Raw genomic sequence first — 144179 nt, forward strand, 5'->3', positions numbered from 1 at the left:
TTCTGTCTTGTCGGTGTTGAATTTAAGACAGTTGGACTTCTTCCAAGTGGTGACTTCGGTTAGACAAGCAATACATTTGTTGCTTATGTTGTGGGGTTTGTCTGAGAGGGACAGTATGAGTTACATGTCATTGGCATAGGAGAGGGTTCAATGCTACTCTAGAAACCTGAGTGCTGTTCTTCTTCTGGGATTGTTTGCTCATTCCCTGCCAGGTCAACTGGATCCTCAGAAACTGCATGTTGCTCAGAAAGGTCTACCTTCAGCCAGCCCCAGCTTTGATACCTATTATAGCTCAGAGTTTTGCAGTGGTCAGATTGGACAAGGAACGAAACTGTAGGAAAAGAGAAATGTGGGGACATTAAACACACGGGTTGCTAACAGCACAGCTATTCCCGTTTCTTAGAAGTTCTGTTAAGTATTAATCACTTATTATGAATCACTCCTGACTCCTTGTCTTTTAATATGTGGTGTTTGTCTCGTAACTGAAGTGGGGCCAGCTAAAAGATGAATCAACATGTAACGAGCATACAAACATAAATTCCCATAGTCACCTCGTCTTCAATAATATTCCAACATTCAATGGCAGTTACAAAGTAAACCTTGGGGAGTTGTGTCAGTTCAAAGGGTCCGGACTTGTTTTTGCTCCACAAGCCAAAAGTATGAGTCTCACAAAGTTGCTATCCATGCAGGCTCGATACCGAATATCTAGCTTGATTTCACTTCACAAGCAGATGTGTAGTTATCAATGGTGCATTTGGTACAGTGGCACCAGGGCCTAGCTCCAAGAGGGTCCTTAGCTGCACTGCACCAGCGACTACTAACGCTCTGTGTGGAGGAGACTTCGTGACACTCCTCACCCGGAAACTCAATGACTTTTTCCCCACCCTGACATGGGTAAGGGTCAACTATTCTCACAATGCAGTACATTAGCAGCTGGATTCACGGCTTCTGCAGTGGATGTCTGTGCATGTAACAGCAGTCCCAGGGATTGTTGGGAGGAAACAGTGAGGGATGGAGGACAGAATGCCACCTAGTCGCCTGCCACCCAGTCGCGGCTGGCGACTGGGAATAAAACAAACCAAAAAATGAATTTAAAAAAAACGTACTCCAACCTTGCAGCCTCACCGCCACTCTCTGCCGCACTCCAGGCACCCAGCCTGCCCTGCAGCCAATCATGACGCTGCTCAAAGCAGACTGGGAGCCTGGGCTTGCTCTCCCCAACCCGGCAGCACAGTGACAGTTTGGAGAGAGCCCTTGTGCGCATGTGTGTTTGGCACATGTGTTTGGCTGGCCCGAGACAGCCAGCAAAACATATATGTGCACTGAGGAGACTGCCGAGTGCACTGCCCTCAGTGCTGGTCATCCCCATGGCCCGCCCCTTTAAAAGTAAAATGATAATACAAATCAATCATAATCGTTTTATTTGTAAAGGTTTGCAGCCCCCGCCATAGCGGAGGAGCCACTCCTGATGCCACCCACCCAACCAGGCCTCGACAATCACCTCAATGCCTTCCCCCCTTCAGTGGTTGCCAGGAGGGATCTAGGACGGCCATCTTTGCCTTAGCTGCCTCCTGCATGTACATTTAAATGCATTTCACCCTTACAGCACAAGTGTAAGAAAATGTCCTTGCCTCTCGTTCATACAAATATTTTGCAGGAACCGTTGCTGGCGTTAATATGTTTCTTGGCTGAGAAACAATTCCCATTTTATCTTCAGTGGCTCATTTCACCTGATGTGTACTCTTTCAGAGCTGGGCAGTGCCTCTGCCTCTCGAGAAGCAAGATGTAAACCTGAATAGGACAAGCAGTCACTGGGTGCTGCGAAAAAGTCACCCCATGTGTGTCGCCTCTGGCCAGCTCTGTATTTTAGACAAAGACAATTTATATGTCGAGGCATGCAGGCCCTTCAGATTAGCAGCCATAAAATAATTTAAGCATAAGGCAACGATGTGCGTTAGTGACCCAACACTAGGCGGCAGCAAAGATTAGTTAATCAGGAGGCTGAACATCCTTGCACTGTTCGTAAATGAGAAGTCAAAAAATATAGCCGCAGAATGCAAACTGCTGTTGGCTAAACATCCTGGTGAAGGGATGGGGACAGGTGCAATGTGTGGGAAAGTGGGAAGAGTGGGATACATTTTCCTTCTTGAAGTACTCCATTCCAGTTTTGATACACCACTGCTCACAAGACCATCGTATTTGCTTGACAAAGCTTGTAGCTTTACAAGCTTTATGCTGAACATCCAAAAGTTACAAAGTAAAAACTGATATACGTGGTCACCAGATTATAGTACTGTCCATTAAAACTTGGGTTATGTGCATACATCACAATTCACAGCGGAAGAACATCTAGGTCTGAATCCAGTTTGTGCAGCAGCAATAAATATTGGTCCAGATTTGCAAGCCCCTAATGCCTCTTAGCGCCACACTAGCCTCATTTTTTTTACGCTAATGTGGCGTTAAGGAGGCCATTCTCCTTTGCCATATATTTACAAAGTGGGGTAATGCTAGCACTGCACCACTTTGTAACCCCTTGCTCCACAATATACCTGTGCCAGGTATAATGTATGCAAAGGTTGCATTCCCATGCAGGGAGGCCGCAAAAAATGGCGCAGTGAAATCTACAAGATTTCACTGCGACATTTTTCCCACATGTTTAATATCATATTTAATGCCTGCTCTTGGCAGACGTTAAAGTGACAGGCCCATGGTAGCCTACAGGCCTTCCTAGTGCTTTGTTGTACTAATGCCATAATTGAAGGCGCTAATCCAGCAAAGTGCCATAATAGCATAATAAATTATGACGCTATTGTGGAAACGCCTGCCCTGATGTCCCGCAACAATGGTGTTGTTAGGTGGGACAGAGGCAGCGCAAGAAAAGTGGCACATTGGGACCAATGCACCACTTTCTTGTAGATCTGGCCCACTGTGTGTCTGCTCAATGTAGACTTCACTCAAATTGCGAGGTGAGTCACTATAAAAAATAAAGGGGCATATTTACAAAGAACTGGTGCAGCGCTGTACCAAAATTGGCCACGCTGTGCCAGGGATACGCCATATTTACAAAAATACAGCACATCCTTGTGTTTCTCCCTGCGCCGGCACTAAATTAGCTGCCTAGTGCCAACGCAGCCACCCTTGTACCAGGGCACAAGGATGGCTGTGTTGCGGGGGAGATTGTTTTTGTGCAGGAAGGGACACCTTCCTGTACAAAAACAATCTTCAATGGCGATTTGCGGACAGCAGAACGCAGCACACATAGAAAGAGAAAAAAACGAGGAGAAATGAAAGCATTTATCATTTTCCTAGGGTGGTTTTAGATTTTGGCACTGCCACAGATTTTCAATTTCTTGTAATTCTAGGGCAACATAAAAATGCAATGTGTGTTGCTGTGGAACACCCACAGCAACACCCATTGCAAGCCCCTTCTGTGCTGTGTGTGAAGGGGCTGTATTTACTAGGTGGCGTTAAGCCACAAAAAGTGGCTTAACGCCGCCTTGTAATTATGGTGCAGTGAACAGTGCCGTTGGAGCATCATGAAAAGTGACACTCCGGTGGTGCTAGGGGCTTGTAAATATGCCACTAAGGCCCTCATTACAACCCTGGCGGTCAGTGTTAAAGTGGTGGTAATACCGCCAACAGTCTGGCGGTAAAAAAATTAGGATCATGACCACGGCAGAAACTACCAAAACATACAGCCAATTTAACACACCGACCGCCATGGCAGTAGCAACAAACACTGCGGCGGTAACCGCCAATAGACAGGCGGAAGACAATGTACCGCCCACCCCATCACAACCTGCCCAGCTGCCAGCTTCTCCAGGGCGGTACCAATGCCATCAAAAGCACGGTAGAAACAGTACGTGGAAGGGAAACCACTCACCTCTCGACACTCAACGAAGAACCAGGATGCCATGGAGCCCGAGCTGCAGGTCCTCCCCATGCTGGTCTACCTCCTCATCCACGAGGAGTACCAATGGCGGCAACGACGACGACGGTGAGTACTGCACCTAGGAGAGAGGGGAGGGGGAGGAAAAAGAGAGTGACACACACACGCAATACGCCACACCCCCACCCTCACCCACAACACTATACACACAAACACATGCAGCAACATTACATTTACTCCCCGTAACCCCCTGGAAGAACGCAAGGACAAAAGGAATAGAGTCAAATCAGTGATATATTAGAAATAGTCAGATGTATGTAAGAATTGCTAGAACAGTATTTACAAAAATATACAATATGTACATAACGCGGTACATTGTCCACTCAAAATGTCCGTGGGCCACTAGGCCAAAACTCATAGGCCAAGCTCACACTTCACTCCTGCCTCAATACGGAGAGAACACTGCAGGGGCATCAGGTCAAAAACACACAGGCACCTCAGGGGGAGGGTGAAGGGGGGTGCACCTCAGCCGGAAGATGGGACAATGCCACTACTCCTGGAGGGGGCTCCATGCCCACAGCAATGTCCTGGGGAGTGCAAGGCCACAGTCTCTCCAGTGGGTGGTTTTCCCACTGCTTGGTCCTGGGGAGTGCAAAGCCACAGTCTCTCAAGCGGGTGCTTTGCCCACTGCTTGGTCCTGGGGAGTGCAAAGCCGCAGTCTCTCAAGTGGATGCCTTCTTCTACTGGTTCTGGAGGGGGCTTTGTGCCCAGTATGCTTCATTCTGCCAAGGATAGGGTGAGGGATGCATTTCTCAATTGGTTCTGGAGGGGGCTTTGTGCCCAGTGTGCTTCATCCTGCCAAGGATACGGTGAGTGGATGCATTTCTCCACTGGTTCTGGAGGGGGCTTTGTGCCCAGTGTGCTTCATCCTGGCAAGGAGGGGCTGAGTGGATGGCTTTCTCCACTGGTTCTGGAGGAGGCTTTGTGCCCAGTGTGCTTCATCCTGCCAAGGATAGGGTGAGTGGATGCATTTTTCCACTGGTTCTGGAGGGGGCTTTGTGCCCAGTGTGCTTCATCCTGGCAAGGAGGGGCTGAGTGGATGGCTTCTTTCACTGGTTCTGGAGGGGGCTTTGTGCCCAATGATGCAACACTTGGGATGTGGCAGTTCACAGTCCCTCACCTGGGTGTCTGAGGCACGAGATTTGCAGGGACCAGGTTGCATGATAGTCCATGGAGGCAGGGCTAGACTCCATCCGGCGACGGCTACAGCTGAAAACTGGTGGTAGTGCCGGGGCTGGTGGGGGTGCTGCCAGGAGGGAGGCACCAGCCCTTCTCCTGCAGCCTCAGATGGCTGCCCACTGGGGCTGCTGCTGCTGCCAGTGGTGCTACTGTCAGTGGTGCAGGTGGCAGTGCTTGCGGCGGGGCCTGCGGCTGTGTTAGCGGCGGTGCAGGTGGCGGTGCTGGTCGTGGTGCAGGTGCTGGTGCTGCCAGTGGTGGAGGGAGGCTCCAGCCCTTCTCATGCAGCCTCGGATGGCTGCCCACTGGGGCTGCTGCTGCTGACAGTAGTGGTGCTTGCGGCGGTGCAGGTGGCGGGGCTTCCGGCAGTGCTAGCGGTGGGGCTGCTGGCAGTGCTGCCCGCGGTGCAGGTGGCGGTGCTGGTAGTTGTGCTGGTACACACCAGGCCTTCACCTGCAGCCTTGAATGGCTGAAGTGCCTTGGCTGTTTTTTTCTGCCCCTTCCTCACCTTGGCAGATGGTTGTGTGACCTTGGGTTTGGCAGCTGGAGTCTTTGAGGTGGCCTTGCTGGGTGGTTGTGGCTCCTTCCCCTGGCTGGATCCTGTCCCCCTCTTCACCTTGCCAGATGGCGGAATGGCTTTGGCCTTGGCAGGGGTTGGTGGCACACTGGCTGGGCTGACGGGTGCCCCCTTGGAGACTTTGATAGCTGCAGGAACCACAGCGGACGACGATTTGATGGCTGAGGTGCTGGGCTGGGTTCTGGCCACCCTGGCCCGAGGGGGAGGACGGGGGAGGAGGGGTAGGGAAGAGGTCAATGTTTGCCAGGAAAAGCTTCTTAGGGACACTGGGGTGGGAAGAGGGAGAGGGTTTGGGAGTGGAGGAAGAGGGAGTAGTTGTAGGAGGAGTCTGCCTGCTGAGTTTGGGTGCAGGTGCATGGGCTGGATGCTGTTGTGAGGTGGATGGCTGTTGGGTGGGTGGGTGCTTGCATTTGTGTATTTTGGGAGGAGGGATCACAGACACACTGGGAGAGGACACAGGGGATGTGTGCATGGATGTGGGGGTGGTGAGTGCCAGTGAGGGGTGTGTAGTGATGGGCGTGCTGGTGATGGAGGTAGTGGATGAGGATGTAGTGCATGCAGGTGTGAGTGGAGACACTACTGGGAGGGAGGTGGACGAGGAGGAGGGGGACACAGTGGAGACAGTGGATATTGGTGTGTCTGCATGGGGATGGTGGTTGTGTGAGTGCCTATGAGATGAAGTGTGGTGCTGGTGTTTGCCTGAGCCACTTTTGTGTGGTGATTTGGGTGAATGCTGGTCTGAAGGTGTACTTGAGATAGGTTGAGGTTGAGGGGATTGGGACTGGGTAAAGGAAGTTGGAAGAGGGAGGCTAGAGACAGGGACAATGGCTGCCATCAGTGCTGAAGCCAGAGTCTGAAATGCTCTCTGTTGGGCCGTCACACCAGAGTGAATGCCCTCCAGGTATGCATTTGTTTGTTGCAAATGCCTCTCGACACCATGGATGGCATTCAGTATAGTTGACTGCCCAACAGCGAGGGATCTCAGGAGGTCAATAGCCTCCGCTCTGAGGGCAGCAGAGCTGACTGTGGCAGGGCCTGAGGTGCCTGGGGCGAAGGAGATGCCCACCCCCCGGGGTGAGCGGGCACGGGAAACATGCTGAGGGGCTGCTGGGAGGGCGGTGCTGGTAGGGGGGGTTGCAGCTGTACCTGTTGTTGGGGTGGGCACAGAGGTGTCCGCCACTGCCAGGGAGCTTCCATCGGAGGAGGAGTCGCTGTCTGTGGTGTCCCCTCCTGTCCCCGTCCTGGTGCTCCCCTCGCCCTCCGTACCACTGGTGCCCTCACCTTCGGTGGATTCGGCCTCCAGGCCCATGTGGGATGCAGCTCCCTCCCTCCACCAGTTGATGCTAATGCACACAAGGACAGGGTGACAAAACAAAAAAGGGGGGGAGAGACAGAGGATACACTCGAACAATGCCAGTGACAACACTACAGTTGGCGTACACAACTCACAGGAAGCAGCCCTATGCACTAGGCCATGCACTACCAGTTACTAAGATAGTCACCAGCCCATGGGGTACAATGCCTAACGCCATTAGCTGCACACCTGAAACCCACAGGACCCTGCCCAATAGTAGATTAACACTAACACTATTGGGGTGGAGTGCTTCAGAGCCTGCCCCACAAGGGACCTATCCTGCCATGTTCACTCTGGCCTAGGGTCAGCCACAGCCCACATCCCCCACCCAGGTAAACCTTAACACGTGCAAAGTCATGATTCTGAATCTGTACTCACCCCCTTGTGGCTGCTGTGATGCCTTCAAGCGCCCTTCCAACTCTGGATAGGCCACCGCCATCAGGAGGTCAGGGTATGACGGGCACCCCTTCCTCGTTGGTTAGGCCAGTCCCAGCTGGGCCTCCACCATCTTCCTTGCCCAGCGGTGCAGGTCCTCCCACCGTTTGCGGCAGTGGGCGCTCTGCCTGTCAAAGAACCCCAGGGTCCGCACCTCCTTGGCGATGGCACGCCAAATACCCTTTTTCTGATGGGCGCTGACCTGCATGGAAAAGACAGCAGAAAAGAGCATTAGTTAACCATCCAGACCGTCACACTCATGGCCCACCAGAGCCCTCCCATCCCCTGACACACATACATCGACCACCATACATGCATCACCCTGGTCAGGACGCCTCAGCCCCCCCTAGATGTGGCTTACACACACAGCAATCCATACATTCATTGCCCACGCATCATGCTCACAGTGTACTCACCTGTTTCTCTGGAGGACTGTAGAGGAACGTGTTCTGGGGTAGGACACCATCCACCAGTTTCTCCAACTCCTCTGCAGTGAAGACAGGGGCCCTATCCCCAGACACATGAGCCATTGTCGCTTCCAGACACAGGTCACAGCAGCACTTGCAGTGTAGGTCCTCTCCTGTTGAAGGTCAGGTAGCAAGTGAGCTAGATAGAAAATGGCGGTCACGTCCACGGCGGTGCGTAGCGTCACCACCGGCGTACATCACCATTGGCTGCTGGAACCCATAGGGCCCAATGATTACCAATGCGAAGTTGCGCGGCGGTCGTAGACCGCCTCCCGCAACGGCGCACGATGCCAACGGAATTACCTCATTTCCACTTGTCCCTCCTCACAGGTCAGGCAGCCGCCATTTCAGGGGGGCACAGGCCATGGCACCTAACTGCGTCACAGCAGACATTGGCACAGCAACTGACTCTCAGATTCAGATACAGGTTCTGTAAAATAAAAGATGCATCATTATTTCAATTGATGTGTGAATAAGACCCTCTGCTCACCGTTTTCCTCCATAGGCTTCTGCCGCTGAGGATGAATATGAGATGGCGACATCCTCCGGTGTACAGACTCCTGGTGGACCTTGCGACAATGGAGGACAGGCACATTATCCTAACCTACATACTTGATCTGGCCACAATCCAAGAACTGTGTGCCCAATTGGAGCCAGACCTGATGTCAGCTATCTGCCAGCCCACAGGCATCCCCCCTCTAGTGCAGGTCCTGTCATTGCTCCATTTCCTGGCAAGTGGTTCCTTCCGAACAACAGTGCGCATGGCATCAGGGATGTCTCAGCCAATGTTCTCAAACGTGTTGACCAGAGTGTTGTCAGCCCTGCTGAAACACATGCGCAGCTATATTGTATTCCCCCAGGTGGAGGATTTGGCCACAGGGAAAGCTGACTTTTATGCCCTGGGACATATCCCCAACATCATTGGTGCCATAGATGGTACACATGTAGCATTTGTCCCACCCCGGAGAAATGAAGAAGTGTTCAGGAATAGAAAAAGCTATCACTCTATGAATGTGCAGATGGTGTGTTTGGTGGACCAGTACATCTCCCATGTGAATGCTAAGTTTACTGGCTCTGTGCATGACGCCTTTATCTTGAGGAATAGCAGCATCGCATATGTGATGGGCCAACTCCAGAGGCACCGGGTGTGGCTAATAGGTGAGCCCAAGGTCACCACACAGTATAAGTTAGTGTCTGGGTATGTGGTTGTCCCTAAGGGTTAGTGTGTGTTTAACAGATATCACTTGATATTTGCATGTGACTTTGGTTACCCCAACCTCTCATGGCTACTGACCTGAGTGAGGAATGCCAGGACAAGGGCAGAGGAACGTTACAATGAGGCACATGGGTGAACAAGGAGGATCATTGAAAGGCCCTTTGGCCTCCTGAAGGCCAGGTTCCGGTGCCTCCATCTGACAGGTGGATCCCTGTACTACTCACCCAAGAAGGTGTGCCAGATCATCGTTGCATGTTGCATGTTGCACAACCTGGCCTTGAGATGCCAGATGCCTTTTCTGCAGGAGGATGAGTCTGGAGATGGTCTTGTGGCAGCGGTGGAGCCTGTGGACAGTGAAGAAGAGGAGGCAGAGGAAGAAGATGTGGACAACAGAAGTAATATAATACAGCAGTACTTCCAGTGACACACAGGTAAGAAACTGTAACTTCACTTTACATTTCAGTTTTCTGTTGGACATTGTACATGGCAGCCTGATTTCCCTATGTCTATGGCCACTTACTGTAGCCTTTGGCATCTCTATTTTCAGATCTCTGCGGCCCACTCTGGCTCCTGGTATGTTTACTGCTGCACACTAAAGGTCTTACCAATGTATAAATGACTGTAAATATGATTTGGAATGTTTTCCAAGAGTGTTTATTTAAGTACTCATACGTAGAGGGGGGGGTGCAATGTGCTGGGGTGATGGTGGAGGAATGTCTAGTTAGAGTCCAGTCTCTTTGTATCACAGGTGCATTGTCCAATGGGGCATAGGAAGGGGAGTAATGGCAGTTCAAGGGGGACAGGGTGACAGAGTGGGACAGAAGGGTGACAATCAGGAGAGTTTTATTTCCTGGTGGGGGTCTTGGAAATGTTCTCTGGCTTCTGCCTGGATCGCAGGGATCGTTTGCGGGGTTGTTCTCCTTCTGCAGGGGGTGGGTGGTGGTGGCCTATTGGTCCTGTGGCGGGGCCTCCTGTCCACTAGCGCCGGCAGAGGTGGAGGGCTGTTCTTCGGTGTGGCTAGTGTCAGGGGCCCATTGGTATGCCACTGCCTCCCTCATGGTCTTGCCCATGTCTGCCAGCACCCCTGCAATGGTGATTAGGATGGTGTAGATGTTTTTGAGGTCCTCCCTGATCCCCTGGTACTGTCCCTCCTGCAGCCGCTGGGTCTCCTGCAACTTGTACAATATCTGGCCCATGGTCTCTTGGGAATGGTGGTATGCACCCAGGATGTTGGAGAGTGCCTCCTGGAGAGTGGGTTCCCTGGGCCTGTCCTCCCCCTGTCACATAGCAGTCCTCCCAGTTTCCCTGTTGTCCTGTGCCTCTGTCCCCTAAACCGTGTGCCCACTGACACTGACCCCAGGTCCCTGATTGTCCTGTGTTTTTGGGGTTGCCTGGGGTCCCTGTAGTGGTGGACACGCTGCTGATTGACGTGTCCTGGGGACAGTGGCATGGGCCCGCTGGGTGGGTGCTGTGCTGGTGTTTCCTGAGGGGGGAGGCTCTGTGGTGGATTGGGACAGTGCCTGGGTACCCGACTGTACAGAGGTCCCTGATGGGCCAGGATGTTCATCGTGATCCAGGCGTGCAGAGCTGCTGTCATAACTGTGGGCCTCCTCTGGGGTGGGGGTGGGGGGGAGGGAACTGGATGTTGGTGGCAACTCCTCTCCGGTGACGTGGAGTATGGGTCCTGTGGGGATGAAAATGCAGTGTTATTGTATCTGCGTGTGCCATCTTGTGCATGGGTATGTTTCCCTCTATGGTTGTTATTAGCAAGGTAGCTTTGGCTTGTGTGAGTTGTGCTTGGTTTGGCTAAGTGATTGTCAGTAGTGTGCATGCTGTGGTGATGGGTGTCCATGCAGGTCTGTGATAGGGGTCCATGGATTGGTGTTACATGCAGGGCTTGGTTTTGGGATGGGTGGGTTGTGATGGTGGGGTGTATGTGAGGTGGTGGAGTGATGGGGCTGAGGGTAGGGGTAGGAGTTTGTGATGGCATGCAGGTAAGGTGGGGGATATAGTAGTAATGATTTGACTTACCAGAGCCCAGTCCTCCTGCTACTCCTGCGAGGCCCTCAGGATGCATTATGCCAAGACTTGCTCCTTCCATGTTGTTAGTTGTGGGGGAGGAGACGGGGGTCCACCGCCAGTCTTCTGTACGGCTACCTGGTGTCTTGCAACCACAGAATGCACCTTCCCCCGTAGGTCGTTCCACCTCTTCCTGATGTCATCCCTTGTTCTTGGGTGCTGTTGCATGGCGTTGACCCTGTCCACGATCCTCTGCCATAGCTCCATCTTACTAACAATGGACGCCTGCTGCACCTGTGATCCGAATAGGTGTGGCTCTACCCGGATGATTTCCTCCACCATGACCCTTAGCTCCTCCTCTGAAAACCTGGGGTGTCTTTGGGAACCATGGATGTGGTGTGAGTGATATGTGTGAGGATGTGTGGGGTGATGTGTTGTGGTGTGTGGTGTGAGGTGCGTGGATGGTGTAAGGGTGATGGTGTTCTGTGGCTCAGATTGAGTGTGTGCTCCTGGCTTGTGTCTCTCTCTGTTGGCAATCTTTTTTTTCGTGGAAAGGGCTGTGGGTAATGTGGGTGTGTGTTTTATAGTGTTGTGGGTGTGGTGTGTGTATGTGTATCAGGTGTGTGTAGTTTGAATTGTCCAATGTGGTGTAGTTTTGTAAATGTGTGTGTATTTTGAGCGCGGCGGTGTGTACCGCCAATGGTTTACCGCGGTTAAAAGACCGCCGCAGTGATTCGTGGGTCCTGATACTGTGGGCATATTCCTGTTGACGTACCGGTGTGGGTTTTGGTACCGCCAATTTATCACTGACCTTTGGTTTGGTGGACTTGTGTGGGTGTCTGTATAGTGGCGGATTTCTCAGTGTGGGTCATAATACCCGTAGCGGAATACCGTCGCAGTCATGGTATCTTGGTGGCCCTCAGCACGGCGGTAGGTGGCATTTACCGCCAGGGTTGTAATGAGGGCCTCAGTGTGTCCTAGACGTGATACCAGATTCCTGCTGGCCCATTTTAAATAAATTATACATTTTTGTATTTTTTTTTGCATGTCTGCAGTGGGCTGGTTTTTTATAATTCCTTATTCACTGTATGAACACCACACATAACACTGCTTGGTGCACTTGCTTTGCTCACATTTGCACTGTAATTCCACCATCAACATGATGTCCCATTATTTATGACAAGTGTATGTTGCTAGCTGGAAAATGTACCCTTTGCTCATGTGCTTGTTTTTGCTATAATGCTGCAGTTTATTAATTAAACATGTTTGCATTTGTAAGCCTATTATTCTATTCATTTTCATCATAGCATTCATTGATTGGCTCTGCTTATCTAAATATGTAGATAGACAATAAATACTGAAATATTTCTTGAGCATCTTAGAAAATTAGCCCCTTGTTGTTGCCATCTACTTCAGTATGTACTAACACCCAAGCACTCAATGGATTATTGGGGGCACCTCTTTTTTCCCGTGAAGAGGAGAGCTATATTTGTTCCTCTACTGGCAAGCAGGGTACATCTTGTTTACCCTGTGTGTGACACTCATCATTACAATTTTCTCTTGAATACCACATTTGAGGGCAAATTTATGGAAAGTGCCACTTTCCCTGTGCCCCTTAGCACCCCACTACCACCACCATGTCTGCGCGTATTTAAAATAGGGCGCACCATGGGGCAGGGTAGGGGGAAACAGCGTAATTTCTCTTGACGCTATTGATGTACTCTGCAGGAGTAGCGCCAAAATATTGGCACTATCCTGTGGAGTACATAGAGCTCCATTCTAAAGATTGGAAGCCCCCTTTTAATGCCTGCTCTTGAGCAGGCGTTTAAAGTGCTGTAAAAAATAGCGTAAGGAAATCTCATACATTTCCTTACACCACTCCTATAATGAGGGAACGCCCCCTTTGCATACATTATGCCTGGCGCAGGGTTACAGAGTGGCGCAATAAATGCATTGCGCCACTCTGTAAATACGGCGCAGGGATTTCGGCATTGTTGGGCTACATTAAAGTAAAAAATAATTATGTTAATGTGGAGCAAGGTGGCACTAGGGCATTATAACTATGCACCTTGGTTTGTTGTGATAAGCAGCAGTGGTAAGAAGGGTGGGGAGAATACTTTTATGGTTAAAGTTATTCCTCAGTTATTTCTGAGGGATGGATTTTAAATCTACCTTGAAATCACAATGGGTGGTGATTAGGGATTCAGAGAATCATTCATATGGTGATATTTCACATTTCGGGCCCTATGTACGAACACATTTTCCCATAGACACAGAATGGGCAAAACTGCTTGCTACATCTGGCCCCTAGTTCCCTTTGCATTCTGGTTAATTAGAGATTTAAGCTAAGAAAGCCAGTTGTTCCTAGACCGGTCCGAGAAGACTTTCAGAATCTACTGTTCAAACCCTTCGGAGCAGCAGATATTTCATAGCTTTCTCCAAAAGTAGCCTTCTCTTTGGCAATTACATCAGCCAGAAGGCTAGGGGAGTTAGGATCTGTTGTCTTATCCTGCCCTTATATTTTATTTCAAACAGATAAGTGGTGTTAAAAACAGACCCGAAATTTAGGCCTAAAGTTGGAAAACATTTTCATTTACCCAGGTGATTATTTTGCCAGTCTCTAATGAAAAGTCTGCACAGTCATTTCCTATACGGTTAAATGTTTAGAGAGCGTTGGCACTCTATTTGGAAAAAACAAAGGGGCATATTTATAATTGGTTTGCGCAGTTTTAGTATCATTTTTTTTAATGCAAAATGGCGCAAACTCTACTCCATATTTATATTTAGACACTAGACCCCTCTTGCATCAAAATATAGGAGTTAGCGCCATGTTGTGGATGTGGCAAACCTCCTTGCGCTAATTAGATGCAAGGTAGGGGTTCCCATCCACAACATGACGCTAACCCCCTACCGCCTGCTTAGCACCATTATTTAACGCCTGGGTCAGACCAGGCGTTAGGGCACCTGTGGACCCATTTACATGGTTAAACACCTTGGAGTGGGCCCACAGATGCCCACCCCAAGCCCGAGGAACACCCCCACCCACACCAGAGGGACGCTAAAGGGTGAAGACCCCATCCTGGGTAAGTATTGGTAAGTATTATTATTTTGTTTTCTGTGCCATTGGGGACCACTTAAATGGGGCCTCCTGCCTGGCACTTGGTGTTATGACCTTGCCCAGGGGACACTGGTCCCCTGGGCTGGCCATTGGGGTGGTGGGCGTGACTCCTGTCTTTACTAAGACAGGAGTCATGTTTAGGTGGTAGTGCGTCAGAAAATGACGCCTTTTCCCCTCTTCCCATCCCCCCGGGCTAGCGTCTTTTCTTTAGACTCTAGCCTGTCTTATGCGCCACTGTGCGCTATGGAATGGCGCTATGGATTTTGCCGCAAAACTGCGTTTGCGCAGTTTTGCTGCAAAGTCTATAAATATGGGCCAACGTTTTTAGATGACAACTTATCTTTTGTGCCATACGAGGCGGCTAACAAGAGTAGGAAGCTCATACTGGCTATTTCAAGTAGCTAGGTTTGGCAGGCTATCTCACAGGTATATTTAGAAAGTACAAGGACATTCAACGAGAGCAGATTCTACTTCATGGCAGAAGCACGAGGGGTATCATTGAAGGAGATATACCAAGCAGCCGTAAAGACCACTCTGAATACTTCTGTATAACATTATAGTTCAGAATTTAGTAAATTCGATTTTGTTAATTGTACCACTGGAGTGTTGAACGTTGCAATGAAGAAATTGCAGCTATAGAGGTGTTCTTTTTTCAATAAGCGCACAAAGAATTTGACTTTGTATTGTATATTTCTGTTGTTTGGTACATCCTCCTTAAATACGAATTGGGGCGAAGAGCACGGATGATGGGGTAATGATTCTGTTACTTACCAGTGATCTTTAATCTGTTAATTACCCTGAGTCCTAGTATTCGACATCCTAGTAGTCAACCCACCCTCCCCCCTCTCTTTGGGCACCCCCAATGCACGTTTTTATTGTTATTAGCAGAACGCCCATGGGGAGGAGGGAGTGTGTAGAATAAAGGGAGAGCAATGAAAGTAAAACTGCATGGTATTTTTTTAATGAAAAGAAGCTTGTGGAAACGGCCATTTTGGGGCCGGTGCCTCCTCAGTACGTCAGATCGGGGACGAGGAACACTTGCACTTAGGATATGAAGATTAACGATTCGTAATAGGAGATGTTCAAGTCTTGGCATTGGGTCAAAATCCTAATGCCTTAAAAAATGAATCTGATTCTGATTCTGAATCTAACCTTGCGTAACTTAATCTGACGCTCATTTAAAGCGTTGTATTTATTGTTCCTAGTCCAACATCGTGCTATACGAAAACAAACCCGAAAAAATGCTAGAATCATCAGCCATGAACAAGAAAATTCCAATCAATTCAGACTCATTGGAGGTAAAATTGTCATGGGTGAAAGCAACCACAAGGAGGCACCAAATGGCAATGTTTTGATATTCATCCATGAAACTATCTGACCGATAATTACTTTGTGTTCCTGTTATTTCAACATTTACAGTTTACTTTACATAGTAATTCGTATTATTACCCCTATTAATTACATTTCTATTTCATCTAAGCAACATGTATAGCACAGACTTCCTTTGACAAAACCTTGGACCTGCATTTTCATGTAGGTCTCCATTTCACTGCTGTGTGTTCTTGTTTAGATAGTTAAGAGTGCCAAGAATACCAAATAACTGCTACACGGCTGGCATTGAAGGAGCAGGAGTTATGATCTTTTATTAGCTGGTAGGGGCGATGCAATGTCCGAAATCCCACCTGTAGGCACAGAGAAGCACGAGTGTATTTTTCAGATTCGCAAAAAAAAAACAAATCCTGCAGATCCCATCCTGAAGCGGCCTACCAGTAGCGGGCGGGAGTTTCAGTGGAAATACATGAAAAATGCTGTATCTGGCTCTAAAAGTACATTTCTTAACATCTGCTGGGTGTGTGTTTTTAGAAGGGTTAAACTTTTTTGACTAGTTTCTTTCACTTTGGATAGCCATTGCCCTGGACTGCTGCCCATGGCATTACACTTAGGGGCAGATTTAAGAAAAGTGGCACCGCATCCAATGCAGTGGCACTTTTCTTGCACCCCTTAGCGCCCCCCTAAAGCCACCATGTATGCGCAGTATTTAAGATACAGCACACTATGGCAGTAGTTAGGGAACTAGCGTCAAAAACTATGCCACTAGTTTAGCACTTGGATGCTTGTTTCTGGTCCAGGGAAGACCTTGCCTGGCAGTTAGGGCTGGACTGTTCCCATGGGGAACAGGGTCAAAACTGATTTGCATATGGCTGGGTCTAAACTGGAATGGCATGGCAAGCAAAAAACTGATGGATTAAACCCAGATCTGTGACTGGGGGTGAATGTTTGATTTGTTCTACATTCCGTCCATCATCTGTTGCTTTTGCATTTGTCACTCCAAGTGGGAAGGGTATGCCCAGACGTGGGTCCCGTGCTTGCTATGCCACCAGATTCAAGCTAGCCTGGCTGATCAAGGGTGATACCCTGAAACCGGTCCCAGGATGCTTGTTTCTGGTCCAGGGAAGACCTTGCCTGGCAGTTCGGGCTGGACTGTTCCCATAGGGAACAGGGTCAAGACTGATTTGCATATGGCTGGGTCTAAACTGGAATGGCATGGCAAGCAAAAAAACTGATGGATTAAACCAAGATCTGTGACTGGGGGTGAATGTTTGATTTGTTCTGCATTCCGTCCCACGTGGGAGACGTGGGTCCCGTGCTTGCTATGCCACCAGATTCAAGCTAGCCTGGCTGATGAAGGGTGATACCCTGAAACCAGTCCCAGGGTGCTTGTTTCTGGTCCAGGGAAGACCTTGCCTGGCAGTTTGGGCTGGACTTTTCCCATGGGGAACAGGGTCAAGACTGATTTGCATATGGCTGGGTTTAAACTGGAATGGCATGGCAAGCAAAAAAACTGATGGATTAAACCCAGATCTGTGACTGGGGGTGAATGTTTGATTTGTTCTGCATTCCGTCCCACGTGGGAGACGTGGGTCCCGTGCTTGCTATGCCACCAGATTCAAGCTAGCCTGGCTGATGAAGGGTGATACCCTGAAACCGGTCCCAGGGTGCTTGTTTCTGGTCCAGGGAAGACCTTGCCTGGCAGTTCGGGCTGGACTGTTCCCATGGGAAACAGGGTCAAGACTGATTTGCATATGGCTGGGTCTAAACTGGAATGGCATGGCAAGCAAAAAAACTGATGGATTAAACCCAGATCGTCCATCATTAGCGTAAAAAATGTTGACGCTGACCTGCAAAGCACATTGAGGCCCAGTATAAACAGGCATTTGCAATGCAATAGGTCTCGGATTTTCTTAAGTTAGAGCTATTGGCATTGTAAATTCATAAGGACTTTTCTTGCCACATAAATCGGTAAACCCTTCCTCATAATTTCATCTTTTCCTATCATATAATTCCAATGGCCCAGCATTTAACTACAGCACTTCCATTAACCTTCCTTCTCTATCTGAAAACATATATAATTATCATATAAACCTTTATCAGAAATAAACTTTTGGCATTAGAGTGTAATGTTCAAAACACCAGAACAAAAATATCATTTGAGTCGGATTGGAGGGTGAAAGGAAAGAGGGAGTCGGGAGTGAAGATGAAGAGGACAAGTGGGGTAGTAACGGTGTCAGGGATCCGGCAGTAAGAAAGGAAAATAGTTGACTGCAATTTCAGTAGGGAAATACAGCAGTAATTAGAGTTGAGTGAGGTCCATAGGTCTCTGGGCCCCAGTGCCACTCTACTTATTGCTCCATTGATAACTAGGCCTCAGGAGAGAAAGCGGATGGGGCAGAAAAAGAGAAGCAAAAGGAATACAACAGACAAAATGAAAAAAGAGAAGGGGTCACAAAGAAATGAAAGAAGGGAAAGAAAGAATGAGAAAATGAAAACACAACTAAGAGAAGAAATATAGCAAATGTGTGAGACAAATGAAAAAAGGGAAGAAGGCTAGCGAACGAAAGATTAAGTGGAAAAAATAATGAAAGAAATGTGAAAAGAAAGAGAAAAATGAACATTAGAGAAAAAAAGGAGAGATGGTGAGAGAAGCAAGCAGTGAAAGAACCAGGGCATGTATATACTGACACATTTACCACAGACTCAGAATGGGAAACAAATTTGACACTTAGGGCTAGATTTATACTTTTGACGCAAAACTGCGATAATGCAGTTTTGCATCAAAAAGTTTAGCGATGTCTAGCGCCATTTCTTAACGCCACCCGCGCGTCATATTTATACTATGACGCTGAGTGGCGCTAAGAATAGGTTAGAGTAATTTTTCCTGATGCTAATTATTGCGCCTTGTCGTAAGGCAAAATGACGTTAACACATGAAAAATGACTCTAATCCGGTTTACGACATGTAAACACGTTGCAAAACGGAAATGTGCCATTTTTGCCTGCAATAGCTTCAAAAAGTGACGCAAACGGAGCAAACAGTGCAAAGGAGAGGCAAGATGGATCCACAAAGCCAGGAGAGATCCCAGGCAGACAACCAGGAACCTCCCAGGAGGACATTGACAAGACCCAGGGGAGAGACAAGGAAAAGAAGAAGTGTTGCTTCAGCGCAGAGGAGCATGAAATACTGGTGAGAGAGGTGACGGAGCACCAGCATCAACTCTTCATCACCTCTAAATTGCCAATTGGTAGGAGAGAGGCAATTTGGCAGCAGATTGTGGACAAGAATAACAGTGTGGCAGAGGTCAGGAGAACTGTCACTGAGTGCAAGAAACGCTGGCATGACTGCAAGCGGGGGACAAAGGAGAAAATGGCAAGGAACAGGAAGGCAACACTGCAGACAGGAGGTGGGAGTCCAGCACCACAAGAGGACCTGGATGAGATGGAGGAGATGGTTGCAGCTGTCATCCCGGAGGAAATCATCACAGGTATCGCAGGACAGGACAGCGCAGACTACCAGGAAACAACACATATGTAGGATAAGTTGCATGGGGGACAAAAGTGCCAAAATGTGAAGTGCAAAAAGGGGGAGGCACCTAGATAGTACACAATGCATGTCAGCCCTGCAAATCAGGCAGTGGAAAGGGCAAAGATACACAGCATGGGACTCCCTGCATTGCCCATGGCAGGTGCATGGGCTGTGCAGGGGCATCCAGGTGCACAGCACAACACAGCACCAACAACCTTTGCATAGGGATACACCGCCATGCCAAGGCTGGTGGAAATGCTAAAGCAGACCAGGAGGGCAGGGAAGAACGTAAAACTGGTCTGGTGTCACAGGACAGCTGGTAGTGTCAGAATGTAAACTATAGGACAATGCCCAGTCTCAGGCCATTGGCTCAAGCGGCATTCCCCTTTGACAACATTTGCCACAACTACCTGTGCTGTTTGCGCTGGTCAATTAGGAAATGGCAGTTAGGGTTCCATGGAACAAACACACTCGAAATAAGGGTTCAGTATGACTACGTGATCAATCCCCATCCATCCCTATCCAAGTGCAACTCCTGTCAACTGGTCATGTCCACAGACTCAATAACCATCAGGCACTGTCACATACATAATGATGTACACAGCAGTAATCTCATTCCCATGCTGGCCATCCCTGGATTTACCTCTGTGTCACAATAGCTGCAATGCCACCATGCAACATCTCAGGTATCATAGTGCAAGGACAACTGCATTGAGGGGGAGGACATATGTGTGTAGGAAGGCGAACACACCCGCACAGTCACAAGAGGAAACGGAACTCTGCCAGGTCTACCAGTGCAATGCAATGTAGCACACATACGCAAACATCAGCATGAGAAACTACCAATAGTAACATGTGCATTGTCTCATGGAAATGCCATGCATGGTGTGGTGCTAGGTCTCAGCACCGCATAGGTGTATGTGAAAAATGAAAGACTGGGACAGGACCATATTGTCATGTGTGCACACCAATATTCATTGCAAGTCCTCACCATGCAAATGGAAGCAGAGGAAGGGTTGATGAGGACAAGAAGGTGGCAAGCCACAATTTGGACAGTACCCATACCTAGAAGATGTGACACCGACAATTGCCGAAACTGCCCTTCACTACATGTGACATGCAGGTGGGGCATAGGGCTGAGAGACTGCAAACATTAATGACAGGAACAATGCATGGCAACCAAGATGACAATGTACCACCAATAGGAAGTCAGTGACGTCACATTACAACTGCCACAACACAGACACACTAATTGTACAATATCTCATTGCAGAGGACGATGGCTCCCCTGTGGATCTGCCTGTCCTGGACTACCCTGATGACCTGGATGACCAGCTGACAACCATCAGCCAGAAAACCCTCCAAGATGTTCTGGGAACCCTGCAGACACCATCTCCAGTCGCAAGGAGGAACATTCATGTAACAGCCATCCCAGAGGATCCACCCACCACTTCAATAGTACGACCTGCCAGCTCAAACACAGCTGAGGACTCTGATGACACAGGGACCAACTTTGAGAGGACAGTAGTGGGAGTACAGTGGGAGCTGGCCAAGGAGGTGCGGGTGGGGATGCAAACTATGGCAGACAGCCTTGAGGGTATGCGCATGTGCATGATAACATCCGCTGAACAGACTGCAGCCAAACAAGGCACACAATCCCCACTGCATGGAGTCCAACAGTGTGTGAGGGACCTAACCACTGCTGTGAGGGAGTGGCCACAACACCTGCCCTCCCAATCTTGCTGCTGCATGCATGACAACAATCAGGACTCCATGCACCGGAAACTGGCCTCCCTCAGGGCAGACATGGCTGCCTACCACAGGGATGTTGCTGCCATACTCAATATTCAGCAGCTCCTCCTTGCTGCAGTGATGCCATATTTAGTTCCACAGATGGCAGCTGCCGGGAATTTGGTGTCCACTTCTCCATCCACTGAAGTGTGTGTGGCCCCCTCAAACCCACCAGCACCACCATCAAGGGCAGAGGAGACAACACACACATCAGAGAATGAAGATGTGGAACAGATCATCTTCACTTATAGGAGTACCCGGTAGCACCAGCCCATGCCACATGGGCAGTGATTTCCCTTTGTCCTGTGCTTGACAACATGCCAGTGTTGCTACAGTTAGTGACATGCACTCTTCACTGACACACTGTTAACCTTTCCACTATGGACTGCAATTGTCTCTCAATACTCCATTGGCAATTCATGTTCCCCTGCACTGAACGACACTTCACCTCAGCATGTCCAATGACATGTCCCTCAACCATGCACTTGTGTTGTGTCACAATAGAATGGTTTACACTAATGGGGTCACAGACCTGGACAATGTAAATATTGCACGTCAGCACTTTAAAATAAACAGCACCTACACAACCACTTTGTTTCTGTGTAATGTGACACATCTACTTTGCTGGAGATTTGTCATGCGTGTAACATTTCTATGGTCACAGAGTGTCAATACAAGAGTGCATAAATAATGTGGGCAGATATCTACGCTCAAGGTATCTATATGATGAACGTCAATGCTGGCCACATCCCCTACAAGCAAGTCACTGTGTATGTGACATTTGTTTTAAAACATACATGCCTCACCCACTACATACAGCAGGAATGGCTGTGTAAGAGTGCTCGGCCAATAACGTCAGCTGGGAGTACAAGTGAAACACATTGGTGTGAACTTTTTATACTTGACCTCATCTCAAATTGGCACTACTTTGTTTAGCGGTGTTGACTTGAACTTCAGGCTGCAGGCAGACGTCACACATTGCCCAACATCCCGACACAGGACCCAAACAATTACAGCTTAAAAAGCACACCCACCTATCCAATACATGGGAACCATAGTCACCTTGAGTGGTGAGTACACTGGATGGCAGATGCACTGAGATTTAGATTTGTTGTAGCTGCCAATGTGACAGCTCAGTTGTAAGTGGGAATTAACATGTCAAGAGAGGGATGTGGATGTAGGATGGAATCCCCAGGCCAACAGACAATTGGCACTGTACACTCATGAAAAGACCCTGAGCCCGAAGCATATGACACATGCAGTAAGGGAGTACCCAAACTTTTAATATCTATGTATGGAACTAAACTATGTAAAACACCTATACTAACCTAATCTATCCTAACTATACATTACCCACAACTGGCCCTAACTACCCTATGCTAACCTTACTTACCACATTTAACAACACACTCTAAACATTTGCCCCCCACCCCCGTATATGACAAGACACACGCAGGACAACATATACTAACCTAAACATATACTTCCTAATCCTGAACAAATATCATTTTTTATTTTTTATTTACATTTTTCATATATTGTTTATTTTTTACATACACAAAAGCCCCAACTTTAACTTCTACCCACCCACCCACCCACCCACAAACTAACATGTAATAATATGAAAAACCACCCCCAAACCTACTTATCCTATCTAAACAACTACCCTACTCTAACCTATCACTAAACCCCTTAAACCCAATACAAAATATGAGGAGGAATGAGGAGGGAGTGAACTAGGGGTAAGGGGAAGCAAGAGTTCAGAGGTTGGCCCTCCTGAGTGTCTTCTTGATGGCCTTCAGTCTCTTTGTATTCCTGTCAACATCCTTCTGTATGCTGTCAGGCTTTTGAGGACCTTTTTCATGTCCCTCTGGAGCTCCCTTATTGCTGACATGTCCATTGCAGCAGGCGTGGTGGGCTGTGGTGATGATGTTGATGGTGCAGCAGGTGGGGCAGATGTGACGGGGGCGGCTGTGGTCCCCAGTGTAGGTGTGGCGCTGGCTACACTCTTTGTGGCCAATGCGGGTCCCCCTTGGCTGAATGCCCGCCATTCCCCTGTGGCTCACTCTATTTGATAGCGTTGTGCATCTTGCGGTACCCAGACTCAACATCCTATATGTGGCGATATCGCACTGCCCACTTTTGGAACGCCCTGAGTTCCGCAACATCCATGTTGGCAGCTGTAAAAATGAGACAGGCAACCATCAGTGTCACCATTATGTGATGCATGTACAGATGATAATCTAACACTCTGCCTCAATTTGCACATGCAGTCCGAAACACAGTCCAGATAATACAATGTCCCTGATGAATGTAATGGCAACGCTGCCTACCCATCATGTCATTTACACCAAAGCAAAGCACAACAATAGTTGGACCAAATAAAATGATCTGTGCATTGATTTAGTGCAATGTGTCACAATGCAAAGGCAGCAACTACTTCACATGGGCCAGGCCCACTAATCTTTATCATCTGAGTCAACTTCAAAGCACACAAGACCAGTGACTGGTAGATGTAATTGGCAGGATGGTATGCAGTTGGTAATCATAAGGGGTCAGTGTTGTTTGGGACACATGCACGCTTGAATGAGATGACTGTCACCTACACTGTGACAATCACATCTACCTACATATGTGTTGTTCCCCTATGCAATACATCATCACAACTGTCGAGGACAACCATGAAGGCATGTCCCCTTATACATGGATTTAGCGAGTGGAAAAGATGTGAGGAGGGCTGCCGCCTAGGAATAAGGTATCCATAGGTAATTCACATCTACATTCATGTGTCCAGTTGTGGACACCCATCAACACCTGATCTGCCAACACAATTCCCAAAACACCCACATTGATGCCAGCACAGATCTGGCCTTGACCTGCATGCACGCCTATTACATACCACATAAGTGTCACGTAAATGGAGTGCAACTTATGGGGCTGCATGCTGGGGGACAGTTACCCATACAGTCCTACATGTACATTACAATACAGGGATGCACCAATTTGTGTGGATAACTGATGCATCACTGTGTTGTGAGAATGACAATATGACCCAGTTCCAATATGCTGACACTGGTGCACTTCCAAGTCTCATGTGGGCCTACATGTGGCTACTTATCACCTTGTCCACCCGCTGCTGCCTATTGCACAGAAAAAACTCCCCAAAAATGACTCTCTGCTTGTGAATGGGTAACCCTTGCATGGAACACTATGTCACCATCCAGCCTAGTAAGATATCAGATCATGTGCCAGCTCATCATATCTGGCAATGAGTGCAACACACGAGTCACTCACACAACAGCCGTAATCACTACACGGGACCGACATTATCACACTTACTGGATATGTCTGGGTCCTGAAATCTTGCCACTTCTCAAGTGATGGAAAGGAAATATATGCTCAATGTCATATCACTGTACATACGTGTGGACAACATATCACAGTGTGTAACATTTGACATGAGTGAGCTGTTGATCCTGCATGAAGACAGTACAACAGACATACCATTGCAAACTCACATTGATACTGACACTCCGGTGAGTGATAGCCACATTTCTCCACACATGCACTGGGCCTAACAATCATGTGTTGCTCAACCCTACTACAATCATATGTGGCTAATCCATTTCAGATGGTACTCCATGGGATGATTTGCATTTGGTTGAAAATTTCAATGGCACTTCCCTGGTGCGCTGCAATACAAGTGACTCAGGTATTGTGGCTTGTGCATCAAGGAACACTGAGTTACTGTGTGATGGACATGTGGCTCAATTTAATTTTCAGTCTGCAATTATCATGCGTTCAGTGGTCCATGACAGATTTGGCACAGTTTTATGTAGATAACAAATGTTCCATTGGCAGTGTCCCCTAAGCCAGGTATGCCCCCTTTGCAAACATAATGGCAGGGATCATGTGTATGTAATGATGACAATGTAGCGCTAAACATGGATTGCCCACTTTGCTGTCTGGATCAACTGAAATGTGGTATGCTGACAGTGTCTTACCTGTTCTTCATTGAAATAATGCATGGGCACAGGTGTTGCCATAGCACCTGAAATGTGTGAGTAAGGGCCACATGTACGAAGATCAGATTTTGTGAGTCGCAAATTGCGAGATTTAGCAACTCACAATTTGCGAGTAGGATAATCTGATGTACAACGCTGTCAATGACACTGTTTGCAATTCACAAATGGGGTTGCAAATGACCTACCTCATGAATATTCATGAGGTAGGTCTCAATTTGCAAACCCATTGGGAATGGCGGCACTCATAGGGATGGTGGCCTGCTGGGCTCAGCGGACCACCATGTCTGTGACTGCTTTTAAATAAAGCTGTATTTTCTTTTTGGAAATGCAGCCTTATTTCATTAAGGGTAAACAGAATGTATGTCAAAAACAAATATCATAACTTTTATTTTCATTTTTTAAAGCAGACAATGTTTTTGTATGCATTAAGAAAGGGGAAGGGGTCCCATGGGGACCCCTTCCCTTTTGCGAATGGGTTAGCACCAGCTTGAAACTGGTGGTAACTGCAATTGTTTTGTGACGGCATTCGCGGTCACAAAACAATCATACATCGGACTGCAACTCGCAAATAGGAAGGGAACGCCCATTCCTCAATGTGACTAGCAAACCCTGTTTTGTGATTTGGCAATGTGATTGCAGAATGGCAAAATTGGGTATGCTAATTGGAAAAAACATTTTTTCTTGACGCAAATGCACCAATTCAGAAAACTGGGCTGTTTGCGACAGTAAAAAGAGCTTCGTACATATGGCTCTAAGTGATAGTCATACATGACTCAAAAAACCTCAGGCCTGCATTGTTTACATGTATAGACATGTGGACTCCATCTCAGTACTGGGACACTAACACTTTGTTCTGCTTGCATTCAACCTGGCCACAAACATTGCATGCAGCACGCCAACACATCTGCTACTATCACTCAGGAGCATTCTACTGTACACATTTGTCAATGTGATACTCACCAACAGGGCCACCGATCACCACACCCAGGTGCTCCAGCAGATCCTGATCTCTGGCCACCAGGTAGGCCCAGCAATGCTTTAGCTGGTGCTCATTCTGGCTGGTATGGTACACCCTCTTGAGGTGGTAAAGCACCTTGCCCCACTGCAGCCGCCTCGCCTCTGTGTGATACCCCTGTATCACCTGCCCACCATCTCCAGCATCAAGGGTAGGAAGTGGCACACCAGCCACACAAAGCCCCCAAGCTCCTCCTCCTGCATGCGTGTCAGCCTCTCCCTTCCTGACATGTGCCTCAACAACAAATTCAAACAGTAAATGTAGAAAAAAAGAAGAAAAGAAATGAAAATAAAGGAAACTTACAGCCCAAACCTAAGAACCCTAACTAATCTAACCCCCAGACAGACACCCAACAGTACAAATACAATATGAAAAACACTAAACTACACAAAATCACATACACTGGTACAAAAAACAAACATATTTCACAAGACACAACAAGAGAGACACCACAAGATAAACGTAATCAACACACCAGCAACACTGAGACTCAACCACACAGTCAACAAATTGCACAGACTGTAAAGTGAAAGTGAAAGTATACCCACTGTACCATGCCTGGAAACAGGATTTCCTATTACATCACTTCCTGTCCCCTTGCGGCACGTTTTCCATCATGCGTGTAGTTTTTTGACGCATACGATGTTTGCATGAATTATTTTCGACACATCACCTACATGTGCGGCAAAATACCATGCATTACCTGTGTGCTTCAATTTCAATGGATATCCGCATGAGTGTGGTGCGCAGGTGGAATTCACGCTAAGGGCCCATGTATGGTTAGTTTGCATTTGCGGGAGTTTTAGATGCATTTGCGTCACAATTTGTGACTCTGTCTGTGATTGCGTGGTTTTCTAATAGTTAACATGGATGCACCCTGTATCAACATGAAGATAGGATGGTATGGCCTGCAGTGTGTAATATAGTGTATGGCCACATGTGGTAGAGCATGCAACTTTGTGATTTGGGTGTGAATGATCTGTAACAACAATGTGTGTGTTTCTGAAGGAACGGCATGCAATACTTTGGACGTCATGCAAATGTATGAATGTGTGCCAAATGTGTATCTACATCTGATGGCAATCAGTGATCTACTACACAAATGTCTGACCTGTGTACATGTTTGGTATGTACTGTGTTTGAGACACTGTGACTTAATTCCACCCATAAAATGTTTGGTACATGTCAGTTTGACTCATTACAATTACCTATATTACTTGTGTTGCATGGTGGACCTGCTGCCCTGGCTGCATGCGTTCACATATTTTCATATGTGCATTCCACAGAAGTGTCCAGTTCAAGTGTGTGGGCATGTGTACCCTGTGTCAGGATTAGGCTCCATGAACTCTGTTAGAGGCACCCCTTGAGTTCACAGAGTATCTCGCAAGGAGGTAGTGTACCAAAGCAGAAGAGCAGCTAAAGGTGTACAAGGGGAATGGACAGCTGTGGTAAGGCAGAGAAAACAGGAAAGTGAAGGCAGAGCAACCTTAGTGTGAACAAACATGGAACGGATCAGTAATGGACAAACAGGCTGGGGTTATCACTAAGGTTGTACACAGGATAGGGCTCAGAACTTCAACAGGAAACGTCAATGCCTTTTGCAGATTACTCTTACAGATAGTCACCACGCAAGCCCCATAGAAAGGAGACAGCAGAAGTGATTCTGTCTCTGGACCTTTAGGGCACAAACACGTTTTGTACCTACATACATGAGACTAGCCCTTGTGGGTCCAGCTGGAGACACAGTGGCAATTCCTGGAAAACAGCAATAGCACACTGTCACTGTTAGGCCCTAAAGACTACATACAACACTAGACAAAGGATGGGGGCTGAATGTGTCTCATGGAAACCAGGTGCCAACCCAAGTACAAGGAAAACACTTATACACAGGTGAGGACTGATAGTATACTTACCAGACATGATAACCCAAGAGGAAGCAGAAACTGAAGGAACAAACTAGGAGGCAAATCTAGGAACAGAGAAGAAGCTAAGGCTGACGCAAAGGCATGAACAAGACTGGGAAACAGAGAGCAGGCTCTAACTGGAACAAGCAAGAACATGACTGGGAAACAGAGAGCTGGAACAAGGAGGAACAGGGCTAAGAAACAGGGAGCAGACTCTCAATGGAACAAGCAGGAACAGGACTGGGAAAACAGAGAGCAGTTTCAGGCTGAATCAGTACTGTAACACAATCCAACAAGGGGTCTGGAACACAAAGGAATCGTACTCCAATGCACGACGAGGAGCTTCAGGGAATGGCAGCTTATAAGCAGTTCCAGGCAGCAGCATGCCCAGGGCAGCGTCACATGGCTGGGCTGTACAAGAGAGGTCACAGGTGTGTGCAGCTTCAGTCTCTCACAAGTCCTGGAGGAGAGAATCCAGTATAAAGGAACAACCAGACTTTTCCCATAGGAAGCAATGAACAGAAGATTACAGGTCGTATCGACTACCAGGCCGTGCAATATGGGACCTGAAGTCCATGGGAGCTAATGTAGTTCTTCTATAGCATGCCATATTGAACAGGGAAGCAAACTGGAGTCAGAAAGGGACTCTGGGTGAGTATTAATGATGATTCCCAGGCTACAGATAGCCCATTTACAGTGCCCCCTAGAGATGGGACGGCAGAGACGTAACACATGGCAGTGGCAGGACTGATTTCCAGGTATGGACTGCACAGGGCATGTGTTGTGAACATTGCTTGTCATTCCTGGGAAACTCATGCAATCCATTATCACAAATGATGTCCCCCTTGTCACACAAGCTCCTTGCAGAGATTGAAAGTGTCACACTTAGTAATGTGAGGGGTCTGTTCATACATTCCTGTACTGCTGATATTTCACATCCTCTGCCTCATGTATGGGGCGCTTATTTACCTTATGATTGGAGATGTCATAGTTGTGTGTCATGTGCTACAGTAGACCATGTTGGCAACATGGATGTGACTCACATGTTGTCGTCCATTGATTGTGTCCCTCATATGTGACATTAAAGAGATGAGTATTATTTATATGTGTGTGATGTCTGCTGTACAATCATACGCATCACATGTGATGTTGCATCAGAAGTAGTCAGATTTGTCTTTGTAACAAGCTCCCTGAGGTAATACTCACATTCCTAAGGTACATATGATGGAAAATGAAGAAACCAGAGCAGGATTGTGTGATCAAGTAAGGTGTTTATTTACATATCTTAACAAGGTGTGTAAAGTGACTATTAGGTGAAAAGGTTGTGTACAATTTGCTGTCTGCGGAGCATTCCTGCAGCTGTGTTCTGCTGTTCCCCCTCATTTTCCCTGCTACCATCCTCCTCCTCCTCAGGCAGTTCCTGGTCCGGCTCATATAATGGGATGTTCCTCCTCACACAAATGTTGTGCAGAATAGCACAGGTCAGTATAATTTTACACACAATGTGTGGGGCATATAGGAGGCTGCCTCCTGTGATGTCCAGGCACCTGAATCTGGACTTCAGGATACCAAAGGTCCTTTCCACAATGGTGTATGTCCTCCGATGTGTCTCATTATATGGAAGCTCTGCTGCTGTGCTTGGGTTGGGGTCATGATCCATGGCTGGATCCCGTAACCCTGACCCGCTGCAAAAGATAACAGGAGTGAGTATTATGTTAGTGCTTACAACAGGAATGTCATGCAGCATGGCAGTTGATATCTTGTGTCATCTGTGACTCATATGTGTTTGTGGTATTGTGTGAGATCCTGGGCTTCTGTGAGGTTTTCTCTGCACTGGGTTGTTTGACATGACAACTTGTGTTTGGCTCATTGACCTAGGGTCTATTATTTGGTTTCCAAACTGTTGGTCAGTATGTATGTACCATGCGTTATGTAGTGTCCCACATGTTTTAGTGTGCTTTCACTGGAGGGGACATGATACATACACACACACAATGGATTCAGTTTTGGTGGTACCATGGTTGCACTACATGGCCTGGACATCCTATCCATTTAGACATATGTCATTGCAGATGAAATGCCACACTGAGGTCTTTTGAATTGGGTGGGTGACAATGCACAACACATCTCCATAAGTTGGCAGCACTGAGCTGTTCAGTATTGACAATTGTCCAATGTCTGACTTGTTTCTAAGCAAGCATTTGTTGTTCCCTCTGCCAGTAGCTCATGTGCAGCCGTGCACCTACACTACTGAACTTGCTCCAGGGAACCTGGCTAACTACCTTGTGCAGGTGGATGTATCTGTGCAGGAAGGGCCATCTCCCTGTACATATGCTATTTTGATGGACAATTGGCTCTTTCAGTGTGTGCAGCAGTGTGCAGTTTGCATTAGTGGCACATCAATATGTGCTTATAGCACAGTCCACTTCCTTATTGCAACCTTGAAACTGCACCCCAGGAGTGATGTATGATGTTGGGACTGCCTCAGTATTTCCGTGTCACCTACATCCGAGTCAGCATCATCATGCTATGTGTCTCATGTTGTTAGACCAGCTGCAACACACATTGCACATCCCTTCCATGCTACATACTGTTTGGGAGGGTGGCCAATTGACTATGAGGGCTAATGTAATTGTAAATGGTTCATCTTCCAAGTTGTACTTACAGTGCAGTCCATGTCATTGTCACGGTGGGCTTTGACGTTGGTCCCTTGGTGCTCTAGAGTGGCAGCTAATGTTTGTGGCAGCTGTCATTTGTCCAGAGGTGTGTATCCCATTGTGTCAGGGTGTACAACATAACTACCAGTGTCACATCTCAGTGTCACCCTGCCCACGTGTCAATGTAGTGGTGTATGTTTTGTGTGTCCTACAGGGTTGTTGTGCTGTGTGTATATTGCTAGGTTTATTGACTTACCAACAAGAAGGCCATTGCCATATTGTCCATCCTGGAAGTGCTGACTGATCCTGCTGTGGCGGAATATGAATGAATCATGGACACTCCCAAGATACTTGGCCAAGATGTTTATGAACAATCCCTGGTGGTCAACTATAGCCTGCACATTGAAAGAATGTGTGTGCTTTCTGTTCCTGAATAGGTGCTCTGTTGCTGCAGGTGGGACGATCCGGACATGGGCGCAGTCAATTGCACCGAGCACATGCGGGAAGCCATGGATTTGATAAAGCCCTGTTTTATCTCCTGCTGCTTCTGCTGGATGTTGACGAAGCTGATGTGGTGGGGTGTGAGGGAGATTATGGCATCCAACACCTTGGGCAGGAAGGCTGAGAATAAGGGCTGTGATACCCCAGTGACCAGGGCACCCGTTGTCTGGAAGGAGCCACTTGCCAACATATGCAGGACAGCTAGCAGCTTGGTCACAGGTGGTATGTTGTGTGGTGTCTGCAGGTTAGCTGTTAGTTGTGGTTCAATATGGCACAACAGCTGCTGTATGGCTTGCCAGTTGAGTCAATACCTCCAAAGGATGTCCTGTTCCCTGAGGCCATGGAGGGTTGTCCTGTTTCTGAAAAGTCTCTCCTGCCTTCTGCGTTGCCTTTGTGGGCCTCGTTGGGGTGGTGGTGGCTGCCGCTGTTGGTCCTGCGCTCGGCGTTGTCTTGCAAGCTGCATCAGTAGCACCTCCATGTTGTCCTGTTTGTCTTTAATGTTGCTTGTGTGTGTTTTCCTTAAGTAGTGGTGTGTTTGCCTCATTTTAATGCCTGCCCTGACCCAGGTGTTACATTTTGACGCAAATCGGATTTAGCGTAATTGTTCGGGTCCGCTTCCCACCCGTGCATCATTTTTGCCCTGTTAGATAAATATGGTGCTAGGGTGTTTGAGTCATTTTTTGGACGGGAACCTTAAAATGACGTTAACTCCATATTTTTGACACTAGAAGGGTCTAGCGTCAAAATATAAATATGGAGTTAAGTTTGCGCTGGATTTGCGTAAAAAAAATTACTCAAATCCAGGGCAAACAGTGTATAAATATGGGCCTTAGGGTCCCGACAAGCAACTTGAGGTTTCCACATTCAGAGGGGAAAAAGAGGGATTTATAGTAAAATGTGAATTGACATATAATGGTTAGAAAAACACCAGAGAAAAGCAGGAAGAAAGATCTAAAAAAAAAGTGAAAGGACGCATACTGAGTCAAAGGAAAGGGCAACTAAAAAAGACAAAATGAAAGAATGAAGGGAAGAGAAAAAATAGTGAAAGAATGATGAAGAAAAAAGAGAGGAACGAAACAAGGAAAGAAATAACCACATTTTTGCGAGTTTGAAAGAGGAGGTATCAAGAGGAAAGGGTAAATTTAAAAAAAGGGAAAGGAGTAGAAATAAACAGTTGAAAGACAGAACAAAACTGTTAAGGTGTGGATTTTAAGAGCTGGGAAGATAAAAGTGGGGGAAAAGAAAAACACTGAGAGTAAACAGAGTAAAGGGAATAACGGAGTGAGATAGGTGAAACAGACCCTCCCAAATAAAGATGGCAGCTAAAAAAAGATTTAATTGGCTCCCCCATGTCCTCAAACAGAAGTCAGAGTGTGGATCAGCAGGGGGCACTGCAGAACAGCAGGAGGTGCATTAGCAGAGTTGTATGTGAACCCCAATACAGCAATATTGGGGTGCCTCAAATTAGGATTGGGGGTATAGACAGAGCTGTGTCCCAGTGTTGGAATAACAGAAAGGCAGCGGGTGAGGAATGAGAATCGGAGCCCTGTGTAATTCCTGGTATTGGAATAATGGGGCGCTGCAGTTAGGGTTGAGGTGCAGTGACAGAGTTGTATGTGGGTTGCAGTATTGGAATGGTAACAGGCACACAAGGTCAGAAGTGAGGTATGTTAATTGAGCTATGTTTGGAACCTAGTATTGGTGTGCCAGTGTTGCTGAGTGTTAGCCTGGAGGTGCCTTGGTGAAGCTGCGATTGGGGCCCTGTATAGGAGTGGCATTGCTTCTGAACCACAGAAACGAGGAGCCCTGGAGGACGTGTGTGTGAGCCTTAGTACCGAGAAGAAATGTGCACTGAATGTTAGAATTGATGGATTCTGGCGGTGCTCTGGTGGTTCCCATCAACAGTAGCATTGGATGTTAGACTTGAGGTGCACTGGCTGAGCTGTATTTTGTTTTTTTGGGTCTAGTGTTGGCTTGGCAGTGGGACTGAATATTAGAACTGAGCTGCTGTAATGGAACTGTATGTGAGTGGAGTCCCAGTATAGGAAAAAAAGTGACCTCGCTGGGATACAACTGAGGTGCACTGATGGAGCTGCGGCCGAAGACCCAGAACTGGAACAGCAGTGTGTACTGACTGTAAAAACTGAGGTACTCTGGCAGACAGCATGTGTGTGGTCCTGGCATGGGACACGCTGAGGGGCTTGGAGTGTGTGAACTGAGGTGCACTGATGGAGCTGCGCCCGAGGTCCCAGTACTGGAACAGCAGTGTGTACTGACTGTAAGAACTGAGGTGCTCTGGCAAACAGCGTGTGTAGGGTTCTGGCATGGGCAGGGTTTAGGGGCTTGGGGTGTGAGAACTGAGGTGCACTGATGGAGTTGTGCCCTAGGTCCCAGTACTGGAACAGCGGTGTGTACTGACTGTAAGAACTGAGGTGCTCTGGCAGACAGCGTGTGTGGGGTTCTGGCACAGCTGAGGGGCTTGGTGTGTGTTTGAACTGTGGTGCACTGATCGAGTTGTGATTGGGATCCCAGTATGGAGCAGAAGTGGGCACTGGCCCTAACGATTGTGGAGCCCTGGTGGAGCTGGGTGAGGGGTCCTGGCACTGGAACAGCAGTGGGTACTGAGTGCTTGGAAGGAGGTGCTGTGGTTGAGCTGCATGTGAGTAGCAGAGCTAAAAGAGCAGGGATGCCATAAATAGGTTTCCTAGGTGACATCAGGTTCCATCTGTGGGCAGGCCTCTGGATGGTGGAGCATTCCTGTATGCTTGTTGGGACAAAAGTGGAGGTAGTGGGTTAATTTACAATGTCACTGAATTACTTAGGCCCTCATTATAACCCTGGCGGTCGGTGACCACCAGGGTTATTGTGGGAGTAGTACTGCCAACAGGCTGGCGGTACTGCCTGCCTAATTTTAACCGCCGGGACCTGCGGTATACCGCCTTGGCGGTCCTGGCAGTTGTAATCTGCCAGGGCAGCGGTGCAAGCAGCGCTGCCCTGGGGATTTCGACTCCACTTCTGGTGGTAAGGGGACTCGGGGTGCCCCTGGGGACCCCTTCACTGCCCATGCACATGCACCGGATTTCGGGCAGTGAAATGCGCGACGGGAGCTACTGCACCTGCTGCACATCAGCATTGCTGCTGGCTCTATTACGAGCCAGCAGCAATGTTGATGTGACTTTTCCGCTGGGCCAGCGGACGGTAACACTGTTATCGTCCGCTGGCCCAGCGGAAACGTCGAACTAGGGAGCCAGAACTACCGCCATCCCTGGAGGTATTCTGGCGACCGCAGCCTCGGTGGTCTTCTCAGAAGACCGCCGAGGTTGTAATGAGGGCCTTAATTAGGAAAGGTGAGGCACATCTGACTAAGAAAACCTGCTAATTTTGTTGCAGACCCTGGGCAGCTAGGCTATAAGCAATTACAATCCATCCTCCCTTGCTCTCAGTACCAGAGACCACAAGCAGGCACACCAAATGTAGCCAAGATAACAGCCTGATTTATAGCCTTGTTTACAGTTAAGCTCAGAAACTGAGGTGGTCTGGCAGACAGCGTGTGTGGGATTCCTGGCACTGGCATGGCTGAGGGCTTGGTGCGTGTGAACTGCGGTGCAGTGATGGAGCTGCGTCTGATGTTCCAGTACTGGAGCAGCAGAGAGTGCTGACTACAAGAACTGAGGTGCTCTGGCAGACAGCGTGTGTGGGGTTCCTGGCACTCCAGAGGGCTTGGAGTGCATGAACTGCGGTGCACTGATGGAGCTGCGCCAGAGGTCCCAGTACCGGAGAAGCAGAGTGTACTGACTGCAAGAACTGAGGTGCTCTGGCAGACAGCGTGTGTGGAGCTGCACTGATGGAGCTGCGAGTAGGATCCCAGTATGGAGCAGACGTGGGCACTGTCTCTAAGGTTTGCAGAGCCCTGATAGAGCTGGGTGCCTAGGCTATAAGCAATAACAAGCGATCCTCTGCTCTTACTCTCAGCACACAGGCAGGCACACTTGGTAAAGAAAATCCAAGCAATAAAGGGTGGGAGCCTGGCAGCTGATAGAGGGTGCAGAGAGCCCACAAAGACCAAGGGGCATATTTATACTCCGTTTGCGCCGAATTTGCGTAGTTTTTTTCGACGCAAATTCGGCGCAAAACTAACGCCATATTTATACTTTGGCGTTAGACGCGTCTAGCGCCAAAGTATGAGGAAAGAGCGTCATTTTTTTGCGTGAACGCCTTCCTTGCGTTAATGAGATGCAAGGTAGGCGTTCCCGTCTAAAAAAATTACTGCGACGCAAATGCGTCGTATTTATACTCCCGGGCAAAAATCACGCCCGGGAGTGGGCGGGGCAAAAAACCCCGCATTTGCGCCGGATTTTAGCGCCTGGGTCAGGGCAGGCGTTAAGGGACCTGTGGGCTCAAAATGAGCCCACAGCTGCCCTCCCATGCCCCCAGGGACCCCCCTGCCACCCTTGCCCACCCCAGGAGGACACCCAAGGATGGAGGGACCCATCCCAGGGACATTCAGGTAAGTTCAGGTAAGTATATATATATATTTTTTTTATAATTATTTTGGGCATAGGGGGGCCTGATTTGTGCCCCCCTACATGCCACAATGCCCAATGTCCATGCCCAGGGGACAGAAGTCCCCTGGGCATGGCCATTGGGCAAGGGGGCATGACTCCTGTCTTTACTAAGACAGGAGTCATGTAAATGGCGTCTGGGCGTCGTTAAAAATGGCGCAAATCGGGTGGAGGCGATTTTTTTGCGTCAACCTGACTTGCACCATTTTAAGACGCCCTAACGCCATTTTTCCCTACGCCGGCGCTGCCTGGTGTACGTGGTTTTTTTCCACGCACACCAGGCAGCGCCGGTCTGCTAGCGCCGGCTAACGCCATTCAATAAATACGGCGCCCGCATGGCGCTTCAGAATGGTGTTAGCCGGCGCTAAACTTTTTGACGCTAAACTGCGTTAGCGCAGTTTAGCGTCAAAAAGTATAAATATGGCCCCTAGTGTGACAAAGATAACAGCCTGATTTATAGCCTTGTTTACAGCTAAGCTCAGAATGCTCTGATAATGAAAAGGGAAGCTTCCCTGGACAGGAGCAGGAAACAAAGTAAAAAAAAAAGTCCACTACAGACCAGATAAACAGGACAAAACATAATTATACAGTAGTTGGTCCCTGCTCCCACACAGAAGAAGGAGGAACAAAGAGGCATGATTGATCACTAGCAAGCAAGGGTTTTTAAATGACACTGAAACTAACAAATGAAAATAGCTGGAAGCCCACAGAAGAAGTATTCTTAAAAGTATACAAGAGGTCGTATTCTTACGCTCGACCTGAAAATGGTGGGGCAGATTTAAGAGCCCCTAGTGCCTCCTTGCGCCACATTAGCGTAATTTTTCTTTACACTATTGTGGCCCAACGAGGCCAAAATCGACAAGCCAAATTTACAAAGTGGCGCAATGCATGCATTGAGCCACTTCATAACCCTTTGCACTACATTATGCATGCTCTAGGCATAATGTATGCAAAGGGGGCACTCCCCCGTTAGGGGAGCTAAAAAATGGCATAAAGAAATATAAGAGATTTCTTTGCGTCATTATTTTTGGCACCTTTAATGCCTGCTGTGAGCAGGCATTAAAGAGGCACACCGTTGTTTACAATGGGCCTCAATGGGCTTTGCAGGATTAGCGTCAACATTTTTAATGCTAATCCTGCAAAGCTCTGATCTAGCATAAACAAATATGACACTAGTTCCATAACTACCGCCATGATGCACCGTATCTTAGATACGGCGCACAAATGGTGGCATTAGGGGGGCGCTAATAGGTGCAAGAAAAGTGTGCAGCGCCACTTTTCTTATACCAGCCCCCTTATGCCTCCTATTAACGCCTGCTCTGTGCAGGCGTTAAACATACCGCAAAAAATGGCGCAAAGAAATCTTTTAGATTTCTTTGTGCCATTTTTTCAGGCCCCATAACGGGGGAACGCCCCCTTTCATACATTATGCCTGGCTCAGCTATAATGTGGCTCAAGGGGTTAAAAGTGGCGCAATGCAAGCATTGCGCCAGTTTGTGTAAATATGGCGGGCGATTTTTTAAGCCTATCACCACATTAGCGTGAAAAAAAATGACGCTAATGTGGTGCTAGAGCTTCTTAAATCTGGGCCTTAGTTGTTTGTAAAAGGTAAGTATACAAATAAACATACCTGAGACTACGTGGAACACTGCACAAGAGGACTGGTCGGGTGTATTGGGGTGTAGGGAAGTCAGAAGTAGTATAAGCAAAGCCAGTGTTTTAAGTGGTATGAAAAGGGCGTGGGTCCCTAAAAGGAGTATGACCAAAGTTGTGTCACAACGAATCCTTTACCAGTGGCGTCGCCTACCTAATTGAACATGCACTCTACAACATGTGTGCCGAAATCACGTGCTTGACAAATTCATAAAGTTTTACTCGGCAAAGAATAATTTATTGCAAGACAAGGGGTTCTATTGAGAAAACCCCTATTCTTGCTGTTTATTTTAAGTAGCAGATTCTAAGCACACGGTGTTTGCCACAGTCCTGCTCCCCTGGGCAGGAAGTAACAACACAGAAGACACACTTAGCATATAAATTGGGGTTGGCAATCGCCAACTTCCTCTTTTCTTGCTGCCAAAGCTGTTGGTCGAGGCCTTGTATAAAAATGCTTTGATTGGGAGCACGTTCGGCATTTTGAATATTATAAAGGTAATATTTCACATTTGTTTATTCCCATTAAGTGTTAAGACTACTGATTGGGGCAAGCATCATTATTTGTGGTTGCTCAGTACATGCCTTTTTCTCTGAGCGGCTTCAGTGGAGCATTGTAATGAAATCCACTTGGTGGATTGTATCAGGTGTTGCTTTCTTTAAACATCAGCCTTCAGCAGCAGGTTGAAATATTGTTGCCTTCAGCGCGCTCATCATTACTGTGCACGCTTGGAAGAAAGGGTTTCAATCTGGTTAAGGGTTGTTACATTGTTATATACCTGCGCTGAGAGCTTTTATCAATTACAGAGAATTTCAGTGTTCATTGCATGTACCAAAATGCATGCTGGTGACTCCAGGTCACTTGGTGCCGAATGGTGAAAGCGTTAGGCCAGTGGTTCCCAACCTTCTGATTTCTGTGGACGCCTACTTTATCATTATTGGAACTCGGAGACCCCCACTGAATAACGGTTGGAATCTGGGGACTCCCCACTGAGTAATTGCTGGAAGGAAGGGACCCCTGCCCAAACATTGTGGGCCACAAAATAAAACACATAAAATACAGAAACAAGCATTAATTAAACACATACACAAATGACAACATATTTAATTTGTACACAAATATAAATAAAAAAATAGACATTTCTTTTTAATAGGAAGGTTGGAGCTTGTCTAAATTCAAGTGAAGGCACACATCGTCCAAACTATATTCTGTTTGATACACCTGCACTGCTCCTACCAATCAATCTGAGAATACTCATTTAATTTTTAGTGTCCAAATTCAAATTCGTTGACATTCACAGTATGTTTTAAACTTTTCAATTGTACATTTAGCCACTTTATTCATATATACTTTTTTAATCTGTTAATATTATTTAATTTTCTAAACAATCGCGGACCCCATGAGGAGGCTTTGTGGACCCCCAGGTAACCCAGGATGACAGTTTTCAAACCACTGCGCTAGGCTCTTACTCTGAAGATTAAGAATTTGTGTCTTGGGGTCTTACTTGTTTCATATGCCTGTTCTAAAGAATTATGGAGGAGTGCATTTATAAAAGTGTTGTAAAGTACATCTTTTTGATACATTCTTAAAATAGAAAGGCAAGAAATTGAACAGGTTGGCTATAAACGTTCTGCAACCATTCGAGAAATATGTTGGTGCATCTTTATACATTTGAGGACGTTTTGCCCTATCTTTCAACATTATTTGTAATATCAGTAATAATCAGAAGCATAATGTTAATAATGGAGAAACAGAGGAAGAATAAGGGCCTGATTTAAGAAAAGTGGCCCTGCACCCACCGCAGCGCCACTTTTCTTGCACCCCTTAGGGCCTCCCTAACGCCAACATATGTGCATCGTATTTAAGATACGGTGCACCATTGCAGTAGTTAGGAAACTAGTGTCAAAATGTTTGATGCTAGTTTGGAGCTTTGCAGGATTAGCATCATAAATTTTGACGCTAATCCTGCAAAGCCCATTGAGGCCTTTTGTAAACAATGATGTGCCTCCTTTTAACGTTTGCTCTGAGCATACGTTAAAAGTGCCAAAAAAACATGACACAAAGAAATCTCTTAGATTTCTTTGCACCATTTGTTTGGCCACCCTAATGGGGGAACACCCCCTTTGCAAATGTTATGCCTGGCACAGGCATAATGTAGCGCAAAGGGTTACAAAGTGGCGCAATGCATTCAAATTTGGCACAGTGATTTTGACCTCGCTGTGCCACATTAGAGTGAAAAGAAAATATGCTAATGTGGCACAAGGAGGGGCTCTTAAATGTGCCACTAAGTTTTTAAGCAACATCTCGATTTTTGTGTCTACCTCCATGCCCAACTTGATTCACAAGACGGTCTCTTTGTCTTTTAAAAACATGGCTATCGATATTGATAACTGAGTGGTGATCGCAAATTGTGGCACCTTACCTGAACCCAAAGGGAATGAACATAATGTGAATGGTGGTGGTTCAATTCTGCAATATGAAAAGGATTGAAAGTCTCTGTGACGGGACCCGAATATGAGTACAGTTGGCTTTTGAGCCAATAGGCCATTTGATGATTCCTATGATCAGTATTCGGTTTAGCCCATTTTACCCATGTACTGGACACCGGTCACTACCTGTGTCCAGCTACATAATGGTAACTCCGAACCTGGACATGTTTGGTATCAAACGTGTTGGAATCATACCCCAATATTGTTGCCAGTATTGGTTGTATAATTCCATGCACTCTGGTGGGATAATTAGAGGACCCCTAGCTTTGCTCCTACCAGTTTGCAGGTTTTCCTGCACAGCCTGCACTGCTGCCATCCTACAGACAGGTTTCTGCCTTCCTGCTGCTTGACCAGCTCAGGCCCAGGAAGGCAGAACAGAGGATTTCCTTTGGGAGAGGGAGGCAACACCCTCTCCCTTTGGGAATAGCTGTTACATGGCTTGGGGGGTAGCCTCTCCAAGCCACTGGTATGCTTTGAAGGGCACATTTGGTGCACTCCTTGCATAAACTGGTTTGCTACAGTCCAGGGTCCCCCGGTTCCTGCTCTGACGTGAAGCTGGACAATGGAAAGAGGAGTAACCACTTCCCTATCCATCACCCCCAGGGGTGGTGCCCAGAGCTCCTCCTGGTGGCCACTTGATTCTACTATTTTGAATCCAAGGTGGGCAGAGGCCCCTGAGAGCATCTGAGTGGCCAGGTCAGGAAGCTAATGTCACAGCCCCCTCCTGATAGGTGGTCACCCTGCTAGGTGACCAATCCCTCTTCCTGGGCTATTTAGGGTCTCCCTCTTGGGTGGGTCTTCAGATTCGGCATGCAAGATTCCAGCAGGATTCCTCTGCAACATTTATTTCACCTTCTGACCACTGGAACTGCAGCTGGACCCTCCAGGAACCGTCAATCTGCACCTACAGCAACAGCTCTGCTCTGCAACATTGCTTCTCCTGCTCTTTCCAGCAACTGCAACATTTCCTCAGCTGTGCATCCTCTGAGGGTGACAAGTCTTTAGTCTGCACCAGAAGCAAGAAGGAATCTCCCTTGTAATGAAGGAGTCACTCCCCTGCATCCGCAGGCCCCAACTGCAACAATGACCGGCTGCGTGGATCTCCTCTCTAGATCTGTGTGGCTCCTGCAACATGGGTGGTGGTCTGTGGTGGTTCCCTTGGTCCTCCCTACCAGCGGTCCAACATGGTGACAGTAGGCCCTTGCCTCTCCACGCAGGACAGTACCCCTCTGCACTATGTCTGTTGAAGCTACCTAGGCTTGTTGGCATCTCCTCCAAAGGATCTTCAGGCTCCATGTAGCCCCAGCCCTCGGCACTCTTTCCTGCCATGCACAGCCCTCTGCGTGCTTCTCCAGCGGCATGGGCCTCCTTCCAAGCTGTGCTGCTTGGGCCTCAACGTGACTCCTGGTGCTTGCTGCCTGTGGGTCGCCTGTGGGGGTTGCCTCCTCTTTCTGCAACTCTCCTCACTGCTGAGGGTAACCTGGGACTCCCTTCTGTGGGTTGAGTCCTCCCGGACCTTGTTTGTTCCCCGGCAGCTCTGCATTTCTTCTTCCATGACATTTACCTTTCGACTGCATCACTTCAGGAACTCTTCAGCTGCTCCAGTGCTGCACTGCTGACTGTCTTCGCCCCGTCAACCTGGTCCTGCATCCACAGATGGGTGGGTAGTGGCGGCTGCCACCACCGGACACTCCAACGTGAACTGCACTTGGTCCTCTTCCTTTATAGGTCTTCCTCTACTAGGATCCACCTTTGGTTACTTACAGTCTTGTCTGGGTCTTGCAAAATTCTGTTCTGAAGATCTTTTGGTGGGTTTCGGGAGAACCATACTTACCTTCTACTGGTCGCTGGGGGGCACTCTAGTACTTACCTTTTGGGGTTCCTAGTTCCTCCAGCTCCCCTCTACCGATTTCACTTCCTTGGGTGGGGGCCCGACTTTCACATTCCAATTTCTTAGTGTATGGTTTGGTCCCCCCCCAGGTCCTTCAGTACTTACTATTGCTTTCGCTGTTTTTCTATTGCCTTTTATGCTAATTTCTGACTTCTTATGTACAAATAATAGTGTGTTTACTTACCTCCAGTTGGGGTATTGCCTATTTAGTATTTTACTATTTGAGTTACTATTAGAAATGGGGTCTCTAGTTGGCAGAGGTATACACCATTGTCGAAGTAGGGACCGCAATCCTAGTCAGAGTAAGTCACACACAATCCAAATTATCCTGTGCCCACCCTCTGGTAGTTTGGCACTGATCAGTCAGAGTTAACTTAGAAGGCAATGTGTAAAGTATTTGTGCAATAAATCATACAGTAACACAGTGAAAACACCATAAACATACACCACACAGGTTTAGAAAAATAGATAATATTTATCTGAATAAAATAAGGTAAAAACAACAAAGATCCAATAAGAACAAGTTGATATATTGCTTTTGCAAGATTTGAAAGAGTTTTAATCCTTTGAAATAAACAGTTGTCTCTCTGTTACACACAGTATCTGGTATGCGTCAAAAATAACAACATGCAGAGACCTCAGAGGAGGAGATGCGTGGAAAAATAATGTGTGCGTTGGATTTCCGGTGCGACACAAGCGATGCGCTGTTTCTTTCCACACTACACATTTTTTGGTGTGCAGTCTTGGTTCCTCGCTGCGATGCAGGGATATTTGGATGCTCAGGGACGATGCATGAAAAATCCTTGGCGCGCTGGAAGAAGGCACAGGCACTGCGTTGATCCGGTAGGTGAAGCATTTAATTTTCTGTCACAAGGCTGGCACTGTGTTGAATTTCCACTTGGGAAGTCGGTTTGTGTCATTCCGATTGGGTGTGCTGTGATTCCTCGGTTGCAAGGCAGGCCTCGCATCGTTTCTGGCAGGCATTGCAGCGATTTTTGATGCACAAGGAAGTTCTTTGTAGAGGTGAAGTCTTATTGGCCCTGAGACTTCAGAAAACAGGAGGCAAGCTCAATCCAAGCCCTTGGAGAGCACTTTTGGGGAAGGCAGAGTCCTTCTAAGCAAATTCAGAGGCCAGCAGGGCAGCAGGGCAACAGCAGGGCAGCAGTCCTTCACAGCAAAGCAGTCCAGATGAGTCCTTTGGGCAGCCAGGCAGTTCCTCTTGACAGGATGCAGGTGTAGACACAGAAGTGTCTGAGTTGGTGGGGTCAGGAACCCAGTTTATATACCCCAAAATGCCTTTGAACTGGGGGAGACTTCAAAGAGTGGTTTTGAAGTGCACACGTTCCCTTTTCAGTACAGTCCTATTTGCCCGGGTCCCAGTAGGGGGCTTGGCATTCCATTGCGTGAGGGCAGGCCACTAGCCTTTGAAATGTAGGTGTCAGGCCCTCCACCCTTCCAGCCTAGGAAGACCCATTCAATATGCAGATCAGTGCAGGTGTGACTGAGTGTCCTGTGTTTGTGGTTGTCTGGGTGAAATGTGAATAGGTTTCTGTTTTCATATCTAACATATCAGGAGGAAATGGAGAACATTGAAATGAAACAGGTAGAACTAATGAAGGTAGAAAATTAATGGGTAGAAATAAAAGAAGAGGAGATGAAGGAAGAGGAATAAGGCAAGTGGAGCTCAGGTCAGGAATACATAGTAGTAGAAATAAAGCAGGTGGAAATAATGGAGTTGGAAACAAAGGTATTGGAAAAGGAGATGGAAAGGATGGATGCTGGTGCAAATGAAGAAGGTTGCAATGAAGCAGATGAAAATTAAGTTTATGGAAACAAAGCTGGTGGAAATGATGTAGTGGAAATGACGTAAGGGCAAATCTAGTAGATTTACATTTGTTCTGGTCCAGCTAAAACCACAAGTCATATAATAAGGTGATCACCTTTACCTTTATAAAATAATAAATACATTGATGAAGCACAACACTTACTAAAGCTTGACCAATCATGAATCTCATTTCATCAAACAATATCTCCAAGTCAGAAGCCACCAGATGATATCCAACCACATGAAGATGAACATGTCAAAAACTCAAGGTACTCACATGACCAATCATCATGTCTCGACCATCTAGGAAAAGTACTTGAACAACCACCTACCTACTCAGCCCAGCTAAAGAATCCAGGAGTGATTATGGAGTCCAGCTGCACCCTTGGTTTCCCGAAAAGCTTCTAAATCATGCAATGCATATGTCAAATGTTTCCTTACCTAAGTTTCCCCCAAAAAGTTCAAACAACAATCTTATGTCTGCGGACTACTTTAAAGAGCTCCTCTTTACCTACTTTGCAAGCTGCTCAGACTCCAGAATGCAGCTGCTAAATATCGCTTCAATTTGTCCATACAGACTTGTATATCCATTGCCCTCAAATCCTTGTGTTGCGTGCTGGTGTCTAGATGTAATACTTTAAAGCAATATGCCTCACACATCAAAGCATCCATGACAATGGACCACACTTCCTTTGGCTTCATGCCTGTACCTACTACCAAACAAAATTACTAAGCTCTAGAGTGTCTCCAGTCTTGATCATCCCTTCATTCAAAAGCCTTGCACTGGCACAAACTCTTTCTCTGTTCAACTGAGCTCTTGAACTTGATTCCTATAAAAACAATAAAAATAGACAACATTCCAGAATCTCAAAGAAATTTAAAAACCTGAATCTCCCTATCCACATTACCACATGTGTTAGACCTGGCATGGTTAGTGTGGTTCCCCCTAACGTTTTGCCTTCAGGCCTCCTGTTTTTGCTGACTTTATTTTTGCTGGACTTAAGACTTTACCACTGCTAACCATCGCTAAAGTGCTTGTGCACTCTGCTCAAAACATGGTAACATTGGTTTATACCCAATTGGTATATTTAATTTACTTATAAGTCCCTTGTATAGTGCACTACATGTGCCCAGTACCTGTAAATGAAATGCTACTAGTTGGCCTGCAGCACTGATTGTGCCACCCACTTAAGTAGCCCTTTAAGCATGTCTCAGACCTGACATTTGACAGCCTGTGTGTGCAGTTTTAAAGTGCCATTTCGACCTGGCAAAGTAAACCTTTTTTCCAAAACCTTCCTTTTTAATTCATATGTCACTCCCAAACTAGATCCTCAACAGCCCCAAAGGCAGGGTGCAGTTAATTTAAAAAGTTGCACAAGTGCTTTTAAGTTTTACAAGTGGTTTTAAGTTTTACATATCCTGGTAGTGAAAAACTCTTAAATTTGTTTTTCAGTACTGCACAGCCTATCTCCCTCATAGGATAACATTGGATACCATTTATAAGTGTAATTTCCAAATGGGAAGCAATAATTGGTTCAAGTTCTGAGTTGATGAAATCCTAATTTAAAACCCTAATTTATGGTGAAGTTGGATTTTAAATTACAATTCAGAAAATGCCACTTGTAGAAAGTTGGCATTTTCCTGCCTTAACTATTTGGTGCCTGAAACCTATCTCTGGTCACTTGACCGGGGGTAATTGCCAGTTGGGCTTTTTGTATTCCTTCTAGGCCGCTACACACAATGGGAGGTTAGGTGTGACTGGATGAGCCATCATTAACAGTTTGGGAGTGAGAGAACGGGGCTCAGCCTCACTTACAACTAAATAGGTGGTGTCTTGTCTGCACACACAGGGCTGCATAACCCCTGTAGTTCCTCAGGAGCCAGGGCAGGGAAAGCGAGGTATCAGTGCACTTCAAAGTCATGCCTCTAGAAGCTTGTTCCCACTTCAAAGGAACACTTGTGTGTAAAAGAAGGACCTCACACTCCAGCACTTCAGTACCCTTTTGGTCCTGTGGAATCTCTACCAGGAAGAAGAACTGCTGTGCTGCTACAAGGGCAGTCATTCTGCTGGACTGCTGAGCTGAAGGAACTGCTGCCCTGCTGTGCTGACCTGCTTCCTGTTGCCCTCTTACCTGGGTAAGAAGGACGGGACCTGTATCTTTTGAACCAGAACCTAGAGTGACTTCACAGACTAGTTGGCTGGCCTTCTGATCTGAAGCCTCAGGGACATAACAGACTTTGAACCATCTTGCATCTCCACCTGGACTCTGCCATCTGTGAGTCTTCCCTGCCAAGTGATGCCACCCCAGTCCTGGTTGCTTAGAAGTGGGCCTAATGTGTTTTGTCAGCTTTTGTGGTACCAGTAAAACTGACACATCTCCTCTGCTGAAAGGCGCAACCTTGAGCAGAACCGATGCATCCCTGCTGCTGCGTGAACTGGACCGCCGGAAAGGCTCACATTGCCGCTGCGGCCCGCATCACCTTTGGAACTGCCAAATGCATCCTTGGTGCAGGCCCCTGCATCTCTTGTCAATGGCAACCTTGACAACGATGCAGGACTCCACATTGTAGCCTCACAGCTCTTTGAAACTGTTGCACTTACTTAAAAGCGTGCCACACCCACGAAGCATGACTGCACCCTGAGCCCCATCGATGGGATCCTCGATAATGATGCAACAGTACGACGCACTGCAGCCTCGCCACATCTTGGAACCAACACTGTGGCTACAAGACTAATTTCCAACACGGATTCCCGCAACACTCTCCAAACCAGGATTTAAGGTATTTTTTTCAGCAGGCCTAACTGGGTCTCTGTAGCCGGCCCACACTCCATCACGATCGGCCTGAAGTTTTGACTTTGTCTTGGTCCATTGCATACAGATATCACCAGCTAGAGCTTCAAAAACTTAAAAACTCAATAACCCTGGTTCTACTGATTGAGTTTTTGTCATTTTGGTCTTGCTATATTTATTACATTTTGCTCTATATTTCTAACTTGTTATGGGGTCCTTTTTGTGAGGTGTTTTTACTGTTTTGCTGTTTGAAGTGTCGCACAAATAATTTACACATTGCCTATAAATTAAGCCTGACTGTTTTGTGCGAAGCTACCAGAGGATGGGCATAGGTTAATTTGAGGTTTACTTGTGCCTTAACCTGACTAGGATTATTTTTGCTGCTTGACCAGGGCTCACACCCCAGTCAACCAGTAACCCAATTTCAGACAACATGATACAGCTTAGTTCAATCAGAGGTAGGTACTCACATGCAAAACTTCATCTATGTTCAGACTTTTCTGCAACACTTCATGCTTGTGTGTAACTACCAGTTTGCTGAACCATGTTTTCACACGCCTCACCCAGTGCCTTCATGTTGGCCAAACTACAACCCACATCCTAGCAACCATGCTCTCTGGAAGGGTGCTAGAAGCCCGAGTTTAATTGGAGCACTTAGCAGTGCCTTCAAGGGTGTGAGGCACAATATATGTTCTGCAATACAATCTATCCCAACTGCACATCACTTATTGCAATCGCAAGCAGCAATTTAAGGTTTGAAGTTACAAAAAGTATCCGCATCTGCAAGCTATTTACATGAATATCTTCATGCATTGTGTTACTAGCTGCGTTGGAAGGGTGGGCTCGTCATGCCCAGCAGAATATCATCACACCCAGTAGCATAGCTTAGTCAGTGTGATTCAGGGAGTATGAATCTCAAATTTCCCAGCTAAAAAAGTGATGGCCACAGAATGGAGGGCTGAGATGACCATTGTTTGGAATAACCTGTTGAACAAGGGTGAACAGGTTCAGTAATGCTTTGTATTAGCTGGACCTCTGTCTAAAGTGTTATAGTAGGTGAAAAACAATTAGGGGTGTGCAAAGGTAGAATAATTTACTGCCACCTAATTACATGAAATTACTTTTGCACTATATTTTATGCATCCTCATGTCAATGTTTGGCACGAAGGTATATTAAAACAAGAGCACTACAAACAACAGCTACTTGTGTTCTGTTGTTCCTGTGCTTTAGCTGTAGATTTTTATTGTGAATTGCACCATTCACTGTAAAAAAAAATTGCCTTGAATGGTGCATAATTACACAGAGTCGCATAATAGCATAATTGTTTGAATTACGGTAATTCCTGAAATTACGGCAGTTTAGTATAAAATTTCACCCAGCCAGCTAGAATGCTACCACAAGCAATTGCCAGTGGTTAGATGATTTCCAAGCATTCATCCCATCACCTCTTGAGTGTCTGTTTGCCAGTAGTATGCCTGGAAGCCAAAGAATGCTGCAGCTTTCCATATGTAGTACTGCAAATGTTTGTGAATTCTAAAAAGTAGTACATTTACCCCAAATAATAAATACTTCTGTGGGTGCAGATTTATAACTTTTGAGATAAACCAGTCACTATATATTTAAGTTCCCAATCAGAAAAAAAGAAGAAGTTAACATCGATCAGTGAAATGAGAACAACAAGAAATCCCAACACAAACATAGCAGACTCACCTCAGGGCCCCCAAACCCAACTACCAAGCCTAGAATGAATTTATTTGGGGGTGTCACACTCTAGACACCGCCTCCCCCCAATCTACGCCCCTGATCACACCCGAGTGAAAGGCATTCAAAGCATGCTAAACACAAATAGATCTTATTAATATATGATATACGATATTAGTAAGAGCTTCTTTTAAATGCCAATTTGAGGTGTATGCAGTGATACTATCAAGAAACAGACAATGGAGCTATGTCCTACTGAAGAGTAAGGCAGAAGAAACACCAAGACATTTGGTAGAAGGAAGAGGGGCATTGATAGGAGAGCTGGTGCAGCCAGGGAGCGCCACAGGTTACTCCCAATGACATCAAGACAATCCCAACCAAAAGTGACCAGGATAGAGTTTGTAGCAGGCAGCTGATACCCGCTTTATCCAGAAGTTCGAGTGCATGTGTGCAGGAAGTACTTAACTAATTAACCAGTAGGTTTATGAGTGCAGTGGAGAGCTTGAGTGGTAGGGGTGCAGCAATCAGTAATGCAGCAGGTGCAATGGGACTGGACTCCTGGGGTCTGAAGATCTCTCTGCACCACCTGTAAGGATGTGGTTAACTGGTTGAATGGGGGTAGAGGACCGTTGTTCTTGTGTACATTAGGCTCCATGGCACCATTGCTAGGCCACTGGTCTCGCTAGTTTAGGTTGCTTTTTGCATGTCGGGGGCGTTCCAAGCAAATTGTTTCACATTAAGTACGCATTCAGGGAGCAACTTTGTGCTAAAATTAAGTTTAATAAAAAACTGAACTGGGTAAAAATGCCAACGACCTTGTGAATACGAGTGGATCACTTATACTTACTTATTATACCTCTCTCATAACGTATGAACCAAAAATACTTTAAAACCTGGAGAATTAATATTTTCCATCAGGTGGCAGCAAGTAGCCACGGCAAAGTCTGTTTTCAGATTTAAATAAGAGCTGTTCTGAATTATATTTCCGTAGTAGTAGTAGCTGAGTTGGAGATTTTACATTAAAACTCTCTGAAAACATTACCTTTCGAGAACTGGAAACCTGTCTTACTTTGCTACCATGTTTTTATAAACTGTACTTAATTTGATTTTCAACAGCACTATCACTGTCACAAGCTTGGCTTCCAACTCGTACCGAACGTAAACGTAAATAGCCATTGGAAAGCCAATATTTTTCGATGTTTTTGCTGAATGTATTCTCCGTGGTAAAGACTAGGGCCCATATTTATACTTTTTGACGCTAAACTGCGCTAACGCAGTTTAGCGTCAAAAAGTTTTGCGCCGTCTAACGCCATTCTGAAGCGCCATGCGGGCGCCGTATTTATGGAATGGCGTTAGACGGCGCAATCAGACCGGCGCTGCCTGGTTTGCGTGGGAAAAAACCACGTAGACCAGACAGCGCCGGCGTAGGGGGAAAATGGCGCATGGGCGTCTTAAAATGGGGCAAGTCAGGTTACGTCGAAAAAATCGTCTTAACCCGACTTGCGCCATTTATTTTCGACGCCCATCCCCCATCAACATGACTCCTATCATTGTAAAGATAGGAGTCATGCCCCCTTGCCCAATGGCCATGCCCAGGGGACTTCTGTCCCCTGGGCATGGTCATTGGGCATAGTGGCATGTAGGGGGGCACAAATAAGGCCCCCCTATGCCACCAAAAAAAAATATAAAAAATAAAAAATTATACTTACCTGAACTTACCTGAATGTCCCTGGGGTGGGTCCCTCCATCCTTGGGGGTCCTCCTGGGGTGGGCAAGGGTGGCAGGGGGGGTCCCTGGGGGCATGGGAAGGCACCTGTGGGCTCATTTTGAGCCCACAGGCCCCTTAACGCCTGCCCTGAGCAGGCGTTAAAAAGTGGCGCAAATGCGCCGTTTTTAGCCACGCCAACTCCCGGGCGTCTCTTTTGCCCGGGAGTATAAATACCACGTAAAGGCCTGGGAGTCATTTTTTAGACGGGAACGCCTCCCTTGCATATCATTAACGCAAGGAAGGGGTTCACGCTAAAAAATGACGCACATTCCGGGAACTTTGGCGCTATTCGCCTCTAACGCCATAGTATAAATATGGCGTTAGTTGGCGTTAGTTTTGCGTCGAAATTGCGTCAAAAAAAACGACGCAATTTCGGCGCAAACGGAGTATAAATATGGCCCTAGGCCTGGTTGAAATGTAATTTACGCCGGAGTAATTTCGCGTTAATCACTGATGGTAGGGATTTTTCCGATAACAATACCCCACTCGAGTAATTTGGGGATGCTTGCACAGCTGTTTATGTTCTGTTGCATTTAGCGCTATTTTCTTACAGCAAAATGCATCCTCGTGTCCATTTTGGAAGCAAGTGTGCATTGAAAATCCTACTCGAAAAGCACATTTAGCAAGCGTAGGCAGCTGCTATTTATGTTCTTTTGCATTTAAGTGTGAAATGAACCCTATTGTCTATTTTGAATGTGAGAGGGCATTTGGTGCTGATAAAATAGAGCTAAATGCAGAATTACACGTCTCGCATAATTCTGCATAACCTCATGGAATGTTTTAGCAATTGCGTTGGATTATGCTATCAAGAATTATGTGAGTTAAACCACCCTTAGTAATGACTGTACGATTATGTGTTGAGGCACCCATATGGTACTCATGCAGACTTGGGGGGGGGGGGAGGGTGATATAACTGAGATACCTTAGTCAGACACCGTGAGTCCCTAGATAGCAGATTGCCGCTAAGACATAGTCAAACAGGCACTGGCCCTGGACAGCAGACCCATCCCTCACTGAATAATGTAACTTGATTTTTGACTCAGTCCTGGCATGGCAAAGCAACCTTCAGATTACAACTATCTCATAAGTGTCAACTTGCATAGCAGCTACATCACAAGCTAAAACCCCCACACATCACATCAACCCAACAACGAGAAAATGACACGTAGGCCAGACCCAGAATGAGTTGTAATAAAAGCATGTTTGAGGGTTCAGTCATGGTAAATGGGAGGGACAAACATTGGATGTACAAGTGACTGTGGTGGAGACGTGGTCTTCACAGTTGTTGCATCAATACTATGCTATTATGCTGGGCTCTCTGGGAAAACTGTCTACACAATTTGGCTCTTTGGGATATAACCAGTCTTTCTTTTCTAAATGGTTTTCCACGTTTATACATGCTTTGCTCCCTATAGAAACAAAACTACTTATTGTACCCATCTGAAGTTAGTACTTCTGCTTTTCTGCATGCTGTCAGAGTCCATTCGGGAGGACGTAGGGTAAGACCGTGGTACCAGAAACAACTGTGGTTATTGGGGTCATTTCCCTCTGCTGTCCTAGAGTCCATCCCACCACGGCTCTGCAGATGGGACAAGTACATCCCTTTTGCACTTGACTCTCAGGGTAGTGATGGCGAGCAGTTAAATAATTCTTAAAGAGATGGAATAGGAGGCAAAGACTCAGAACTTAATAGTCAATCAACAATAGTTCACTGTTCAGTCCAAAGCTTGTCTTGATGATTAATGTTGCAGTAAAATGAAATACTAGAGGATTTTCCAATCCCATCTAAGTGTCACAATGTCTATAATGCCACCTACCAGTTCCTTTGTGCCGCCAATATGTACAGTTTATACCAGAGACAAAAGATCAAAGACAGCAATCAGTCACAGGTGTAAATTCACGAGCAACGACCATGCTAAGCAACTATAGGTCAGTTCTTTAAGATATTGAGCAAAAGGGTTATTTTACACTGGCAGTGTCACCTTTACAAGGCTTATTTTCCAAAGGTCAAGATATAGCCTCTCAGTCTTTTGCTCTCAGTTTCCATGTTAACTGTTCACAGGAGACGTGGCTTGGCTTAGTGCAAGATGTCGGGCTCATAGGGCTCGCTCCATTGGTATCTGTGTCATTGGTGCAGAATCATGGGTTCCAGTCTTCCAACTCATTTGGCGCCCCTCCAACAATCTGTGCAGCAAGCTTGATCAGAGGGTGCTCTGCCAAGAGGTAGATTCTCTGCTTTGGCAACAATATTAGTTCTGAAAGAATGTGCCACACATCATCCAGCGGTAGCCCAAGTCCCTTTGATTACAATTCTGGTATGTGAAAGAGCATGCTATTGTTCTGGCTGGTTATTTCTTCATGCGGAGCACCACATGTACCGCTGATAGAGCCTGGGTGACTTCTTATGGCTTAACCCCTTCGCTGCCAGGCCTTTTCCCCTCCTGTGCCTAGCCTTTTTTTGGCTATTTGGGGTAGTTTGTGCTAAGGCCCTCATACCTTTATGTCCACATAAGCTATCCACACCAAATTTGGGTCCTTTTTTCCCCAGAGTTTGTGGATTTCCCTGGAGGAGACCAAGAAATTAGCCAAAATACTGCTAACATTTGTTTTTTGGGGGGACAAATGGGAAAAAAATGCAGCAGAAGAAAGCATGTGTTTTTTTTCCCTGCTAATGGCATCAACAAAGAGTTTGTGGTGATAAAATCACCATCTTCCCAGATTTCAGGACCAGGCAGACTTGAATCAGAAAACCAAATTCTTCAACAAAATGTTGGCATTTTACTGGGACATACCCCATTTTTACCATTTTTGTGCTTCCAGCCTCCTTCCAGTTAGTGACAGAAATGGGTATTAAACAAATGGTGGATCCTTGACAGATAAACATTTATGAAAAGTAGCCAAAATTCTGAATTCAGCAAGTTATTATGTGTGTAGGTCCTTCAAGGTTTTCTTACAGAAAGTAACAACTGAAATAAAAACAATATTGAAATTGAGTTGAAAAAAACTCCCATTTCTGTCTACGTTTTCATCTGTAACTTTTTCCTGCTATATCAGATTTTTGAAAGCAATATACTGTTACGTCTGCTGGACTTTTCTGGTTGTGGGAATATATAGGGCTTGTAGGTTCATCAAGAACCCTAAGTACCCAGAGCCAATAAATGAGCTGCACCTTGCAATGGGTATACATTGTACACTGGGTATACAGAAATTCATTTAGTAAAATATAAAGAGTGAAAAATAGATATTAAGGAAATCTTTGTATTTCGAGAATAAATGGGCACAAGATAAGGTGTTGAGAAGCAGTGGTTATTTGCACATCTCTGAATTTGGGGGTCCCCATACTAGCATGTGAATTACAGGGCATTTTTCAAATAGTCTTCTTTCTTACACACTGTCTTACATTTGGAAGGCAAAAATGTAGAGAAAGACAATGGGCAATAACACTTGTTCTTCTATTCTTCGTTGCCCCAAGTCTCCCGATAAAAATGGTACCTCACCTGTGGGAGTAGGCCTAGTCCCGTGACAGGAAACGCCCCAAAACACAACATGGACGCATCACATTTTTACATTGAAATCTGTGTTTTTTGTAAAGTGCCTAGCTGTGGATTTTGGCCTTTAGCTCAGCCGGCACCTAGGGAAACCTAGCAAACCTGTGCATTTTTTTAAAACTAGATATCTAGGGGAATCCAAGATGAGGAAGCCACAAACTTCCTACCACCCAGCATTGCCCAAGTCTTCCGATAAACATGGTACCTCACTTGTGTGGGTAGGCCTAGTACCCGCTACAGGAAATGCCCCAAAACACAACGTGGCCACATCACATTTTTCTAATGAAAACTGACCTGTTTTTTGCAAAGTGCATAGCTCTGGATTTTGGCCTATAGCTCAGCTGGCACCTAGGGAAACCTAGCAAACCTATACATTTTTGAAAACTAGACACCTAGGGGAATCCATAATGGGGTGACTGGCACCCAGAATCCTTCGCAAACCTCAAAAAACACTTCCCTCACATTTCAGTGCTGCAAAGTGCTGCAAACTTCCTTTCACCCAGCATTTCCTCACATCGCCTGATTAAAGTGGTACCTCACTTGTATGGGTAGGTCTAGTGTCCACGACAGGAAAGGGTCCAAAACAAAACATAGAAACATCAAAATTATCTATAACAAAGCTACCTGTTTTGCAAGAGGGGCACTTGCGTTTTTGGTCCTGGGCTCGGCAGCCATCTAGGGAAACCTACCAAACCTAGACATTTCTGAAAACTAGGCACCTGAGGGAGTCCAGGGAGGTGTGAGTTGTGTGGATCCCCCAGTGTTTTCTTCCCCAGAATCCCCTGCCAACCCCAAATTTAGCTAAAAAAAAATCACATTTTCCTCATGTTTCTGTGTGGAATCATCACACCGGCACAAATTTCCTACCACCCAACTTTCTCCTCGATGTCCCGATAAAAATGATACCTCACTTGTGTAGGTGGGCCAAGTACCCGTGACAGGGAAGGTCAAAAAACATGTGGAAATTGAGAGGAAACCAAAGCGGGTCCAGAAGGACAGTTTAGAAAAAAAAAAAATTGGGCTGACAAGTGGGGCAGAATTTTTATCAGTATAGATGCAACAATGCTGGGGGGTAGGAATTTTGTGGATTCCTGAGGATTCCAGAAGGTTTCATCACAAAAATGTAGGGAAAATGTGCGATTTCAAGCAAAGCTGGAGGTTTGCAGGGCATTGTGGGTAATAAAATGGTGTGAGGTGCATGTGAAGCACACGACCCTGGACTCACCCAGCTGTTTCGTTTTCAGATGTGTCTAGTTCTGGTAGATTTTTTAGGTGGAAGCGTCCCAAAGTCCACAAAGTGCAGGCACTCACCATTCCAAGTGGGATGATATTGGGAGCTAGCCAAGCTCTCTTGGCCCAAATGTAAAATCGAAACCCCAAATAATCAAATGTCCTCTTGCTTGCCATTGAGATGAGATCTTTTAGGTTGCAGGGGGGGGGGGACTGAAAGTCTGTTACCCCCTTCAGCTGGGGTGGGGGGCATAACCATGCCCATGCTGGTTCAAATTCCCTGGCATCTAGTAGGCTTTCTTCACCACCCTCCCCCCCCCCAGGGAGTGGATTAGGGGTAATTACCCCATCTTCCTACCGGTGGGCAGTACAACTTTGTCCCCATTTCTTTGTGGTGGGGGTATGGACATACCCATTGTTTAAAAAAAAATTACTTCCCGGGTGGGGGGGAGAAATGGCCATCAGTAATGTGGCCCCATGGGGAGCGACCCTTGCCCAAGGGGCCGCCCCCCAAACAAGACACACACACACACACCGATCCCTGGTGCCTAAGTGGTTTTGCCCCCCCTAGGGAGCAGATGGGCTGATCAATCAATTAATCAATCATTTGTTAAGCGCGCTACTCACCCAATAGGGTCTCAAGGTGCTGGGGGGGGGTGCTACTGCTCTAACAGCCAGGTCTTGAGACGCTTCCTGAGGGTCAGGAGGTCCTGGGTCAGACGTAGGGTGACAGGGAGGAAGTTCCAGGTTATGGCGGCGAGGTGGGAGAAGGATCTGCTGCCGGTAGTGGTATGGTGGATGCAGGGGATGGTGGCGAGCTGGTGGGTGGGGACGTGGAAATTGAGTCGCTCGTTGAGGTAGGCAGGGCCGGCGTCGTGGAGAGCCTTGTGAGTGTGGATCAGGAGTTTGAAGATGATCCTTTTGTTGACGGGGAGCCAGTGAAGGTCTCTGAGGTGGGCTGAGATGTGTTCGTGGTGAGGGAGGTTAAGAATGAGGCGTGCTGAGACGTTCTGAATGCGCTGGAATTTCCTCTGGAGCTTGGCCGTTGTTCCCGCATAGAGTGCGTTGTCATAGTTCAGTCTACTGCTAACGAGGGTGTGGGTGACCGTTCTTCTGGTTTCATTGGGGATCCATCTGAAGGTCTTGTGAAGCATGTGGAGGGTGTTGAAACATGAGGATGAGAAGGCATTGACTTGCTGGGTCATAGTGAGCGATGAGTCCAGTATGAAGCCGAGGTTGCGTGCATGGGTGGTGGGAGTAGGAGCGGCTCCTAGAGTGGCAGGCCACCAGGAGTCATCCTATGCTGATTTGTTGGAGCCAAGGATGACGATCTCGCTCTTATCCGAGTTCAGTTTGAGACGGCTTACCTCCATCCAGTTGGCGATGGTGTGAAATCCGTTGTGGAGGTTGGTCTTGGCGGTGGCGGGGTCCTTCGTGAGTGAGAGGATCAGTTGTGTGTCGTCCGCGTAGGAGATGATGTTAAGGCCGTGGGATCAGACGATGTTGGCGAGCGGCGCCATGTAGACGTTGAAAAGGGTGGGGCTGAGAGAGGAACCTTGGGGTACTCCGCAGATGGTCTTAGTGGCTTTCGACAGGAACGGAGGGAGGAGGACTCTCTGAGTTCTGCCAGAGGAGAAGGATGTGATCCAGTGCAGGGCCTTGTGTTGAAGGCTGCTGAGAGGTCAAAGAGGTTGAGGGCCACGGTTTCACCTTTGTCGAGCATGATCCTGATGTCGTTGGTAGCGGTGATGAGAGCGGTCTCGGTGCTGTGGTTCTTGCGGAAGCCGGATTGGGAGATGTCGAGCAGGCTGTGGTCCTCCAAGAAGCATGATAGTTGGCTGTTGACTATCTTCTCGATGACCTTCGCTGGGAAGGGGAGTAGGGAGATGGGCCGGTGATTCTTGAGGTCTTCGGGGTCTGCCTTTTTTGAGCAAGGCGTTGACTTCGGCGTGTTTCCAGCTCTCCGGGAAGGTGGCGGTCTCGAAGGAGCTGTTGATGATGGTACGGAGCTGGGGGGTCAATGATTTGGCTGGCTTTATTAAAGAAATAGTGAGGGCAGGGGTCGGTGGGTGATCTGGAGTGGATGGTGCTCATGGTCTTGGTGGTGTCCTCGTCGTCGGTGTGGGTCCAGGCACTCAGGAGGTTGGTGTGGTTGGGTGCGTTGGGGTTGGCAGCGGTGGTCTTGGGGATCGGGGAGGCGAAACTGCCATGGATGTCCATGATCTTGCGATGAAAAAAAGTGGCGAGGGAGTCGAAGAGGTCTTGCGAGCGGGGGGGGGGTCGGTGGAGCAGGATTTGGGGTTGGTGAGTTCTTTGATGATGCTGAAAAGCTCCTTGCTGTTGTGTGTGTTGTTGTCGATTCGTTCTTTGTAGTTTTATCTTTTGGTGGTCCGGATGAGCTGGTGATGCTTGCGGATGGCAGTCTTGAGAGCGGCGTGGTTGCTCTCTGTTTCTTCTTGGCGCCAGATCTTCTTCGCTAATCTGCCTCCTAGGGGAGCAGAAATGGTCAACAGTAATGTGCCCCCATGGGGAGTAACCCTTGCCCAATGGGCCACCCCCCCAAACAAAACACACACACACACTGACCCCTGTAGCCTAAGTGGTTTCTGCCTCCCTTGTGGGAAGATGGGCCTAATAAAAATAGGCCGATCTGCCCCCAAGGGAGGCAGAAATGGTCAACAGTAATGTGATGTGCCCCCATGGGGAGCGACTCTTGCCCAAGGGGCCGCCCCCTAAACAAAACACACACACACACAACAATACCTGGTGCCTAAGTGGTTTCTGCCCCACTTGGGGACAAATGGGCCTGATTAAAGTAGGCCGAACTGACCCCAAGGGGGGCAGAAATGGCCTAATATATTATGCTCCCCTGGGGAGTGACCCTTGCCTAAGGGGCGCTCCCCTTAAGTAACTTAAAAAAAAAAAAAAAAACACTGGTGTCTAGTGGTTTCTGCCCCCCCTTACGGGCAGATTGGACTAATAAAAAAATAGGCCAATCTGCCGCAAGGGGGCAGAGATGGTCTAAAATATTATTGCCCCCACAGGAGTGACCCTTGCCTAAGGGTGGGTCGCTCCCCTCCTGTAAAAAAAAAAAAATAATAAATCCCTGGTGCATAGAGGTTTCTGCCCCCCTTGGGGGCGGGTGGGCCTAATTAAAATAGGCTTCTCCGCCCCCAAGGGGGACGGAAATGGCCTTACAAAAATGCTCCCCTTGGGGAGTGACCCTTGCCTAAGGGGTCGCTTTCCTTATTCATAAACAAAACAAAAAAACTCCCTGGTGTCTAGTGGGCATTCCTGCAGCACGATCACTGTGCGATTGTGCTGCAGGAATGCTCAGAGAGACATGAAACGAAAGGAAAAGCGTTTCTTTTCTTTTCATTCCTCTCTGCCCTCCCCTTCGCCGTCCCGAGGAGAAACGAATCAGGTTCTCCTTGGGTCGCACTGATGGGGCAACCTCTGATGAGGTCAGCACGTGATCATGCGCTGTCATCATCAGATGCCCCTGGGAAGGGAGGGGGGGGGGTCGGGGAAGGCAGTGGAAGCGATTCCGCTGCTATCCCTGCCCAGGGGATGCGGGCTGGGTGTAGGATATAATGGTTACGTCTGTGTCACATGAGCCCTGTGCCACCGGATGTACCCATGATGTCCTTGGCACCCAAGGGGTTAAGTTGGTGCTGATGGCCTCCTGATGTAAGTTGGTTTCCTTTTGGTGCTTCACACTCGGGAACATACAGCAGGCAGACAGGCGTCTAAGTGCTAGGCAAACCCATAGTATCCCAGCAAGTTGCACAAACATCAGATGATATCTCCTCACCTCTAGAAGACTGTCATGCAGATACCAGACCTGGTCTTACAGTAGTCCTTTAAGTAGTCTGCGGAGCACTCCCTTGCTTTGTCAAGAGGAACTTGGAATTGGAAGAAAGTGGAATGGTGTGGATTCCACCTTTATACTAATTTACCAGACCGGGTATGTGGATCCACTTTCTAGGGTCTTGGAACTTGGTTGGGGTGATTCCCTTTCAAATGTCATTTTCAGCCTACAGTGCAGACTCTGCCTTGTGTCAGGTAATAGCTCTTACAGCAGGTAGTGACAAGACTAACTTCAAGCAGGAGTATTCATGGCCACAATGAAGTGTTATTGCTCTGCAAGTTGCTGTCATCACTTTCTAAAAGCTGTATCCACCCTCCATCTAATGCCATGCAGCACCAAGGAAATGCAAAATTGGTCCCTGCAATCATACCCTCATCACACACCTAGGGACATATTTGAGAGCCCCTAGCACCATTCCAATGCCATATTAGCATCATTTTTTGATGCTAATGTGACTTTAGAAGGCCAAAACCGCAGAGCCATATTTACAAAGTGGTTGAATGCTCAGAGCAGGTGTTAAAAGGAGGCTTCAATTGGTTACAATGGGCCTCTGGGTGCTTTGCAGGATTAGCGTCAGAATGTTTGACGCTAATACTAAAAAGTGGCAGACTAACATAAAAAATTCTGATGCTAGTCCCCTAACTACCACCATGGTGCACCGTATTTTAAATACGGCGCACACGTGGTGGCGTTAGGGGGACGCTAAGGGCACAGAATGCAGTGCCATTTTTCTTAAATACAGTATTCCCTCTAGTCTTTCTATTTATCTGCCATACATGCACCATGCATACACACACACAAATAGTTAATACCAAGGTCTAGAAGTTGCATCGAACTTGATCTTTACATGAGTGGGGCCAGTAGGCTGCATTCTCCCTGCAAATTAATAAAGCTCTGCTGTTAATCCACAAACATCGATATGCTGCCATTACCACTTTATGTCAACAACCGTGACAGTAATCCCATGTCAATGAAGAGGACGTGCTTGGTGCACCCCATCATGTCACAGAATAGGTTGTGGACCTTGACTACATCATGGACAGACCTATGCCTTAGCGTACATGCTATATTAGTGTGTTATCTGGGCCAAGATAAAGTCAGGATATCAAATTCACATACAGTGAAGTCACTCAAGGCAGAGGTACATGCCTGTTTACCATGCAGGGATATTCCTTTCTCAATAGATGCCCCTCCCAGATCAGACTACTTGGAACCTTACTGCTCTGTTGGAGAAGTCTGGTTGGCGGTCTGGAAAAAACAGCGGGAAATGCCATCTGCTTTCCCTTGTTAATAGCTGCATTTTGTCCTACTGTGCAATCTAGGCTTTGTAATGAGATTGATTATCTCACCAACGTAGGATGCTTGTCCTCATTACCACTAACCACTTGAGTGGCTTCTCATCTGTCTGGACCACAAACTTGGTAGCAAACAAGTAAGGTTGAAATCAAGTCATTTTCCACATTATCGCAAAGCATTTCTTCTCAATCACAGTCAAGTTCTATTCGCTAGGAAGCAGTCTCCAAATGATGAATGCCCCAGGAAGTTCTCTACTCTTGTCATCAAGCTGAGTCAGTAGTGCTCCAGCATCTTTGTATGAGGTGTCCATCTGTAACATAGAAGCACTGCATAGTGCTGCCATCTGACCTCCGAAGGTCTTCTGACACTGCAGTGTCCAAATCAATTTGTTAGGCTGCTTCTTGATTATCAGAGCTGTTAGGGGGCTACTGGAGAATCACAGTTTGTAACAAAGTTCCAGTAATATCCAATCAGTTCTAGAAAGGTTCTCACATGGGTCTGAGTAATAGGACCCTCCCACTCCGACTGGATATGACATCCAATGGGGGTATCTTCTTGTTGCCCTCCTGATGCCAAATTAAACTACAAGGACTGACCTGCCTGGTACCGTGTTGCTTTGGTGGTTAGTTTTGCCCATGTATACTGACAAACAACTATTTTAGGTGCCTCTGGTGGTCCACATATGAATTGTTAAAAAAGGCAATGAGGTAAAGGTAGACCACACAGACCTCATCAAGCCCTGATAGAACTTGGTCACCAAAGTAGCAGGAGCATTCTTAAGCCTGGAAGACATGGCCCTAAAGTAATACAGACCTGTTGATATAGAGAATGCAATCTTCTCCCTGGCACTATGTACCAGGGCTATGTGACTGCAACCACCAGTCAGATCAGAAATATTCAGGAAGTGAGCAGCACCCAGCTGACCTTCCTGTTCATTAGCTCGGGGGATCGGGTGTGCGTTGTTCTTGATCACCTGATGGAGGGCCCAGTAACCCACACAGAAGTGCAGGCTGGTGGACCTTTGCTTATAATGATGGAATGGGATGTGATCCGAGTGATTACCAGTGGCTGAGATGAATTCAAGCATTCCATTAATCATTTTTGTGTACTTCAAGATACCTGGTGGCATGATCTACCAACCTCAAGATACACTAGGTCGTCAATGATAGTAGGGGTCAAAAGGACCAACAATTTCAATGCTCACCTGCTCGAATGGCACACCTACTATTAGTAGCGGCACTAATGGTGTTTTGGTCTTACATCCTGTGAGAAATTGGGTTGCTGGTTGAGAGGTTGAGGGGGATAAAATCCTACACAAACAGAAACCACAAGCAAATCGTAAATTAACCTGTGCTTAACCCCATGGTGGCTTGGCACAGAGCAGTCAGACCTAAAGGCAATGTGTGAAGTATTTATGCAACACTTCAAACAGTAACACAGTGAAAACACACCACAAGATACTCCCACACCAGGTCGGAAACAAAGTAATTTTAATAAACAAAACAAGACCAAAATGACAAAAATCCTATCAGTAGAACCAGAGATATGCAGGTTTAAAGATTTAATTAAATATAGTGCCAAAGGTACAAAGCGCCATCTGTGGATATCTGCTTGCACCAGACCAGGACAAAGTCACAAGTTCAGGCTGACCATGATGGAGCACAGGTCAGCTACAGGGATACAGTTAGTCCCTATAAACAAGAGTACCTTAGGTCTCGGTTGCATTGCATTCAGAGGTCCAACTATCAGGATGCGTTGCACAGCCGGGGCAATGCATCAGTTCTGGTACTGCAGAGCTGCAATGTGAGGACTTGCATGATTGTCGAGGATCCCATTTATGAGTGCTTGAGATAAAAAGTCTGGTGTCAAGGGTGCGGCGTGGAGTCGAGGTAAGATGTCGGTTCTGAGGTGCTATGAGGCTGCAATGTGAGAATCTGCATTGTAATTGAGGCTGCCATTGAGAAGGAATTTGCAATGCGAGGGCCTTCTTTGGGAAATCTTTGCACAGGTATTGGTTTTGATGTGGGCTGCAAGGTTGATGTGGAGTCCTTGTTTCGGAAGAACCCTCCCAGTGGAGGAAATGCATCAGTTGTGCTCAGGGCTGTGCTGCAGAGCAGAGGAGATTTGTTGGTTCTGCTGGACCCACAAATGGGCTGGCGAGCATCTTCAGGCCCACTTCCAAGGGTCCAGGACTGGGGTAGCACCACTTGGCATGGTAGGGCTCACATATGGCAAAGTCCAGGTGCTGGGTTCAAGGCTGTTGGACCCTTCTGTCCCTGAGGCTATGATCAGAAGGCCAGCCAGCTACCCACTGGAGTCACTAAGGAGTCCTGGGATCAATAGATGCAGGCCATTAGAGTCACTTTGGAGTGCTGGATTCAACAGATGCAAGGTCTAGTCCTTCTCACCCAGGCAAGAGGACAGTAGGTAGCAGGTCAGCATAGCAGGGCAGCAGTCCTTCAGAACAGCAGTCTAGCAGAGTGGCAGTCTTTTCAGCAGCACAGCAGTTCTTCTTCCTGTCAGAGTATCCATCAGTCCAGAAGTGTACTGAAGAGGTGGTATCTGATGTCTACTATTAATACCTGGTACCCTTTCTCTGGATGGTAGGAGTTACTTCTAGAAATTATCTTTGAAGTGCACAGGCTTCCTGCCTTACCTGCTCTGGCTCCAGACTAACTACAGTGGCTTTGCAACTCGTGTGCAGGGTCAGGATACAGCCTATTTAAGTGTAAGTAGAGCTGTGCCCAGCTTCATCCTCCCATTCTGCAAGTGATGGTCCACACACCTAAGCTCGCTATTGTTTGTGGCTGTCTAGGAGGAATACACAAAGCCCAACTGTAAACTACACCCAGCTATGTGACCCAAGGACAGGCTACAGGCACTAAATGGCCAAGACAGGAAAATGCCAACTTTCTCAAAGTGCCATTTTCAAAATTGTAATGTCAAATCTGACTTCACCATGAGAGGGGATGTTTCAGTATAATTCCAAATACACCAAACATGAACTGGTCATCTACTCCCATTCAGAAATGATTACTTAATAAATGGTAGCCTATGGGATAGGTAGGCTTTGCAGTAGTTTAAAAAGAATATAAGAGTTTTTCTCAACCAACACATGTAAAACCTAAAGGTAAATATACAACTTTTTAAATACACTGCACCCTACCCTCTGGGCTGTCCAGGGCCTACACTAGGGGTGACATATATGTATTAGGAAGGTCTATGTTGCCACTTACTGGCCTTGATAGTCAGGCCTGCCTGTTGAAGAGCCTGAAGCACTTCCTGGAAGTGAAATAGGTGGTCCTCCCAGCTGCTACTGAAGACAACTATGTGATCCAAGTAAGCAGCGCTGAAAGCCTACATTCCGGCTAAAACCTGGGTCACCAGCCTCTGGAAGGTGACAGGGGGATTTTTCAGGCCAATGGGCATTACCTGGAATTGGAAGTGGCCCTCTGGTGTTGAGTATGCCGCCCTCTCTTTAGCCCCCTCAGTAAGGACAATCAACCAGTACCCAGAAGTCAAGTCAAAAGTACTCAGGAACTTGGCAGCCCAGAATCAATCAATGAGCTCATCGGCTTGGAGGATGGTGTATGCATTAGTTTTAATGACTGAATTATGACCCCTGTAGTCCACACAGAAACAGCTGTGGTGTGCTGCCCTGTGGGCCAGCCTTTGGAACCAGCACCACTGGGCTGGACCAGGGACTACTGGAGTGCTCAATCATTCCCAACTCCAGCATCTTGGAAACCTCAACCTTGATGGTGTCCCTCACCTTGTCTGACAGTCTGTAGATTTTGTTCTTGATAAGGGGACTGTCACCAGTGTCTGTATTGCGGGTACAGAAGTGTGTACCCACACCCCAGGGGTGAGGGAAAAGTGTTCCAATGGCTGGTGACAATCCTTTGCTGTTCTGGGGTCAGAGTAGGGGTGAGATTGACACCCTTTACTGACCCATCCTTCTCCTTGGTTGGCAGGAGATGAGGGCGAGGTTCACTCTCCTCCTCTATTCCATTATCCATCACCAACAACATGGTGATCCCATACCTCTCAATAGTGGGGCTTCAGGTACATGAGGTGGAGGAACCTTAAGTGGTTTCCGGGGGGTCTTGAGGTCCATCGGGGATGTAGCCTCCCCCTTCCAGTCAATTATCTCATAGGGCCCTGTCCAATAGCCTTGGAGGGCCCTTGGTTCAACTGGTTCCATCACCCACACCGTCTGGCCAGGCTGAAGCCCGACCAGAGTGGCCTTCTGTCCATGCCATAGCTTCATCACTTCCTGACTAGCTTCTAAGTTCTCAGAAGCCTTCTTCCAGAACTTCTGCATTTGGTTGTATGGGGTTAACATGTAGCTAACCAAATCCTGAGGGGTTTTCTGGGTTGCAGAGGGTTAACATGTAGCTAACCACACCCTGAGGTGTTTTCTTGGGTACCTTGCTCCAGCCCCTCCTTCACCAAACAGAGAAGTCCCTTACAGGGTGACTATAGAGGAGATCAAAAGGGCTAAACCGTATTCTTTTCTGTGGCACCTCCCTGTAGGCATAGAGTAAACAGGGCAAAAGGACGTCCTACTTCTGCCTCATGGGCTCCTGTAGGCCCATAATCATGCCATTGACAGCCTGGTTGAACCTCTCAACAAGCTCATTTGTCTGGGAGTTGTGAGGCGTGGAAAACTTGTATATTACCCCACATTCCTTCCACATGACCTTCATGTATGCCGACATGAAGTGGGTGCCCCTGTCTGACACCACTTCCTTGGGGAAACCTACTCGGGTAAAAACCCCAATCAAGGCCCTAGTCACTGCAGTTGCAGTAATAGTCTGCAGAGGGATGGCCTCTGGGTACCACGTGGCATAGTCCACAAAAACCAGGATAAATCTGGTTGGCTAGGGTAACCCCTTTTGGGTTTAAGGGCCCAACAGTGTCAATGCGTTCCCTCTCAAAGGGGGTGCCAATGACAGACATGAGAGTTAGGGAAGCCGTGAGCATCTTCTCAATCTTCCCACTCGCTTGGCAGGTGAGGCAAGTCTTATTGAAAGGATCTGAGACTCTCTTAATCTGGGGCCCATTAAAGTGGGTGACAAGCCTGTCAAGCATCTTGTCCTGCCCCAGATATCCTGTCAAAGGTATCTCATGAGCCAGATCGAGTAGGAGGGCTCTGTATCATTGGAGGACCACCAGCACACATGTTGCCCCATGCACAGACACCTTAGGCTCACTGTAAAGGAAGTTGTTCTCCCAGTAGATCAGGGGATCACCAGAGGTGTCACCAGCTGCCTGGGCCTCAGCCTGCTGCCTCAGCCGATTTAGAGTTGGGCATACTCTCCGTGCCTTGCGGAACTCCTTCCTAGTTGGCCCACTATTAACTTGCCACCCAGCAAGCTCAGGCAGGTCACCTAGGGCCATATTTATACTCCGTTTGCGCCGAAATTGCGTCGTTTTTTTTGACGCAATTTCGACGCAAAACTAACGCCAACTAACGCCATATTTATACTATGGCGTTAGAGGCGAATAGCGCCAAAGTTCCCGGAATGTGCGTCATTTTTTAGCGTGAACCCCTTCCTTGCGTTAATGATATGCAAGGGAGGCGTTCCCGTCTAAAAAATGACTCCCAGGCCTTTACGTGGTATTTATACTCCCGGGCAAAAGAGACGCCCGGGAGTTGGCGTGGCAAAAAACTGCGCATTTGCGCCACTTTTTAACGCCTGCTCAGGGCAGGCGTTAAGGGGCCTGCCACAAGTGCCCTTCCAATGCCCCCAGGGACCCCCCCTGCCACCCTTGCCCACCCCAGGAGGACCCCCAAGGATGGAGGGACCCACCCCAGGGACATTCAGGTAAGTTCAGGTAAGTATAATTTTTTATTTTTTATATTTTTTTTTGGTGGCATAGGGGGGCCTTATTTGTGCCCCCCTACATGCCACTATGCCCAATGACCATGCCCAGGGGACAGAAGTCCCCTGGGCATGGCCATTGGGCAAGGGGGCATGACTCCTATCTTTACAATGATAGGAGTCATGTTGATGGGGGATGGGCGTCGTTAAAAAATGGCGCAAGTCGGGTTAAGACGATTTTTTCGACGTAACCTGACTTGCCCCATTTTAAGACGCCCATGCGCCATTTTCCCCCTACGCCGGCGCTGTCTGGTCTACGTGGTTTTTTCCCACGCAAACCAGGCAGCGCCGGTCTGATTGCGCCGTCTAACGCCATTCCATAAATACGGCGCCCGCATGGCGCTTCAGAATGGCGTTAGACGGCGCAAAACTTTTTGACGCTAAACTGCGTTAGCGCAGTTTAGCGTCAAAAAGTATAAATATGGGCCCTAGTGTGGCAAGGTCCTCTTTGGTCAGCTCCGGGGCCTCCTCCTCCAGTGTCCCATCTATTGGCACTGCAGGAACTTCAGAGATGGGCTTCACCTGCCTCATGCCCTCCAGCTTCTTTATAGCTGCCTGGGCTATTCTTCCAGATGCTAGGCTTCATGCTCCAAGCTGCCTTGACTCTCCTCTCAGGCAGCCATGGACTAAGTGGTCACACAGATCGACTCTGGCAACCGCAACATTTCCATGTGGGCCTTGAGCTCCACTTCCTTCCTGACAGTATGCTCGAAGCCATTCCCTAGCAAAAAATCCACAGGCACAACATGGCTCCCAGCAACTTTAAGAGACCACTCCCCTCACTCGAAGGGAACCAGGGCAAATGGGTAGTGACTCTCACGGTGGTCTGCTACTACAAATTGGTGAATTGTATCATGTATCACCTGCTCTGAGAACACCAGATGACACCTGACAGTAGGCATACTGGATCTTGTGTCTGTCAGAGTCTCCACCATCTGCCCATTAATGTTGACCCATTGCCTATACTTGGAGGTATTATCAGGCATGTGGGCCTTAGGTATCATCTTTCCATCACCTATGGACACTAAGGTAAGCTCAACTGCCCCCCCCCCCCACACTGACTGGGACAAACTCCTCGACTGGCAAAACCCTGGGACAGCCCACCACCTGGGGGCTGTGCCCTCTGAGAGCACTTACGGGCACATTTAAGAGCCCCTAAAGCCATCTACTGACACATTAGCGTCATTTTTTTAAAGTTAATGTTTCGTTAGATGGCCAAAATCCCTGCACCACATTTATAAAGTGTTGCAATGCATGCATTGCTCCACTTTGTAACCCTTTACGCTACATTATGCCTGCGCCAGGCATAATGCATGCAAAGGGGGCATTCCCCTGTTTCCGCACTTTTAACACCTGCTGATAGCAGGCGTTTAAAGGGGGCACACTATTGAATACAATAGGCCCCTATGTACTCTGCAGGAGTAGCAGAAATATTTTGGTGCTACTCCTGCAAAGTACATCAATAGCGTCTATAAAAATTATTCTATTTCCACCTACCCTGCGCCGTGGTGCACCGTATCTTAGATACAGTGCACACATGGTGGCGGTAGAGGAGTGCTAAGGGGCGCAAGGAAACTGGCAGTGCACGTGGTGCAGCACCACTTTCCTTAAATCTGCCCCTTGGTATCTCCCTTGATGTGCCCATACTGGTAGCATTTATAGCACTTAAGGACAAACTTACCAGTATATTTGTCCACAAAGCCTTTCTTTTCCACTTTGAACTATTTTAGGGGGCTTGTGAGAACTACATTTTGGTTTATCTCCCTGCTCCTTCTGATGGGAACACTGACCATCCTTTTGGGAGTCGCCACCAGATGCCCAGATGTCTGCCTCCTCAGCAAGTTTCCTGGGATCAGTCAACTTGCTGTTCACCAGGTGCTGGTGCAGCTCTGTAAAAATACTGAGCATGTGCTCCATTAGCATTAGGTTGTACAGTCCATCAGAATCATTAACTTTGCTTCCCCTCACCTATCCATCCTGTGCCTTACTAGAGTAATCTAAGAAGTCTCCCCAAGACTGGTTGGGAAGTTTGTGGCTGCCTCTGAACCTCTGGCGGCATTTCTCAGGGGTCAGCCCAAAGTTAGAGACAAGGGTGGCCCTCATGGGGGTTTACTTTGTCTGATAATATATCCCTCTCCACTATAGGCATATACTTCTACAAACTACCCCCTAGTGCTCCTGTGGGACCTTGTGTACCTTAAGGGCTACCTCAGACGCAGCAAACCACTTGTCAATATCGTCCCCACCACATAGTTGGGCACCAGGTCTTTGGGCATGCAGACCTCCTTATCACCTTCAGACACTACAGGCAAGCTGCCACCATTGCAGGATTCTGAGCCTTGTCTTGCTTTGATCTCTAGTTCCTTCAGGCTCCTCTCATGCTCCAGCAGCCTTCTCTTTTCTGTCAAGGCTCTCTTAGCCTTCTTTCACTCTACTTCTAGTCTCATTTTGGCCAACTGCATCTTCAACGCCTTTCCAACTTCCTATCCTCCAGCTCCTGGGGGGCAGGCTTTGGGAAGACACACTAATTCCTGTCCTTGCACTGGGTTCTCTTTCAGTGGGTAGAGGTACTCCCTCCTCTGGGAGCTTCTGCACAGGCCACTCAGCCAGGCCATCCTCCATTACTAAATCAAGTTGCCCCTCATCAAGATCCTCCACATTAGGATCCTCATCCTCACAGTCCTCAGGCTGTGATTGCATTCTAGTGACATCCTCATAGTCGTGGAGGGCCATCTGAATGTCCAGCTTTGTGGCCTTCTTTCCTGCATGTAGCCCCTTTCTTTGAGTTTCTGCAGCTCAGCCCTGCCGAAGTTATCCACATTGAGCCTCTCCACTTCCGTGGTATAAGACAAAGAGATAGGGAACGTAAATTTAGAAAAAAGGAAAATCAGCTAACCAGAAGCCTAGGGAGAGTTTAAAAAGACTCGACTTGATATTGAATTATTTATACGGGTTGGTAGTGTAACAAAGAATGACACATGTCCTAATCCTCACAACTGACCACCAGTGTGAGAAATTGGGTTGCTAGTTGAGAGGTAAAACTCTACTCAAGCAGAAACCCGAATTCTTATCAGGGTGAAGTCACAAGGAAACCCTTAATTAACCTGTGCTCACCCCCCTGGTAGCTTGGCAAAGAACAATCAGGCTTACCTTTTTTAACTTTATTTTTACAACCTTTACAGTAAACAAACCAGCAGTCAGAGTATTATTGATTACATCATTGCTTTTTATTTTCACAAGGGCTGCCATCTACGATACACTGGAACATTTCCTGTGTAATCTGAAACTCTTCAGACCCGAGGGGCCCAATTACTTCTTCCTTCTTCTTGTGTATCGTATGTCTACCAGTATGCTGTCTGGGCCAGGGGTTCTTAGCTGCCACTGTGTTCAACATCATCAGTATCTGAGGACACTCCTTCCTCTGACCTAGTGGGGGTCCCTGCCCCAATAATTTATAGCATAGGTCTTGCGATGCCAAGATCTCCTAATTCACCTTATCTTCTTGTCTACTCAGTTTCATGTGAATTTCCTACTTCAGGGACCATTCTGACATATCCCTACACCATTGTGCCAGCTTCGGACTGCCATGTGATTGCCATTCTGCACATGAGTTGCATTAATTTTTACTCTATTTTTTTCCCCTTGAGTTTTGGTATTATGCCTAATAAGCAACAGCGTGGCGTTAGGAATCGTAAACACGTTACTCTCTGCAGTTCTACCACCACTGCAGTCCAAAAAATCTTTATTGCACTGCAATTCCAGGTTCAATGAAGAAAGTACATGTGTGGGGCACCACAACGTGGGCAAGGGTCTGGGCCGGTGGGCACTAGTCTCTTGGGTCCTACGGGTGTATGATATGTTGTGTGTAGAAAGTTATAGTGTACCAGCTTGAACCTGACATTGCATGACACAGTTTTCTTAAGAGCCGCTGCTCCTGTCCAGTCCTCATCTCCCAGCGGTGTGTCTAACTGGCGACCCTGGTTCACGGCACTCCACCTGCTGCATCCATCCTCATCGCTTTATATATCAGTGTGATTAGGTGTCTCCCAAATCCACTGGACAAAAGAACCCCTATGGTATGAGAGGTAACCTGCACTGCTGGGTAGGTGGGCCATTTTTGTCTGGCAATCTTCGCTATCCCTGAATATGATAAGAAGTGACTCAGACCTAGGGTAGATGTATCACTGGCCTCCTCAAACGTGATAAAGGAGTCCCCAGGGTGCAGATCCCCAAAAATATTGCATCCACCACCCTTCCAGGCCTGAGGCATCATACTATCCATCATATATCTGATCGTTCTGATGGTAGTTCCCTATGGAAGGGAGCCAAAGGACAATTGTCACAAACCTCTGCCAGAATTTGCAGTTTGCCTGACCACATATGGCATGGCTACCAAGACTCCTGCTCCCTCCAACAACAGCTGCAGGAGTTTGTCCATTCCCACTAAATCTGTCACACGTCTCTTTTCCCATCCATCCCCTTCGTCTAGCCATTTCGTAGCTTGTTGCAACTGTGCAGCATAGTAACATAGGTCGAATCTGGGTGCCTCAAACCCTCCTTCATCATATGGCCAAGTCATAGTGGCAATGGCCGCCAAGCCAGTCCGCCCGCTCATAATATTGAAATCAATAGGGAGACCAGCTGGCAAAAAACCTTCACCGGGATAGGGCACTGCGTGTTGTGCAGTTAGTAGAGACAGCGTGGCAACATTACCATTTTTAAAATGGCCAGTCCGCCCATTAATGATAACGGCAGTGTATTCCAGAAGGATTCTGATTTTGTAAGGGAATCTAGGACCCTGTCTATATTCAGTTGCATTAATGCTGCATCCAAATGTGCTACCCTTATACTGAGGTAACGGAAATGCTGCATTTCCCAGTGCAGCCCCAGCTCTGGCAGATCCTCCACATTAGTATTCTCCAAGGAAGCCAGGGGAAATAAAAACAATTTTGCTCTGTTAATTCGTAGACCTGACACGTCTCCAAATTCATCCGGGATTCTCAAAAGGCATGGTAATGGCACCCTGGGGGTAGAAAGGTAGAAGGGTGCTTCATCCACGTAGAGCAATATGATATGTCGCACGTCCCCCAGTTGAATGCCCCACTCCTCTAGTTCCCCACACACCCTAACCGCAAGCGGCTCCAGTCCCAAAGAAAATAGTAGGGGGACAATGGGCATCCCTGACTCGTGTCCCGCTCTAGTTTCCATGGCTCTGATCTTTTCTATCCTATCTGAACTCCGGTGCTTATTTTTGACTACAGTAGTTTAATCTTGTCCCAAAAGTGGGGTCTAAAGCCCAATACCCTCAATACCTCAAGGAAATAGCCCCAATCCACAGTGTCAAATACTTTTTCTAAGTCAAGGGAGGCCAGGACCATCTCCTTATCTCTTCCTTTCACTTCGTGTATCACATGGACTTAGCATTTGAAGTTCACAACTGTATTTCTACCGGGAATAAACCCGCAGTGGTCTCCGTGGATCAATTTTGGCATGTGGGGTACTAATCTAATCACCAGTGTTTTGCAGAGTATTTTAACGTCTATATTAATCATGGTTATGGATCTATATGCTGCTGGGTCCACCGCATCGTCCCCTAGTTTTAGGAATAAGCATATCTCCCCCTCTCTCATCATTTTCAGGGGATTCCCTTCTTCCTGTGCCTCCTGTAACACCTCCTGTAGGTGCTCGGTGGTTTCTGCTGGGAAAGACTGATAAAATTCAACTGGGAAGCCATCTCCCCTGATGCCTTTGCTCTTGGTAGCATGCGCAACGCCGCCCTCATTTCCTCCAGATCTAGGGGGGCCTAGAGTTCTGCAGCCACTTCTCTATCCAGCCCTGTAGGAGCTTGAGCTCTCAAGTATGACACGTAACAATCTGGTGTGACTCTCCGGTCAGCCCTAAATACCTCAACCATGTCCATCTGGTGTCCTCAGATGTGTTATGATTTGGGATGGCTGATCTCTGTGGAGAATCCAGGCTAGAAACCTCCCTGACTTGTTGCCTTCAGTATGCAGTCTGTGCTGATATTACATCAGGGTAAACTTATCAAGGCGATCCCAAATATCCGCTATGCGCTGGCACACTAGCTTCTTAAAATTCTTCAGCTGCCGCCTGTATGTTTGCCAGGTTTGTTTCCTCCCTCACTAAGTCCAACTGCAACTGTCATCTCATTCCACATGTCAGTCCTGTGCAGGACCCCACAAGACCACCTTTAATGTCTCCCACTCTGTTGCTCCGTGGGTGGTGGACCTCCAGTTATCTGACATGTAGTCTGTCAGTGCCTGCAAGATTGTTTCTTGTCCTACTGCATTTTTCAGCATCTCAGCTGTCATCCGCCATGTACGTTCTAACCTCCCTTGGTCTTTCCAGTTAATGGTACAACAAACTGGGGAATGGTCCGATAGGTAGAGAGCCATATGGGTTACTGCCAAATCTACAGTGTCTAGTCTGCTCTATGTTGTATATGTTGGGGAATGGCAAGTATAAACTCAATCTGAATGGTCCGTCTCCCGACAGATGTCTTCCAATCCCACGTTCTGCATGACCTGTCCTAATTTAGCAGTCATTTGTGCTTTCATACCAATTTTGGGCGGTGACCTGGCTAGTTTACCATTCAATATGCAATTAAAATCGCCCAACTATACATCCTGTAACATGAAGTTTTGGAGGCCCAGGTAGAATGTGGGGTCGTCTGTATTTGGAGCATATGAAATGTGTATCATCAGGGGCCCACTGAAGGAAGACATACCATCCCCCCACGTCAGCCTCCATGTAAGTGAGCGTGAAAGGCAGGCCCAAGGCCACCCAAATCAGTGTCCCCCTAGTGTAAGTAGAGTATGAGAAGTGGTAGACCTGACCCCTTCATTTTTTAGCCTGTCTCGTAGCACCTGTGTCATCTAGGTGTGTTACCTGTAGACATGCTATATTGACTTTATGTGTTTTCAGATTGGATAACACTCTATAGTGCTTAATATTGGTACCTAATCCTCTAACGTTTCAGATCAGTATCCTAAATTGGCCACCCTTGTGCTCTACGTGAATGGCGCCCGCTCCCTCCGTCCAGGATATATAAGCACCTCTTACTCCGCTACTGAGTACTAACGATGTACAAACTGTAACATAATGGACTTATACCTTCCCCTCCCCAGGCATGCTCAGCACAACTTGTCTAATAACACCTACCCATTTCTCGTGCCTATACCTGCACTGCACCCTTGCTGATCCAACAGGGATCAGTAGCTGAGATAAACTTTCCTCCTTATAAAAGACATAAAATAATAAATAATATAATTATATATAAGCCCCACCATCCCCTCCGGCGAGCCTCACAGACTGACTCTGTGCCCCACTCTAAACTGGTATATGGGTACACGTGATAAAAGGTTCTACTTCATCAAGTGAGTCTTACGCTGAATTTTTCATAGTGCCCAGATCACTCTGTGTCTCTTAGTGCTTACCACCTCTCGCTAACAGTACACTGTCCTCCAACTTTCTGTCTGGGAGGAGGTCACCTAATTTCGCAGAATGAGCGCCCTCATCCAACACCAGCGTTTCTGGTGCAATATTGGTCTGTTGATCCAGTGCTTCTTTACACAGATCCATCGTAGTTGCTGGCTCTCGCTGTTTATTATTGTGTTCTGCTCCTCCGACCTCATCAGTTGCATTGTTCCATCCTCAGCAATTGTGACTCTCGGGGGTGTCCTGGGCACTGAGGGCAATTCTTTTGTGGTGGGCCTGGGATGTCTGGCTGCTCCCTTTGGACGGGCCTCATGTTTGTGGCAGGGGCCACCACTATGGCGCATCATTGATGTCTTGCCAATTTGTTACAGCCACTCCCAAACTCCCTCGCGGTGATCGAAGAAGTGTTGCAGGCTGGGTAAATTAGCATAAACTGTAGTTGCATGGCTCTTATTTTTTGTTTAACTGCTACAAATTATTTCTGTTGTTCTTGTATTGCCTTTGTATAGTCCAAGTAGATCTGTGCATTTCCAAACTGTGGGACCGCTTGTTCCCCGGGATGCACATAATATGGTGTCCCTGTCCCGATAATTGAGGATTTTTGCTATTATACCCCAAGGAGGGGCGCCCGGTCGGGGAGGAGGCATCAACGCTCTATGCCAGCGGTTCCCATCCTGTGGTCTGTGACACATTGCCAGGGGGTCCACAGGCCTGGGCCAGCAGGAAGGCACTTCTCTAGCTGGGACCTCTTGACAGAAGCACATGCATGTTTTTATATTTATTACTTCATTTGTGCACCACTTTTAAAAGCACTGCAAAGTTCCTTGTACATCCAGCAGCTTTTGGGCAAAAATAAAAGTATCAAGATAATTCTGATGATTAATTTACCTGCTGGGGAGAGATTACAGTTTTGTCTAGTGGCAGTTTTGACTCATCTAAGGTAGCGCAGATGGTTAATATGCCTGCTGCAAAGAACGTGAATCATTCAAAGAACAGTATTTTATGTGCATAGCACAGTGGGTATTGCTTTTGTCTCAGAGATTCTTCTGTTACTGTGCAGTTCATAAGTTACAATTGTAAACTAGCACAGTGAGCTATAAACTGGCATCAAAGAGCAGCATGCAATCTGCATGGCAAAAATTAGAAAGTTCTGTTTTCCCCCAGTCTTTCATTATCCTTATGCTGCTAAAAAAGATTTGCTTCTGTAGAAATACATTCTTGTTATTAAAGTCAGCGCTAACCACTATGTTATGAATCCTGAGTTTGTGCTTCTCCCGACAAAGCACTTTTAGAAAATGCCTATCAGGGGAATGCAGCCCTGTGTGTGGAGGCAGGACAAAGCCTATTAAAGTATAAATAAGTCTGAGCTCAGCTCCGCCCTCCATGCACACCTAAGCTATCTATTGTGTGTGGCTGTCTAGGAGGAATGCATAAAGCCCAGCTGTCAACTACACCCAGTCATGTGACCTTGAGACAGGTTTATACTGACTCAGGGCCAGATTTATACTTTTGCCTCAAAACTGCACAAACGCAGTTTTGCCGCAAAAAGTAAAGCACCGGCTTGTGCCATTCCTCAGTGCCAGCTGGGCTCCATATTAAACGAATGGCACAAGCTGGTGCTAAACCTGGGCTAGCATCTTAAAAAAAAGACACTAGCTGGGTGGGGGTAGCGGTAGGGATGGAGGGGGTTGTGTGTCAAAAAATGACGCTAGCCTGGTTAGAGGCAAATAAAATGCCTCTAACCAGACTAGCACCATTTCCTGGCGCACAATCACCAAAAACATGAATCCTGTCTAAGGAAAGACAGGAGTCATGGCCAACACAAGGGACAAGTGTCCCCTGGGCATGGCCATTGTACTCTGTGTCATGCAGGGGGCCCCAAGTTAGGGCCCCCGTTGGCAAAAATAAAATAATTAAAAAATACTTACCCTACTTACCTGGGATGGGGTCCCCCATCCTCCGGTATCCGTCTGGTGGGGGTGTTCCTGGGGCTTGGGGTGGGCACCTGTGGTCTCATTCCATGGCATTGGGTCCACAGGTCCCCTAATGCCTGGTCTGACCCAGGCGTTAAATAAGTTAATAAGCAAGCTTTGCACCATTATTTAGCCCCTCTACCCACCTGTGCGTCATTTTAGCACAGGGGATAAATATGGGGCTATGGGGATAGCACCATTTTTTAGATGGGAATGCCTACCTTGCATCTCATTGATGCAAGGTAGGTTTACAAAGCCAAGAAATGGTGCAAACTTCACTATTTTGAGGCTAGAAGTGTCTAGCGTCAAAATATAAATATGGAGTTTTGTGCCGAATTTACGTTAAAAAAACGAAGCAAATTTGGTGCAAACAGAGTATAAACATGCCCCTAAATGGCTAAAGAAGTTAAATGCCAGCGTTCAAAAAGTGGCATTCTCAACATTGTAATGTAAAATATGATTTTACCTTGAGAGAGAATTTTTCATTACAATTCCAAATGACCTGTAAATTAGATGCTATTAGTGGGTCTGCACCACTGATTGTGCCACCCACTTAAGAGGCTCTTTGAACATGTCTTAGGCCTGTCATTGCAGCCTGTGTGTGCAGGTTTTAAACTACCATTTTGACCTGGCAAAATAAACCTTTTGACAGGCCCAATCCTCCCTTTTTTATACAGGGCATTAAGTTTTACATGTCCTGGTAGTGAAAAACTCTTAAATCCGTTTTTTTACTATTGCAAGGCCCACCTCTCCCATAGGATATCATTGGAATTACCTTATTACATTTTATAAGTGTAATTTCCAAATGGAAACAGGTAACCAGTTCATGTTTGGTATCTCTAGAATCACAATTTAAAATTCCAACTTATGGTGAAGTCAGATTTTAAATTGCAATTCTAAAAATACCCCTTTTAGAAAGTTGGCATTTTCTTGCCTTAGCCATTTGGTGCCTGAAGCCTGTCTCTGGTCACATGACTGGGTGTAGCTGACAGTTGTGCTTTGTGTATTTCTCTAGACACAATTGGGGGTTTTGGTGTGATTGGATGGGCCATCACTGGCAGGGAGAAAAGTAGGAGCTGGGCCCAGCCCCACTTACACTTGAATAGGCTGCATACCCTCTGTAGTTAGTCTGGAGCCAGGAACAGGAAGGAAGGGCATCTTTGCACTTCAAAGGCATTCCTCTAGAAGCTTCTCCCCACTTCTAAGCCAGAAATGTGTACAAATATTGGACCCCAGACAACAATTCTTCAGAACACATCTGGACCTATGGATACTCTGCCAGTAAGATGGACTGCTGTGCTGCTACAAGGACTGCTACTCTGCTGGACAACTGCTCTAAAGCAACTGATGGCCATCTGTGCTGCCTGCTGCCCTTCTACCTTTGGGAGAAGAAATCGACCTGCAACTTCATCTTGTAACCAAGAACCCAGAGTGACTCCAAAGGCTAGTCTGCTGGCCTCCTGATCTTAGCCTAATGGTCATACCAGGCTCCCCAACATACTGCACAAGTCCCTGGACCCTATTTTAGTGAGTTCCTGACCCCCAAGTGGCACATCTCAGGTCCTGGACCCTTGGCGTGGCTCAAGGGCATTGAAATCAATCTTCTGGGCTATTTATGACTGCAAATGGGCCTCTTAGCACTGGTACCTCGTCATTCGCACCGCAAACCAGTGGTGATCTCTGTCAGCCTGACTCTTCACACTGCAACATCGACCGCTCACAAAGACTGCCAAGGCAAAGTTTCAGCAATGCCCGCCCATGACACTGGCCTCCTCTTTGCACTTCACTGACAGCCTCCCGTGAGACCCTCCCTGCTCCTCGTGGCTCTCTGCAACGCAAAAGGGACTCTGGACCCAAACTTGAGAAGGTAAAACGTCTGCAGGCCTAACCTGTTGACTGTATCTGGCATGCGCTTCATTGCGGTCAGCCTGAAAGTATGACTTTGACCCTGTCCAGTGAGACCAGAATTCCTGAGTTCGCACTTTGTGCATTTTTAAGCTATTTTTACTAAATTCTTTAAACAGTCATAACTCCAGTTTTACTTATTTGTTTTTTGTCATTTTGGTCTTGGTTATATAATAAAGTCTGCTCTATTTTTCTAACTTGGTGTGGGATCCTTTTGAGTGGTGTTTTCACTCTGTCACTATTTGAAGTGTTGCACAAATACTTTAGACATTGCCTCTAAGTTAAGCCTGACTGCTGTGTTCCAAGCTACCAGGGGGTTGAGCACAAGTTAATTTGGGGTTTGCTTGTGCCATACTCTGACTAGGATTGTGGTTGCTGCTTGACCAGGGCTCACACCCCAGTCAACCCACAACCGAAATTCTCTCAGTGGACTATGAAGCCTCAGCGTGTCTAAGGGGTTGTATCTACCAAGTTGATCTAAATTGCCAGCAGGAGATCAGTATTGTGTTTTAATGTATTGCAGCATTTACATAGCGCTTACTGCCCTATGTGGGGCGAAGAAATGCTTGGGTGACTCTCTCAAACCTCCCTCATTATTCTAACTCTGAAGGCTGCTGTGGGGTGGGAGTTTTAGCTGAGGCTAGGATTTCTGCTTAGGTGGCATTGACTTTGAGGTGGTACTGCCTCATCCAACTTTCCATTGTCAGCCGCAGAGTCCCTATGTGTTATCTTAAGTCTGACAAGACTTAAGTGGACAGTGCCCTGTGTCTGTCAAGAACCCAAGTGCACTGTGTTCTATATCTTGCAGGACTCATGTGCACATTATTCTATGCCTAGCAAAAACCAGGTGAGGAGTGCTCTGTTCAAAGCAAAACCTAAATGCACAGTGTCCTATGTCCTACATAATCGAGGTGTGCAGTGTCCTGTGTCTGACAAGGCCAAGGTATACGAAGTTCTATGTCTGATACTATTTCCAGTTTCAGAGTCACTCGAAGTTCATCCTTCTTGTTATTTCATGTGAAGCCAAATCCCTGGTTAAGTTTGGTAAGCGTCTGAGGTTGATGCTGGACATGAGGGGTGCTATTGGACAGTCCTGCGCAACACCTAAGCGAAGGGGCACCACTGGGTATGAGTGTGGGATGAGGGATCATACCTGTCCACCTGAAAAAATTGAGGCCGTTCATTCCAATGTGTCCATCACTACGAAGAAAATAAACACATACATGCCTGGGGTGAAGAAGAAATCGAGACACATAGAACAAGAGTCGTGTAAATAACCTTTTTTTGTCTGTAGTGATTAATGTTTGGTGATGTTTGCTTTTATTTTTGCCCTTGTTAATATTGTCAAAGGTACAATGTGCAAACACATCCACCATGGGCTGAGCAGACGAGCCGTTTTGATGGCAGTGGTTATAGTTGTGGATGTGTTTGCACGTTGCACCTTTGACAATCTTAACAAAAACAAGAGCAAACACCACCAAACATTAATTAGTACAGACGAAAAGGGTTAAATACACGACTCTTGTCCCACGTGCTCCGATTCATTCCTCACCTCCAGAATCGTGTGGTTTAAACAGTTTGTGATGAGTAGGAGGCAGCTTAGTGGGCAGATGCAATACACATTTAGGCCCATATTTATACTTTTTGACGCTAAACTGCGCTAACGCAGTTTAGCGTCAAAAAGTTTTGCGCCGTCTAACGCCATTCTGAAGCGCCATGCGGGCGCCGTATTTATGGAATGGCGTTAGACGGCGCAATCAGACCGGCGCTGCCTGGTTTGCGTGGGAAAAAACCACGTAGACCAGACAGCGCCGGCGTAGGGGGAAAATGGCGCATGGGCGTCTTAAAATGGGGCAAGTCAGGTTACGCCGAAAAAATCGTCTTAACCCGACTTGCGCCATTTTTTAACGACGCCCATCCCCCATCAACATGACTCCTATCATTGTAAAGATAGGAGTCATGCCCCCTTGCCCAATGGCCATGCCCAGGGGACTTCTGTCCCCTGGGCATGGTCATTGGGCATAGTGGCATGTAGGGGGGCACAAATCAGGCCCCCCTATGCCACAAAATATTATTAAAAAAAAATTAAAAAAAACTTACCTGAACTTACCTGAATGTCCCTGGGGTGGGTCCCTCCAGCCTTGGGTGTCCTCCTGGGGTGGGCAAGGGTGGCAGGGGGGGTCCCTGGGGGCAGGGGAGGGCACTCTGGGCTCATTTTGAGCCCACTTGTCCCTTAACGCCATGCCTGACCCAGGCGTTAAAAAGCGGCGCAAATGCGCCGTTTTTAGCCACGCCCACTCCCGGGCGTCGCTTTTGCCCGGGAGTATAAATACCACGTAAAGGCCTGGGAGTCATTTTTTAGACGGGAACGCCTCCCTTGCATATCATTAACGCAAGGAAGGGGTTCACGCTAAAAAATGACGCACATTCCGGGAACTTTGGCGCTATTCGCCTCTAACGCCATAGTATAAATATGGCGTTAGTTGGCGTTAGTTTTGCGTCGAAATTGCGTCAAAAAAAACGACGCAATTTCGGCGCAAACGGAGTATAAATATGGCCCTTAATCTGAACTAAGGGAATTTCTAATCAAACTCTGACCAACGCCAACGGAGCTTTCCAGGAATGATAAACACGGCTTAAAAAGAGCACTCGTGATTATAATGCTGTACTCTTGAAGTACAAGTCAGGCCATAAAAAGCTTTGTCAGACTCCGTGTTTCCTTTGCTTCAAGCCCTTCACAGATCTATTAAAAGTAACAAAACAAACACATATTCAACATTGTAGAGTGGCTTCTAGGTTTGCGGAGATCCCTTTTTAAAGAGACAATGCACATGTTTTTGGGATAGCCGCAAGGCAGTTTGAACGATGCCAGTCAGTGTGTCCCTCTTGTTGGTGAACATGCCCGATAGTTACAAGGTATGTTTGCTTGAGAACTTTGATCTTGCCCTTGACAATCTAAAATTCTCCTCCGTAGCCAGGGGCTAGAAAGGAAACACATTTTTACAGCAGTCGTACTTTGTTTTCGTCTTTTTGCAATTTCAGAACCAGTTGATAGCATTGGGTGGGCTTCTGTAGTGGAGGACATTGAGAGAGCGTAATTTAATTTTGACTAATTGTGTGATTAATTAATTAAACCCTTAGCTGCTGGGCCTTCTCTTCCCCTGAGTGTGAAGCCCTTTTTTGGCTATTTGGGGTAGTTTGCGCTTAGACATTCATAACTTTTGGTTCACAGAAGCTATCCATGCCAAATTTGCATCCTTTTTTTCTAACATCCCAGAGATTCTAAAGGTACCCAGAGTTTGTGGGTTCCCCTGGAAGTGACCAAGAAATTAGCCAAAATACGGCAAAAATTTCATTTTTTTTAGAAAATTGAAAAAAAATGGCTGCAGAAGAAAGCATGTGGTTTGTTCCCTGAAATTGGCACCAACAAAAGCTTTGTGGTGCTAAAATCACCATCTTTCCAGCTTTGAGGAACAGGTAGACTTGAATCAGAAAGACACATTTTTCAACACAATTTTGGCATTTTACTGGGACCTACCCCATTTTTACTATTTTTTGTGCTTTCAACCTCCTTCCAGTTATTGACGGAAATGGGTGTGAAACCAATGCTGGATCCTAGACAGCTAAACATTTCTGAAAAGTAGACAATTTCTGAATTCAGCAAGGGGTAATTTGTTTAGCTCCTTCGATGTTTTCCTACAGAAAGTACTAGCTAAAATAAAAAAAATATGAAATTGAGGTGAAAAAAGAGCCATTTCTGTCTTCTTCTATAAATTTTTCCAGCTATGGCATATTTTTATAAGCAATATCTTGTATGTCTGCTGGTCTCTTCTGGTTGCGGGGATGTATAGAGCTTGTAGGTTTATCAAAACCTGGGTACCCAGAGCCAATAAATGAGCTGCACCTTGCAATGGGTTGTCATTGTATACCGGGTATACAGCAATTCAACTGGTGAAATATAAAGAGTCAAAAATAGGTATCAAGGAAACCTATGTATTTACAAAATGAGCACAAGATAAGGTGTTGAGAAGCAGTGGTTATTTGCACATCTCTAAATTCCGGGGTCACAATACTAGCATGTGAAGTACAGGGTATTTCTAAAAACAAAATGTAGAGAAAGACAAGGGGCAATAACACTTGTTCTTCTATTCTGTGTTTCTCCAAGTCTCCTGATAAAAATGGTCCCTCACTTGTGTGGGTAGGCCTAGTGCCCGCGACAGGAAAAGCAACATGGACACATCACATTTTTACATAGAAATCTGATGTGTTTTTTGGAAAGTGCCTAGCTGTGGATTTTGGTCTCTAGCTCAGCCAGCACATTTTGGTGATAGAAAGTTCTGGAATCTCAGAGGAGCCACAAATTTCCTTCCACCCAGCATTTCCCCAAGTCTCCTGATAAAAATGATACCTCACTTGTGTGGGTAGGCCTAGATCCCGTGTCAGGAATGGATCACACAACGTTCAATGTTAGTCCTTAGATGAGGGCAACTGTTGACCCTGGGGTGATCCATTCCTGACGAAGGCACTAGGTACAGGCACTCAAGTGGGGTAGCGTTTTTATCAGGACAGGTGGGGAAACACTGGTTGGTAGGGATTTTGTGGATCCCAACATATTCCTGTAGTTTGCGTGACAGAAATGCAAGAAAAAATAGAGTTTTTATTCAACATTTCACCTTTGCAGTGTATTTTGGGTAAGAAAACTTTGGGGAATTCATACAAGTCACACCTCTGTGGACTCCTCTGGGTGTCTACGCTACAGAAATGTCTGGGTTTGGTAGGTTTCCCTAAATAGTTGCCGAGCCCGGGACCAAAAATGCAGTTGCCTGCCTTACAAAACCAGGTTGTTTTTTAATAGATAATTTTGATATCTCCACAATACTAGTTGGGCTGTGGAATTTGGGGCTGAACTAAATTGGGAAGCTCCCAAGAGAGCACTCTCTCTGTGCTTGCTGCCACATGCACCTGCTCTCTGGGTTAGGCTAACACACTATTGTCCCGCTGCACAGACTGTGCTTGCGAAGGGACAGCAGGACTGTGCTCATCTTCTCCCTCAGAATCACTGGAAGAGGAGTTGTCAGACAAATCACTCCCAGAGTCTGCACCATTGTCCTATCCCTTAGATGCTGTCTCAGTATCTGCTGTCTGGTCTCTGATCCTGCGTCAGAGCTGTCCTCTATAACCCGAGTTAGGGCTTCAGCAGCAGGCAACCAACGAGATGCCATCTCTGCTACTGGTTAAACTCTTGCTCTAAAAAACTTTTCTACATAGACAGTCACAAAATTGCTGGTGTGTGTGTGATGTGTGCAACAGTAAAGGTCAGTCACCTTACTTTCGCTTCTTCCCTCAATCAGCACGTTCTCTCAAGGCACTCAAATAACAAAAAAGACACACTATTACTTAACCTTGTCACATACCAGTCGTCACAGTCTTTAGCGCCGCTGGTGCCCAGTCAAACAATCTTTATTGGTGCTCCCAGTCCCACTCCTCCTCAGATTCCCTCACTACCACCCAGCAAAAGTGGCCTTCATCTCTCCATAGCCCCCCTCGCACATACATTTAATTTGTATTATAGTGTAGGTAATGGTTGGCTTTACTAATCGACTCAGCTATTTACATAAAGTACAGATTTGATCTTTGCTGTAGGCATATAAACCTTCTGCGCTACTTTATGGCATCAAAACTGCCACTAGACAAAAGTCAGATCCTTCTGTAGCAGAAACATAATCACAAGAATTACTTGACTTTTTTTTATTGCTGCCTAAAAACTACACCTGAAACGCGTCAGTTGAAGTATGTGCATTGTTTTGAAAAAGCAAGCTGCAATTGCGAGAGAACTGGTGGGAAACCACACACGCATATATATATATATATATATATATATATATATACAGTATATATGAAAGAAAAGATGTCCTGATCTGCGTGTTACGGCGCACTTAATTCTCCGGTGGTGCTGGTTTGAGGCAGGACAACCATATTTCGGAAAACAAGATTCTCTTTCTATTTTAGCAAGAGAAAACTGCACTCTGTCGTTGTGCCAAAAATACCTTAACTTTTAATACATTAGTGAGATCATGAACAAACAAACAGGAATCCCCTGACGCGTTTCGGTCTCACCGGACCTTGTTCACAGGTGTATTAAAAGTTAAGATATTTTTGGCACAACGACAGAGTGCGGTTTTCTCTTGCTAAAATATATATATATATATATATATATATATATATATATAGATAGAGAGAGAGAGAGATGTCTATATATTGATCTATATATAGACATATATATAGCTCTATTTATTTTTTTATTAGCTATATGGTGAAACCATACAACTATTATAAAAAAATTGCCCCCATGGCCATGCTCACAGGCGACCCCCTGTCAATTTCATTAAAAACAAATGTTTTTAAACCCCTGGGGGGCGCAATTGCGCCCCCCAGGCATAACTTTACATTTTTTTTAATATGCCCCCTGCCGGGGGGGGGGGGGCAGTGCCCATTTTGAGAGGGGGCTGTGTCCACAAGTGAATTCCCTGGTGTATAGTGAGGTTTCCTGGCCCTGGATTGCAGCTTTGTGCGATCCAGGGCCAGGGAACCATTTCAGAAAGGCCTTGTTTGAAAGGGAAGAATCTCCCATTTCATACAAGGCCTTCCCAAATGGTGGAGAGGCCCGTTTGGGCCTGTTTCCCCCACCGGAGCAGGAAGCGGCCTTACCTCCGCTTCCTGCTCCGGTGGGTAAAACAGATTGTGACAATCGCTGCGCGCTGACATTACAAAGGGGCAGGTATGGGGGGCGAGGGGAGACATGGAAGCTCTTCTGTCTCTCCCAATAGATATTCAAATAAAACAAATCCTGCTGTGCGACGCACCGGAGGATTTTTCATCACACTCCCTGAAGTCGGCCACTGGTTGTGACCTGCATCAGGGAGGTAGTGCAGGCATTGGCCAGTGGCTGACGCCTGCACTAAAGAGGTTAAACTGATGTATGTTTAAACAGAGAAAAAATGAAATAACATGAGCACACGTTTTAAATGTGGACTAAACTTTATTAATGAATGCACAATGTTACATGAATGTATTTCTGAAACAAAAACACACTGTGAATTGTATTTGGTATTTTACTAACTGCACAATGATTAACTAATGATTTATGAAATGAAAATGCTTTAGTTTAGAGCTTTTGAAATGTTTATACTGCACATTTTAAATGCGTGTTTTCTTTCAGCTGAAACCCACATAGGGTTCAGTTAGTTCCACATGTAGAGAAAGGTTTAGAATCTATGATGTGAAGGGAAGAGGTTATCTCATTCTTTCCCAGAGCTTCCCACAACACATGAGAAATGTTTCTTAAGCTGCAATATATTTGTAACTTTCTTGGCTGATAGTGTGCCAAAGAACAATGGCATACAGTCTGCATTTTTTGAACACCCGGTGAAGCAGATGGTGAAAATCTCTGCGTGTGAACAGAAGTCTGAAAAGATGCCACATAAGAAAACTGTTACATTATAAAACTTGAATGAATTTAATTGGTCCTTTCCTAGTCACCTTAGTAATCGTACAATGGCAGACAATTTATATATTTTCTGAGACTTTAATAAAAAGCTGGAGTGATCAGTAGGCAGTTCAGATTTTAGAAATTCAGATTCAGTCTCTCACTCTGTCTCTTGCAGGTTCAGTCTCTAGCTGCTGCTCAGCTTTCCATTCAGTTGTTCTTTAGATTATTTTCTGTTCTTTCATATTTCAGTTGCTTTACAATTATTTTGCAGTCTTTTCTGTTGTGTTCTGTTCTTGATGCTTAACCTTAGCTTACTGCCATTGATGGTTCAGGTAATTTAAACCCACTTTTTACTGAACCATTCCCTTATGTCACTGCCCATCTTAAGCTGACCATGAAGAAGCTCTGCTGAAGAAAATCCTCGCTGCCTGCTGAAACCCAATTAAGGACAGGCATAAATGTATATCTGTTTTTCTTGCAGGTATTTATGTTTCACCATGTAGAAGCAAACCACTGATTTTTGTTAGGATCATCTGTAGATGTTTTCCAAATTAAATTTTGGCCTGATTTTTCCTTTTGCATGAAGCCCAGCATGCGCAATCTCATTAGGGTAATAGATTAGGGTGCCACAAATCTCAAAGTTGACTGTTGTTTGAAACTGATTGTTATTGATTCATCTGCCATAACTCAATGTATTCTGTTTCAATTATTCATTTGATATTGCTGTTATTCTGTACGGTTATTCTTGAGTGCTTAATCATTTTAGTCTTACAGAAGTTTAATTTCTTTAGGAGATTTGGGCAGCCAGTTTTATTTGTGTATCTTTATCACATTGTTCTGCGCTTGATTTATGTGATTTTAGCATTGTTAATCTATGGCAATAAATATTTAAACTTTACTAAACTGGTGTGGTGATTCGTGGCCACATAGGCCATGGTGCGTTCAAGTTACTGACTCCCTATCTGGATTTGTGATATTATTGATTGAAATGTTTATTGCTGAATTATTAAGAGACCATACCCTTTCTCACTGTCAAAGTCCAAAGGTTCATGCGACCTCCCCTAACGTGTTCCCTTATAAAATAAAATATCAACAGAAATATAAGGTCTTAAGGACGCGCCAGCAACATCCGACTTAGAGTCACTAGCACTGTATTTAATTATAGAACAAGATCGAGAAACATTGTGGAAGACAAACACCACACGTGAAATGGAGCATATGGTTATATGTTGAAATATCGACAGGAGAAACATTGTGCTACCACACTATGGGCAAAATACTGAGGACCAAAATGTAAATAAGGTAAGAGCATACAGGGAAACAATGATATACTCTTCTTTACTCCACATCTACATACCTTGAAAATATATAGCATCAAGATATATACACGTGGAGTTAACCAAATTAAACCTGTACCTACCTATATGCACTTACCTAGTCAATATTTAAGTCCTTGATATTTTCGCCACAATAATCTAGTGACATAGGTGGTCATTCCAACCCTGGCGGTCCGAGACCGCCAGGGTTGGGGACCGCGGGAGCACAGCCAACAGGCTGGCGGTGCTCCCATGGGCATTCTGACCGCGGCGGTACAGCCGCGGTCAGAAACGGAAAACCGGCGGTGTACCGCCGGTTTTCCGCTGCCCTGGGGAATCTGCGCCGCCATGGGGATTCCGACCTCCATACCGCCATCCTGTTCCTGGCGGTTTCGGCCTCCAGGAACAGGATGGCGGTATGGGGTGTCGTGGGGCCCCTGGGGGCCCCACAAAGATTTTCAGTGTCTGCCATGCAGACACTGAAAATCGCGACGGGTGCAACTGCACCCGTCGCACCCCTTCCACTCCGCCGGCTCCATTCGGAGCCGGCATCCTCATGGAAGGGTGTTTCCCGCTGGGCTGGCGGGCGGCCTTCAGGCGGTCGCCCGCCAGCCCAGCGGAAAACCCAGAATAACCGCGGCGGTCTTCTGACCGCGCAGCGGTATTCTGGCGGCTCCCGCCGGCCCTGCGGTTACCGCGGCCGGCGGGAGTCAGAATGACCCCCATAATGTTCTGGAGGGGCTACTATGGTGGAGTACTGAGCATATCCATCTTTGTACTTACTGCTACTTACTGCATGTCCATGTAGTAGCTGTTTTCCATCTGTTGCATTTCTTTACAATGCGCACACACACACATTACCCAGTTTTGGCCCTGTTTGACGAATCTCCATGAAACTTTTCAAAACAGCGCTCTCTTTGCCTAGTTTGTCTATGGAAGGTTTCGGTTTGAACCGTCAAGCGGGAGCTGAGAAAAAAGGGTAGTCCCAAAACACAAAATCCCCATGCATTTTCCATATCCTTCTTAAGGGCAGGGCTACAGCAAAAAATGCTGAACAAAATTACACCAAATTTGGCAAAAAAGTTAGATTTTGGTATGCAGCTTGTTCTTTTTGTGACTTAGTGTAAATCTATTCAGTAGATTTTGAGAAAATAAGGGTAAAAAAATATTCATATATCTGGACGGTTGGGTGCACAAGAGGCTCAATATACTCTCACAGGAGCGCCAGGTTAACAAGAAAACATTCCAATTGGCCCGGGGAGCTTTTTGTTCTTGGACGAATTGGCTACCATGAGAGTCATTCCTGTGGAAGTGAGCGCTGTGATTGGATGGCAGCAACATCATAAAAATTTTGCTGGCAGCCATTAAGATACAGTTGTCAGTTTGTATTAAACCAGATAGACTTGGTGACTGAGTTCAGTAGATGGCCAGATGTCATTTGCAATTAATAGGTGATATTGATTGTGCAGTGGGAAAGTTCAACCATTTCTTTAAGCTGGCAGAATAACCTCTTCCTTGCAAAATAAATCAGGTCAGCCTGTGTCATGGTTATCCCAGTTAACCCCTAATTTCTTCACAATAAGTTGTGATTTACATAAATTTCAAATTGACTTTGGAGCCGGAGTGCAGTCCTTCAAACAGTATTGGTGGCTAAAATCAAAGGAACTACATTATCTACAATTGACCCTTATTACTCACAATTGCTAATAATTTGCTGTGATTTAAATACATCACGATTGAAAAACCCAGCAGCATTTAGTCCTCAACACTTCTTTTAAGTGTCAATTTATATGGTGCACTGGGTATATTTGGTGGCCATTTTGTAAATGTATCACTCCTGCTGTTAGGAATCCTAGTGAACTGCCCATGGCTGTACTAAAGACTTGAGTTGCAGATATCCTGATGTATTAATGGACAATTTGCTTTAATGGATTTTCAATGCCCTGAGTTTAAGTCTCATTGTTCGTGGATCCAGAAGATTCTTCATCACCATCTTGAATTAACACTTGGCCAGAGAGCTGTGGTTTTAATTTTCAGCTTCTGCTTTAGGTACGAGTAACTGGGCTACTTTTAAAAAGAAGCCAGAGAAGTGTTATTGTTTGCTTTGAGTATGGCATAGTTGTTCTTGTAGAGGATTACTTTAAATTGATCATACATGTAAGTAACTAATACTTATGAGGCTTTGATGTATGTCTGTTAACTGTTTGTTTGACTGTAGCACATTTGACCACATTGTGTGCTTTAAATCATACGAGTAGGTAACTACTATTTGTGGGGTATTGAGATTTGGTACTTTGTTAACATGATGTAAGGATGTGAGATTTAGTTACAGAATAATTGGGTTATTTTAAAGAAGAAATCATAGACGCCTTTCAACTTTGTTTCACCCAGACTGCTATGAAATGATCACATGTGAGGCGGAAAATTTTGATGTTAGGTTTTGAGTTGTCCTTTGTGATTTGATGTTTAGTAATAATGAACCTGATAGATAAGAATCGGCTCACCAAGAGTGTACCAAATTAATGGATTGATTTATTGTAAAGGAGTTTACCTTTTAGTGGCATGAATAACATATGGCCCACACGCAGCTTTTAGAATTTATGATTTAAACGATTCTTATATGGTATGATGAATGATATCTTTTTATTTATTGTTTACCTACAAGGTATTAGGTGGCCTAACATGTGTGGTGAGTAGTGCTGTTTGGATCTACTTTTTAACGTTTCTCTATGAACACCATGCAACCTAGTAAGGTACGACTTTATCATAATTTATGTTTTATAAAATAAGATTTTGGTAATTAAATTAAATTGGGTGGCTCATCCTGAGAAATGTCCAAAAAGATGTGCCCTTGCGACTGACTGTTTATTATCTGTTCTGAAGTTTGCATATATTGCTGTCTTTGTAGCCCTGAGGAATAATCCCTAGGATTCCATGTGTTGTGATAACGATGCTGAAAGATATTGTGGAGGGGACCGAAATGTCAGCTTTCTATGATGTTTCGATGTATTTGTTGTAGATTGCTGACTGATTTTTTATATTATGTTCACCTATATTATGACATTCTACTGGATATTTTCAATAGCATTTGTGACTATTTCCTCACTGTCTATATTTTGTTTATATGTTCATGAAATGTAATCATTTTGAAAGCAGTTTTGTAGTTAATCATGAGTGTTTAGAAATAATTTTTTGAAATCCCTATTTTTGATTTAATCTTGTTCAGGTATTTTGTACTTTATATATATATATATATATATATATATATATATATATATATATATATATATATATTGTTGTTTTTCAAATGTTTCAATGCTGTGCTCCCTAAAGTAATTGGCCCCCCATCAGAATTTCTCACAGTTATTCTATTCAGTTGGCAATTATATGTCTAGACTTATTTAAACATTGCAGTTCAGTTCTGTTACCTTTTTTAAATGCAATAAATGTTTTTGTGCTTAGAAAAAGCACTGTTATCTGTATAATCCTTCTCATGGCCAGGGTCCGGGATCCCCCTAGGATCACTTGAGACCCCCCTATGGGGGCCCGCCACCCACTGAAAAGACCCTGATATATATTATGAATTGGTGTTACATGTTATTCAATATGTTAAATGATTTAGTTCTGAATCCTATTAGTTGATTTGTTTTGTTGAAGTTATTACATATCCAGGCTCCTGGAGGATTACAGTGTTGTCCTATTGTGTTGAACACAATAAAGACCTTGGCATTTTGAAAAGGGAAAACATGTGTCCTTGAGTTCCAGTGGCTCACAACTAAATGGCAAAAGGACAAGTAAGCAGACCTAATCTACCACAAATGGTATAAAAATGGAAGGCTTCCCCAAAAAATACTGCGATATAAAAAGTGATTATTTCACAAACAAACAACATATACTTTTTTCAGGATCCTCTTTTTAACCCATCATGCTTTATTTGGAATATAGCTGTCTGCTGCACTCTTCAACAGGGACTTCGTGTCCCAGAAGGCCAAGCTGTTTTAGAACCAGGTGTGCGGCAGGGTGGGTTTGGGGAGGGGAGCCAGTACCATGACCAGCCAGCACTATATAGCACGTTCTCTCCATCCGCTGAACGGGACTCTGCACGCTTCAACAGGGACTGTGCGTCCCAGAAGGCCAAGCTGTGTCAGGATCAGGTGCATGAGGGCAGGAAAGCAAGCACTGTGACTGGCCAGCGCCATATGCCACTTCATCTCAACATGCTGAGTAGGACACTGCACTTATCAACAGGGATTCCGAAAAGCCCAGAAAGCCAAGCTGTTTCAGGACCAGGTGCGCGAGAACAGGAGAGCAAGCCATGTGACCGACCAGCGCTATATAGTGCTTCATCTCCACCCGCTGCGCAGGACGCAGCAGTCTTCAACAGGGACTCCGTGTCTCAGAAGTCCCAGCTGCTCCAGGACCAGGTGAGCGAGGGCGGGAAAGCAAGCCTCTGACTGACACTGGCCAGCACTATATAGCGCTTCACCTCCACCTGCTCTGCGGGACATGCCCAGGCCACACCTGGGAGAGGCCCAGGCCTGTCCTGCGGCTGTCTATGCCAGGAAGAGGTAGGGCGGGGCCACCCTGTTGGTTTTCTTGCCGGTTGTTACCAAGGCTCTTCAGCTGTACTAACTCGCATGTGTGGTGGCACAGGTACATTTATCTTTTCCTGGTTTGCTTTTGTTTATACTTGCCTGGAATGTTGTATTCTCGTTGTGAACTGGTTCTTCAAGCACCAGAAGAGCCAGATTCACGGTGTTCTGAGAGACCTCTTACCCAATGGCTCGGAGTGGGATTGTTATAATACTGTACTGGAGGCGTATAAGTAGGCCAAATCGCTAGTGGGGGACTTTTGTACAGACTTTAAAACATCTGGTTCTGGTGTTATTTGGGGGTGGAAGGAGTTCCTGCAGCTATTATATTTGTAGTATTTTAAGGCAGACCCTCTTTGTATAGTGCCCCATTTTCTTTTGTATCTTGATTCTGTTGATTTGTTTGGACCATGGGGATAAGAAAAGTGCCTGCTGAAAAGCCATTCTCTCCGCATGTTGCCCCACGAGTTACTACCATCGAGGGATTTTTAACATGCGCAGTTGGAGTTGTAACAAAGGAGATTGAGCTGGCTGAAAGAAGGTTGCCCTTAACTAGGGGTGGCTTCCCCCTAATCTCCTCCCACCTCCTTAGTTTTTCTGAAGTTCCTACCATGTTGTTGGAGCCTCGTGGAACAATTGTTACTCGTGTGTTGGAGGGTAACCAGGACGGAACCCCAGTGGTTATAGCCTCACATCTGAGAGTGGGGGCGTCAGGGGGACAAACCCAGGAGCTTACTCAATCAAGCGCTAGTGTAAGCCCTAAGAGTAAGCGTAGGAGATGTGCAGTATCCCCTAAACAGAGATGTACCTCAGATAATGTGGGTGTTCAGATAGAACCATTGTCACATTGCTCTCAGCCACTAGATCTTCCACATGATGATTGTTAGACCTGACAGCCTTAGGGTGGTCACCCCTAACTTTTTGCCTGCTCCCTCCACTTTTTGGACACTGTTTTTGCTGGCTTTTAGACTCTGCGTACTTTATCACTGCTAACCAGTGCTAAAGTGCATATGCTCTCTCCCTTTAAACATGGTAACCTTGGATCATACCTGATTGGACTATTTAATTTACTTATAAGTCCCTAGTAGGGTGCACTATATGTGCCTAGCGCCTGTAGATTAAATGCTACTAGCGGGCCTGCAGCACTGGTTGTGCAACCCACTTAAGTAGCCCCTTTACCTTGTCTCAGGCCTGCCATTGCAAGGCCTGTGGGTGCAGTTTCACTGTCACCTCGACTTGGCATTTAAAAGTACTTGCCAAGCCTAAACCTCCCCTTTCTCCACATATAAGTCACCTCTAATCTGTGCCCTAGGTAACCCCTAGAGCAGGGTGCTGTGTGGGTGAAAGGCAGGACATGTACCTGTGTAGTTTACATGTCCTGGTAGTGTAAAACTCCGAAATTCGTTTTTGCACTACTGTGAGGCCTGCTCCCTTCATAGGCTAACATTGGGGCTGCCCTCATACAGTATTGGAGTGCTAGCTGCTGATCTGAAAGGAGTAGGAAGGTCATATTTAGTATGGCCAGAATGGTAATACCAAATCCTGCTGACTGGTGAAGTTGGATTTAATATTACTATTCTAGAAATGCCACTTTTCGAAAGTGAGCATTTCTTTGCACTTAAATCCTTCTGTGGCTTACAATCCACGTCTGGCTGGGCTTAGTTGACAGCTCCTTGTGCATTCACTCAGACACACCCCAAACACAGGGTACTCAGCCTCACTTGCATACATCTGCATTTTGAATGGCTCTTCCTGGGCTGGGAGGGTGGAGGGCCTGCTCTCACACAAAGGACTGCCACACCCCCTACTGGGACCCTGGCAGACAGGATTGAACTGAAAGGGGAACTGGTGCACTTCTTAGCCACTCTTTGAAGTCTCCCCCACTTCAAAGGCACATTTGGGTATAAAACAGGGCCTCTGCCCTACCTCATCAGACACTTGCTGGAGAAGAAACCTGAACCAGAACCTGCATCCTGCCAAGAAGAATTGCCTGGCTGCCTAAAGGACTCACCTGACTGCTTTCTACAAGGGACTGCTGCCTTGCTGTTGCCCTGCTGCCTTACTGAACTCTTGTCTGGCTGTAAAAGTGCTCTCCAAGGGCTTGGATACAGCTTGCCTCCTGTTCCCTGAGGTCTCAGGACCAAAAATACTTATCTTTTTCATTTGGACTCTTCGTGCACCGAAACTTTCGACGCACAGCTTGTTCCGTGGCGAGAAAAACGCCGCACACCGATGCTGACCGACGCGACGCCTTCGGGGCGGCCGGAACTTCGACGCACGGCCTCGCAAGGACAACGCCGCCCGACTTCCAGAGGGAGAATCGACGCAACGCCTGCCGTGAGAGCGAAACTTCGACGCACAGCCCTGCGGAACGACGCACAGCCGGAAAACAAGCAGGAGAATCCATGCACAGACCCAGGACATCTGGTAATCCCTGCGACCCATAAAAGAGACTGTCCGTGCGCCGGAAAACGGCGCTCGACTTCCCCGTGTGAAACATGATGACACAAGTCCGTGTGTGCAGGGGAGAAATCGACGCACACACCATTTTTGCAGAGATTTTCCACCAGAAACCAGGTACTTTGTGCTTGAAAGAGACTTTGGGGGTCATTATGACCCTGGCGGAGGGCGGAGGGCGGAGAAGCGGCGGTAAGACAGGCTGGCGGTCTTTTTTTCCTGTATTATGACCATGGCGGTTACCGCCATGGTCATCCGCTGCTTCTCCGTTCCGCCCGCCAGGGCGGAGACGACCACCGGGCTGAAGACCTGGGTCTCCAGCCCGGCGGCCGTCACAATACTACCGCCGGTATTGTGACCCGGCTTACTGCCGTGGATTTCCTGCGGTAGGAACCGCCATGAAATCCATGGCGGTAAGCACTATCAGTGCCAGGGAATTCCTTCCCTGGCACTGATAGGGGTCTCCCCCACCCCCCACCCCAACTTCCTCCCCTACACCCCCCCATCACCCCTGCCACCCCCCCAAAGGTGGCAGGGCCCCCCTCCCCACCCCGACCCCCAACATCACATAACTCCCACACACATGACACGCACGCAGGCACCACCAACACACACTCGCACACACACCGACATACATGCCTACATCCACACACTCAGTCAGACAAGCACACCCATATACAAACATACACGCACACATCCATACAGACATACATACAGACATACACGCACTCATTCCCACAACACGCGACACCCCCGCAAGCATACACGCACTCACACCCCCCTCTACATACACAGACGCACACCCCCATGCACCCACACAACACACAACACCCCCCCACCCCCTCCCCTAACGGACGATCGACTTACCTGTTCCGTCGATCCTCCGGGAGGGGACGGAGCCATGGGGGCAGCTCCGCCGACACCACACCACCAACAGAACACCGCCGTGCCGAATCACAGGACGTGATTCGCTGGAAGGTGTTCTGTTGGCGTGGCGGTGGAGCAACCTCCACTTCCCAGCCGCCCGCCAGTATGGCTGTTGGCGGCTCTCCATCCTAAAAAGGACGGAGAGCAGCCAACAGTCATAATACGCCGAGCGGCAAACCGCCACTACTGGCGGTCTTCCGCACGGCGGTCCCTCGGCGGTCTTGTAAAAAGACCGCCGAGGTTGTAATGACCACCTTTGTTTGCTTTTTAAAGACTTAAGACATTTTATATCACTTTTCAGTGATATCTCTACAATTTCACATTGCATCTTTATTTGTTTTGACCTACAATTATCCTGATAAATATTATATATTTTTCTAAACACTGTGTGGTGTATTTTTGTGGTGCTATATTGTGTTATTGTATGATTTATTGCACAAATAATGTACACATTGCCTTCTAAGTTAAGGCTGACTGCTCGTGCCAAGCTACCAGAGGGTGGGCACAGGATAATCTTGGATTGTGTGTGACTTACCCTGACTAGAGTGAGGGTTCTTGATTGGACAGAGGGCAACCTGACTGTCAACCAAAAACCCCATTTCTAACAATGATTATTTGCGCAAGCGTAATGGTGTCTTGAGTGCCCAATTAAACCCAATCATGTCTAGGCTAGCTCTGATTGAATCTTGAGTCTTGCAGATCTTAGACCATATGAAAAATGCTATAGCTCCTCAGCTGGGCCAGGGCACCCTACCAGGTGCTGTGACTAACACCACTGATCTAGCCTTGCCACAGAGATCAGCTGGGCACTCTAACGAATCAGTGTCTTTGCCCCAAGTTCCCCAGCCAGTCAGGAGATCAACAGGTGCTTCCTCTGTCTCCTTAAGCCCTTCAGCACTGATGGACAGGTCTCTTCCCTCTGTGATAACTCACCCCACCATGCCCCAAAGCAGGGGTGGTGATTACCCTCTCTCCGGAATCGACCCCATATGTGGTAGTTCTAGGGAATGTTCCCCCCTTGGAATACCTCAACACCTGAATCCTTTGAGGATCTAAAAAGAAAGTGATACACTGATTTAGCCTGCACTCTAACATAGGCATGAAGATCTATGTTTCCACTAACATAATGCGAAGGGTTAACTGGTTGGGCTCTGATATTAAGTGATGGACGGGGGACAGCATTGTGGTAAACTTTAATAAAATTACCTCCTGACTACTTTAGGCTCGCTTTGGCCCCTCAGACCAACCAATATCCAGGCACTCTCTCTAGGTTTTTTTTACAAACCTGAAATGGACTGTCAACCCCTGTGGAACCAGGTTCGGCAGGGGCAGGCTCCTCGAAGCGGACCTTTATCTCCCCCGATGGTGTCCCCAGCTCTGTGCTTATCGGACAGACCTGCCCCCCTGAGTAATCTTGAGTCTTGCCTTTGACTTACCATCCCTGATTCATTCCTCTCATCCACCATGTCCACATCTTACCCCAGGGACATCCCGGCTAGCAACTCAAACAATCTGAAGTTGTTATACTGGAATATTGTGGGTTTGTTCACCAAGTTTAATAATTTAAATTGGGTGCACTTTGTCAGATTATATCAGGTTGTCTGCCTGCAAGAATTTAGGGAAGAGAAAAATACCTTCTTTTTAGAAGTATACAAATCTATTTCTCCCCTGCAGTGGACTCAGTGGCGGGGAGAGCTATGCAGTAGAGCTATGTGGGTATGTCAAAGATATGGAATGGGATTCCCATTTAGTTTTGCAGGGGTTGAAGCTATCCGTTCCTGGTCTCACACAGCTAGTATGAATTAATTTTTATAATGCAAAAGCTGGACCGGGCGTGGTATCCAACCTCCCTTGTCTTTGCTTCACTATTAAATCCCTGTCGGGGCACAGTTCTGGGAGGGAGAAGCTCATATTAGTGGGTGATCTTAATTGTCACTTGTGTTTGCCCCTTAGATCCAATCACAATTAGGCCCAAATGTATGTTGGGTGAAGGGCTTCACATGGTTCACACAAAGGAGGGCACGGAGCTCAGTACAATATTTATGCACATACAACCTTGTTTTTGCAATGGAGATGCTAGTAAACTCTTCTAAGCAACATATTCTCCCAAAGTTTAGAGGGAAGGGCTGTGTGTCTGTTATATATTTTATCTTTGTATCCACTCCTTTGTTTTTGCTTATTTCTAATTTTAATACAGGTCACAGTCTCCTTAGTGATCACAACCATCTGTCCTCAGCCATCGGTAGAGTAACTGGTATTAGATCCCTGGCTGAGGTGCAAAGTGTGCTCTTTCTATCTGACCAAGGTAGGAGACTCAAATGGCCTCAGGTGGAGCCTTTGCAATTTAAGGTGTTCCTTTTTACATGTTGCTGGCAGGAGATATCTACTTGCATGGATCCAAGCTCCTTGGATAGTGCCATCTTTTCAGAATTTTAGAGCATTGCCAAGAAAGTGTTAACACTATTAAGGGTTCCTGTGACAAATATTATTTTGCAGGATCCTTAATGGTTTGATCATGACTGCTCTAACAGCCTTTGTTACTTGAAGGCTGCCTTAAAGCAGACACCCAGAGATTAGGGATCATGTTGCCTGTTGGCAGAGGGGATATAAAAAGGATGCAGCTAATTGTAAATTTATCTTATGCAAAAATATGTGGGAGGAGTTAGCCCAGGCTTTTGAGACCAGAGAAAGTACTCTCTTTTGGAGGGTTATAAATGGGCCTTATTATGATAAGCCAACTGGACTGGCCATATGCCAACTTATCTCAGAGCAACAACAGATTGAACATTTTGAAGTGATTAATAATTTTGGGATTAGCGGAGGAGAAGTGGGAAGGGTTAGATAGCAATGGATAGCGACAATGTTATTTTTACGTTAGATTAAGTATCCCAGGGAATTTGGGTTTTATCTCACAACAAGATCCAAGGACCTTATGGGATACCTGTCAAGGACCTGATGGGATACCTGTCAAATTGATTTTGGACAATAACAAGATCTGGGGCCCAGCCTTGAAATTGGTTTTAAATGCTGCAGCTAGGACGGATGCACACCTCTCTGCCGTAATTGTTCCGGTCTTCAAGAAGGGGGATAAGGACAACTCCCATTGCTATTGTTCGATATCATTCATGCAGTAGTGAAGGTTCTGAGGAGGGTCGTTCTAAATAGGCTGATGTAAATTACATATTTTCTGTTTTTCAATATGGCTTTAGGTCGGGCAGGTCAACATCTGATCAATGACTGAACCTATCTCTAATAATTAATATTAATAATCATTAATATGTATGCTGTTGCTGGCCTGAATCACTTCACCTTACGTCCATCTTTGATAGGTTAGCCTCAGGAAGTTGTGGGGACTGCCTTTTGCTATAGGGTTGGACCCAAACATTGTGTTCCTTTTATCAAACCTGCATGCTAAAACCTCAGCATCGTGAGGTACTGCCATGGCACATATTGCGCCCAGTCTTTTACTACCAGCAGGGGAGTCCATCAGGGCTGTATTTTCACCCCATTCCTGTTTACCCTTCATATCAACGGTCTGGAGCAAGCTCTTTTCTCTGTACTTGCAGATTGCCCGAGTGCGGGAATGAGATTGCTTCCAGTTTTATTATATGCAGTAAACTTTATGAAATCATATTTCATGGTGGTTGGCCCACTGTCCACTAGCTCTAGAACCTTCAAGGTGGTTAACTACACTTTGGCCAAAGTCTTGGCATTTCCTTACCTTGGAGTGCTGTTTGATGTGAATAAAAATTGGAAGCCCTTGACTGCGGGAAGGAAATGTGACCTTGTTAAGGCTATGGGGGCAGTGGGTAGCTTTGCCCAGAGGCTGGGCTTTACTTAAGATCTATCAGGCTAAATGTGTCTTGAAGGTCTTAAATGGCAGCGAGGTAGGCAGGGACACGAAGGTTGATAAAATTTAGACCTCCAAAAATGTGTTTAAGATGCCTAGTGCAAGTCCCTAAAAGAACCCTGTCCTTCTCTGCCCATGAGGAGCTTGGAATTAAATACATACGTAGCACAGTTGCTTTTACACCTTTGATATGCTGGATCAAGATCTGGACTGGGGAAGGACTCAAGCTGAGCAGGCAGATCCTCTCTGATTGCCTGTCCTTGGATGACGCGTGCATATTCCCTTGGATCGCCTATGTGAAGGCAGCTCTTGTCATCTTATGCATGGAGGATATATTTTATAACTCCCCCCTTCTCTGCGCCCTCTGGAATTGAAAAAGGTAAGGGATCTGCTTTTAGAACGCGCATTGTTACAAGGAGAATAGGCAGAGATGATGAAACGCATGGTCCGCGGGGTATATGCTATTAAAAACAGTCCAGGGTTTGGAGCCATATTAAATTCATGTATCCAATGTTATAGATAGATTTGTTTTGGCAAGATTCAGGTTTAACCTATTGCATCATCTTTTGTCATTGCCCGGCAGCCCTGCGTCTGCAACAATATGTCTCCTCAGAGCACCTTGGGGCATATTTACAATGCCCTAGCCCCACCAGAGCGTCACTTTTTGTGACACTTCGGTGGCACTGTCACTGCGCCATATTTACAAGGCAGCGTTAAGCCACTTTTTGTGGCTTAACGCCACCTCATAAATACAGCCCCTTCACATGCAGCACTTTGCGTAGAAGGGGCATGCAATGGGCGTCGCTGTCTGCATTCCACAACAACAACCATTGCAATTTGACGCCCCAGACTTATGAGATTTCGTAAACCTGAGGCACCCCAGGAGTGGCATTGGCATTGCATAGCGAGGAGAAATGCTTTCATTTCTCCTCGTTTTTTTTCTCTTTCTTTGTGTGCTGCAGAATGCAACACACATAGAAAGAGCAAATCAACATTGAGGATTGTTTTTGTGCAGGAAGGTATCCCTTCCTGCACAAAAACAATGTTCCCCGGCAACGCAGCCATCATTACACCATGGAGCAAGGGTGGCTGCATTGTTATCTGCAGCAAATTTAGCACCGGCGGAGGGGGAAACACCGGGATGCGCTGTATTCTAGTAAATGCGGTGCAACCTTGCATTTTAGAAGTGGCGTGGGACTGCCAATTTTGGCACAGCAGTCGCGCTGTGCCACATCTTGTAAATATGCCCTCTTATGTTTTATAATGTTGTGTAAATATTTTAGCTTGCCTAGAAAAGTGTTCCTCCCGTTTTTGAAATCCCTGAATTTTAGGCAAGCTCGCCTAGCACTCATATTTTTGCAGGATCTCCCTATTGAACATGTTTTATTTGCTGTCTCCTCTTTCTTACAAGCTGCACTGAGATCGAGGCATTCCAGACCTGAATGATCAATTGTGTTGCTGCTAATGGGCCATTCTTATTTTTTAGTGATATTAATACTGCTTTTTACATTTCTATGTTTTTTTAAGCTACACCATGTGTATACGTTCTTATATTTATGAATATGTGTGTTTTGTTATGCTCTTTTTATGTCTGCATTTACAACGGAATAAAGATTTATGAACGAATGAATGACTATCCTTCCTACAGAGAAAACACTGTATATATTGCACGGATGAAGTCTGTACTCATAGATGCTGCTCAAGTTTGAAATACTGATGTATAACAAGTGGCGGGCTGGAGGCTCAGCCTTCTCTGTCCAGACGAAAACGTTGCAATTCACTTTTTGCTCCTGTAATGAACAACCTGACCTTTTGAAAAGCACTGCGGCTCAGGCTGTTGCCTTATAACTCAGTCATGCATTGTGTCCCTGCTACAAGCATGGCCTTTCCTATTTGGAGCTGCTGGTGAAATCACTCCAGATGTTATCTAACCTTGCAGCTTAAACAACTGAGAACTATGGGTACTATCAATCAGCTCCCTTACACCTTGGATCCATAAAGGTACATTAAAAGAAAAAAACGCACAGTTGCCCAAGACATACTCTCTCCACCTTAACTGCGCCTACCACCCACAGAAACGAACGGTAGCGCCTCTCTGATTCTCACATTTACACCCACAGATTGGTCAGCCCGTAAGCATGCATCTTTGAAGCACATACCACCTAAGTGATTTCCAGCTGCATGATCAATACCCAAGCAGCCTCTCAACACACCCTCCAACGCAAACAATTGCTACTTTATGTTTCCAGACTCCTAAGTCATATAACAGGAGCATATCTCCAGCAGCATGCAAACATCCCACTTGTTAACACCTCGGCTGCACCCTCCAACAGCCTGCTCATCCTCACCTGCATGCTGCTGCATATGTCTGAGGGAAGGATAACAGCACTTTAGGCCACATGAGTGACAGTAACATGTCCAGAAAACCTATTAGTAAAATTTACAACATATCTCCATGCCACCGTCTCACGTCAGAGGTAACATCCTTGCGAGCCCACCCTTTCCACCAACATTAACCCCATTTCTCGTCCAGGACCCACACCAAATCTGAATGAATCCCAACCAATACACTTATCACACAATTCATCAGATTAATCTAAACCCTAACTTCTTCACTTCCAGCAGTTATTGATGCTTTCTTAAACCAATGCTCGACCTTCACCCTTTCAAGCATGCAAGGAACACACTGCTCTTCAATAAGCAGAACACAAACTACTGTGCAGCCTCACAGCTTGGAATCATTGAAAAAGGAATTTACTTGTTAACTTCATACTCATCTATTGAGCAATAATTAGTTAACATGAACGTAATGGAAGCCGTAGCTGCAGGCTGGGTTGATAAAGTGAACACTGATGGACATTAGAGTGGATCTGTCAACTCGTGAAACCCTACTGGATTTATCAGCCACAGGTTATACAGTAGAAAAGGCCATACTGACAGCTAGATGTAGCCATTCTAACTTGCTACTTCTAAAGGATATGTGCTGGGGTGATCAAGACTTGACGGAGGAGGCCAGAATCACAAGCTTTACCATAGGTAAAAAGGGGGTTCTGATTATTTGAGTTTGTTGGGGAGTAAGCAGCAGTGTTTGAAAGGGTAGAAGGAATGATGATGGAGATGGAAAAGCATTACAAAGCAGAGAAGGAGGCAGGTTGCAGAAGAATACCCATTATATAGTAGTGTAAAGATGGTGAAGCAGAGTAGAAGCCATGATAAAAAAGAAGGCTATCGGAGACATAGAAGCAGAGTGATGTAGAGGAGAAGGTGTGCCAAAGAAAAGGACTACTGAAGAGCATTCAGAGAACAATAAGCAGAATGGTGCAGTGGCGAAAGTACGGTGAAAAAGAAGACCACTGGAGGGAAAAGCAGAGAAGAAGAAGCAGAGTAGTGCAGAGAATGCATGGCAGAAAACAACCCTCTAGAGGAGAATGTGCACATTGAGAGACAGAGTTCAGTAGAGGAGTAGAAGTGGCAGAGAAGACCACTCATCACCTTTCAAGTCATTGACAGCTTAGAAAAGTCACCGAAACCCTATTGATCATGGTCTGAGGCAACTATTCCTATATTTATGGGCACAGTGTAACTAGTGCAAATGAAAAATATGGATGAAGACATTGTGCACAAATCAAAAAACAGTTTTTTTAGGGTCAGCCCAACCTATTTCACAATCTCTATGGTGGTACGGTAGCTGTACCTCACCAAAATGCGGAAGTGGCAATTTACAACCAAATGTACATTTTAAGAAGAGATTGATTCGGGCCTCTGTGTGGTTCTTTTTGATGAATTAAGAAATCTCCTGCATGAGGATAACTGGGTACCTAAAAACTCAAGATCTCAATGAAAGGATTTGAACCTTACCCTTTTATACTTTACATTTTTGTTAAAAAAACTTTAAAATAATTTTAAACAGTAAAAAACATCCATGTAGTGCACGTCATCAGCATTACTCATAATATATTAGCAGTTACTTTTCAGAGGCCGATGCAATTATTTAAAACATCAAGCAACGGCAGGCAGCCTGTCAATGGAGAAAAACATCAACATAATATATGATAGTATCCGGTCATTGGTACTGCCCAGGTCATTAACCATCATAACATTTATAACAATCCAGGGTACTGCATTTCACATACAGCTATCGAAAAACATAGAGCAGGCCCTTGGCCCAACGGATCATCATCCCTCCCCTTCAGAGCTCTCCCCCGATGTCGTGATGTCATCCTTGGGAAACCTACCCTATAAGTAAGCCCAGAGTTGGACAGCTGTAGCCGCCTCTTCACCCGTGTGTCATACTTTCATGTGAGATTCCTCAGCTGCTCCACATTCCAATATGACTCAGGGCCATTCTGTAAACAGTGGGACACTTGTGCTCATCCAGTCTCTGGCCACTCTCCTCTTTGCCAGCAGTAAGGCCAATTGGGCCATTCTTTAGTGAAACCCATGCCCTCTGGGACACGCCACTAAACTGAGGAGACAGACAAGTGGTGTCAAGGGAACATGCATTTCTATGGCCAGCTCAATGCGTGTCACAACTTACCCCCAGTAAGCTTGGATTGGTGTGCAACCCAACGCCAAATGCAAAAAATTGGCTTCAGCATTCCCACAGCGTGGGCAGGTGGCCCACCTAGTGGGGTCTATTTTATTTAGTCTTTGTGGAGTGACATATGTATGATGTAGGTAGTGAAAATAAAGAAGTTTAAACCTATTGCTACTGGACACAGTACGGACTAGGCTCAATGCACTCGGCCAGTCTGAATCCAACATAGGTATACCCAATTCCCTTTCTCATGTTTCCTGTGTGGGGTACCGGCATGTTGTCATGTCAGATCAAAGGGCTTTGTAGAAAAGAGTGATTAAGTGTCTCCTTTCTCCCAATCGAGGAGACCCTCCAGGACCGCAGAGGTTCGGGGTGACGCAGGGAACCCCACCCAGATCTCCCTTGCTACACTCTCCAATTTTGCATAATGGAAAAATGGTACAGACCTATCCGAAAAGTATCTTGGATCCTGAAAGGTAATAAAGGTGTCCCCGAGGTACAAAGCACCTGCCTTCGCACAACCTCCCTCCCGCCACTGCGTCATGGACGTAATGGAGTCTATATTCCAAAAAAAGTCTCAAATCCCATATATTTAGTGTCCTACTGAAAGGAGCTCTTCGTATGGCCTTGTGGACCACCTTCTCTCATATACTGGCTGTATGAGTAACCAGGTATGGAACCGGACCTCCGATCTGCCTTCCTGCATTAACAGTTGGGGCAGTGTGTCTCTTCGAAACCCATTCCCCAGCAGGCGCTTTTCCCAGTTGTCCAATGGGGCGGACCATCTGGCAGCATGTTGCAGGTGTGCTGCATAATAGTAGAAGTGTATATCCAGGACAGCCAATCCCCCCTCCTCCATATCCTTCTTCTAGATTGCTAGCACTACACGGTTGCATTTGTCTGCCCATGTTAGACAAATTAACAGACTATTCAGTTTGAGGAAGAACCAATCCTCCAAAGGAAACGGGGAGTTTTGAACAAGCTATAGGAAACAAGGGAGAAAAACCATTTTAGCCACCCTGCCCATTACTGAGGGTGGGAGTCTTTTCCAGAATTTAACTGAGCCCTCTAGCCCCTTTAGCACCCTGTCTATATTTTGTTGTCTGTGTTGTTCCTCGGTGTGTGTTACCCAGATCCCCTGTATCGAAAGCCCTCTAGCTCCCAACAAAGCCCCACATCTGGAAGTTGCGTTCTTTGTTTCCCCATCAAGTCACCTAATGGAAATAGCAACAACTTTTGCTTGTTAATCCGATGTCGGGAGATCTCGCTGAAACCCCCCAGAAACTGCATCAGGATAGGAACTAACACCCTGTTTGTAAATAAAACAGCGCATCATCCGCATATAGCAAGACAATATGGGTTGTCTCACCTACCTTAATCCCCCATGGTGCCAGTTCTGCCCTTAGTTACAATGCAAGTGGCTCAATTGCCAAGGCAAACAAGAGGGGTGAAAGAGGGCACCCCTGTCTGGTACCACTCCCCACGGGCAGGCATTTGAGGTCTCCCCCTCCTACATTAATGCATCCCGAAGGAGCCATGTAGATGAGGCGTATCCATGAGCAAAAATTAGGACCGAACCTCATACCCCACAGCACTGCCATTAGAAAGGCCCACTCTACAATGTCAAATGCCTTTTTGAGATCTAGAGAGACCAAGGCTTTCTCACCTCTCCCCTCTAGCGTAGCATGTAACACATGTGTCAACCTACGGGAATTATGTACAGTGCTACGTGTTGGCATTAAGCCACCCTGGTCTTCATGGACCAGTTCCCAAATCATCCCAGCCAACCTCACCCACAATATCTTACATAGTATTTTAAGATCAGTATTAGGCATTGTGAGAGGCCTGTATGCAGCGGGATCCATTGAGTCCCCTCCCCAGGCTTCAGCATTAAGCACACCACTCCTTCTCTCATGGTCTGTGGAAGGACACTGCTCTGCCTTGCCTCCCAGTGGCCCCAAACAATGTGTCCCCCAGTGTAGGCACAAAAACCCTATAAAACTCTGCTAGGAAACCATCAGTGCCCGTCGCCTTGGATGTATTGAGTGCTTTTATGGCTGTGCTCACTTCCTCCAGAGAGATGTCCTCCTCCAATTCCTGGACGACCTCCCCTTGTAATCGAGGGAGCCTCACCCGGGCCAGAAATTCCTCCAGTCCGAACTCGCCGACCTGCAGCCCTGCCTTGTATACTGCCTTAAAGTGGTCCTGCAACAACAATAAGATGTCGTGCCTCTGAGTTAACAGTTGACCTTGTGCATTATGTATGGTCAAGATAGGGGTTATCTCCCTCTCCCCACGAAGAAGCCAGGCCAGCAGTCTGTCTGATTTATCTCCTTCCCTATGCAACAGTTGGCGATACACTTTAAGGCTAGTTTTCTCCTGTGTATCCCAAAGTGTATGATTTTCTCTGAGCCGTTAAGATCTCCTCACACACTTCTGCTGTGGGAGACTCCTTCCTCTGGAGTTCGGCTAACTGGTCCTCTTTTTTCTTCTCAGGTCTCCCAAGAGTTTCCTGCGTGCTACACAGATCTTACCTATGCATTCCCCCCTGACAACCGCTTCAACAACCTCCCACTCCACTGCCCTAGTATCCATTGTTCCCCAATTTGTAGTAATGTAGTGTGCTATTGCCGTTCCCAATTCTGACCTGCAGGCTATGTCTGTTAACAAGTCTGATGGAATACGCCAGGACCGTACCCCACTCATCCTCTCGCTCCAAGCCAGAGTCAGCAAGACAGGGGGGTGATCCGAGAGGAACCTTGCCATAAGCAGTAACGCTTCTATCCAAACATAGGGGGTCATTACGACCTCAGCGGTCTTTTTGCAAGACCGCCGAGGGACCGCCGTGCGGAAGACCGCCTGTGCAGGTGGTTTGCCGCTCAGCATATTATGACTGTTGGCTGCTCTCCATCGTTATTCCTACGGAGAGCCGCCAACAGCCATATTGGCGGGCGGCGGGGAAGTGGAGGTTGCTCCACTTCCACCGCCACGCCAACAGAACACCGCCCAGCGAATCACGTCCTGTGATTCGCCGTGGCAGTGTTCTGTTGGCGGTGTGGTGTCGGCGGAGCTGCCCCCATGGCTCCCGTCCCCTCCCGGAGGATCAACGGACCAGGTAAGTCGATCGTCCGTTAGGGGAGGGGGGCAGGGGGGTGTTGTGTGTTGTGTGCGTGCATGGGGGTGTTGTGTGTTGTGTGCGTGCATGGGGGGGTGTATGTGTGTATGTAGAGGGGGTGTGTGAGTGCGTGTATGCTTGCGGGGGTGTTGTGTGTATGGGAATGAGTCCGTGTATGGCTGTGGGTATGTCTGTATGGATGTGTGCGTGTATGTTTGAATGTGGGTGTGCGTGTCTGACTGTGTGTGTGGATGTTGGCATGTATGTCAGGGTGTGTGCGTGTGTGTGTTGGTGGTGCCTGCATGCGTGTCGGGTGTGTGTGAGTAATGTTATGTTGGGGGTCGGGGTGGGGAGGGGGGCCCTGCCACCTTTGGGGGGTGGCAGGGGTGGTGGGGGGTGTAGAGGAGGGAGTCGGGGTGGGGGAGACCCCTATCAGTGCCAGGGAAGGAATTCCCTGGCACTGATAGTGCTTACCGCCATGGATTTCATGGCGGTTGAAACCACTGGAAATCCACGGCAGTAAGCCGGGTCCAAATACCACTGGCGGTATACTGTTGGCCGCCGGGCTGGAGACCCAGGTCTCCAGCCCGACGGGCAGGATGGAGAACCGTCGGATGACCATGGCGAGGAAAGAATCAATGCATCACCTCCCCTGCCGGTAAGGAACCGACTCATCGCCTCTCCTGCAAAGGAAGAATCAGTGAATCACCTCCTCTGCACAGTAAGGACTTGACGCACCACTTTTCTTTGCAGTGCCTCACCTCATCTGTGGCCCGCAATGTCTTTGTTTTTTACACATCCCAGGTACTTTGTGCTAAAGAGATACATCCATTGATTCCTATGATCTAAAAATCATTTAAACCTTTAAAAAGTGATATATTTACTTGTGTATGTTGGAGTTTTGTCATTGTAGTCTTCTTTTACTAAGATAAATATTGGCTATTTTTCTAAACTGGTGTCAAGTACTTTTGTGATGTTTTCACTATTACTCTGTGTGTGTACAAATAATTTAGGCATTGCCTCTGAGATAAGCCTAACTACTTTCAGCGAGCTACCAAAGGGGGGGGGGGGTGGAGCAGTGCTTATCTTAGGTATGTGAATCCCTTACCCTGACTAGAGTGATGGTCCCTACTTGGACAGGTTGCAAACCACTGTCAACTAGAGACCCCATTTCTAACAATGTCCTACATAACGTCCTATGTATCTTGGTCACATCCTTATCTCCAAAAGTTTCAGATAATGCAAAGGAGAACTATCATGAAGACCAGCTAGTCTGTTATGAAGACCAGCCAGTCTAGCTGAACATGACATGACATATGAAGCAGCCGGCAGAACAGTATCTCACAGTTCTGTGAAGGACTTCATGCCTCCAGGGTCCCACACATTTGTGATACTGGAGATACCAATCATATCCTGTTTGCAAAATCTCCAAGGGGCTAGACTTCAGACAGCATCTCACTACTGTATAGTTGGGTCTTTCTGGTAATAGTGTATTGGTAGCAAATTCTCCTCAGGGAAGTCCTCCAAGCATGAACAACAGTGCAGATTAGTCCAGGTAAGGACTCTATCTCATCCTTCCCATACAGAACAAAGATATCCATGACTTCCAAAAGTATGGTGATCTGCCATTAAATCTGATTCCTATAACAGGATCAGTGCTCCCCATTGTCAATTGGGAGGCCCATTGGTATCTCTGCAGATCTGAAAAACCACTGCCCCAATATATATACTGAAAAACAGTTTTAATTAACACAAATAGTAAAAAAAAAAGTTTGGTAAGAATTATTCTGTGTGTACTCCCATCTCATAACATACAAATCAGGACACCTACCTTAAGAAATAATTCCTTTGAGATTTAGAAGGGTAAATTCTGGAGCACATATAAAAACCTGTGGAGGACGATCTTAAATATTACCAATAATCTTAGCAAAGTGAGAGGAAGTTTCCTCCAATATCCTACCTGTTCCTTAAAATTTGATGGAGTTTGGCCAATAGTTTCTTTCAAAACAACTTTTTTGTCACTGGGTATGTATTTTCTCAGATATTTAAATCCTTGTCTAGATACATGTAAGGGGCAGACAAACCTAGAATAAGGGTTCAAACTGTAGAGAAAAATAATTGATGTAGCCCAGTTAATCCAGAACCCAAAGTAAATGTTATATACTCTGAAAATGTAAAGGAGCATTGAGCTAGAGGAATTGGGACCCACATCGTAAAGAAGCAGATCATCAGTGAACAAAGAAAGTCTATCATCCCAGGTCAGGTACCTTCAAAGACCACCTACCAGGGCTTCCTCTCTGAGCAGACAGACCGCGAGTTCCAGAATTAGAAGAAAGACAGTTATGGGGAGAGTGGACAACCATATTGAGTGCCTCTGTACAGCTCAAACGGCCATGCCTAGACTCTATTCATGACAGACCACCATTCATCTTCACCCCAGTGCTCGGTCTAGACCCAGGAGTGGATAACAGGGTCAAGGTCTGTGAGAGAGTGGATTTTGCAGTTATGTTTTGCATTGTCCTTTTAGTGCAAGCACAATATGTGCTGCAGTCCACTAGTCAAATTTAACTTACTGGCCCTGCATACACCTTGTACCATATTCCAGGGGCTTACAGGTAAGTTAAATATGCAAATATTGACATGCAGTGGGGCCTGGTTGGCTGAGTCCCAGTACAAAGTAAAAAAACGAGCAGCATCAGTTGAACAAATTGAGGATGATCATGCAAAAAGAGTCATTTCCTTACAAGGCCCTTTTATTGAGGACAGTAATGATCTTAGACTGTAATGAAGGGCAAGAAAATGTAGTTGTGGAGTGGGAGCGGACATAAAACTGGATTGGGCTGGGTACATAAGGGCCCCCACAACTGAATAAAGGCTGTTGGCCAGAACTCTAGCTAGAACTTTAGTTTCAACAGACGTTTGCAAGATATGCCTATATGAGGCACATGTATCCACTGATTTGACCTGATTTGCAAATTATGACAATTGTAGCAGATTGCAGGACTATTGGCATGGATCCATCCTCAGCAGCTCCACCGAGCAAGTTAAGGAGGGGCAGAGATAACTTACTTGACATGCTCTGATGCAGTTCAGTGGGAAAACCATTGAGCTCTGAGACATTTCCTCCATTCAGCTAGCCAACAGCAGTGGACATTTGTTCCACAGCAAGTTCTCAATCTAACAAGTTTCTGGTTGGAGGACCAATTTTGCAGACTGGGAGGTCCCTCACAAATTTTCTTTTCAGAAGATGCGCCATGCCCCTAGTTGCATAGGGGGAACGATAGGGAAAAGGTAGCAGAAATCACCCTATTCCTGGTTTCCATCTTAACCTGAACATCTCCTATTGCACGGACCTAGTGGTTTTTCCTCTTCCCATTGAATGAGGATTGACAACATTCTGCTAGCTTTCTGGCAAGTGTCAAATAGGAAGCGTTGCACAGTTCTGAATTAAACTCTTGTGACATTATCCACCAGCTGTCTGTACACCTCCTTCTGAACTGGCAAGGCCTTCAGCAGGCCTGGTTCTTGAGTTTCAAGTACTCCACTCTTAAAATGTCTTCCTCAACTACCAGCAGTTTGTACGCTGTTGCTCGATACATTTACTCGTGAAGGCAGAAAATAGTAAGCCCTCTTGAAGTTCAGATAACCTAGTAGTACTGAACTCTTTCAGCATGTTTTGAATCAACCGCTCCTTCCCTCTGTGGACCAGTCTTCTGATATCCCTCTTCTGAGTGTGACTTGGATCTTGGTGAAAAGGACTTATTGTCATAGTGCCCAGAAGGGTCCTCTGTGGCGCTCTATAAAAGAGTAGAAAGAAACACACAAACATATAAATAAATACATCGAGAATACATACGTCCAAATGTCACATAACCTTGCTTCTGAAACGTGGAAGTTAAGGCTGTCTTTGAGGAGTGAGCTTGCCTTCTTTCTTTCTTCACTTTTCTTTTCTCTCCCCATATCCTATCTTCTTCCACTTTTTTCCTCCTCTCTCCAGTATGCGGTTTTCTATTTTTAGCTCTCTTTTCCTTGTTGCACGACTACATCTTTTGTTCCCTTGCTGCTACTTTCACTCCCTACTCCTCTCCTCTCTTTTACCTCTGCCTTCCTTTTCCCTCCTACGAGTGCATCAATCCTCTTCTTTCTCACTACATGCTTCCGTTTTGTTCTCCTCTCTCGCTACCCCCTTGATCTTCCTTTACTCTGTGCTACTCCCTCGTTGCCTTTTCATCCACCTTCTTCTAATCTTTGTAATATTTTTCCATACCTGTGTACCAGTGACTTCTTTTTCTACTATACTTTGCACGATCTAACTTTCATTTCGAAATATATGACAGGTCGACAATATAAATGTCACTTCTGAGTTGCAAATTAGGGATGTAGGAATTACAGTGAACGCCACAAACAGCCTGTTTTACAGATTTCAGTTGAGCCGTACATCAGAGATAACAACAGTGGTTTTATTAAGCAGCGACTTGTTCAGGTTTTGTAAAATTTTGCTTTGTAAAAATCCCTTAAAGATTTTTTCTTTGTTTTTGAATAATCAAAAAGTACAGTTTTTCCCCTCATACGGCCTATTATCCAGTCAGAGGCCTGAAAGGGAGATTTAGGGCTGTCAGTGAGCCTCACGGTAGTTGAACTGGCCTTGCCACAATTTCAGTGCTTGACACACTGCTTTGCTCCCACTCTGCCTTGCTTTTTTATCCACTGGCGTGCCACAGTGTTAGTGAGCTAAATGTTTCCAATAGCAGAATGTTCCTGTATTGTGTTGTATTCGCAAGAATCTTAGGGCCATATTTACAAAACTTGGCAGCGCTGCGTCAGTTCTGGAACGCAGGGATGCACCGTATTTACAAAAATACCCTGTGTTTCCCCCTGCACCAGTGCACAATTAGCTGCCTAGCTCCAACGCAGCCACCCTTGAGCCATTGTGAAAGTATGACTGTGTTGCTTGGGAGATTGTTTTGTGCAGGAAGGGACAACTTCCTGCCCAAAAATATTCTTCAATGGCAATTTGCTCTTTCTGTGTGTGCTGCAGAATGCAGCACACATAGAAAGAGCAAAAAACTTGGAGAAATGAAAGCATTTGGTACAACCTGTTATTGATCAATGTGATTCTGTACCATTTGTCTCAAGGAGCCTTTTTTGGCATGGTTAGCCCCACTTTTTGCCTGCTGCCAGTGTGTTTTGGCTGTTTTCACTGGGATCCTGCTAACCTGGACCCCGGTGATTGTGCTCTCTCTCACTAAATTTGGTTGCTTAGAGCTTTGCACTCTCCACAATTGGCATACTGGTGCTCCCATATAAATCCTTAGTATATGGTTCTTGGGTACCCAGGGCTTAGGGGCACCAAGAGTTCCCCATGGGCTGCAGCATGTACTGTGTCTGCAAGGCTGCCATTGCAGCCTCTTTGAAAAGGTGCATCACAGGTCATTGCACCATGTCACTGTAAGTCACCCCTATGGTAGGCCCTCCTAGCCCAGAGGGCAGGGTCAAGCACCTGTTTTAGGGCACCCTTGTATCAGCAGAGCCTATGAACTCCAGCTCCATTACACTGGACATCGTAAGTGCAGGGAAGTCATTTTATCTGTGTACTGGACACAGGTCACTATCTGTGTCCAGCTACATAATGGTAACTCCGAACCTGGGCATGTTTGGTATCAAACATGTCAGAATCATACCCCAATACTTTTGCCAGTATTGGTTGTATGATTCCATGCACTCTGGGGGCTCCTTAGAGGACCCCCAGCATTTCTCCTACCAGTCTTCTGGGGTTTTTCCGAGCAGCACGTGCTGCTGCAACACCTCAGACAGGTTTCTGCCCTCCTGCTGCTTGACCAGCTCAGGCAGAGGAAGGCAGAACAAAGGATTTCCTGTGGGAGAGGAAGGTAACATCCTCTCCTTTAGAAATAGGTGTTGCATGGCTTGGGAGGGGTAACCTCCCCAAGGCACCAGTATGCTTTGAAGGGCACATTTGATGCCCTCCTTTCACAAACCTGTTTGCACCAGCCCAGGGATCTCTGGTCCCTGCTCTGGTGCAAAACTGGACCAAGGAATGGGGAGTGACCACTCCTCTGTCCATCACCACCTTAGGGATGGTGCCCTGAGCTCTTCCAGGTGGCCGCTTGAGTCTGCCATCTTTAATTCAAGGTGGGCAGAGGCCCATGGGAGTATCTGAGTGGTCAGGTAGGTGACATCACAGCCCTCTCATGATAGGTGGTCACCCTGCTAGGTGACCAATCCCCTTTTCTGGGTTTTTTACGGTCTCCCACTTGGTTGGGTCCTCAGATTCGATGTGCAAGATTACAACAGGACTCCTCTGCATTGTTTAATTCACCTTCTGGCCACTGTGACTGCAACTGGACCCTTCAGGAAGTGACAATCTGCAACGTCAGCAACAAGTCTGCTCTGCAACATTGTTTCTCTGGCTCCTTCCAGCCTTTGCAACATTTACCCAGCTATGCATCCTCTGAGGGCAACGAGTCTTCAGCATGCACAGGAAGTAAGAATGAATCTCCCTTGGATTGAAGGAGTCACTGCCCTGCATCTGCAGGCACCAACTGCAACGATGACCCGCTGCATGGCTCTGCTCTCCTCTGGAACTGCGTTGATTCTGCATCATAGGTGGTAGTCTGGAGTGGCCTCCTTGGTCCTCTCTGCTAGCTGTCCACTTGGGAGAAGGTAAGTCTTTGCCTCTCCTTGCAGGACACAACCCCTGTGCACCATGGCTCTTGCAGCTACCAAGGCTTGTTTGCTCCTCCTCCAAGGGATCTTCAGGCTCCATATAGCCCTGGCCCCCAGCACTCCTTGCTGCAAGGCACAGTCTCCTGCCTGCTGCTCCAGCGACATGAGACTCCTCTTCAGGTGTGCTGAGTGGGCCTCACTGTGACTCCTGTGCATGCTGCCGGTGGGTTGCCTGTGGGGGCTGCCTCCTCTTTTTGTGACTCTCTTAGCTGCTGAGGATCACCCTGGACTCCCCTCCTTTGGTCGAGTCCCTTGGACCTTGCTGGTCCTCTTCAGCCTTTCAAACCTTCTTCTCTGTCTCTTGCATTTGCCAAGGCTTGTTGGTGGTTTTCCAGCACCACTGACCAACTGCATCTCGACTGCTGATGTGGAACGTTACTTGCATCACTTATGGGACTCCTCTTCAGCTCCTGTGCTGCACTGCTGACCTTGGTCCACCGTCGACCTGACCCTGCATCCACAGAAGGGTGGGTAGTGGCTCCTGCCACCACCAGACTCTCCAACGCGAACTGGACTCGGTCCCCTTCCTTTGCAGGTCCCCTTCTGTCAGTATCCACCTTTGGTTTCTTTCGGTCTTGGTTGGGTCTTCCATAATCCTTTTCCTAAGTCCCCCTGTTGGTTTGGGGAAAACAAGGTGCTTACCTCTGCTCTCCTGGTCGCTGGGGTTCACTCTGGTACTCATCTCTTGGGGTCACTAGTTCCTCTAGCTCCCTTCTACTGATTCCACTTCCTTGGGTGGTGGACTGGCTATCACATTCCACTTTTATAAGTATATGGTTTGGGCCTTCCCCTAGGGCCTCACTATTTGCCTTTGCTTTTACCAATGCTTATTGCTTTCTATGCTATTTACTGATTGCTAATGTGTATATAAAAGTGTGTTTACTTACCTCTAGTTGGGGGACTGCCTATTCAGTATTCTAGTATTTGTGTTACCCTAATAAAGTATGTTTATTTTTTTAACACTGTGTGGTTCTTTCATGTCTGTAAGTGCTGTGTGACTATAGTGGTATTGCATAGCTTTGCATATCTCCTGGATAAGTCTTGGCTGCTCATCCACAGCTAACTCTAGAGAGCCCTGGCTTCCTAGACACTGCCTACACCTCACTAATAGGGGATACCTGGACCTGGTATAAGGTGATAACACCGTAGATGCTTACCACACACCAGACCAGCTTCCTACACCTGACTTTGCTTATTTTATGAAATGTAAATTTCCTGTTTTTGCAGTGAGTTCCATAACATTGCAGCTTGTGTGGAGGAGGATCCACCAATGCATTTTTTCACAGGTGTGTTTCATCCACAGCATCATGTTACATACAGCTTTGACTCTAAACAAGGGCTTTCCAATTATTTGTCATTTGATACCTGTCTGTCTTGCAGCTACAGGGCTGAAGTCACTTTCTACTACAATTGTTCGGCCAGGCCTTATGGTTGCTATTGGAAAGCCAATTTCCTTGGCTTCGAGAGAATAATGGAAAAATAACAAGCAGAGTGGCTCCAGCTTCAAAACTCATCTTACAGTGTTTGAAACTTATAAGTTCTGAAGTGTGGGCAGTGGATTGGAGCAGCACTGACTGTGTAAACCCACCATCGTTTTTAGGGTTGAACCTACTAGACAGAGCATGTGATGTCTGTTGCAAGGTATATTGTGGCTTATGAAGAACATAGGGATGGTTGGATCCCACCCTTTGGTTTTATTGTCATTGTCATTTGCCTGCTTCTTATTTACGTCTTACCTTGTCAATCTTGTGGTTGTCCCTCCTGTGGATCATTGCTTCTTTACCGTTGCTTTCAATAGCTGGATTCTCTGCTTCGATGGCCTGCTATTCAAAAACTATTTTTGTTTCTGTTTAACACTGCACAAAAGTGCATTTGTTTTTGAACTGCCATCCTTGTGAACCTCTCTCACTGCACTCTGTGTTGCTCTCTGTCACCTTAGAGCTTCTCCCTGACCTGTTTGTGTTTCACTCACTTGTATGCGTCTCTCTGTTGCCTCCCCAAACCCTTTGCGTTGCTTCTCCCACCCTCACCCTACCTGCTGCTTTCCTATCCCTCTTGCTCACTCCCACCCTTTCCCATGTTGCTTTGTCTTTTCCTTCTGTCTCCCCTGTGTTTGTTTGATTCCCCTCACCACCCTCCTCCATGTTGCTTTGGCTTTCCCCTCTAATCCTCCCATGTATTTTACTTTGTCTTTCCCTAACCCCACTCGCTTTAAAAAAAAATGCTTTGCACATGGACCAGACAAGAACATATAAATGGATTGCCTTGTTTAAAAGAGCAACAAAGGATTTGAATCACATTTATGGTCTACTGAGGCTCTTTGTCCTGAATACATAGACTTTGCTATAATACACAATGAGGACTTGTTGTTGTTGCTCTGTGTACATATTAGCATCATTTTTGAATGGACAACTACACAGCAGTGAAGGTCCCTGGAGCCACACAACATTGGCAAAGTGTTTTTCCATAGCACAAATCTGTTACAAATAAAAATTTACATTAGGGGCATAGGCTTTCGCCATGATTTGATATTAGCATTATCTATGCTTGCATAGTTCCAGGTACTGGACTGAAATTGACATAATGAATTAGTGCATTAATCATGGCTTAACAATGAGCAGTGAGGTGAGAGTTAATGCCTAGGTACACCGTGCAGTCATTTAATAATATGGTGATCGATATGGTTTTGCTCTGGTTTACGGTCTCTCAATGCACCTCATGTCAGCCCTCTGGCATGCCCATTTGTTAAGTTGTTATGTACACCATGATCATTGTTACATATTTATCTTCCCTTAGACTAGTGGAGAGCTACTGGGTATTTAGATTTTTGGCATGCACTGTGGAAGATCCTGTGTAGACTGGTTCTTGAAACAAAGGATACATACAAATTACTCCTTTACCCTTGGGATCGACTCACAGCTGGGTGATCATGCCCATTTTTTAGTTTTTTCACTTCACATTCAAGATGGTTGTTTTGTTGATTAGGACACATACCTTGATCTTAGTGAGAAAAAAACTCTACAAATCAGCCAAAATAAAGAGCATCTGCCCATGTGTTTTTTATGGGATTATGGCAGGCAGTGTGGACAGGACACATGCTCTTTTTTTTTGGGGCTGATTTGTAGAATTTTTTTACCCCCATGGAACTAATATTGATTTCCGATCCTTTGTGATGGAAACGTTGATTGCCAGAAAAGATATTGGGGGTCATTCCGACTCCCGCCGGTGGCGGTAACCGCACGCCCGGCGGGAGCCGCCGAATGACCGCACCGCGGTCAAATGACCGCGGCGGTCATTCTGAGTTTCCCGCTGGGCGGGCGGGCGACCGCCAGAAGGCCTCCCGCCCGCCCAGCGGGAAACCCCCTTCCACGAGGATGCCGGCTCCGAATGGAGCCGGCGGAGTGGAAGGGGTGCGACGGGTGCAGTTGCACCCGTCACGATTTTCAGTGTCTGCCACGCAGACACTGAAAATCTATGTGAGGCCCTGTTAGGGGGACCCACGACACCCGTTCCCGCCAGCCAGGTTCTGGTGGTGAAAACCGCCAGAACCAGGCTGGCGGGAAGGGGGTCGGAATCCCCATGGCGGCGCTGCTTGCAGCGCCGCCGTGGAGGATTCCCTGGGGCAGCGGGAAACCGGCGGGACACCGCCGGTTTCCCGTTTCTGACTGCGGCTGTACCGCCGCGGTCAGAATGCCCATGGAAGCACCGCCAGCCTGTTGGCGGTGCTTCCGCGTTCGTTGGCCCTGGCGGTCCATGACCGCCAGGGTCAGAATGACCCCCATTATCTGAAATTGGAATGGGTGAACTGTTGTTGGTGGACTTCTAGGGACTCATTCATGCAGTGTGGTGTGATATGATTGTGACCACTCATGACTTTCAGCAATGAGCATGATGGTGTTGAATGAACTAGGTTCACATATACAAGCACACTTCCAGTGGTAATCTGGGGTGCAGTCACACTCTGCAAGACTGTTATTTATTAACGACGAATAGGTAGAATTGAAGTCAGTGCATGCTACTCTGAGGTTGTATCCAGAGGGCCTGATGGTTATTGATGTGCTCTGTAGTGTTGCTGGGGACACACCTCCTCACAAGCACCTACCTTGTGTCTGATTTGTGGTGAGCACCATATACAGACACACTGCTCTTCGGACATGGAGTAGACCATGGATTTTGTTGCAATATATAACTTTGTTCTCATAACATGGGTTCAAATAGTGTGGTGGTGACTAATATGGGTGCCCTGGGAGTACACACAGTGTGATGAGTAGTGTCTCTGTCATTCAGTATGACTTGTATGACAGACAACCTACAGACAGACTGCGTTAGCTTATTTCTTTTACCATAGGTGCATTAGTCAGATGACCGAGGTCTTGATGAGACCTGACAACTTTCTCTGGGTCAAAACGACGAAACCCCCATCTTGGTTGTTTTATACACACAGATACTATCCCCTTACAACATGTGTTCTAAAGTATTTATTTGATGGAGACTTCTAGTTGCAGATTCCTTACCTTAGAGTTTCCCCACGGCATCAGACTAGATCCAGAGATTTTTCTTCGAGCAGTACCCTTGCGCGCCGACAGGTGGAATTGGTGGACTCCACCGCCGTCGTTGGCATCATGATCACCTTGATGACGTCGGGGTCCTACATAGGTGCCTTCTCGGTGCGGGGGCACACCAGTTCTTTTCTTTCCGTGCCACGTGCTGATCCAGAGAAAGCCACCCTGGTAGTTTTTTACCAATTTTGACACTTTAGTCGAGTTTTTTTGGTAACGTTTGGTGTGTTGAGGATGTCCCTGAAGACCAGGTTCAAACCATGCAAGGACTATCACTGCATGATGTTGGTGACAAATCAGCACAGGGTCTGTTTGTTTTTTTTGGAGCGTGACCACGACCCAAAGTTTTGCTCAGAGTGCCGGGCCAGGCACCTGAAGGCTTTGAGGGTGTGGTCCCTTAAGCTCATGGCCGCCCTGCACTCGACTCTGCGTCGCTCCTGGTCTCACTCGAGAGGAAGGTCTTGAGACTGCTTGCGGAGTCACCACCACTCGTCGTCCTCCAACTCTTCAGGTCATTTAGGTAAGAAGAAGAAGTCGAAGAAGGCTAGGCACTCTTTGACTTCACCCCGTCGCTCGGCTGATGAGGAGCGTCGACGTTCCAGGCATCCGTTCTCAGAGCCTACTTCTGGGTCCCCTCCATGCCTCCCCGAGTTTCCAGGAACCGGAGCGACCCCTGCCCAATTAAGAGTTTTTTAAGAGGCCATGTGTCTCATTTTTGGGCAGTCTGACCCCCCTGCAGTGTCTTTGGGGCCTGGGGATTTGGATAGGGCCCTTCAGGTTCCACACCAGTGGCTTTGGCCTCGGCCTCCGAGGGCCCTTCAGAATCTGCTATCGGATCTGTGCTGACGCCGGTCGTACGATCGTGACCTTCCCCAGTGCCAGCTAGGTTGCTGACACTCCTGACGCCGATTGTGCCTACAATTGGCATCGACCCAATCCTGACCCCGACAACCCAGAGCCGGAATGGCATCGGCCGACACCAATAGGGCCTATTCACCCCAGGTCATATTCAGACTCTTTTTCCTATGGGTATGAATATGAGGAAGGATTGGAGGGGTCGCTGGACCCCTATGAATACCAGCTGGACGACCCTAACATGGACTGGGCACAGGAATTTGGCGAGGCCAGTGGTCTAGATACTTCTCCAGACGCTGGCATGCTTTCTTCTCCTACTGTGGCTACGGCAGAGGGAACCTCCCATACAAAGTTGGTCAATAGGGTGGCTGAGGTCCTTGGCCCGAACTGCCCACTGTAGCGGTCAGGACTAATCTCCTGATGGAGGAGCTTCAGCCTGGACCTTCCGCTTCAGAGCCTCTCCTTCCTTTCAATGAAGCCCTCACTGATATCCTTCTGGGTACTTGTTCCAGACCCAGCACGGGAGCTCCTGTAAATAGGACAATCAATCGCTGCCGTTGGCCCACCCCGAATGACCCTAAATTCCTGTCCCAACACCCCACGCCTGAGAGCCTTGTTATCCAGGCATCCTCACCATCTGGCACATTCCCATCCGCTCCCCAGATAGGGAATCAAAGATGATGGACTAATTTGGGAAGAAGTTGTTTTCTTCCTCCAGTCTGGCACTGCGGTCAGTGAACATCACATGCCTTTTGGGCCATTAAACCCACTCCTTGTAGGATACGGTCACGCAAGTCTTACCCCAGGTCCCGGAGGAGGCCCGGGCTTTCATCTCCTAAGCTTTTTCTGATGGGAGAGACGCAGCAAAGTTCACTATTCGATGTGGACTGGACACGACTGACTCTCTGGGTAGATCGATTGCGTCCATAGTGGCCTTGAGGCGCCTCGCCTGGTTGAGAACATTTGGTTTTTGAGGGGATGTCCAACTGACCCTTAAGGACATGCCCTTTGATGGCAGCTGTCTCTTCAGAGACAAGGCGGAATTGGCATTTGAGAGGCTCAAGGAGTCACAGCTACGGCTCAGTCCCTCTGCCTTTTGACTGCCCCTCGTCCCCATCAGTCTGGCTTTCGCCCCTGTTGTGGCCACTGAAGGGCTCCCTGTCGCGTCCCTTTCCCAGCCGCTGTGCCACTCACGCTACTCAGTCCATGTGTGGCCGGGAATTGGGAATCCCATGGGCTCTTTGGATAGGGAACTAGAGGTCTGCTCAGTCCATCCCCGCCCCTGCTGCAGCCTCCAAGCCTTCCTAGTCCTTCCCTCATCTCATACCAGTTGGCGGCAGGATTCACCTGCCCCACTGGGAATCCATCACTATGGACAGGTGGGTTTTGCAGAGCGTCTGAAGGCGCTCCTCCCTCCCTTTTGAGACTGCCCCTCTAGCAATGTCTCCATTCTACGGCCACCTACCGGAAGATCATCTGCCACTTCTCCGCGAGGAAGTTACGTGTCCCTTTCTGCACATAAACAATAATTCCTACAACGCAGACACCCTTGCACCATGGTGCAAGGGTGCCTGCTTTGGCGCAAGTCAACCAATTGCGCGCAAGTGCAGTGGAAGAGGAACGGAATTTGCCGTATCTCATAGATACAGCACATTCCTGCCCTTTTCTTTTGACACAGGGCATCGCAACAAAGTGACTTGACTGTGCTGCCCTGCATCAAAAAGTAGTAAATATGCCCCTTGATCTGCTGTCAGTGAGTCAGTTGTTGTGCTTAGATGAAGGTCATTAATCGTCTAATATGAAAGTGAGTGATCAGCGAGTTTGTATGTTTTGTTTGTGTCAGATTGTGTGTTGTGGGTAATACCTGTAGTGGGTTCTCCGAACAGGGTTGTGATACATTTTCTAGATTTTTCTAGAAACAAAGGCCCTCATTCTGACCTTGGCGGTCGGCGGAGAGGCGGCGGTCGGACCGCGAACAGACCGGCGGTCGGAAAAATGGCATTCTGACCGCGGCGGTCACCGCCGCGATCGACCGCCACTTCCCCACTCCGACCGCCACGGCGGTCATGACCGCCGGGCTGGAGTTTGCGCACTCCGGCCCGGCGGTCGTCCCAAGACCGCCAACGGTATCATGACCCTGCCTACCGCCGCGGTTTCTGGCAGTCGGGAACCGCCATGCGAACCATGGCGGTAAGCACTATCGGGGCCAGGGAATTCCTTCCCTGGCACTGATAGGGGTCTCCCCCACCCCCCACTACCCACCCGAGTCCTCCCCCCACACCCTCCACCCCCCTGCCACCCCCCAGAGGTGGTACGAACCCCCTCCCCACCCCCACCCCGACATGCACATCCATGCACCCCGACATGCACACACCCCCAACATGCACATATACACACCCCCTACACACACATACACAACGGGGACACATACCCGCACACATACATGCAGACATGCGCACCTGCCGAACAGCACACATTACCCATAGACACAGCAGCACCCCCCGCCCGCATACACGCACTCACACACCCCCTCTACACACTCACACGCACACCCCCATGCACGCCCACATCACACAACACCCCCCCTCCCCCTCCCCTCACTTACCTTGTGCGTTGGTCCTCCGGGAGGCGACGGGAGCCATGGGGAGGTGACCGCCAACAGAACACCGCCAACAGAAGACCGCCACACAAATATGTGGGTCGTAATTCTGTGGGCGGTGTTCTGCTGGCGTGGCGCTGGAGGTTGACCAGTCTCCACTTTTCCGCCGACCGCCAGTGTGGCTGCTGGCGGTTTCCCGGCGGAACGCTCCCAGCGGTCGGAATGCGCACAGCGGCATACCGCCGCGGTCGGCGGTCTTCACCGCGGCGGTAACTCGGCGGTCTCGCGAAAAGACCGCCAAGGTCAGAATGAGGGCCAAAGTCTTCTTGAGCAATATTTGAGCGAGATGTGATAATGGTCAATCAGAAGAGACATTACAAGGATAATTAGTGGAACCCCTAAACCTTGTTTCATTGTGGAATAGCACACTCAATACTAGAACACAAAGCATACATTTTAAGGACTTATGTTTAAATCAGAATTCTAGTGTAGTACACACAATAGGAGTTGTAACTACAATGAACACAAATAAAATGGCACCAGCAATGTTCACAATAAAAGTGGACATAAGGAACCACTACACCATGATTTGTGTTATAAATCTGCAGTAATCCTACCCTCATTTTGCTCCTTCTGAGCGCTAATCTAATTCTATAACGACAGAAAAAAGCCTATTTTAAGTTTCACAGATGGCACACACCTGGATGCCTGTTTGAACAATAAAGTCATTTGTTCAATGAAATAGCAAGGTCTGCTATTCTTGTCTCAAGAAGTCAGCTCCACTGATAACTCAGAGGGCTAAGGTCGAGTGCCTCCTGTCTCAGTAACTTCAATTGGGACTGGAGATATAATTCTGTACGTCTGTTCCAGTGCCACCTCGTGTGGAGAGTCCCTTCTTTCCTTTACTTTCTGTGCCCGGCTTTGATAACATACTCTCATTGTTGTTAGAAACTTTTAGCAAAACAATTAACAGAAAATGGCCTAATGTCCTTTCAATTATTCTCAATCTATAATGTATAAGATTGTGCTCAATTGAATAAGAACAACAAACAAGACACACAGGGGCATATTTACAAGCCCCTTGAACCTCTTTGCACCACGTTAGTGTCATTTTTTTATGCTAATGAGGCATTTTCAATGCGCCATATTTACAAAGTGGCACAATGCAAGCATTGCGCTACTTTGCAACCCCTTCTGCCACATTATGCCTGTGCGACGCATACTGTATGCAAGGAGGCCCAGAATTTTGTTTGCATCATTTTTAATGCCTGCCTTATGGGAAAACATTTTTTCCCATAATTCAACAGGGTGAAGAACATCTTCGAACTTAAGGGGCCTTCTATTCGAGTTCTATTCCACCCACCTTCAACCAATCAAGCTATCCCAAGCAAAGGTCTTTGCTCACTTCTAGGGTATTGTGAATGTCTACCTTTAAAGTTGGCACTCTGTTAACTACGGTCATTGAACCCATGCAGTGACTGGGGGGACTCTCTTTAAGCTATGGCAAATTAGTTTTAGGCTAAAACTTTGAAATTAATCACAGCCCCAATCTCTGTAGTCCAAATAAATAATTAATCTATATTTATCCTTAAAATCAGCCTGAGGCCCTGTAAGTAAAAAAAGGTTATGGGGTACTAAGACATCATACCCACATAATTTTACCAGAGTACATGTTGCTGGCCTGCTTAGCAGGTCACAGCCCAGAGTAGAAGTCAAAATTCCAGAGGTTAAAAAATAAAAAATAAACTGGGCAAAACATATGTAGCAGATGCAGTATTACAATGCAAGGCCATGAGTGCTACTGATTTAGCATTATTGGTCTATTTGTAATAAGGGTTAGTATTAATACGGTGCTTCAAACCAGGAGATTCCTTATACCAATGTAATTATGTGAAATTGCAGGTAATTTGAGACTTTTGTGACGTTCATGAGGAAGAACGCAGTGCTTAATTTGTGCTTGTTGTTTCCGGTGCTGAGCACCGGGACTTATTTTTGAGGGCCGGCGCTTATTCTTGTCCCTCAAGCATTTGCTGAGAGCAAAAGACACACATGGGAAAGACGGAGGAAGAGAAAAACGAAAAAGCGTCACAAAGATAGAAAGCAGAAAGCTGCAAGAGTGAGCTGGAGGGGCAGGGAGGGGCTGTAAATGGATTGAAGAGGCCCAAGATGGCTTCAGGATTACGCTGCCTCACTATTCCGTGCTCACACATTTACATGCAGCAGCCTTGTTTCAGAGGAGAGCTTTGGGCACCTGCACGTTTTTATGTATAAATTAAGCACTGGAAGAACGTGAATAGGATTTGAAAATATTGTACGACAACCACAAACAAAGTTAATTAATAAACAGGTTGTTCTCTAATTTTGTCTGAAAATGCAAGACCAACAGTGGCAAAATGAATACCTTTTTATGTTATATTTTTTTAATTTGCTATTTTTAGTTGTTTGTAATAATAAGAACAACTGCAGGGTTAACCAAATGCCGTCTTTGAGCAGAGGATCACAATACAGGCCAATAAGATTTGAATGTGAGCAAAATAAAGTTACAACAAGGTAACGTGGAAAAGAGTTGTTGAGAATGAGTTGAAGGAGAAAGTTAGTTTTATTAGTATGATCTTGAAAACTTTTATAAAAAAAGACCAGCATAACATCACAGAAAGGTCGCTCCATAATTTGAAACTGTGATGTGTAAGAAGACATTTTCTCATTCAGGCTTACCGGTGTCTTTGCAGTGAGACATTTTCTTCACAGAAGTTTGAATTACATACTCCAACAGTTTAGTAGCTAGCACTATGATTTGAGAAAATAATATTTTAGGTCTTGTTTTCTTATAGTAGATGTCAGGCAGTCGTGCATAATTACACTTGATAACTTCTTTATTTTGCCATAGAAAATATATTTTCCCTATGGAGATATCCCATCCTCTACACCTGCTCCAATTTTGAGGGTGTTCCATATTCATGCTTTCCCCGCATAATGAATAATTCAATATAATGAATAAATGTGCAACAGATTCTGGGAAAGAAATTAGATGAAAAATGACAAGCTTGTCAGTTTGTGGGTGTTCTCAGTCATGCTCTCACACCCTGCACCAGGCGTACGATTTACAGAAGTGTAGTACTGCCCCATCATGCAGTACGCACTGAGACAGTAATATGATTGGCAAGTGGCAGAGGGTTGTGCTTTCAATAAAAAGTTACCTTAATTTGCTTTTTGCTGAAAAGGTCCCTATCGAAGGATTTGAAGGAATCTGATGAAGTCCTGCATCCTGGGTCTCCCTCCTAGGGTTTCTTTTACATGTGGGTGAGCAGCCTTGACTGGTTCACACTTGGCCATGGTCTTGGATTTTCTATGCCTGGTCCTCTGAAAGACACCAGGACATGATGACTCTCTCTACTATGAGCGTTAAGTCATCAGATCAGTAGTCAGAGAGCTTCTTAGATCAAAAATAAGAAAGTCCAGAGCTGGAAGTAGTTTCATGGTACAAAGGGGTACATGGCGCTACTGGCCTCATGAATTCTAAGAGCTACAGAAAGGCATGAGCCCTGATCTGATATAATGTAGTCTTTATTTGGACATCACATGTGAGGCTAGTACCGAAGGTGAGACTTCTCACTCATCCACATGCCTTAACACTTGGTAAAGCAAGCAGATAAAGTACACCCAGGAATGTGTGGGAGGAGCATTGGTTTAAGTACTCCAGGCATGCCTTAACACTTGGTAAAGCAAGCAGATCAAGTACACCCAGGAATGTGTGGGAGGAGCATTGATTTAAGTACTCCAGGTAACCCAGTGTGGGGTCAATGATGTATCATCTTAGAATCTTCTTAGCCACTTCAGAAGCTGATGTTCATCAGTTGTCCGAATACTTTGATTACAGGTTAGTCTATGCTTGTTAGAAGACATTTTGCTAATTCGCATGGATTTTAGCAGAACTGTGTAATATTACAAGCATAGGAGTAATGTTAATGTAAATCGGTGACTTTTTATTTGCTGTGCACTACGGGGGGTTACATGTATGCAGTGTGATCAGCAGCCATGGGGAGGGGCGTGAAGGGTTAGGAACCCTTCACGTGTTTTCCCTTTAACGATGCTCTTTCCTACTCATGCCACCACAACTTCCGACAAATACTGCTCGGGATGTAACACTTGACTGCACTCTCCAAATAGGTAATGGCGCTTCGTTTCACTTATGTTAAGGGCTCGATTGGGTCTCACCAGTACATTTCAAGACCTTCAAGAATACCTAAAAAAAAGTTCTGAGTGGGAATTAACTGTACATTGAATTCCCCTTACACTATCGTTTACTTAACATTTTTGCACATTGAATTGAAAATCACCGCATAATGTACTCTTGCATTTCACATATTATGAGCACGTAGCGAACAGATGGGAAGGTGGTACCTATACCAGTTTTGTGACTCATGGGCATATACATCACAGATTACGTGGTGTCATTTGTTTTACGTTTAGAAAAATCTTTATGGATCTACTTATGTGTGAATTTTTTGAGACATCATTTCACAAACGTGGCTTTTAACGGTCATCAGAATAACCTTTGATTTTAAGGCTTTAATACCTAATGGCTGCTTGCTCATTGTGGTCCAGCTAGTGACATTATTCCTTATATTATCAAGATTAGTGCCCTTTACCTAGTTTACCTTCATAGAACAATTATCTGATCTGTGCTATTTGTGCACTGGCATTCCTGGGCTATTTGATTGGCTTCATCTGGGTAGCACTACAGATAGAGCGCACTGTCCTACTCTATGCCGTATAACAGCACATGCACTGCTCACAGTGCAAGTGTGAACTTCCTCCTGAACTGAGAACAGCACATTTGTGAAAGGTGGACCGACTCTTTGCAGCTTCCCATTCACCTTTCATTGCAGGAAGGGACCTGGCCTCACTTTTGAAGGAGGGCTACCCCCACCCCCTGCAGGTGGGTGTAGTGAGCAACTGCACCCACCAGCATGGGGTTGCCTACTTGCCCCCTCTCAAAGGACACTCCAGTGGGAGCATTGACTATGTGCTACTTCTATGTGGCACACAGTCACTGTGCCTGCTGATGGCCTCTTTGTATTATCCCAGAGAATAAATACATAGACAAGACAATGATGGTCATGTTGATAATCTAAACAAGTACACAATACTGCACATGCTATATTTCATCATAAAAAGAACCCACTCATGTTAGCACAGCAAACAACAAATGTGCTACACAATGCTTGGCTTACCTAATCCCTTTTGCTTTCGCTCTTATGGAGACTGGGCGGGTGGAACACATCACCTACCCATGCAATTTGTTGTAGGGGATGCGTGAAAGGAAAACAATTTATTAGATGTATTTCCTATATATTTGGCATCCATTACCTCTACGTCCGCCAGTCCCCGTTCCATTCATTACTTATGTGGAGTTACACCTTTAGAGGCATAACAAAATACAGGAAATGCTGCAGGGTGACCCTCCCCCACAGGCTTTAAGCCTATAAGGGTATATCTTACCCAGCATTCCTCCTGAAATATCAAGCAACCCTCAGAGTCTGAAGGTGTCAGTCATTGGGAGGGTCGTAATGAATGGGATGGGGACATCTGGACTAGGAGAAATGAAGGATTATGTTATGTAATCCTCCAAGCATTACCTCCATGTCCCTCAGTCCCCGTCCCATTCATTACTTATGAGGAATACCAAAGCATCCCAGCAAGACCTTCAGACAGTAGAAGCCCAAACAAAAGGGACACCATCAGCCCAAAATGCTGCAAACACAAAAAGGTTTAATCAAGAGAAACAGTGCAAACAGAAGAAGGCAGGGCAAGGTAGCATCCATAACAACTAGCCTAAAATTCCAAAGGCCATGCATACCATTCGATAAGCTATAATGGCAAACAAAAGTATTCGGACCAACCCAGGTAGCTGCCCAGCAAATTTCAGCAATGGACACACCCTTTGCCTCAGCCCAAAAAGAGGAAAGTCTCCTAGTGGACTGCCCCTGAACACTACCCTGTGGGGATAGGGGATCCTGAAACAGAGTAAGCCCGAAAAATGGCCCGCTTCCGCTAACAGATACCAGGGAAGCCTTCTCACCTCTATGATAAGATCCAAAGGAGACAAAGAGAGAATCAGATTTTTAAAAGGAAGCAGTCCTATCCAAATAGACCTGCAATGCCCTCTTTATATCCCAAAGATGTCACTCCAAATCCTGAAAAGCCTCAAACTTCCTACAGACCTGGCAACATCACCTCCTGATCCTGTTGGAAAGAAGTAGCGGCCTTAGACACAAAAGAAGGATCCAAAAAATCACCACACTATCCTCAAAAAAAGAGGTAGAAGGTTGTGATGATCAGGCCTGACAGTATAGTGATGGTGGCCTATGAGTGCAACCAGGGAACTAAGAGCTTATGGGGAGGGTCACCCTGCAGCATTTCCTGTTTTTTTTTTCTGTCTCTAGAGGTGTGACACCCTAAAGTAAGGAATGGGGCGGGGACTTACAAACTAAGAGTAATGAAGTTTACCTTTAGTAATCCAGCCATCACTAAACTTAGCTTAACATTCCTTTTTTAGTATGAACGCAAGTCTAAAAGTACTTTACATATAGGTATTCATATTTTATGTAGGGTACCCATACTGCGGTGTTGAACAAACAGTAGCCAACTCCCCTCTCTTCAATTCCGGCAGTAGGCTACACTTCCTGGAAGACTGCAAAGGAAACTAAGGGGGTCATTCCGACCCTGGCGGTCATGGACCGCCAGGGCCGGGGACGGAGGAAGCACCGCCAACAGGCTGGCGGTGCTTCAGGGGCAATTCTGACCGCGGCGGTAAAGCCGCAGTCAGAAAAGGGAAACCGGCGGTTTCCCGCCAGTTTTCCCCTGCCCCAGGGAATCCACCACGGCGGCGCTGCAAGCAGCGCCGCCATGGGGATTCCGACCCCCTTCCCGCCAGCCTGTTCCTGGCGGTTTACACCGCCAGGAAGAGGCTGGCGGGAACGGGTGTCGTGGGGCCCCTGGGGGCCCCTGCAGTGCCCATGGCCCTGGCATGGGCACTGCAGGGGCCCCCTAACAGGGCCCCATTAAGATTTTCAGTGTCTGCAAAACAGACACTGAAAATCGCGACGGGTGCCACTGCACCCGTCGCACACCAGCAACTCCGCCGGCTCCATTCGGAGCCGGCTTCATCGTTGCTGGGGCTTTCCCGCCGGGTGGGCGGGCGGCCTTTTGGCGGTCGCCCGCCCAGCGGGAAAGTCAGAATGACCGCCGCGGTCATTTGACCGCGGTACGGTCTTCTGGCGGGGGAACTTTGGCGGGCGGCCTCCGCCGCCCGCCGAAGTTGGAATGACCCTCTAAGTCCTTAGGATAGTAAGAGTGCTTTGCTACTCATTGTCAAAGTGGCTCATGTATTCAAAGTGTAGGTTGCCTGGCCACCAATATCCCCAAAGGTATCCTGTTTCAATCTGAACCAGCAAAACTGTCTTGAGATAGTCACTCTCCAGAACACGGGTTAGATAATAATATAGATATGCTAGTGAATTTTGATATTTGCATATAGATCACTAATGATAAATGTCATACCACCAGAAAATGTGGTGTCACAAGATATTGCTGTGTCATTTAAAGATGGCCATGAAACACTGCAGTACAGTCCTATGGCACAGCAAACTCTAGCCTGCCTGCAAGCAAAAAAGGAAATATACACAATTTAGCATGCTAATGGAAAATAAGATAACAATATGCCAATCCTTTCGTGTTGACACTGCCTCAGCAAACCATTCAGGTTCCTAGAAACATTATTGATTAAAGTGGGAGAGTTTTTACCCTTTTCGAGTGCCTCTACTGGGATCAGGTGCAGCAATATTAATTGAACTATGTAATTTAATTTATTCTGAACTCTTCTAATTGAAAGCTATTATGCAGGCAGATGTTTTTGGCTGCCTGCGTTCATCACCTATCTGTCTATGTATGATCACATCAAAACAAGCACCGCAAACTTTAATATGTATGAGAAAAATACATTTTGAAGACAATAAAAAGATATGAATGCTACAAGAAAAAAATCACAGTTAACATTTATTATGTAACTGAGAAATAAATTAGATTTTCAGGTAATGCTGACAGTGAAAAAGGAAGCTGCAAATGAAGATTGAAAGTGAGGAGTATCTGGAGTCATGGGAGTCATGGGAGGCGGCCATCTTTTACCTTTCTTGGGGCCACCTGGCGGCTGCAGGTTCAATGACATTCCCTGTGCAAACCCGTGTTTGCACAGGGATCGGAGTTATGACGTGTGGTAATTAGCACACCTTCGCAGTTTTCCCCTGGTAAATTCAGACAGGTCAAAGCTGCCGAAAGTTATCGGGGATTAAAATGCCCTGCATTGACCAGCACATGCGGATTTTGGTGTGGGAAGCACAAAAATCCGCATGTCATTCCTCAAAAACTCGTAATCAGGTGGTATTTATCCTACTCGATAAATTCCGACTGCGGAGTCGGATTTTATCATGTGCAGTAAATATCACATTGTTAAAGGGCCGCTCGAAATGAGCGCCGAGGTCTTAACAGGTCAGCAGTCAGATAAATAAAAGGGTCTTTTTCATGTAAGCAGTGGGTGTACATCGTGGATCACTAGACTAAAACCCCCATAATAGTTCGCCATTTCTAGTGACTGCTATGGTTCCTACCCCTAAGTTGTCTGCTCAGGAGTTTCACACTAAAATCGGGATTTTCTTGCCCATTTAAAGCTGTTTTGAGGTAAAATGATCATAACATCCATCCAATTTCAAAGTTGTGATATAAATGATTCTCAAGTTAACTTAAAAAAATATGGCACATTAATTTTCAGCTCCAGTCAGCGATACCACACACATACTCAGTCTGTGTGGACAAACAATGCCAGGAGTGGTGGACAACTATGTAAACTAAGCACTGGGCACTAATCAAAACGTATGCGAGACTTCACTCATGTAATAAAAACCCTGCACATCAACATTCTTAGGATAGGTTTCTCTTACCTTCCTAACACCACAATGGTAAACCCAGGATGGTTGGTGACTACCATTCTAGTCACGTGATTGTACCAAGTAAAGCTAGATAAAATATATGGGCCATTCTAACTTTCAATATAGGTGCTTAGTATTCACACTTGTAACATATGTAACTCAATAGCAGGGTTTGGGATGGGAATGTCCCCTGCATTGGGAACAGTTGTGTTTCCTTGTCCTGATTGTCCAACTGGGTGTATCTAATATCGTTCCTTAAAATTTTGACCCTACAGTCAAACTATTTGAGCTTGTGCATAGAAGCCTAAACCTGCCCCTTGACATGAGTAACATCCTGGACTTGTCCTGTGATCTGGAGGTGCATACCAAGTGTGCCTTTATAATGAGCCGTGTGGCAAGGATGCCATGGGCCCTGGTGCAGGTAAGGAAAATGATGCCTTTGACTGCTGTTGGGGTAGTGACATACAGCAACTTCAGGGCTCAAAGGGCCCCTCAGGGCTCTGACCCCTGCTTTAATAAAGCAGCCGGGCAGACTGATGCACCGCCTGTGATAAGGCTAAAAACTGATACTGAACAATAAACGATGAGCACATTCATTTCAGACATGTCAATTGCACCTGAGATATAATTACGCTAATAATTCTTACTCCACAGTGGGGGTCACCTGGACCTGTGGTGGGGGTGAGCTCAGCCAAGGTCATATAGGATTATTTTGAGGAGGGAGGCAGCCGCTGAAGAGGAGGACCCTCTGGGTATACCCAGGTAAGTCCTTTCCTCTTCTCTTTTCTTGGTCGTTGTTTGTGCACACTGGTGCACAAACAAGGACTGAAGCAGCAGCTTTCACTGCCTACAGCCCTGGCATGAATCTAGGCCAGGGCCGTAGGCAGTGCCAGGCCTGTTGTGAACTGGCCTGCCCCATAGGGACTGCACACAGGACAAGAGCGGTGCACAAGAGACTTGAAACAGCAGCTTTCTTTCGCTGCCAACGGCCCTGGCCATACTCCAGGCCAGGGCCATAGGCAGTGAATGCCCCGTGTGCAGTCCCCATGGGGCAGGCCAGTGCACAACAGGCCTGGCAGCTTTCAATGCCTATGGCCCTGGCCTGAATTCAGGCCAGGGCCGTAGGCAGCGAAAGAAATCTGCTTTTTCAGGCCTATTGTGCACCGTTCCTGTCCTGTGCGCACACAGGACTGGCTGGTGCACAAGAGGCCTGAAACTGCAGTTTTCACTGCCAAGGCCCTCTCTTGAATGCACCCAATCTCAGAAGCGCAAAGCAGGGTCGGGCCTGGCTGACCAGGCCCAACCCTGCTTGGTGCTTCTGAGATCTGGCGGATTCAGGACTCTGCAGTTCACAGAACTCCACCTCAAAGGAATTCCACTGAGTTTTTTTTTTTTACTCTGCAGAATTCTGCTGAGTCGGACTCTGTGAACTCTGCCCAGGCCTAACCAAGGATACTACATCACATTTTGTCATAATGATACATAGTATTTTGTTCTAGTGTTCATTAAGGTACTTTGTTTTCTTAAAAGAGAAGGACTGCGGTGGACTTTAAAGCATTGTGTTGTCCGATTGTTGAGATGTGAGCCCAACACCCCACTCTACGTCTCTGAGAAGCTTATGACTTCTCGCTATTGCTACCACTAGGAGTAGAGTGCGGAAAGGGTGGTACTTTCCCCAGTTTGTAGATCCATAGCAGGAAAGACCACAGGATGATAGAAACAAATGACCTCAGCCACCACAGTTGAGGTCCAGTAGCCCCGGTCTGCTCTGTGGCTTCTTGAAGGGGGGCTGACACAGGGCTATAAGGGGCAGGGCAACCGTATCTGGCCCATATATGCACACTTTCCTTCAGGACAGTAGGTAATCACACACCACACACCACATGAAATAAACATACCCCTACATATACATGCATACAGTGGAATGTATATATGTAGTATTTCTATAGCGCACACCTAGTCAAAAGGCAGTGGAGCAGCTGTACAGGGTCAAATACAAACGTAGACTCAAAGCGTGGTAGTAGAAGTAGCTGTGTGTGGACTGTTAGGGCCATATTTATACTCCGTTTGCGCCGAAATTGCGTCGTTTTTTTTGACGCAATTTCGACGCAAAACTAACGCCAACTAACGCCATATTTATACTATGGCGTTAGAGGCGAATAGCGCCAAAGTTCCCGGAATGTGCGTCATTTTTTAGCGTGAACCCCTTCCTTGCGTTAATGATATGCAAGGGAGGCGTTCCCGTCTAAAAAATGACTCCCAGGCCTTTACGTGGTATTTATACTCCCGGGCAAAAGAGACGCCCGGGAGTTGGCGTGGCTAAAAACGGCGCATTTGCGCCACTTTTTAACGCCTGCTCAGGGCAGGCGTTAAGGGGCCTGTGGGCTCAAAATGAGCCCACAGGTGCCCTCCCATGCCCCCAGGGACCCCCCCTGCCACCCTTGCCCACCCCAGGAGGACCCCCAAGGATGGAGGGACCCACCCCAGGGACATTCAGGTAAGTTCAGGTAAGTATAATTTTTTTTTTTTTATATATTTTTTTGGTGGCATAGGGGGGCCTGATTTGTGCCCCCCTACATGCCACTATGCCCAATGACCATGCCCAGGGGACAGAAGTCCCCTGGGCATGGCCATTGGGCAAGGGGGCATGACTCCTATCTTTACAATGATAGGAGTCATGTTGATGGGGGATGGGCGTCGAAAATAAATGGCGCAAGTCGGGTTAAGACGATTTTTTCGACGTAACCTGACTTGCCCCATTTTAAGACGCCCATGCGCCATTTTCCCCCTACGCCGGCGCTGTCTGGTCTACGTGGTTTTTTCCCACGCAAACCAGGCAGCGCCGGTCTGATTGCGCCGTCTAACGCCATTCCATAAATACGGCGCCCGCATGGCGCTTCAGAATGGCGTTAGACGGCGCAAAACTTTTTGACGCTAAACTGCGTTAGCGCAGTTTAGCGTCAAAAAGTATAAATATGGGCCTTAGTGCATTGTTATGCAGTGTTCTTTGAAACCTTTCAGCCTTTTCCTACTGTGGTCCAGCTGGTTATAGGGGATTCTCCATCAGTGTTGGTATCCGTCCACAGCATTTTGCAGATTTAAGCAACCTAAAAAAACTAGTCCACACACATAATGAATTAATTCAGTTTTCATTTGTTTATTATATTTTGATGTGAAGTGCCCCTTCCCTCACACCTTCCCTGGTCCTCCCTGCACGTACTCCGATGCTGCCTTTAGGCCGCTCCTACACACTCGGAGACAGGTGAGCAATTTTAGCCCACGCGCCCACCTTGATGCCACACCAATACATCCAGAATGCACGACGGGGATTTTTCAGCCCCCCCCCCACCCCATGCGCCTGCCCTGATGCTGCTATTGACCGTTAAGGCGAGACTTCTTGGGTGTTCTCTGAAGGTACCTAACAGCCTATAGACCATTCCTTATCGACACATTTTTGCAGCTTTTATTCGATGGCATTTATTTGTTTATTTATTTGACATAGGCATCTGGACATTTCGACCAGAAATTCTGTATAATAGTCTCTTACTTGCCATGGAGTCATTTCACGTGTTTTTGGACATTTTCTGAAACCGGGACGATAGGTGCACACATTGAAAGCAACAGGCTATCTGTTGTTTTTATCACTTAAAGGAAACCAGTCATACTTTGTTTCAAAATATCCTGCTTTATGTTGCATGACTCGCAATTTCCACTTCTATAACTGAGTGCTGTGTTTATCTTGTGACTTGCATTTGATGGAGGCACACGCAATTGTGATGCCTTCTATTAATGGCCCTCAGCTGCGTCAGACCTTCGAGTTTCCAGGAAAGAGTGTGACAGACTAGGATGATTATACTAACACAGGCTTGAAGTGTAAACATCATTTATCTAAGCTGTGGAGCTCAAGAGAAGGTAACATTTTGCATGATTGCCTAGTACTGAAGCTGTGAAGAAGATGTCTACACAAGATGCATTTCAGAGAAACATAAACAGGACCCATGGGTTCAATAAAAGCATTTTTCATAAAAGAAGAGTGCTCATAGTGCAGTTGATATTGGTGAATAACACCTGGAGGTTTAGTCAACATTTTGGGGGAGGAAGATATATATTTCTAAGATTTAATTAAGGATGTGGTTTCACTTTTATGCAATTCACATACTTCCACACTAAAAATTTATTTTGCCGGTATCCCCTGTAGCCCTTGGGAGGACTCAGTATAGTGCTCCCATTGTGGCTTATCAGTTCTTTAATCAATCAAGGTATTTGTAATGCGCTGCAAATCACATGTGAGGGTCTCAAAGCACTGGAGTAGCTAGCTGCTTAGATGTGTACCGTTCATTCGTCCTCTCCTGAATTGCTGGAGTGATGATATGGTCCTGAGGTGCAGAGGAAGGTCTTTCCAAGCTCCGGCCACCAAGTGTGAGAAGGAATATCATCCACTGTTGCTTCGGTTGATTTGAGGGGTGTCGGAGAGGAAGAGGGAGGTGGTTTGTAGGTGTTTGGTTGGTTGGTTGGTGGAATGTTATCTGTCTTGAAATGTACGCTAGTCCTTCATTGTGCAAGGGTTTGTATGCATTGGTCAACATTTTAAATTGGCAACTCTTCTGGATCAGCAGCCAGTGTAGCTTCTTGAGGTGGGGGATGATGTGGGTTCAACTGGGAGTGGCTAGGAGAAGTCTGGCAGCTGAATTTTGTATTGTCTGTAGTCTCTTCAGGAGGCGTGCAGTGATTCCTATGTAGAGTGTGAAATTTTCTATCAGAATGGGTGTTGTTTAAGGGAAAGAATGGCACTCAAGGCAACGGGGTAAGTATAAATTCTTGACGTGAATTATCACACGGTGCACTCTTAGGGGACCACACCCCTGATCCCCAACTGTGTGGCTAGCCAAACAGATAATAGTAAATAAACAGATAAGAGGCACTCGTTAAGTGAACACATATTTAACAATGATTACAGGAATTCGTGTCTGCTAGTGTCACTATAATTGCCTTTTGAAAAAGAGCACCATGCTCTGTGTCCTTAGAATGGTGTTAAATATGAACAAGATAACTGAAGAGGCGAGGCAGTCTCCAATGCAGTTCCAAAAATTCTTGAACTTTAATATTCGTGTTCAAATGAAATCCTTTCAGTTACTCCACAACATAGCCATGAGTCATTGTCTTGATACTCCTTGTTTCAATCAAACCCCACAGCCAACACGTGTTTCATCCAATGGAAACCCCATCGAATTCATCAGGGCTGTAAGGCAAATCCGCCGCGTACTCACGAACAATGTGAATCTAGGTCTAACGAGAGCATGTCCGATATTCTTTCCCAGATTGGGGAGGTGATTTTGGAGAGGAGCGCCTTCAATAACTCCTGTATTAAATGAGGATTCATGTTTATACCTTCTTAAGTATTGTCACTTGCGGCGGATTTGCCTTACAGCCCTGATTAAGTCGGTGGGGTTTCCCCTGGATGAAACACATGTTGGCTGTGGGGTTTGATTGAAACAAAGAGTATCAAGACTATGACTCCTGGCTATTTTGTGGAGTAACTGAAAGGATTGCATTTGGACACGAATATTAAAGTTCAAGAATTTTCGGAACTGCATTGGAGATTGCCTCGCCACTTCAGTTATCTTGTCCATATTTAACACCATTCCAAGGACACAGAGCATGGTGCTCTTTTTCAAAGGAGAATTATAGTTACACTAGCAGACAATCAATCAATCAATCAAGGATTTATAGAGCGCACTAATCACCCGTTAGGGTCTCAAGGCGCTTGGGGGGGGAGCTACTGGTCGTAGAACCATGTCTTGAGGCGTTTCCTGAATGTCAAGCGGTCTTGGGTCTGGCGAAGGTGGAGCGGTAGGGAGTTCCAGGTCTTGGCGGCTACGTGAGAGAAGGATCTTCCTCCGGCGGTGGTGCGGCGGATGGAGGTGAGGGCAAGGCTGGCGGAGCGAAGATTGCGGGTGGGGGTGTGGAAGGTGAGTCTGTTGTTGAGGTAGGCTGGGCCTGTGTCGTGGAGGGCCTTGTGTGCGTGGATGAGGAGTTTGAAGGTGATCCTCTTTGATACTGGTAGCCAGTGAAGGTCTCTGCGGTGGGGAGAAATGTGGTCACGGCGTGGGATGTCCAGAATGAGGCAGGCAGATGCGTTCTGGATTCTTTGCAGCTTTGTTAGGAGTTAGGTTGTTATTCCTGCATATAGGGCATTTCCGTAGACCAATCGGCTGCTGACCAGGGTGTGTGTGACAGTTTTCCTGGTTTCGACGGGAATCCACTTTTGCGGAGCATGCGGAGAGTGTTGTAGCAGGAAGAGATGGCATTGACCTGCTGAGTCATGCTGAGTGTGGAGTCCAAGATGAAGCCTAGGTTGCGTGCGTGGGTGGTGGGTGATGGCGCGGTTCCTAGTGAGGTGGGCCACCAGGAGTCATTCCAAGTTGAAGGGTTGGTACCAAAGATGAGGACACAACACGAATTCCTGTAATCATTGTTATATATGTGTTCACTTAACGAGTGCCTCTTATCTGTTTATTAACTATGTAGAGCGTGTTCCTGTAGTCTAGCCTGCTGGTGACGAGGGACTACATGACGGTCCTTCCGGTGTTGACTGGGAGCCAGCTGAAGATCTTGTGGAGCATGTGCAGGGTGTGGAAGCAGGTGGATGATGCTGTGCATACCTGATTCTTCATGGATAGTTTGCTGTCCAAGATGATGCCAAGGTTGCGGGAATGGTCTGTCGAGGTGTGGGAAGGCCCAAGTTCAGTAGGTCACCATGTTTCGTTCCACAGCAAGGTGTTGTTCCCAGATATGAGCACTTCCACTTGTCTGTGTTGAACTTAAGACAGTTGTTCTTCATCCAATTAGTGACATTCATCATACATCTGTGAAGTTGGGTCTAGTGGTGGAGGGATCTTCTGTCAGCGAGAGGATGAGCTGCGTGACATTGGTGTATGAGATGTTGTTCAGTCCATGCAACATGTTGGCCGGGGGGGGTCATGTTCGTGTTGAAGAGGGTGGTGCTGAGGGATGATCCAGGGTGGATGCAGCAGATGATCTTCTTGTGTTTGGAGGTGAATGGTGGGAGACAGATTATCTGGGTTCTAGGTTTCCCTGGATTCCGATTTGATGGAGTCTGCTGATCAGTATGTGGTGGGAGATGGCGTCAAAAGTCGCTGATATGTCCAAAAGGATGAGGGCAGCCATTCACCGTGGTCCAAGAGGGCTCTGATATAATCGGTGCTGCATTCAGGGCTGTTTCAGTGTTTTGGTTTGCTGGGAATCCAGATTGAGAGGGGACCAGGAGGTTATAGTGTTCCAGATGTTCTGTGAGTTGCTGTTGGATAGCCTTTTCGAGGACCTTCACTGGAAAGGGGAGCAGGGAGATGGGCCAGTAGTTCTTTGGTTCTGCTGGGTCAACAGATGGTTTCTTCAGGAGGGGGGTCTCACTTTAGTATGTTTGCAGTCCTCAGGGAAGGCGGCCAAGGTGATGGTGGGGGCAGGGGTCCATGGGTGCTCCTGAGTGGCTTGAGTCATATGGGTGTCCCAGTGGGTGTGCAGGTGTTCTGGGTTTGTATTTGTGGGTGTGAGCAGGCCGATGCTGTCTGAGGGTTGAGGTTAAAAGTTTTTGTAGATGACTGAGATCTTGTCATGGAAGAATTTGGCCAGGGTGTAGCACAGTTCGTGGGAGGGGGTGATGTTTTTTCCGGGGACTGCAGGGTTGGTGAAGAGTTCCTTGCTGCAGTTTTAGTTGGGTTCTATGCGGTCTGTTAAGGAATTCTTTTTAGTTAATTTCAGGAGGTGGTGGTACTAGTTGAGTGGTATCTTGGAAGTAGACTGGTCTCCTGTCTCTTTGCTGGTGCGCCACTTCCTTTCTAGTTGCTGCCAGTTGCGTTTTGTAGGTATCAGCTCCGCAGTGAACCACCAGCTCTTCTGGCAGATCCTTCAGATTTGGCTGGTTTGAAGGGGGTGATTTTGTCAGTGCATTCTGTGATCCACTGGTAAAGGTTCTTTGCAGCCTGATCTGGATTGGATGTTACATCTGGGAGGTGGGAGTTGAAAGCATTGCTCTATTGGTCTCCTGATATCTTTTTCCACTTTCTGTGCATGGAACAGGGGGGCATGGCGCTAATGCCTGTCAGTCCTGAGATGGTGAAATGGACACAATAGTGGTCGGTTCAAGTGAGATGTAGGTGTAGTTGGCTCTGTCACTGGACATGAAAATGGGGTTGAGCATGTGTCCTGTGATATGGGTAGGATTGGTGACAAGTTACCTGAGGCCGATGTTGATCATGCTTTCCAGGAGGTTGGTCATGTTGGCATTGTCGTGTGGGCTCTCATTATCCTAAATGAGACTACTGGATTTCTAGGCAGCAGGATCGTTCACGGTGTGGGGGACTGAGTCTGACCCACTTGGAAGGACCTCTGTCACCCTAAATCCGGGTTTGCTCCGGCTAACTAGCAGTGCCTCATTTCTCCCGTAGGGAAGAGATGATTGGGCAGCCGAGTGCATGACATCTTTGGAACTTCTCAGGGAAGTCGTGGTCACTCAGATCCAAACCAACTCTCTCATTTACAGTATGATCTCATATACAAATGACAAAGGCAGTATAAGTTTTATATAATGTTTTAATAAAACGACTGCATTTTAGATAATAAGGCGTGAGCCGCAATAACCAGAACCATACAACACAGTAGGATTGAAATAGTCACCAGGAGAGTAAAACATAAGAACAACGCTATCATGGTGTTTAATAGTTTCTACTCTCCCTCTGCTAGTTCTATTTCGAGCACAGCATGTTAAGCTTCTAACTTGCCTTTCTGAATCCCTGGGGAGACATCAGCCCTCATACCTGAGCAAAGGCCTGTGATCTTGGTTCAGCATCTGCAACGAGGCAGTCAGCGTCTAGTTGTGGTTCCCTGGTCGGAATCTCCCTCTCGCGTGTATTAAGACAAGGAAGTGTTTTTATAACTAACATGTCAGCGTGATCACAAAATGTCCCTACGCAGGAATGCCAAAGACTAAACTCCTACCACGTCTATCGGCAATGTACCAGACTGTATCCTTGACTGAAGCACAGAGTGAACAAGAATGTGTTATGGAGAACTCCAGTGCTGAAGTAGGCTAAACAGTGTGATATGAAATATAAAACAAGACCGTAGAACTGGCTATTTGAAAAATAACAGTACGAAGCCGAATAAAAAGCATTTAGAGCAAAGTGCACAGAGGCACTAAGCTGCGAGCAAATGAATAAAATACATCCAGGGCAAAGTGCACAAAGGCCTAAAGCCTGAAGCTAATGCGCAAAGGATACGTAAAACTGACCACACTACAGCATCACTGGGGTCATCAAGGTGGAAGTTGAGAACCCTTAGGAAGATGTAGTGCTCAGAGTCGATATCGATTGGGGTGATACGGTAGGGCATGGCGTTGCAGAAGCTGGGACATGGTCCTGGTGGTGAGTAGGCAATTGTGCTTCTGATGGTGTTTTTTCTGTATGAGTGGAGTTCGAAATTGAGGTACTTCATTATTGGGGTTGAGTCGTCAGAGGAGGTCATGCAGCAAAGGATGTCCTTGTAGATGAATGCAATTCCACCTCTGTGTTTGTTGGCTCAGTGCTGGTGTGCTATTTTGTAGCCTTCAGGGGTGGTGATGGCAATGTCTGGTGCAGAGGCGGAGTTCAGCTAGGTCTCAGTAAGGGAATGGCATCCGGGGTGAGGGATGAGATTGTCTCCCAAATTTTCGTGCCATGTTTGCCGAGTGATTGTGCATTGAAGAGGATGGACTGGAGTTGTGCTGTGGTGGTCCCGATTGGTGTTGACATTGTTCTGTTTGCAGTGCTTCTGGCATTGTTAGTTGACTTGGTAATGCAGGTGAAACAGCAGTGCTGGCAGGAGAACGGTTATCTGGTGGAGATGTGTGGCAGCAGTTGTTGTTGTTGATGCACCCGGGATCCAGAGCTTGGAGGTCTGCTGCAGTGTAGCTGCACAGGGTGGAAGAACAATGATTCCTGGTGCTGGGTGCCATCCAAGTGCAGAAGGGCACAAATGGATTTGCCTTTGGCGCACCTCCCTCTGCGGCCTCCAGTAAGTAGGGTGTGGGAGGAGTGCTAGGAGGTGGCAAGATTGAGGTGGTGGGAAAGCGGTGAACCATGGGAAAAGCAAGCAGCGAGGGGGCACAGAGACAAGAGACCAGACAAGTAAAAAAACGACAAAATAACAATAAAAAGATTGCAGCAATACACAGAAAACAAAAAAGATTACAAAAACTAACAAAATCGAAAAGCACAGAAAATGAACAATGCACAGAAAGACACCTACCAATCTATGTGCAACAGGCGGAAGGCTGGGCAGAGCACAGAGGGCAACCAGGAGGAGCCTTAAGATAGGCAGTGCGGGTGAGCTGGCACAGGGACCAGTGGTTTGGACCCTTGATGCCAGTGGGTGAACACAATATACCCATGCATATACCCTGGCAAACCACACTGGCTCATCTTGGTAAGTACCTCTGTGCATGAAAACATCAAAATGCACTGTCTGTGCTACATTGCATGCTTACATGGAGTGACATTAGACGACCATGCTTCCAGAAACCAGCAAAACTATGAAAAGCACAGTACTATCCAGACAATCTGTAGGGCGTCCAGGAAAGCAATACAAATCAGAGCGCTTCATGACTCCACCATACATATGAAGCACTATACAAATAATACAGTTGAACAACCCAGAAGGCGCTTCCGGCCTACAAGGGGTATGGAAAGGGCTATATAAATAGCAACACTATAGCTGCTGAATCTTTGCACTGAAATAAATTATACAGGACCTAACCAATATGCCCAAAACCGGAACCAGGGTCATATGCGAGAAACAGAACAAATGGTTCTGTGGGGCTCTTTTGATTATATTAATAATACAGCACTTTCTTTACACGGTCAAATGAAAATCTGATTTTTAATCACAACATAGGTGTACTCTAGCATACATTCAAACTGCTTTGTATCATCCACAAAGCAATGCATGGAACAGGACTGCTTTTCATCAGGAATAAAATGCTCAAAAACATTTAACAAAGGAAACACCACTCAAGATCGGCACCTCGTCTCAAAACCCCACAATACAAGAAAAAGACAATAGGTTGTATATCTTTCATTGTTTAAGCGACCAAACTATGGAATTCATTACCCCCACATACAACATCCAGGGATAACTATCTTATCTTTAGAAAACTACTGAAGAGTTGGCTCTTTCCTACATAATCACTGTACTCAAACAGCAATGTACTGCATATCCCTGTGTTTATAATAATTTATAATTTGATTATATGTATACATCTAGATATGTGTATTTCCTTGTACAAATATGTATAATAACTATTTTTTTCCTAAAAAGTATACATACTGTTTAGGTTTTCTTAGCAAATGTATATGCTACATACAGTTTTATATATATAGCTAAGAAAGTCCTGGACACATCTTGTGATTGGTTAAGATTTTTCTTTCCAAGGCACGATGCGTCCAAGAAAACAGCCGACACGTGTTTTGTCATCTAGACTTTCTCAAGGCTGTAAGAATTGATATACAAAAGAAAGTACAAGAAGATGAAATGACGGTAACAGGGAGTCATGACTGTTGTGAAGGTTCCATGATACCCAGTATTAAAAAACTAGTTGTGTTCTGCACTTGCAAATAACAAGCAAGTGAACCCCTAGATGATGGCAGTTTTGAGACAAAAGAATCACACCTATTATAAATCATAAGTGCCGGTCGGTGGGGCTAAAGAGGAAGTGGCAATGCTGTGTGCATGCAGAGGACATTAGTGGTGTCCAAGCTTAGTGGGCGAAACACCCATGTGTTATCAAAACACTAAAGAGAAGTGATGTTAGTCCTACAAATCAACCACAGGCCCGAGTGGTGCAAAAAAAACATCCAAATAGTAATCAATAAAAAATGTGTAGAAAGACATACCATATACTACTGGAGACAAACATCCAAGTGTAACAAGACATGCGTACTGTCTTAAAGTATTAGAAAAAGAAGCAGAAAGAGGTAATGAACCAATGATCGCTAAATTATATCCACAAAAATTCAATGGTATCTCACATCATGAATCAACAAATCCCTTCAGTAGACCAAAAGATTAATTAAATTACAATTAGGGAAGAAAGTATAGTAATTATACCTATCTAGTAATCAAACAACGCATGTGAATAGTAGTATTGAAGCCATTCCCAAAAAAGCTCATTAAAACGATTTGTATTAGAATTAGAAATAGGTTAACGAAAATAGGGAGAAATTGCTGCCACAAGCGTTTCTGCAGATATGCAACAGGAAAAACATACCTATAATAAGCTGTCTGCCCAATACTGGAAGGTTGCAGAGAAAATTTGAAGATAAATGGCCATGATAAGCCTGTAGTGAAATGATATTAAGTATAAAAAACGAGTAACCGTTGTTACGGGAGAATTTGTATATGATCAGAAACAGTTTTGGAACCAAATAGTCTCCATAGTTCATTTAACAACACGATTCATGCTGACATAAGACATGCAGGGGAGGAGAGTCAAGTGTGACATGCTTGCATGATCAGATGCCATTAAAGATATACTCGGTGTATCATAAGTTAAGAACAAATTGTGTAACCACACAAATAGAGATAAAAAGCCTACTGTATGGGTAACGGTTAACCATATGGACAATCTTACCATGTACAAGAACATTAAGGTGTGACCAAAAGAGAAACGGACGAAGCGAGAGGTATCCCATTCAATGAAAATAAAGAAAATTCTAGCTTACGCGCCAAGAATGTTCAATTCTATTAAGGACACAGAGGCGGGGATTATGCTATCTCTTTCTTTACTGGAACCAAACAGCAGCCAATCACAAAGTATTAAACAAAAAACTACACATCCCAAGATGCATATAACCATGTATCACATGCTCCAATCACCGAGCATAACCTCTGTCATAACCGGAATAACTCTCGACGTCACCTCCTCTTTCTTTGTTCAAACAGATGATCCTGCACGTTGCTTCTCGAACTTCTATCAAAGACGCTTATCCAAGACTTTTCTAAACCAATAGTCCTAAATGGCAACTCAACTGGAATTGACAGTCATGACCAACTTTCTGCGAACTGGACTAAAGAACGGCTTCCCCAATGTCCAACAGGTCATAAACTCATGAATTCTTCTGGTCAGAACCTGAAATAAACAATGACAAAAGGTAATATCTAATAAAGCTAGAATAGCCAGTAAAATCTCTTAACAATTTTCCACAGATAACCAAGGGAGGGCATAATAATCATGTTAGCACTATAAATACTATGCATTTTAATATATCACGATTATGCATTTAAGGGAGGGCTAATCCTCGCCTCTGTGTCCTTAATAAAATTGAAAATTCATGACGCATAAGCTAGACATTTTTTTATTCTATGTCAGGACCGGAGGCTCCGATTATGCTAGTTCAAAGCTTGATCAATTACAACAGCGGCAACATCTACCACAGGTTTATGATAAAACTATCTAAATGTACATTCAGATGACCAGTCTGCCGCCTTCATAATTTCCTCTAATCTCGAACCTAAGGCATAAGTTTTAGAGGCCATAGCTCCTCTAACAGAATGTGATCCAAAATTACTTGTATCAATACCTGCTTCACTCATTAACCATTTTGTCCATCTCAAGAGAGTGGCTGAGGAAACTGACTTAAAAGGTTTCTGTAAAGAAATTAATAATTGTCCCTCAGAATCTTGTCTAAATTCTTCAGTAACCATCTCATAATCTTTTAAACATTGCACAACACAAAGTTTAGAATTATTTGGATATATAGGATATGTTACTGACCTGCAGTTAGTTTTAGTTCTTCTGGTAATGTTGAAAGTAACACCCTGGGGAGAGTATACTCTAACAGACAAATCCAAAGCCTTGACATCAGAGACCCTCTTCCATGATATCAGACATAGTAACATGGTTAATTTCTCTGAAAGCTGTTTACGGGATAAGTACTTGTTACTGGGCCAAGAATCTAAAAATCTTAAAATAATGTTCACATCCCATAGTACTGAATATTTAGCTTGAGGAGGATTGGAGAGACGAATACCTCTCAATAATTTACAAATTAAAGGATGTTCTCCCACCGGCTTATTGTCAATATGCACGTGTCCAGCCGAAATGGCTGACCTGAAATTGTTAATGGTTCTGTAAGCCAAGCCAGATGAAGCCAGTTCAGCTAAAAAAATAACAATCACTTCAATACTAGACTCCAAGGGATTACTACCCCTTCCAATGCACCAACTATCCCATCTTGCGCCATGCTGAAGCATAATCTCTTGTGGGTGCCCGCGGCCCAAGCCTGCTTGATGAAGTTCTCAGCTTCTTGCGAAATACCTTGGGTTTTCCATCTTTCCCTGAAACCATCCATGCCATTAAAGTTAGTTTCCCTGATAGAATCATAGGATGTTGAAGGCCCTTCAGACTCCACAAGAGATTCAGACGAGGAGGAATGAGCATCGGGGGAGCACATGCTGGTTGAAGAGCGATAGGGAACCAGGGTTGAGACCTCCACAACGGGTCACCAATACCAGGTCTGCTTTCTGTCTCCGCACCTGAGACAGGACCCTGGGAATCAGTAGAAACGGTGGAAAGGCATAACCCCGAAAGGGGGACCAATCCTGCAGAAATGCATCCGTCACTAGAGCTAGAGGGTCCGGGCGCCAGATGAAGAATTTCAGAATTTGAGCATTGAGGCGTGACGCAAAAAGATCTACCTTGCACGTGCCCCATTCCCGGACTGTTTGTTGAAATACATTCGGATCCAGTTTCCAATCGCTGGGATCCATCAGATATCTAGAGTTCCAGTCCGCAATAGTGTTCTGGGCTCCCGGCAGATACTCTGCTATCACAATCAACCGATGATTCAAACAATAATGCCAAAACTCTTTGGCTATCTCTGCTAGAACTCTGGACTTCGTACCCCCAAGCTTGTTGACATAACGTACTGCTGAAATGTTGTCCATTCTCAGAAGAATGCAGCAGTCTGTTTTCACAGGAGAGAGGCTCGTTATGACAAAAGACCCTGCCAGGAGTTCTAAGCAATTGATGTGGAGAAGCTGTTCCGTCGTTGACCACCGACCTCCAGTCACTAGAGACCCACAGCGGGCTCCCCATCCCCACTGACTGGCGTCTGATTCCATCACCACCTCTGAGTGAGATCCGAAGATGGCCCTGCCATTCCATGCCTCCATGTGATGGAGCCACCACT

Source organism: Pleurodeles waltl, chromosome 1_1, assembly GCF_031143425.1.
Source record: "Pleurodeles waltl isolate 20211129_DDA chromosome 1_1, aPleWal1.hap1.20221129, whole genome shotgun sequence".
Classification (NCBI taxonomy): Eukaryota; Metazoa; Chordata; class Amphibia; order Caudata; family Salamandridae; genus Pleurodeles; species Pleurodeles waltl.